The sequence below is a fragment of the Phyllobates terribilis genome, unplaced genomic scaffold (genome assembly GCF_046119375.1).
Source record: "Phyllobates terribilis strain yellow unplaced genomic scaffold, ASM4611937v1 Scaffold_3__8_contigs__length_932513732, whole genome shotgun sequence".
Classification (NCBI taxonomy): domain Eukaryota; kingdom Metazoa; phylum Chordata; class Amphibia; order Anura; family Dendrobatidae; genus Phyllobates; species Phyllobates terribilis.
In genome coordinates, this window is record NW_027362763.1 from 549,994,661 (window position 1) to 550,138,839 (window position 144,179).

The 144,179-nt window shown below is 42.6% G+C and overlaps 2 protein-coding genes across 5 annotated transcripts; one reads left to right on the top strand and one right to left on the bottom strand.

Moving 5' to 3' along the window:
- Positions 1–9,261: 9,261 nt before the first annotated feature.
- Positions 9,262–59,828, bottom strand: PEX3 (peroxisomal biogenesis factor 3). Of its 3 annotated transcripts, none has more exons than XM_073671375.1 (13): positions 59,679–59,828; positions 58,599–58,686; positions 52,022–52,153; positions 51,459–51,540; positions 50,646–50,689; positions 47,199–47,323; positions 35,613–35,679; positions 35,436–35,490; positions 32,049–32,217; positions 20,147–20,217; positions 19,384–19,506; positions 14,952–15,048; positions 9,262–11,873 (listed from the first exon to the last, which is right to left on the bottom strand). In XM_073671375.1, the coding sequence occupies exons 2-13, from the start codon at positions 58,666–58,668 to the stop codon at positions 11,790–11,792; spliced, it is 1,119 nt and encodes a 372-aa protein (XP_073527476.1). In that variant the 5' UTR covers positions 58,669–58,686; positions 59,679–59,828; the 3' UTR covers positions 9,262–11,789. The 3 variants fall into 3 exon arrangements, with proteins under 3 accessions (XP_073527476.1, XP_073527477.1, XP_073527478.1); XM_073671376.1 differs by having other exon boundaries at positions 59,617–59,747; XM_073671377.1 differs by having other exon boundaries at positions 59,590–59,709.
- Positions 59,737–87,827, top strand: ADAT2 (adenosine deaminase tRNA specific 2). Of its 2 annotated transcripts, XM_073671379.1 has the most exons (7): positions 59,737–59,816; positions 62,842–62,919; positions 64,531–64,635; positions 74,008–74,158; positions 77,396–77,502; positions 78,902–78,974; positions 87,306–87,827. In XM_073671379.1, exons 2-7 carry the CDS (start codon positions 62,860–62,862, stop codon positions 87,341–87,343), a joined length of 534 nt encoding a protein of 177 aa, XP_073527480.1. In that variant the 5' UTR covers positions 59,737–59,816; positions 62,842–62,859; the 3' UTR covers positions 87,344–87,827. The 2 variants fall into 2 exon arrangements, with proteins under 2 accessions (XP_073527480.1, XP_073527479.1); XM_073671378.1 differs by lacking the exon at positions 59,737–59,816 and having other exon boundaries at positions 79,048–87,827.
- Positions 87,828–144,179: the final 56,352 nt, after the last annotated feature.

The window sequence follows — 144,179 nt, forward strand, 5'->3', positions numbered from 1 at the left end:
CGCTGCTGTCAGAGATTGACAGCGGCATTTAACTGGTTAACAGCTGACTATTATTTCTGACTTGATTGTATTAATGGCCTAGATCAGTCCACAGGAATATTCTGACACCTTGAATTCACAATTATTCCAGTTCTTTGAAACTTCCTGAATCTCATGCTTAACAGTTTGTTATAAATGAAAAACAAACAATAAGGATCATATCTATGAAACTGAAGCATTCTCCAAAATACCTTAGGCTCACATCTTTTCAAAGGAAAAAAATATCAGGGCTTCATAGGTGGGAATCCTATTTAGTAATATTTCAGAATTAAAGCAAGGTTTTTCTATAGTTTAACAGGTGTATGTATTTAGGTGTAGCCAGAATCTGTTACTCTGATCAAATAAAAAGGATGTTAAAAAAATTGGGATTTGATTGGGATTGTATTAATGTTTCACTTGTGAAAGCTAAACTTTTTTTCTTGAAATTATATGTATTTTTTTTGTAATTCTTTAAGGTTTAAGAGGAATATATTTTAGTTATTTTGATAAATGAACAGTACTGTTGTATTTCTAATTAATTTTCTAGCTGGATATTAACCACTTCGCGCCAGAGCCTGTTTTTGCCTTCGTGACCGGGCCAATTTTTTCAATTCTGACCACTGTCACTTTATGAGGTAATTACTCTGGAACGCTTCAACGGATCCCCCTGATTCTGAGATTGTTTTTTTGTGACATATTGTACTTCATGATAGTGGTAAAATTTCTTCGATATCACTTGCGTTTATTTGTGAAAAAATCGGAAATTTGGCGAAAATTTTGCAATTTTCAAACTTTGAATTTTCATGCCCTTTAATCAGAGAGATATGTCACACAAAATAGTTAATGAATAACATTTCCCACATGTCTACTTCACATCAGCACAATTTTGGAACCAAAATTTTTTTCTGTTAGGAAGCTATAAGGGTTAAAAGTTGACCAGCGATTTCTCATTTTTACAACAAAATTTACAAAAACATTTTTTTAGGGACCACATCTTATTTGAAGTGACTTTGAGGAGCCTTTATGACAGAAAATACCCCAAAGTGATACCATTCTAAAAACTGCACCCCTCAAGGTGCTCAAAATCACATTCAAGAAGTTTATTAACCCTTCAGGTGCTTCACAGGAATTTTTGGAATGTGGAAGAAAACAATGAACATTTAACTTTTTTTCACAAAACTGCTACTTTAGCCTCAAATTTTTAATTTTCACAAGGGCAGCCAGAAAAAATGGACCCCAAAATGTGTTGTGCAATTTCTCCTGAGCACGCTGATACCCCATATGTGGTGTAAAGCCACTGTTTGGGCGCACGGCATGGCTCGGAAGGTAAGGAGCGCCATTTGACTTTTGGAATGGAAATTTGACTGGAATTGATAGCGGACGCCATGTTGCATTTGGAGAGCCCCTGAGGTGCCTAAACAGAGGAAACCCCCAACAAGTCACCCCATTTTGGAAACTAGACCCCTCAAGGAACTTATCTAGATGTGTGGTGAGCACCTTGAACCCCCAGGGGCTTCACACAATTTTATAATATTGAAGGGTGAAAATAAAAAAACACATTTTTAACACAAAACTGCTACTTTAGCCTCAAATTTTTAATTTTCACAAGGGCAGCCAGAAAAAATGGACCCCAAAATGTGTTGTGCAATTTCTCCTGAGCACGCTGATACCCCATATGTGGTGCAAAGCCACTGTTTGGGCGCACGGCATGGCTCGGAAGGTAAGGAGCGCCATTTGACTTTTGGAATGGAAATTTGACTGGAATCGATAGCGGACGCCATGTTGCATTTGGAGAGCCCCTGAGGTGCCTAAACAGAGGAAACCCCCAACAAGTCACCCCATTTTGGAAACTAGACCCCTCAAGGAACTTATCTAGATGTGTGGTGAGCACCTTGAACCCCCAGGGGCTTCACACAATTTTATAATGTTGAAGGGTGAAAATAAGAAAACACATTTTTAACACAAAACTGCTACTTTAGCCTCAAATTTTTAATTTTCACAAGGGCAGCCAGAAAAAATGGACCCCAAAATGTGTTGTGCAATTTCTCCTGAGCACGCTGATACCCCATATGTGGTGCAAAGCCACTGTTTGGGCGCACGGCATGGCTCGGAAGGTAAGGAGCGCCATTTGACTTTTGGAATGGAAATTTGACTGGAATCGATAGCGGACGCCATGTTGCATTTGGAGAGCCCCTGAGGTGCCTAAACAGAGGAAACCCCCAACAAGTCACCCCATTTTGGAAACTAGACCCCTCAAGGAACTTATCTAGATGTGTGGTGAGCACCTTGAACCCCCAGGGGCTTCACACAATTTTATAATGTTGAAGGGTGAAAATAAGAAAACACATTTTTAACACAAAACTGCTACTTTAGCCTCACATTTTTAATTTTCACAAGGGCAGCCAGAAAAAATGGACCCCAAAATGTGTTGTGCAATTTCTCCTGAGCACGCTGATACCCCATATGTGGTGCAAAGCCACTGTTTGGGCGCACGGAATGGTTCGGAAGGTAAGGAGCGCCATTTGATTTTTGGAATGGAAATTTGACTGGAATCGATAGTGGACGCCATGTTGCATTTGGAGAGCCCCTGAGGTGCCTAAACAGAGGAAACCCCCAACAAGTCACCCCATTTTGGAAACTAGACCCCTCAAGGAACTTATCTAGATGTGTGGTGAGCACCTTGAACCCCCAGGGGCTTCACACAATTTTATAATGTTGAAGGGTGAAAATAAAAAAACACATTTTTAACACAAAACTGCTACTTTAGCCTCAAATTTTTAATTTTCACAAGGGCAGCCAGAAAAAATGGACCCCAAAATGTGTTGTGCAATTTCTCCTGAGCACGCTGATACCCCATATGTGGTGCAAAGCCACTGTTTGGGCGCACGGCATGGCTCGGAAGGTAAGGAGCGCCATTTGACTTTTGGAATGGAAATTTGACTGGAATCGATAGCGGACGCCATGTTGCATTTGGAGATCCCCTGAGGTGCCTAAACAGAGGAAACCCACAACAAGTGACCGAATTTTACAATCTACTCCTCTGTATAAATTAATCTAGTGGTGGGAAAATAAGTAGGTAAATGGTCACTAAACCCATAGATGAATTCCCACAGAGGTGTCATTTCCATAATGGGGTCACTTCAGGGGGGATTATGCTGTTCTGGCACTTTTCAGAGTACCAGAGCTAAAGAATCCCCCCTGAAGTGACCCCATTTTGGAAATGACACCCCTCTGGGAATTCATCTATGGGTTTAGGACCATTTTAACTCGATGGATGATTTCCAGAAACAAGCACGCAATGGAAGGTTTAGATTCTGGAGAACCCCCCCTGGAAATTAAGTGAGCTCTACTCGAATATGTCATTCACTAAATGAACCAAATGTTTGAATGACAAATTGGGATACATTTTTACAGTTTAAAAACGTGGTTCTGTGTGGTAGATTTTAAAGCAGTCAGTGACGCATAAGGCTGGCAATGATGGGCATTGTGGGCAATAGTAGCGGGTATCACGCCTCATTCCTATCTTAGTACATACACGACATCTTTTCTGGGGGTTCCTTCTTGTTTCCGTTGCTGGAATAAGTGCAATAAAATGTCGCTCAGTGAGTCTTTTCACATCCTCAGATTCTAATGGATGAGCGGGGCTAACACTTTGAAAGACAAGATTTTCAATTACCTTTTCTTGATAATCAAGAAAAGGATCTGAATTTCCTGCTTTTTTGTACAACACAAAAGAATTGTATGTGGCCACCTGAAACAAATAGATAACCAACGTTTTATACCAGGTATAGGACTTTCTTGATACCTGGTATGGCTGTAGAACCTGGTCTGCAAGGTCCACACCCCCCATGTGTTTGTTGTAGTCAATGACTGACACAGGTTTTTGCTTCGGAGTGGTGGATCCTAGTTCTACAGTGGCCCTTGTGGCATCTGTGTGGATCGAGCTGAGGACAAAAATATCCCTCTTATCCCTATATTTCAGGGCAAGCAGCTCTCCGTTGCGTACAGCCCCTGACTGCCCCTTTTGGAACTTTTGGTTGACCAATGGTTGTGGAAACCCCTGACGGTTTTTACGGATGGTCCCACAAGCCCCGATGTTGTGTTCAACCAGACTTTTAAATAGGGGTATGCTGGTGTAATAATTGTCCACATATAGATTGTAGCCTTTTTGAAAAAATGGACTTATCAGCTCCCAAACAATTTTTGCAGATGTCCCCAGATAAGTAGGGCATCCTGGTGGGTTTAGTTGGCTATCTTTCCCCTCATATATGCGGAAAGCGGATGTGTATCCGGTTGAACTTTCGCACATTTTATAGATCTTTATTCCAAACCTTGCCCTTTTAGATGGGATAAATTGCTTGAGGTGCAGTCTTCCTTTGAATTTTACAAGGGACTCATCTATAGAAATATTTTGTGTTGGGGTGTAGAGGCTTAAGAATTTTTCTGACAAATTTTCAATGATGGGTCTAATTTTATATAACCTGTCATGTTCTGGGGCATTTCTGGGCAGGCATTGACTATTGTCGTTAAAATGCCAAAACCGCATGAGCATTTCATAACGGGTCCTAGGCAGAATGACTGAAAACATAGGGGTGGCTTGAACAGGGTGGTTGGACCAGTAGGATCGAATGCTCGGTTTTTTAACAAGCCCCATGGCAAATGTAAGTCCTACAAATTTTTTTATTTCCGGGACATTAGTTGGTGTCCATAAATTTGCCCTAGCATAGTAAGATCGGGGATTCTGGCTTATGAATTGGGATGCATATAAATTTGTTTGCACGACAATATGCTCTAGCAAGCTGTCTGTAAAAAACAAATTAAAAAAATGAATTGGTCCAAAATCTTCCACCTCCACATTTATACCAGGAGTGGCGTTGAAATCAGGGCTGAATGGAGCAGCCGAATCCGAAGCCTCCCATCTGGGAAATGCTAGATCATGTGGCAAAGCCCCTTGTACACTGGCGTGCGCCAATTCACTAGTAGCAGGGACAGCGCTTGTACTGGGCAGTGTTCCCTGATTTGGAGACTTTTCTCCAGTAGCGCTATTTGCCCCTATTGTTGTACTGGTCCTTGGGCTTGAGGATGGACCAGAATCACTGCTCATTTCTGAGCTCTCAGTGTCGCCGCTACTAAAGCCCTCAAAATCCACATCTCCATCTGAGATTGCGCTGTCATCAGTGTCAGAACACAGCAGGGCATACACCTCCTCTGCGGTATAAGTCTGACGGGCCATTTTATTTTTAGATTTTTTGACTGGACTGAACGGACCGGACTGAACTGACCTGACAGGACTGACTGACTGACCTGACAGCACTGACTGACTGACCCGACAGGACTGACCCGACAGGACTGACTGACTGACCCGACAGGACTGACTGACTGACCCGACAGGACTGACTGACTGACCCGACAGGACTGACTGACTGACCCGACAGGACTGACTGACTGACCCGACAGGACTGACTGACTGACCCGACAGGACTGACTGACTGATCTGACAGGACTGACTGACTGATCTGACAGGACTGACTGACTGATCTGACAGGACTGACTGACTGACCTGACAGGACTGACTGACTGACAGGACTGACTGACTGACTGACAGGACTGACTGACAGGACTGACTGACTGATCTGACAGGACTGACAGATCGGACTGATCTGACAGATCTGACTGACTGACAGGACTGACTGACTGACAGATCTGACAGGACTGACTGACTGACAGATCTGACAGGACTGACAGATCTGACAGATCTGACAGGACTGACTGACTGACAGATCTGACAGGACTGACTGACTGACAGATCTGACAGGACTGACTGACTGATCTGACAGGACTGACTGACAGATCTGACAGGACTGACTGACTGACAGATCTGACAGGACTGACTGACTGACAGGACTGACTGACTGACAGATCTGACAGGACTGACTGACTGACAGATCTGACAGGACTGACTGACTGACAGATCTCACAGGACTGACTGACTGACAGATCTGACAGGACTGACTGACAGATCTGACAGGACTGACTGACTGATAGATCTGACAGGACTGACTGACTGATAGATCTGACAGGACTGACTGACTGATAGATCTGACAGGACTGACTGACTGATAGATCTGACAGGACTGACTGATCTGACAGACTCACTAACCCTAACTCTTACTTTCTTTTTTATTTATTTATTTTTTTTTTACTTTCACAGTGGCAAGGCTGACACAGCTCTTGTCACACTGTTTCTCCTCTGCTCTCTCACTGAGATCGGAGGAGAAACAGTGTATTTATCAGGCAGATCGCCCGGGAAAGTTTGTTGCTAAAACAAACTTCCCTGGTGATCTCTCTGATTGGCTGGTGTGACGCTGACATCATCGAGACCTGAGCCAATCAGGTCTCAATGATGTCAGAGGTCACAGCACCGGGATCCCCGCCGCTCCTGAGGTATGTGGGGGGTCCCGATCGCCGACCACCAGCTGTTACTATCTTTTAAATGCCGCGATCGCTATGGATCGCGGCATCTAGAAGATAGGAACAGGTTAACATCATGGGGACCTGATCCATTCAGGTCCCCATGATGCCACATGTCAGAGCTATCGCTCTGAACCGGTACCGCAGTGCTAGCAGGACCCTGGGGGTCCTGAGCGCTGCGGGACCACCCACCGTTTTTAAACGTCGGCGCTGCACAGAGCCCGGGCAGCGCCGACGTTTATGTACAGTGGGCGGTCCTGAACCGGTTAAACATACTTTGTAAAAAGTCTGGTATGGTATATATTTTTTTCATCTCAAAAGCTGCGCAACTGCCAAACAAATTGAAAAACAATTACATATATATTATTTTATATTCATAAAAGGTGTTTTCTGGTGTAAAACATCTTCTTTAGCAGCAAAATTTATGTGCTAAAATTTTATGACATTCAGCATTTTCAAGCTTTGCCAAAATGACAGAATATGGGTGGAACAATGCACGGCTAAGCCTTCCTAATTCATTAAAATTGACACCACTTTGCTGCGAAAATCTATGCCGCTATTGTACTGAAGTCCCTGATTGGAGTAGATTTCTGGCGGAGGCAAACTGCACTTGCAAGATGCACTTAGGTCATTAAGTGGCATGCGCTTCATGTGCATCATACTCCAGTGTGTATTGCTGGTCTTCTTACATCAGCCCCATAATGTTTTCTGTTGTTTTTAATTTGTTGGAAAGAAGATACTTAGCCTACTAGTTGACTAAATGAGCTAGGGATATGTTGACACACTTAGTATTCATACAGATTTATCTTGAATTTGTAAAGAGAATATTTAGTCAATACTGAAATAAGGTTTGTAAAAAAGATACAAGAGGAATATCACTTGCTGTACAGAAATGAGCAAAGTTAAGCCTATTTCATTGCTACATTTTTTGGTGGAAGAAATGTTAAACATTTATTCAAAAGGTAGTGACCCTAACTACATACAGCGGGTACGGAAAGTATTCAGACCCCTTTAAATTTTTCACTCTTTGTTTCATTGCAGCTATTTAGTAAATTCTAAGAAGTTCATTTTTTTTCTCATTAAAGTACACTCTGCACCCCATCTTGACTGAAAAAACACAGAAATGTAGAAATTTTTGCAAATTTATTAAAAAAGAAAAACTGAAATATCACATGGTCATAAGTATTCAGACCCTTTGCTCAGTATTGAGTAGAAGCACCCTTTTGAGCTAGTACAGCCATGAGTCTTCTTGGGAATGAAGCAACAAGTTTTTCACACCTGGATTTGGGGATCCTCTCCAGTTCGGTCAGGTTGGATGGTGAACATTGGTGGACAGCCATTTTCAGGTCTCTCCAGAGATGCTCAGTTGGGTTTAGGTCAGGGCTCTGGCTGGGCCAGTCAATAATGGTCACAGAGTTGTTCTGAAGCCACTCCTTTGTTATTTAAGCTGTGTGCTTAGGGTCATTGTCATGTTGGAAGGTGAACCTTCAGTCAAGTCTTAGGTCCAGAGCATTCAGGAAGAGGTTTTCATCCAGGATATCTCTGTACTTGGCTGCATTCATGTTTCCTTCAATTGCAACCAGTCATCCTGTCCCTGCAGCTGAAAAACACCCCCATAGCATGATGCTGCCACCACCATGTTTCGCTGTTGGGATTGTATTGGGCAGGTGATGAGCAGTGCCTGGTTTTCTCCACACATACCACTACGAATTACCACCAAAAAGTTCTATCTTTGTCTCATCAGACCAGAGAATCTTATTTCTCATAGTCTGGGAGTCCTTCATGTGTTTTTGAGCAAACTCTATGCGGGCTTTCATATGTCTTGGACTGAGGAGAGGCTTCCGTCGGGCCACTCTGCCATAAAGGCCCGAATGGTGGAGGGCTGCAGTGATAGCTGACTTTGTGGAACTTTCTCCCATCTCCCTACTGCATCTCTGGAGCTCAGCCACAGGTATCTTGGGGTTCTTCTTTACCTCTCTCACCAAGGCACTTCTCCCACGATTGCTCAGTTTGGCTGGACGGCCAGGTCTAGGAAGACTTCTGGTGGTCCCAAACTTCTTCCATTTAAGGATTATGGAGGCCACTGTGCTCTTAGGAACCTTGAGTAATGCAGAAATTCTTTTGTAACTTTGGCCAGATCTGTGCCTTGCCACAATTCTGTCTCTGAGCTCCTTGGGCAGTTCCTTTGAGCTCATGATTCTCATTTGGTCTGACACTGGTTTGTGCCTTTCCAAATCAAGTTCTATCAGTTTAATTAAACACAGCTGGACTCCAATGAAGGATTAGAAACATCTCAAGGAGAATCACAAGGAAACGGACAGCATGTGACTTAAATATGAGTGTCTGAGCAAAGGGTCTGAATACTTATGACCATGTGATATTTCAGTTTTTCTTTTTTAATAAATTTGTAAAAATTTCTACATTTCTGTTTTCTTTCAGTCAAGATGGGGTGCAGAGTGTACTTTAATGAAAAAAAAATGAACATTTTAGAATTTACCAAATGGCTGCAAAGAAACAGAGTGAACAATTTAAAGGGGTCTGAATACTTTCCGTACCCACTGTACTGCTTGGTGGCAGAATGTTAGGTGCCTACTTCTAGATACAGTCCACTTATTAGATGAGTGGCAAAGATACATTTTTAGGACCAGTGACAAATGCACAATACCACGTTACATTTTTTTAATAGATTGTAGTATTGAGGAGTTTTACACTAAGACATGGTAATAAACCATGTACCAAAATAATTAACTATTCTTAAATAATTAGCCAAGATTAAAAAAAAAAATGCTAGTTTATTGAATTGTAGATATTTTTACTTACCATTGTCCATTAAACATATTAAGAGTCTGTGTTACAGTAGACAAAGCGCTCATAATGAACAACTTAATACAGAACATAAATTAAAATATCCATTCTAATTACTGCACTGAAATGAGCAAAATTAAACTAAAGCTTTCATGTCAATACTACACTACACCTGGTTGAATTAGTGTTGCACATCATTTACTGTATACAACATCCCCACCACAAACTTCTTAGAGTCAGATTAATAAGGCTGCATCTTTTAAAAGGACTCAGTACAGAATGACTGTTCCAACAAAGTACAGGAGCTCGGTGCTTCATGATGTGGCCAATCATTTAACTACACCTTCCCTCCTGCTGGGTTTCCATCTATCTCCACCCTTCTCTGGCTCTAGAAAGCCAGAGCTGTCAAAGAACACAGTGGTGGAGATTGAAGGAAAACTAGCAGGTGGGAAGGTGTATTTAAATGATTGGCCCTGCTGTGCAGCACCGAGCGGCGGGACTTCGCTTGAACAGTCATTCTGTGCTGACGGAGTCCCTTTAAATCGCAGCAGCCCTGTGCTGCTGCACAATCACTTAATCTCCTAGGTGAAACTGTTATTTCCCTGCAAAATTAAGTCAGGGGCTATATGGTGACTTTGCCATGACACAGGTTCTCATGGTGTTACTGCTACAATCATGATACAATACAAGTGAATGGTGTTGCATTGCACCACTGAGTGTACTATGACCGCAACAAGCCAGTTGCAATAAGTCCAACCTTGTTTAATATTTCAACTTGCTTATTGCAGTACTCTTGTATTTCCCTGCGATGTAGCAGTGGCACACTGCGAACATTGGTTCACTGCGAACATTGGTTATGTGACAGGTGTCATGGACAAAGTCACTGTGCAACTCTAGTTTAAGTGATTGTTCAGAAACACGATAAAAAGATCGCAGCAACACAGGGCTGCTGAAATTGAAAGCCACAACATGACTGCTGGACCTCAAGGATAAGCAATCATTGGGCAATATTTATCAAAACTGTAGCACAGGCAGCAACCAATCAGCTCAGTTCATTGTCTAAGTTTCTCTTCAAAATATAAGCTGCACCCTGATTGGTTGCTTTGGTCAACAAGGACAGTTTTAATATGAAGCCCAATAATTAGCCTAAAATACACTCTTAGCATGGATGTTAGCTGCCTGGCAAAGAGCACTAAATTAGTCAATGGTTTATAATATTAAAAAAATGGAAAATTGATTAGAGCTCTGATCTTCGACCTCTACTGTATGGGAACATTATACTATGAATCATACAATGAAAAAAAGCAAGTGGAGTTTTGCTTGAATAGAGAATGAATCTTATATTTTATAGTTTTTTTGGGGGGTGGGGGACAGGGAGAAGAATAAAAATGAGTGACCCAAATAGACCAGGGTTTGTCAGTGTAAACTGTGTATTCCATCGGACTGCAAGTAAACATTTTAAAAATGTACAGGTACAATGGCAAATTCAAATCTGCTACATTTGCATATTCATTGTGAATGCATTTTTTTATTATGGTAAGCTTACCAAGTTATAAGATTGATGGATTCAGATTTAAAAGGGATTGTCATTCACTTCAATAGCAGCTGCGATGCAGTACCCAAGAACAGCCACTATGCAGTGAACAAAGCGGTGGTGTTCTGACTCTTTAAACCGTTACATACTAACAGCAGCCTGCAAACAGCTGGTAGGATAGGTCATCAATATGGCAGCCCCTTTAACAATATGACCATTACCCTGTACGATTGTTGTTCTTCACATTGTACCTAAGGTTAAAGCCACTGCTATTTAAAAAATAAAAGTATTCAGCACTTTATAGGAAAAGCCTGAATTCCATTTGATGAATAAAACATGTGCAACACAAAATATTGAGAAGCGGCAATGTCAGTACAGTAATCGCCACCTAGTCAGTAGTTCTTTCTCTACCAGTAAAAGGAATATGGTCCAAAAAGCAAGTCGTCACACAAGCACATTATGCACTCTTTGCAAATACTCTGAGGGTAGCCTCAATGTATTGTCATCATTCACAAAATTGTATGTTTAATATTACTGGTTTTACCTAAAATGGAAAAATTGATTACAATTTAGGAAAATGCTGGTTTGGTCTAAGGGTTAATAAGGCCTGTTCATATTGTAAAGCACTCGGTAAGCTATTTGTGCCACATTCATTTGGATTGGATTATAAGGTTAATGCATCGTTTGTACCAAAATGAAAATTAATAAATATATCTCATATACCATTAGGTAAATTTCAATGTCTCCTATAAATTTTCTGTAAATGACATCCCGGTAAGTATAAAGCAGATGCTTAATGCTGTAGTGACTGAAACTGATTCTAGGCAGTTCTTCGTGGTACAGCATTCATACCAGACATCCATTCTTCAGGTCCATAAGGAGACACTATTCTTTAATTAAAAAGGAATGTCATATACATGCTGTAAACATCGATGTCCCACTGAGACATCGTGATGGACCGTTACTTCTCAAGTTGCTGGGGTGTGCTAAATGCTTCATACACATTGGCAGCAAAGTCCTTAACTTGTTCCATAAGTAGGAGATCCTATGGAATAAGTAAATTGGTAAGCAAATATCAGTAAAACAAACAAAAAAGACATAATAAAAGTCAAGACATTAAAAACTTATCATTACAAGTCTCCAAAGGAATCTTTATCACATCTCAACATACTTACTTTTTTTTCTTCATATAGGAACACAAACTACCATATAATTTTTTTACTATAAAATGCATCTTTTAGGAAAAAAAAAAATCTTGCAAAAAAAAAAAAAAAAAAGTGTGTATTCTATAGTTCAGAGGAGGGTTCCTATGCTGGAGAGTGCAGACACAGCATCCTTCCTGATCACAGATAGAAGTATTCAGTGGCACAATTCTTTCTCCTCCTGGCTGACAATGATCAGTCTGATCGCTGTAGGATCGGGGAGAAAGCTAACAGTACCTGTACATCACTACAGTTGCATGAATGACACATGCCTGCAAGTAACTTCAAAATGTGGCCAATCATTCTTCCACATGTCCTAAAATTATGAAGCTTCATCAGAGAAAATTACAGAAAGTATAAGGATTGGACTGCAGATAACTGGGGTAAAAGTTATTTCCTCTGATGAAGTCCCCCTTTGAACGGTTTTAGGACATCTGGATGAATGATGATCTTGTAAAAAGGTCAGCGCTACCATCCCAACAGTAAAGCATCCTGAGACAATTCACGTGTGGGGCTACTTTTCATCCATGCAGTGGGCTCACTCACAATTTTGCCTAAGAACACTTCCATGAATAAAAAATGGCATCTAAACATCTTCCAAGAGTAATTTCTCCAAACGATCCAGAAACAGTTTGTTGATGAACAATGTTTTTTTCTAGCATGATGGAGGCAATGTCACATGGCAGAAGTCATATCTAAGTGGCTAGGTGAACAAAACATTAAGGCCTGAGGAGTTTCCTGGCCATAGACCTAAAACTTCAATATATTGCTAGATCATTCATAACGCACCAAACCATTTATTGTAAGAAAAGAACCCAACCCTTTTTATTTTTAAAGAGGATCCTTTACCAGTTTTAGCATGTTAAACTGGCGACATCATGGAATAGTGGCTGCAAAGCTGCATAAATCATAAAAGCTCCATAAATCATAAAAGCTCCATAAATCAGTTTTTATTTTTCATTTCTCATCTCGGTTGCACAGATATTAGCTTGTAAAGTTTAGGTTATAATTTATGATAAGCCCAATGGGGTGTTACCAGAGATTTGTCTCCAGGGTGTGTACTTTTTCTCCTGAATGACATTGACCAGGGGACTTTGCTTTTGAGCCCTCTCCAAAGTTCCTGACAAAGCCGGCTCAACATAGGGTACATGCAGGCTATAATATGTAGCTGGTATCTGCATCTAATAGCAGCGACAGGCGTGTCTACTGATCACTGCTGTTAACCACTTAAATGCCACTGTCAATTGCTGATAGCGGTATTTAAGTTCCGCAATCTGGTCCCAACGGGAGTTCAGACAGCCATCGGCTTGTCCCTGTGACGCTGTAAACCGATTGGTTGCTATTACAGCAGGGGCTGGCCGAACACCCCCATGCCTGTCATGTGATCACATCTGTGAAGTCTAGCCTGTGGTTAGAAGACAGTAATTTTTACTATATACAGCAGTACTGCAGAATTGCTGTATACAGTATATTAGAAATGATTAGACGATCGCAGGTTCAAGTTCTTTAAGGGGACTAGCAAATAAAGCAAAAAGTAAAGAAAAGCAGTTTTTAATAATGTAAAAATAATCCCTTTTTCCCCAGTTAATAATATAAAAAAAACAAAAAAATATATTTTTTTAACGAAATTCTGATTTTTCTTTTACGGTCGTTTATATAAGTTTGGTATTAGGTATTGTTGTAAATGTACTGACCTGGACAATCATATTTACAGGTCATTTTTACTGCAGAATGAAAGCCAAAAAAAACAGAACACAATTGTGGAATTGCAATTTCACTTCACTTGGGAGTTTTTTTCCCCCTATTTTCTAGTAAATCCTATGATAAAATGGATGGTGTCATTCAAAAGTTCATCTAGTCCCAACAAAAAAACAAGCCCTCATATGGTTTGGTCAGTGGAAGAATAAAATAGTTAAGGCTCTTACAAAAAGGAGAGGAAAAAATGAAAACACAAAAACAGAAAATAGCCACATTGAGAAGGAGTTAAAGAGGTTGGCGTACAAAAACATTCACAGGATAGTTTATAAATGTATGACGCAGAGGGTCCCATGCAATGATTTTACGACGAGTTGTACTTTTGAATGACACCATTTATTTTACCACATAGTGAACTGGAAAACAGGAAAAAAATCCATGTTTGCTGAGATTGCAAATAAAATTTTTGCTTATGTTGCCATTTTCTGAGACCCGTAGCGGTTTAATTTTTTAGGATCCGGGCTTGGGTAATGGCCAAAAAATATTAATTCTGGCGTTTTGATTTTTTTCTCATTATGTCATTTACCAATCGGATTAATTGTTTTTATATTTTGATAGATCGGACAGTTCTGAAAGCAGCGATACCAAATATGTTTATTTTTTTTATTGTTTTATTTTCAATGGGGCAAAAGGGGGGGTGACTTGAACTTTTGCGTTTTTTCATATTTTTAAAAACTTTTTTTTCACATTTTTTACGGACTTCAATAGTCACCTTAGGAGACTTGAAGTTGCGATCACCCGATCACCTGTGCTACACATAGCAGTATAGCAGAAATCACAATCTTCTATGAACACCGGCTACGAGCTGGGGTTCACAGGAGATTCACAATGACAGGTAGTCTTCTGCAGACCCCCAGCTGTCATAACAACCCATCGGCGCAGTGCAATCACGTGACAAGGGCGCCGATGGGTGGGATTTGTGACACGCTTCCGGCCGGCGCGTGGTAAATTCTTCTGTCAGTGATTGACGGCGGGATTTAACGGGTTAACAGCCGCGGGCGGAGCACCAATCCATCCGTGGTTGTTAAAGGCACATGACAGCTGATTAAATCAGCAATCTAGTGAGGGGTTAAAGGATACAAAGTTGCTAATCACAATCATTAAATGGTGTTTTGCTACTAACCAAGTTGTCTTACATACTATACAATATGAAGTGTAGTACATACCTGGACAAAGTGGCTGGGCATTTCACTACATATGGAGTGGATCTGTCCATTTACTATAGGGATAATTTTGGCCAATGGTAAATTAACGCTGGAAAGGCTGTAGAAATAAAGAGATTTATTTTGAATTAAACGTTGTAATTAGAGAAATAGTAAACACACAGGGTCTGATTCATCAAAGCTTTCATGTCAGAATTTTAGCTTTGAAAAGTTACAGAATTCTCAGGCGCAACTCAGAGTTGTGCCTAAATTTTGAAACTTTTGACGTTTTCATACCAGTTTCTCCCAGCTCTGACAAAATAGGCGGATCTTGGGCAGGACAGGGTATAGCAGGGAAGAAAGCCACAGCTCCTATAATTCATGAATGGTGTGGTATTACATAATTCTGGAATCTGAGTGGAGTGGGTTTTCTGGCGTACCACTCGGAGACACACGCCACTCGTCAGGCGCTCCAAATTCATGAAGAGACATACAGCTCTTCATGAATCAGGAGCGTCTAACTCCAGCACTCCCCTAATCAAGAACATAGAGAAAAACGACGGTCTTGATGAATCGGGCCCATAGACCCCAATTTGTCAAGGCGGCCGCTTTTTATTCTGGTCTTGATGAAGCGTGCACTAGAGTAATATACGCCAAACTAATTCAAGAGGTGTGTGCATCTTAATGAATTTGGTGCATCTTTCAGCTGCTGTGCACCACAAGAAGAAATGTATGTAATTTACACTTTTTTATCTGTGGAATCAATTATGATGAATTTGCTAGGCATGCTCTTACACATCTCCTCTCGACAACGTCTACCCATCCCCACTTTTTGCGACACTGCAAGAGATTTTAACCCCTTGTTCCCAGAGCCATAACTTCTTTATTTTTCAGTCAATATGGCCATGTGAGGGCTTATTTTTTGCAGGGCGAGTTGTACTTTTGAACGACATCGCTGTACTGAAAAACGGGGAAAAAATTCCTAGTGCGGTGAAATTGCAAAAAAAGTGCAATTCCACAGGTTTGGTTTTTTCACCACGTTCACTGAATGCTAAAACTGACCTACCATTATTATTCTCCAGGCCATTATGAGTTCGTAGATACCAAACATGTATAGGTTCTTTTTTAATTAAGTGGTGAAAAAACAAAACCAAAAAAAAGCGCCATTTTCCGAGACCAGTAGCGACTCCCTTTTTCGTGATCTGGGGACGGGTCAGGGCCTATTTTTTGCGCGCCGAGCTGACGTTTTTATGGATACCATTTTGTGGTAGATCTGATGTTTTGATCGCCCGTTATTGCATTCTATTGCAATGTTGCGGCGACCAAAAAAAACGTAATTCTGGCATTTAGAATTTTCTCGTTACGCCGTTAACCAATAGGATTAATTCTTTTTCTATATTGAGAGATCGGGCGATTTTTTTTTTATTGTTTTATTTTGAATGGGGCGAAAGGGGGGCGATTTAAACTTTTATATTTTTAAAAACTTTTTTTTTTTTTTTTTTAAACTTTCTGCTTGCTTCAATAGTCTCCATGGGAGACTAGAAGCAGCAATTACCTGATCGGCTCTGCTACATACAGGTGATGAGCAGATCGCCTGTATGTAGCATATTTACTCACTTGCTATGAGCACCGACCACTGGGCGGTGCTCATAGCAATCTGGACATGACAACCACAGGGATCTGCTGTAGACCCCGGGTTATCATACCAACCCATTGGTGACCCGCGATCATGTGACGGGGTCACCGATGGGCGGGGTAAGTGATGCACTTCCGGCACTGCGCTGTTAAGAGATTGACAGTGGCATTTGACTAGTTAACAGCCGCGGGTGGATCGCGATTTCACCCGCGGCTGTTGCGGGAACGTCAGCTGTATAACTCAGCTGACATGTGCCCGGTTCAGTGCGGGTTCAGCGCCGGAGCCCGCGCTGAATGGGGGGTTACAACGTGGTGCATACCATTACGTATCACGTCGTAAAAGAGTTAAAGGGATTTTCCCACAACAAAAGTTAATTTTAATTAATAGATTTTGGAATAATAATATTTTCCACAATTGGATGTGTTTAAATATAATGTTCCTGTGCTGAGATAATCTTATAAATGTGCCCCTGCTGTGTACTGTATAACGGCTGTGTCTGATCATACAGGGACATGGTCTGATCATACCACATCTCCTGGACAGGGAAGGAAGGAAAAGACAATACAGACATTACAGCAGAGGATCACAGCTGATTCAATCTTTGAAGAAAAAGATTGTTTAAAAACAGGCAGTGAAATGCTTTACCTCACAAAAAAAAATCATCTGTGATCCCCTGCTGTAATAACCATATAACTATTTTTTGCTTATGCCCAGAGCTGTGGAGTTGGAGTTCATTTTGGTGGAGTCGGAGCCGTATAAAATGGACCGACACCAATATTTTTTCATAAGAAAAGAAAGTTATGAAATGTCCTATAAATGTCTGTCCTATTCCTGATCTAAGGGTCTAGACTTTTAGCGGAGATGAATCTGTGCTACAGTAAATTTATCACTTAAACATGAGCCATATATGAGGGAGTCGGAGTCATGGAAATTGAGGAGTCAGAGTTAGAGTCGGAGGTTTGGCTTACCGACACCACAGTCCTGCTCCCCCCCCCATACCCCGGAGCTTATATGACCAGACAATGTTCGTTTCTGGCATAAACTTGTAGATGAATCGGGGCCATAAATGAATATAAATTACACCATTACAAAAATGTACAGTTCATCTTCTCTATAAGTCTATAAACTTTATGATGCCTTAAGGGAGTTTCCTAATGCTTCTTCAGAGCACCACTTCCCAAACTTCTAGCTCCTGCTTGCCGGAGGTGGAGGATGCATTCCTAAAAATTGCCAGTTCAAACAAAAGGCATGGCCACACGACTGGTCTGAACTGTGTGCTGTCCAATGCTGCATGCAGAGGATGTTTTGCCTCTGCAACTTCGGAGTGCAAGGGAACTGAAGCTGGCAAGATCCAGTGATCCTGTCCGCTTCAGGGCGCTTGCAAGTGTGTTTTTCTTCCAGGAGACCAGGCCACCATTGATAAGACTTCAGAGGTGATCAGTAACTGGGCAATGGACAGTAAACTATAAAATTAAAATTCTCTCCGCTCTTGAGAACAGAGAGAAATAAATTGGAAAGTTGTTTGCTTTTACAAGCACCTTGCAGTAGTACCCATTCAAAAAACTGAAACAACCCCTTTACATACAGATGCATCTCACTAAATTAGAATATCATCAAAAAGTTAATTTCAGTTCTTCAATACAAAAAGTGAAACTCATATATTATATAGAGTCATTACAAACAGAGTGATCTATTTCAAGTGTTTATTTCTGTTAATGTTAATGATTATGGCTTACAGCCAATGAAAACACAAAAGTCATTAACTCAGTGAATTAGAATAATTAACAAAAAAAACTTGCAACGGCTTTCTAAGCATTTAAAAAGGTCCCTTAGTCTGTTTCAGTAGGTTGCACAATCATTGGGAAGACTGGTGACTTGTCAGATGTCCAGAAGGCAGTCATTGACACTACGTAAATGCAAAGTAAATTTTGCATTTCATTTAAAAAAATCAAGGTCCCAGAGTCTGGAGGAAGAGTGGAGAGGCCACAATCCAAGCTGCTTGAGGTCTAGTGTGAAGTTTCCACAATCAGTGATGGTTTGCGGTGTCATGTCATCTGCTGGTGTAAGTCCACTGTGTTCTGGACCAAAGTCAGCGCAGCCGCCTATCAGGAAACTTTAGAGCACTTCATGCTTCCCTCTGCCGGCAAGATTTCTGGAGATGGAAATTTCATTCTCCAGCAGGACTTGGCCCCTGTCCACACTGACAAAAGTACTAATACCTGGTTTAAAAACAACAGTATCACTGTGCTTGATTGGCCAGCAAACTCACCTGACCTTAACCCCATAGAGAATCTATTATAGAGAATCTATGGGGTATTGTCAAGAGGAAGATGAGAGACACCAGACCCAACAATGCAGACGAGCTGAAGGCTGCTATCATAACACCACGGCAGTGCCACAGGCTGATCGCCTCCATGCCACGCCGCATTGATGCAGTAATTGATGCATAAGGAGCCCCAACCAAGTATTGAGTGCATTTACTGAACATACATTTCAGTAGGCCAACATTTCGGATTTTAAAAACATTTTTCAAGCTGTTGTTAAAAAGTATTCTAATTTACTGAGATAATGACTTTTGTGTTTTCATTGGCTGTAAGCCATAATCCTCAACACTAACAGAAATAAACACTTGAAATAGATCACTCTGTTTGTAATGACTCTATATAATATGAGTTTCACTTTCTGTATTGAAGAACTGAAATAAATTAACTTTTTGATGATATTCTAATTTAGTGAGAAGCACCTGTATTTATCAATCTAACGTACCAAACTACATGTATAAGCTTTTGCAATTATTTAAGGCACAAGTGTAAGACGTACCTGCTCACTGAGCTGTTTTGATTTAATTCTTGCTCGTTTGGTCGAAAGAACTCTGCAATGCTGTCGAGTAGTCTTCCAAAACCTCGATTCAGACATGAGTTCAACACTGTGCTGAAGTCCTGACTGTAAACATAGATCATATAAAGTATGCTAAATGTCTTTCTGCAAATAAAGAAAATTTTAACTCTTACAGAAGAGACCCGGCAGTCGTTCATATCAGCTAATCTTAAAACTCCTCTAAAAAGAAGAGAGACTCATGTGTAGGCAGCATTGTTACCCCTAAGGAGTACAGAGCAGCTAATATTTGGCAATCTATTGGCAAAAAAGTTGTACAGACACAACTTTTTTGTTCGTTTTTAAAAAACAGATTTCAGCTGAATCCGCTTTAACACTGAAGTCTATGGACAACAGATCCGTTAATTAGTCATCCGTTTTTTTGTCATTTCCAAAGGATCCGTTTTTTTGCTTATGGGCTCAGTTTTAAATGGAAGATAACGGATAACTGATTAACGGATCCGTTGTCCATAGACTTGAATGCTTAAAAAATGTATCCAGCTATAATCAGTTTTTAAAAATGGACAAAAAAGTTGTGTCTGCTCAACTTTTTTGCCAACGGATTGGTGCTGGATCCAATCTAATGGATGATTACTGGACATGTGAACATTGCCTAAGAAGAAATTACTATCAGTTACAATTTCTGGAGACGTGAGCAAAAATAAATAGATGATTGTGAGTATCCTTAATGGAACAATTATTAGTTTACCTCTCCAACATGTCTCTGGTTTCATTCAGGAGACGGATGGTGGTGACGTCCTTCTCTGTTAGTCCACACGCCTAGTAAAACCAAATAGATATTTTTATCACAACTAAAAGCATTTCTCAGCAACACAAGAAGGAAATTCTGCTTAGGTCTGCAATAGCTATAGTGGTGCCGAATGGGTGTAAGAGTGCCTGAGCACCAAATGTACATGGAGGCCCCATACGCCATATAATATGGTACTTACAATTCCGCAGCTGCTATGCTATCATATTTATATGTTAACCTGTGCTCACTATTGATACCAAGCTCAGTAGCCAAAGAAATAACTGCAATATTTCAGGAGTATTTTACACTATAAATCAACAAAATGTATGGAAAAATATATAAGATAAAAAGGTAATTTTAAAACACATTTCCCTCCATTAATGTTACAAGCAATAAACTTCAATTTTAACCTCTTCTCGACAGAGAATTTCGGTTTGTGTGTTCTTCCAAGAGCCATAACTTTCTTATTTTTCTGTCCACATAATATTATGTTTATTTTTGCGGGACGAGTTGTATTTTTAAATGACACCAATCATTTTACCACATAGTGCACTGGAAAATGGGAAAAGAATTCCAAGTGTGGTGAAGTTGTAAAGAAACCTTACAATTCATACATTGTTTTTATGGCATACATTCTGTGGTTAAAATGACATGGCAATATGATTCTCCTCATCAGTATGATTATGGCGATACCAAACTTCATGGCGAAAAATCAGAAATTTGTAAAAAAAAAAAGTGGGAATGTGTCACCATTTTCCAAGACACGCAACATTTTCATTTTTCAGTCAATGGAACTGGTGGGGCTATGCACATGTCCGTTTTTTTCCTAGGGAAAGCCGATACGAGGGAAAAAAAACCCAGCATGCGTGAGTTGCACCCAATATTTGGATCACACTCGGTCATGCAAGTCACTGAGTCTGTGGAAACATTAGACTGCACTTGGATGACATCTGAGTGCAATCCAGTTTTCACAGACTGACAGAATAGAGAAGGTAGAGACTTTTCTCCATCTTTTCCTCATCCAAGAAAATCGGATGGCACCGTGATAACACTGTGATTTCCATTATCAGCCCGATTCTCTCGGATGACAGAAAATACACTGGTGTGACCCTAGCCTAACATGCCATTACCCCAGTAACTGAGGATTCTATGGTGCTTTTCTGGACAATAATTTATACTAAGCCACCCAAATGCTGGATTATTAGATTTTAAAACTATTTGCAGCCTACAGATAGGGAAAAAAAAGCAAACACATAGTATACAGTTTTCAATAAATCAATCAAACTAGACTATAACAAGCGGTTTTTCCAAATTCAACACAAAAAGCCACTTTTAATGACTTAACATGTCACTCTCCGCAAGGAGAAAAGTTACCCCTTAGATACTGGTCTGATGCCTCTCACCCTGCCAAACCATATCTCACACTTTGCACTGACGATGGGCAGTACCCCGAAACACAGTGTCTGCAAATTGAGATTCTGGTTCTGTCAAGTCATGTGACAAGGCTCATTAAAGGGTCGATATTGACTTTTAGGATTGCTGCTTCCTATAGGTGGCACTAGAGTTCTAGTTCTCTTCCTCTCTGAAGAAACAATTTACATATTTCCCAGAGGAGTATTGCGTCTTAAAAGTGTCCTCACCTTGACATGCTTAACATGTCACTCTCCACAAGGAGAAACGTTACCCCTTGGAACAACAAAAAAACAAACTTATTCCGCCATTTAAAGAGAACCTGTCACTTGATTATTGCTGCTCAAACCACATGTGGCATGAGTCAGAGCCTGGCTATGCAATAGCCCGGGCATTTCAGAAGGAAAAAAAAGCGTTTGAAGAGCCAGCAGGGAACCTTACAAATAGACATTTCTACTGCACCGTGACAAAGATATACGTTGTGGTGAGCAGGTATAGAAGCGGTGCCTGTGCTATTCGTCACAACAGATGGATTTTACATACAGCTGGCCTCCTAATGCTATGGCCATGATCAGAGCAATGCAAAGCAGAGCTGTGTGTGCGCATGTACTGAGAGTGCAGCAGTGTTGTGTTCATGTGTGTGCCAGAGAATGGTATAATGTGCGAGCTGTAAATCTACTGTATACAGTTATATGAAAAAGTTTGGGCACCCCTATTAATCTTAAGCTTAATGTTTTATAAAAATTGGTGTTTTTGCAACAGCTATTTCAGTTTGATATATGTAATAACTGTTGGACACAGTAATGTTTCTGCCTTGAAATGAGGTTTATTGTACTAACAGAAAATGTGCAATCTGCATTCAAACAAAATTTGGCAGGTGCATAAGTATGGGCACCCTTATCATTTTCTTGTTTTAAATACTCCTACCTACTTTTTACTGACGTACTAAAGCCCTTTTTTTTGTTTTGTAACCTCATTGAGCTTTGAACTTCATAGCCAGGTGTATGCAATCATGAGAAAAGCTACTTAAAGTGGCCACTTGCAAGTTGTTCTCCTGTTTGAATCTCCTCTGAAGAGTGGCATCATGGGCTCCTCAAAACAACTGTCAAGTGATCTGAAAACAAAGATTATTCAACATAGTTGTTCAGGGGAAGGATACAAAAAGCTGTCTCAGATTTAACCTGTCAGTTTCCACTGTGAGGAACATAGTAAGGAAATGGAAGAACACAGGGACAGTTCTCGTTAAGGCCAGAAGTGTCAGGCCAAGAAAAACATCAGAAAGGCAGAGAAGAAGAATGGTGAGATCAGTCAAGGACAATCCTCAGAGCACCTCCAGAGAGCTGCAGCATCAACTTGCTGCAGATGGTGTCACTGTGCAGCGGTCTACTATACAACGCACTTTGCACAAGGAGAAGCTGTATGGGAGAGTGATGCGAAAGACGCCGTTTCGGCAAGCACGCCACAAACAGAGTCGGCTGAGGTATGCAAAAGCACATTTGGACAAGCCAATTTCTTTTTGGAAGAAGGTCCTGTGGACTGATGAAACCATGATTGAGTTGTTTGGTCATACGAAAAGGCGTTATGTATGGCGGCAAAAAAACACAGCATTCCAAGAAAAACACTTGCTACCCACAGTACAATTTGGTGGAGGTTCCATCATGCTTTGGGGATGTGTGGCCAATGCCGGCACCGGGAATCTTGTTAAAGTTGAGGGACGCATGGATTCCACTCAGTATCAGCAGATTCTTGACAATAATGTTCAAGAATCAGTGATAAAGTTGAAGTTACGCAGGGGATGGATCTTTCAGCAAGACAATGATCCAAAACACCGCTCCAAATCTACTCAGGCATTCAAGCAGAGGAACAATTATAATGTTCTGGAATGGCCATCCCAGTCCCCAGACCAGAATATCATTGAACATCTGTGGGATCATTTGAAGAGGGCTGTCCATGCTCGGCGACCATCAAACTTAACTGAACTGGAATTGTTTTGTAAAGAGGAATGGTCAAAAATTCCTTCATCCAGGATCTCATTAAAAGCTACAGGAAGCGACTAGAGGCGATTATTTTTGCAAAAGGAGGATCTACTAAATATTAATGTCACTTTTCTGGTGAGGTGCCCATACTTATGCATCTGTCAAATTTTGTTTGAATGCAGATTGCACATTTTCTGTTAGCACAATAAACCTCATTTCAAGGCAGAAACATTACTGTGTCCAACAGTTATTACATATATCAAACTGAAATAGCTGTTGCAAAAACACCAATTTTTATAAAACAATAAGCTTAAGATTAATAGGGGCGCCCAAACTTTTTCATATAACTGTATCTGTATAATACATATACATGCTCTTTAATAGCGGGCACATGCGATCGCCTGGCCGCAGCAGGAGCAGCGCTGCGGCTACAACTGTGTGCCGGCTATTAAGAAGAATGAAGTCACTGCTCCCCACGCACATAGTCCCGGCGTGGGGAGCAGTGACTATTCCTGCAGCTGATCTCACCTTGTGAGGGCGCATGACAGGGACGTCATGCGCGGCTCACATGGCGATATCAGTGCTGGCAGCAGAAAAGGGACGCAGCTCTGGAGCACAGGGAAGAAAGAGGAGTAGAAGTGTTTTTAATTTTTTTTTATGTGCAGCTTGATGGGGATTAGGGGTACCATACATACCAGGATGGTGATTGCTGTGTCATGCATACCAGGATAGGGATGAGGGATTCCATGCATACCAGGATAAGGATGAGGGGTGCATGCACACCAAGATAGGGATGAGGGATGCCATGCACACCAGAATAAGAATGAGGGATGCCATGCATACCAGGATAAGGATTAGGGGTGCCATGCATACCACCAGTATGGAGATCAGGGGTGCCATGCATACCAGTATGGAGATCAGGGGTGCCATGCATACCAGTATGGAGGGGTGCCATGCATACCAGTATGGAAGGGTGCCATGCATACCAGTATGGAAGGGTGCCATGCATACCAGTATGGAAGGGTGCCATGCATACCAGTATGGAGGGGTGCCATGCATACCAGTATGGAGGGGTGCCATGCATACCAGTATGGAGGGGTGCCATGCATACCAGTATGGAGGGGTGCCATGCATACCAGTATGGAGGGGTGCCATGCATACCAGGATGGGGATCAGGGGGTGCCATGCATACCAGGATGGGGATCAGGGGGTGCCATGCATACCAGGATGGGGATCAGGGGGTGCCATGCATACCAGGATGGGGATCAGGGGGTGCCATGCATACCAGGATGGGGATCAGGGGGTGCCATGCATACCAGGATGGGGATCAGGGGGTGCCATTCATATCAGGATGGGGATCAGGGGGTGCCATGCATACCAGGATGGGGATCAGGGGGTGCCATGCATACCAGGATGGGGATCAGGGGGTGCCATGCATACCAGGTTGGGGATCAGGGGGTGCCATGCATACCAGGATGGAGGGGTGCCATGCATACCAGGATGGGGATGAGGGGTGCCATGCATACCAGGATCGGGATTGAGGTACTATGCATACCAGGATGGGGATGGGGGCCATACATAATATGAAGGGGTGGCATATATACCAGGATGGGGGATATTATCAGAATTGGGGGACATTACCACTATACCAGTGTCAGCAGCAGACCCCCTCCCCCTTAACAGTGCATCGTGACCACATCATTTTTTGCTTAAATTTTTTTTTCTAATTTTCCTCCTCTAAAGCCTAGGTGCGTCTTATACCGAAAAATACGGTAAATATTAAACATTTTTAAGATGCTTTACTATACATATTCTGCTAATTCTGATTCATGGTAAATTAATAGAACAGTCATTTTAAAAGACCAAACTAAGAAATAAATATGTATTTACCTAATATGAAGTACAATAAACGTATTGGTCTATGAAACCCTGAGAAATTGAGTAGCCGCTCCAGACAAGGTCATGCTGACTTCTGAGTGGCTATTAGCTATGTATCTCCACTATGACAAATTACTGAATGACCTTAGACGCCCCATCTGCATCTTCCAAAAAACTCGCATTGAAAATCACAACTACTGAAGAAGACATTCATGTCTAGACGAGATGTCATAAAACTCAGCAACCTGTTCAACTTTCCTCATATTTCCTTCTCTTCTTTCAACAAATATTTGGCGTGAAGACTAGATAGATGTTTTCCAATGTAATATACTAACCTGCAAATAACTAATGCAATAACACTTTAGAAAGATGACCTTTCACTGGATTTTTTAATTTAAAAAGGAGTAATTCCTTTAATTGTAGCTGTTCCAATGATTCTGGAACAGTCTTTATTTCTTTCTATGCCGCTCCTTTCTTATGCTCCCTAATAGTAAAGATGCAAATTTTGGAGCGCTGGCGCACAGGAGAAAATAAACACAGTGCATCATCATCTGTAACTCAGGTTTAATAGCAGGAAGAAACTGTGGAGTCCTCTGCATGTTCATATGAGACAAATCTCATCTCAGGAGAACACGCTGAGCCAGACTGCAGCTGTGACCTTCTCTGTGGGCGTTTGCCCACTCCACTCTATAATGCTGCCCTGTTTTGATTGACCAGGAGGAGTAACACCCCACTGAGAAGTTCTGTGGTATGCACCCAATTGGTTGAATCTACATCTTTATTTCTGGGGGCATAACTTTGGAACAAAGAAGAAAAAGAAAAAATGTTTCAGAATCAGTGAAGCAGGGACCTCAGTTTAAATTAAACAACCAAGTGAAAGGTTCCCTTTAAAAAGGGCTTTCTGGGACTATTTAATTTTTTTATTATGGGTTTGAGAACAGACAGGCAGGTAGTTGCTAACCACCTGCCTATTCTACTCGGCTCCGGCTCACAGACTGCTCCTACCGGCGATTATGCTGCTTCACATCAAGACAGCAGCTTTTTCTGTTCATGCTGACTGACAGCTAGCTTCCCACAGTTAGGCCGCGGGGAGCGGACTGTCAATCAGCCTGACATCGGCAGTCACGCTCTGTCATCAGAGCAGATTGGAAAAGAAGGAGCTGCTCCATCGACGTGACCATTCTGAGCTGGCAGAGATCAGCTATGGGCAGAACAGGCACATAGTTAGCATTACCTGCCTGTTCATTCTTAGACCCATAGCAAAAAAATAATAATATGGTCCCAGATAACCACTTTAATACTTTTAAGTGAAGATGCACTCAATCTGATGTGCTCCTTTGATCTGGTATTGCCTTCATTCTGCATGCTGCAGAGCTAGGAAGAGTGCAGGCATTCATGAGGCTGCCTACCTGCTACATTCACTCACCTGCACTACACTTTATAACCATTCATATATGAGGCTACAGCAAAGTCTAGGAAGATATAGAAAGATGGTTTCAAACTATTATTCATGTCTGTTGTCGTTGTAATAAATGTATTCACTCAAGTAGCAATTAGCCATTTGCACAATGACCGCCCAAATTAAAAGTCAGGGCCAACTAAATCAATCCATTAGGCCAGCCAGAATTGATAATACAACAGTTCCCAAACTAATGAGCAGGCATCCACAGATCTGCTACCACTAAAGAAGTTATTCAGTGGTGTAGCTATCTAAGGGGCAGAGATCATTCCAGCCCACAAGCAGTAACCACCGTTATTAACCCCTTCACGCCACGGCCATTTTCCTGCTTTCGTTTTTTGCTCCCCCTCTTCCAAGCGCCATTACTTTTTTTTATTTTTGGTCAATATGACCATGTGAAGACTTTCTTTGCGGGACGAGTTGTACTTTTGAATGACACCATTGATTTTACCATATCGTGTACTGGAAAACGGGGAAAAGATTCAAAGTGCGGTGAAATTGCAAAAAAAAGTGCAATTCCACAATTGTTTTTTGGGTTTTATTTTCTTTTTTCCATGTTCGCTAAATGCTAAAACTGACCCGAGATTATAATTCTACAGGTCGTTACGAGTTTGCAGATACCAAACATGTATATGTTCTTTTTTATTTAAGTGGTGTGAAAAAAAATCCAAAGTTTGTTTAAAAAAAAATAAATAAATAAAAATTGCGCCATTTCCTGAGACCCTTATTTTTGGGATCTGGGGCTGGGTGAGGGCTTATTTTTTGCGTACCAAGCTGATGTTTTTATTGATACCAGTTTGGGGTAGATACGATGTTTTGATCGCCTGTTATTGCATTTTATTGCAATGTTGTGGCAACCAAAAAAATGTAATTCTGGAGTTTTGATTATTTTTTCTCGTTACGCCATTTACCGATCAGATTAATTCTTTTTATGTATTGATAGATCGGGAGATTCTGAACGCGGCGATACCAAATATGTGTATTTTTGATTTTTTTAATTGTTTTCTTTTGAATGGGGAAAAACGGGGACAATTTGAACTTATATATTTTTTTACTTTTTACTGGCTTCAATAGTCTCCATGGGAGACTTGAAGCTGCGATCTTCTGACTGCTTGTGCTACACATAGCTGGGCTTCAGACCTGCTATGTGTAACAAAATTGCTCATCTGCTATGAGCGCCAACAGCTGCAGACCCCGGGTTGTTATGCCAACCAACTGACGGCCCACGATCATGTGACGGGCGCATCGATGGGCGGGTCTTATGACGCGCTTCCGATGTGGTCATGTTAAATGCTGCTGTCTGAGTTTATGTCAACAGCCGAGTGTGGATCGCGATTCCACCCGCGGCTGTTAGAGGCATATGACAGCTGATCAGATTAAAGGGGTTTTCCCACAAAGTGCATTTTAACTATTTTCTGACGTATGTGGTAATAGTACATCCTTGTGCCCTGGGCCTATTGGGCCAGGAACGTACTATTACTGCATACTGTGATCGCGCCCGCACACAAGCGGTGCGGGGCGATAGGCGCCAGGCGTCAGCTGATTGTCACAGCTGACACCCGGTGCTATGTGCAAGGAGCGGTCCGGTACATTAACCTCCGAAATGCTGCGATCGAAGTCGATCGCGCCGCTTACTTACCTCCTCTACGGCATCCTGCGATGTCTGAGCCGAGTCCCGGTGGTTGTCATGGTGACAACATCTGGGTCACCAGACAGCAAGAAGCTACTTTGAACATGCGCAGTGCGCAATCAAAGTAACTTCTCCCTGTGCAGCGCTGACAGGCTGTATAGCACAGGGATGCTGCTGATTCTCTATGCAATACAGTCGATCAGACTGCAAAAAGTATAAGTCCCATAGTGGGACAAAGTGTAAAAGTTCCAAAAGTGTTAGAAAGTGAAAAAAAAAAATTGAAAAAAATATTTAAAAAAAATAATCCAAAAAAATTTAAATATACTGTACCCATAAATAAATATTATTCCGAAAAACAAAACAAACAAAAAAACCAATAAAAGTACACATATGCGGCGTCTGGAACGACCTGACCTATAAAACTGTCCCACTACCTAACCCCTTTAGTGAACATGGTAAAAAAAAAAACGACGCAAAAAACAATACTTTATCATCATACCGCCAAACAAAAAATGCAATAAAACTCGATCAAATAGACAAATGCAAATAAAAATGGTACCACTGAAAACGTCATCTTGTCCCGCAAAAAACAAGACGCCATTCCGGTCCATCAGCCGGAAAATAAAAAAGTTATAGCTCAGAATAAAGCTATACAAAAAAATGATTTTTTCTATAAAATAGTTTTTGTGTAAAAGCGCCAAAACATAAAAAAAAAAAAAAAAATGATATAAATGTAGTACCGCTGTAAGCGTACTGACCTGAAGAATAAAGTTGCTTTATCAATTTTACCACACGCGGAACGGCATAAAAAAAAAAAAACAATTCTGGCATTGTTGGTTTTTGTTTATTCTGCCTCCCAAAAATTGGAATAGAAAGCGATCAAAAAATGTCACGTGCCTGAAAATGGTACCAATAAAAACATCAACTTATATGGAGATACAAAAACTAGTCTTTGCAAAAAAAAGCGTCTTTTAGTGTGTGACAGCTGTCAATCATAAAAAAACAATATGAATCTGGTATTGCTGTTAACGCACCGACCTGAAGAATAAAGTCTTCGAATCACTTATACTGCACGAGGAATGGCGTAAAAAATAAACTCTAGGGTTAGGGTTGGGCTAGCGTTAGGGCTGGGCTAGGGTTGTGTTGAGGTTGGGATTTTTTCAAAAGTAAAGAAAAAAAAATGACGACAATATGGCGATCATTGTTGAGCGCAAGTGCTCGCTACTTGAGTTTGCATCGGATGCTCGGGTATGCATCGAGTACCGCTAGTGCTGGAGTGACATGCTCGAGTCTCCGCCCCATATGTTTTGAAGCGGTTATACAGCCAAAAAAACATTGCGGGGATTGCCTGCCATGCACGAGTGATCCCAGCATGCTTTTTTTGGGTGTCTAATAACTGTGAAACATGTGGGGCAGGGACTCGAGTTTGCATCGGGTATTCGGGTATGCACCATGTATAGCGGGTGCTCAAGTAGCGAGAACTTGCGCGCTCAAGACTAATGACAACTTATTCAATATGATGACCTAATGTTGTCAAATTCTGTGTCGTACCTCTGGGTTCAAAATGTTCCCTAACCCCCTTGATAAAATCCTTGAGGGGTCTAGTTTCCAAAATGGGGTCACTTGTGGGGGGTTTCCACTCTTTAGGCACATCAGGGGCTCTCCAAATGCAACATGGCATCCGCTAATTATTCAAGCAAATTTTACATTCAAAAAGTCAAATGGCGCTCCTTCCATTCCGAACCCTGCCGTGCGCCCAAACAGTGGTTTTCCCCCACATATGGGGTATCAGCATGATCAGGAGGAATTGCACAACAAATTTTGGGGTCCATTTTTTCCTGCTACCCTTGCGAAAATAAAAAAATTGGGGTCTAAAGTAACAATTTTGTGAAAAAAGTTAAATGTTCATTTTTTTCTTCCACATTCCAAAAATTCCTGTGAAGCACCTGAAGGGTTAATAAACTTCTTGAATGTGGTTTTGAGCACCATGAGGGGTGCAGTTTTTAGAATGGTGTCACTTTTGGGTATTTTCTGTCAAAGGCCCCTCAAAGTCACTTCAAATGTGATGTGGTCCCTAAAACAATGGTTTTGCAAATTTTGTTGGAAAAATGAGAAATCGCTGGTCAACTTTTAACCCTTATAACTTCCTAAAAACATAAAAATTCAAAATCAGCTTTCCCCCATTAAAAATATATTTAAAAAATAGACATTTGGTGTCGCCACCTTTGTAAAAGTCCGATCTATTAAAATATAAAAATTAATCCATACTGTAAACCGTGTAAAAAGAAAAAAAATAAAAGCGCCAGAATTAAGTGTTTTTTTGTGCTCCACATGTCGCAAAAAAAATGCAGTACCAAAATTAAAGGTTCAAGTCCCGTAATTGGACTAAAAAATAAAGTCAAAAATTAAAAACAAAGCGTTTAAAACTATATTTAAAAAAAAATGGGAATTTCAAAATCAGCCACTTTTCTTTCTTTTAATATCAAAGAGATAATACAAGAAAGAAAAAAAACTGGTGTTGCCACATCCTTTTAGAAGGCTTTTCCATTGGATAAAAATAAAAAAAATGAATTAACCTGTACAGTAAACAGAAAGGTAACTCAGTGGTTGACACTAGCTTTGCCGGGCTGGGATTCCGGGTTCAAATCCCACTAATTTTTTTATGTTCTCCGAGTGTGTGCATGGGTTTCCTCCCACACAACCAGATATACGGATAGGGAATTTAGATTTTGAGCTCCAATGGGAACAGTGATGATGTCTGTAAAGAACTGTGGAATTAATGGCACTATATAAGTGAGAAAAATAAACGTCATGAAGAGGAAAACAAAAAATTTAAATGCCAGAATTTTTTGGTCACCACAGATCCCTTAAAGGAATGCAAAAAAAAGTGATCAAAACATTGTAAATACCCTACAATTGTGTCAATATAAACATTGCTATGCAACAAACCTTCATAAATTGCTAGAAAGAAAAATCTGACTTTTTTTCTACCACTTAAATAAGAAAAATAAATTACACAGGTTTGGCACTGCCGTAATCAAACGGACCTCTAGAATCATACTGCCAGCTCATTTTTATTGCACAATGAACACTAAAAACAAAACCCAGGAAACAATGGCAAATCTCATTTTCTCGCCATGTCATCATACATGATGTTTTTTACTGCTTTCCAGTACACAGCATGGTAAAATGCATGGGGTCATTGAAAACTACAGCCTGCTCTGCAAAAAACAAGCCCTCGAGAGCCTGAACGAGGCTGTCATACACTAGCTTTGAAAAGTTATCGCTGGAGCGATCCATCAGGTCACAATCTTATGGAGACAGACAGGAGCGAGCGGATAACAGCAGAAGACTGCAGAAGGTGAGAATGAGAGTAGAGGCAGGGACCTTGCATTAGTAGCACCACTCCAGCGCTGAAATAAAAACGCTGGGGTGGTGCTTTACATACCTATGCTAGGACTCTAGGAGCTTGGGGAATCCACAAATAAGAGACTATGGAGTAATTACCTGAGAAGTCAGTGGGTTCTCTTCATCTGGCATCATGAAATGGCATAACATTGACTTTTTCTGTGACTCCTCCAGATCTGAGGTCTTGTTACAATCTTCCACCAATCTACGAATTTCTTTCATATGTTCCTCCAATTCAATAAGCGAAAGAGACTGCTTTAGAGATAGACTGGTAAGAGAATACACAGCATTACAAACCTCATTCTGTTTAGGAGATGATTTCATTTCCATATTACACACACATATTTTCAGCATTAAAGGGACTTGGACAATCTCTTCTCAACCACTATGTTCTCCCGGGGCTTCACTGTCCCCGCTCCTTCAAATGTAACGGAGATCTAGACGAATTGACAGGTACGGATGCCCTTTCATGTGAGCCCCTGGAGAGCCAGTGTCCACACTGCTGGAACGGCACCTGCACCAGAGGTGAGTATTAGTATTATTATTTTATAAGAAAGGAACATAATGATTGAGAAGGGGTTGTCCGAGTAGTGGACAACCCATTTAATAACTGCCACAAATGTCCAATGTTTTCCATAGTATATTTTACAACCACTTTTGATGGTATTTGTTATTTTGGCACATTTTGTATATGCACTTTTGCTGCCATTTCTCAAGTCATATAGAGAAGCCTTTAGGAATATTTGGAAGAAAAAACACCATGCCTGGAGTTTGTCAAATTTTGAAAAGAAAAAAAAAATGAAGGATTTGCCTATTGAAATGCACTTCTCGGGGGTGCATGCTTGGACACAATTTTGAATAAAGAGTCAATTTGAGGCAGTTTGAGATGGGCACTGTGCTCATTCCAAATTTTAGCATTGTAAACTGTACATTCCTGCACATAGTAAAACAGGGATGCCATTTTTTTTTCTCCACTCAGTCATGGATATAACTGCAATTTCTGCTGCCAATTTTCTACTGAGGGTTCAATTTCTTTCAGCTCTGTGGGTGTGTATTTTCAACCGAAAATGATGCTGTACAAATCATTAAAAAGCAGCATAAAAATGTAAAAAATTTGAGTCAAAATTTGCATAGAAAAACCTTCACTTGCTTCTAATAGGCTGCCCATCCATTTCCATGGAAAAACGCGCCTACAGCGTTTTATTCTGGGTGTTTAATAACGAGTGTAAAAATAATATATATATGTTCAACATAGAAACACAAAAAATGCATGTTTTTTTAAGTGGTCTTGGCATTTCTTTGTGAACACACACTTAAAGGGGTTGTCCATTACTGGGACAACCCCTTCTCATTCCTCATGTTTGGCCTCGATAAAATAAAAACACCTATACTCACCTCCCGTGCCGCCGTTCCAGCGGTGTTGACACTTGCGTTCCCAGGGCTCTTGTGAGGTTGTTATGTCACACGAGCCCTACACCTAATCAGCGCAGGCGTCACCGTCCTCGCCTTCGGACGTATGGAATATCAACAGGATGTCAGGACTGAGGCTGCTCTCGGACTTCCTCTTGATGTTCGATTTATCTGTAGGTGGGGACAGTGACGCCGGTGCTGATTGGGCGCAGACTCACGTGACATAACCTTACGAGAGCCCCGTAAATGTGAGTGCCGACACGGGACGTGAGTGAAGGTGTTTTTATTTTAATGGGGCCAAACATGAGGAATGAGAGCCCCTTTAAAATTACCTACTGGTATACAAATTCTCTACAAAAGAACTACATACTACAAAAAGTGCACTGCACGGAGGCTGAAAATAATACTGATCCACAGTGAATTTCAGTGATCCTCAAAGACAACAGATATCATATTTTTTGTGATTACTCCTAACATCTGTGCTGTGGGCAGTATCTAAGGGGTAGTGATTTTTGCACAAAAACAACTATTCTGACAGCACAAAGCATCTAACCGCTTCTCTATGCCAAATACGAAGGCTAAAACAAAAGCTGTTCACTTAAAATGTCTCTTTTCCTACTGAAACACTGCAATTTCTCAATCAGCGATAACTAATAAATCATGGTGACTGCTGTGGTGGGGGGGGGCTGTGATGGCACTTAGTGATGGCTGTTGCTCTTATTCCTGTAAACTGCTCCACTCACATTATATAAATGTAAATTAATGATACCACCACAATGTAGTTTCTATTGAAATAACCTGCTGCTTGCATAACACAAAAATGGCAAATGGTAAACATTGAAGCTTAGATGGGAACTGTACTTTCAACAAACTTTGCATAAATCAATAGTGCAGGCCATTAAAAGCAACTTTGTAATGTATCATCAAAGAATTTGACTTCTTTCTCCAGTTATGAGATTCTACTTCTCCACCTGTCACGGGTGTGTCAGAAGTGACAGACAGTCGCCCTGCAGTTTGTTGCAGGAAATCTCTTTGTTTGGCATTACAGACACCTTCTTAGAGCTGTCTCTCTAGGACCCAGGAGCTACCTTCCTCTCGCTAATTAACACCCTGGCCTGGATGTATAAATACCTCCTCTGTGCTAGAGGGAGGTGCCGGCGATACTCACATTACCCCTTGTGAAGGCTCGGAGCAAGTGTATTACTTCTTCCTCTCTGGAGTTATGAGGACGGGTGTTCATCTCTCTGAAGTCGACTAAAAGCTAAGCTATCTTCCCTTGTTTGTTCCCCCCTTGTTGTCTTTAGTGTCAGTGGGGATCGACTAGCGCTCATCCCCCTCCCTTCCCTAGCCAGGGTCAAACGCCAGGGAAAGACAGGGCGTGAAGAACCAATATAGGGACGTTAGTGGAGGAAGGGTGATATTAGATCAGCCTAGGAGGTCTCCACTCCCCCCTTTCCCTAGAATCTGGGCTCCCTTTCTCTCTTCCCTTTGTGTTGCACGAAGTCTTTCCCACACCTTGCGTGACACCACCCTCCTGAACTTGTCATCCACAAAAAAACAAAAAACAAAACAGATCCGATGTAGTCTCAGCACAGTCAGGTTACGTAGCCTATTATAGTATATGGAAAGGGGAGATTAGGAATAAGGCATGTGGAGCAGAGTGAGTAAACAGGCAGAGGGAGATACAGAAAGATCGTGCTGAACTTTATAACAAATCTTTTGCCGCAGAGAGATGGATTTCCATGTGCACTGCTCAGTACTGCTGTATAATTTCCTCAATAATGCTGCTTGTCTTTATGTGTTAACTAAGTAATGAAGAGTAGGAATATATGTGCTGTGAAATGCAGACATCATGGTAGCTAGTCTCCACCCACCAGCTCAGACTCAATTGCAAATTAACAGATTGCAGAGAGGTAAAACTGGTGAAAACTCCGAATACAAGTCATAATGGCGGGATATAGTGTTATTACTCATGTACACACAGGACAACTTATCCTGAAAAGTCACTTGACAATAGGGTTTTAAACTAGTGTAAAAAAAATAGAGAGAGAACTCTATGAAACTTTATTATATTACCTGCCGAGCACTTTCTGGACTGCCTTTTTCACGAGTGTTATCAGCTCAGTAAGTCCTGAGGTAAAACAAATGACACATCATGTCTCCTGAACACTGCAGTCTCAGATATTTCTGACAGTGAGTAATAGGTTTAGATCAGTTAGTTGAAGTGTAGAAAATAATATAATTAAATCCTACCATCTCCGAGGAGGTGCTGAATACTTGAGAGATATTGTTGTTGTACCTCTGGGGATGCCTGCAGTGCCTGGGAAAAAAAAAAAGGAATAATTTATTAGACAAAATAAATGCTTTCAGAGGGACGATTTACGAAAAAATCTCTACTGCTGCTTATATAGTAAAACATTTTCTTAGTTGAAGTTGCTCTTTTGAGGAACAAAGGATTTGTCTTGGAACCAACAAAAATTATTAAAAGACACTTGCGACCCAAAAAGTAAAAAATCAATTCAGGACAATCCCCACCTTTACAATTAAATTGGTAGCTGCTTATGAACCCCCTAAACTGGGAGTAAGCGGTTAGGAATATTTTAAAGGTGGACCCTCTGTGATCGCTGTACAATACAAAAGACTTTTGTATCGGTTTCCTTTTGCATTACAGCAATGATAACTTGCACATGAGCATTTGTTTCATTTTGCTAGGATGTGCAGATCTGTCCAAGGCGGAGTTTAGCTGGATCTAGAGTTGATTGGGGAAACAAAAGTATTGAGAAAGCTACCACGTTACCAAAAGCAGTCCATATTGAAACAATCCCTAGAAATTGTGAGTGCCAAATCCATTGCAGACTGGCAACAATAGAGAATTGCAGAAAAATAAATCAACGGCATAACCATTAGAAATATACAAAAAAAACCTTTGCTTCTTCATTATTAGGAATCCACTAAAAGGGTATAAAAATGTAATCACCATTGGCTACATCTATCTATCTATCTATATACACACACACACACACACACACACACACACACACACACACACACATACTGTGGTTGTGGGTGATGGGGGGAGCAGCAGCAGCGGAGGAGCGGGGCACAGGAGGCAGCAGCCGCCAGCTGCAGCCTACACTGTGCCCGCTACTAAAGAAAATGAATATTCACTGCTCCCCACGCCCATTGGCGTGGGAAGCAGTGAATATTCATTTTCCTTAATAGCGCGCACACTGTACTTGCAGCGTGGCTCCTGGTATGTATGTCAAGGAAGAGGGATGAGGGGGGGCCATACATACCAGGATGGGGATGAGGGGTGCCATACATACCAGGATGGGGATGAGGGGTGCCATACATACCAGGATGGGGATGAGGGGTGCCATACATACCAGGATGGGGATGAGGGGTGCCATACATACCAGGATGGGGATGAGGGGTGCCATACATACCAGGATGGGGATGAGGGGTGCCATACATACCAGGATGGGGATGAGGGGTGCCATACATACCAGGATGGGGATGAGGGGTGCCATACATACCAGGATGGGGATGAGGGGTGCCATACATACCAGGATGGGGCTGAGGGGTGCCATACATACCAGGATGGGGATGAAGGGTGCCATACATACCAGGATGGGGATGAGGGGTGCCATACATACCAGGATGGGGATGAGGGGTGCCATACATACCAGGATGGGGATGAGGGGTGCCATGCATATCAGGATGGGGATGAGGGCCATGTATAACAGGAAGGAGGGGCCATATATACCAGGATGGGGGATATTAACAGAATTGGAGGACATTACCCCTATTAACAGTGTCAGCAGCAGACCCCCTCCTCCTTAACAGGGCATCATGACCACATTTTTTTTTTATTTTTGTTTCTATTTTCCTCCTCTAAAACCTAGGTGCGTCTTATGGTCCAGTGCGTCTTATAGTCCGAAAAATACAGTATATATACATACACACACACAAAATATAGCTGGATCTAATTTCCTTTTGTAGCCCCAGCCCAAGGAGAAGTAGGTATGTTAGTATAGGGTCACATGTAGAAAATTCACTTTGTTGCTGGCAGATGGGCTTACACAATTTGATCAAAATGTGCACTACCAAACAATTTGCCACCCGTGGTCCACGAACATCTTATTTACTTTTTTATTTTTTTAACATTCTTCGGCTCGATCTCGAGCCATGGCGAGTTGATAGAGGAAAGATCTGTAGGAAGATCGATCTTGTGCAAGCCTATATAGGTCCACCAGGGTCTTCTCCGCTGTTATCTTGATAGTATCAAGCCATCGGGTAGCTGGTCTTCCTCTTTGCCTTGTTTCCTCTAGTCTTCTGACCATGATGCCCTTCTCCATTGATAACTCTTTTCGTATGATGTGTCCAAAGTAGGCAAGTCGTATTTTGGTGATCCTTGCTTAGATTGACATGCCTGGCTTTATTTGTTCCAAAATTTATTTGTTTGTTCTTATTGCCATCTATGGTATTGACAACATTCTTCTTCAACACCATATTTCGACGCGGTCTATTTTTCTTCTGTCTTGTTTCACATCCGTATGTTACCACAGAAAAAAAAATACTATGTAGTATGAGCTGTGTCTTAGTCGCCAGTGAAATGTTCCTCGATTTGAAGACCTTGTCCAGTGACTTCATTGTTGATTTGCCCGTAGCTATTCTATTTACTTCCAGTGCCGCCACTGCATCTCGATGGATCATCAATCTGAGTAGGTTGAAGTCCTTTACAACATACAGTTCGTCACCATCCATCTAAAATGTGTCCCAGTCGTATCTGGCAATAGTCAATACATTTCTGTTGAGTAGCAATCCCATGTTCAAACTTCCCACCTTGACAATCTGTAATAAGTCCTTCATTCCGTCTACGCTTGTTGCTATCAATGTTGTATCATCTGCGTATTTAAGATTGTTGATGATTCATCCAGAAATTTTGATTCCTTCTTTTTCAGCAAGTCCAACCTTCCTGAAAATAGCCTCTGCATATAGATTGAAGAGAAATGGTGACAGAATGCAGGCTCGTCTGACGCCTCGCTCTACTTTGAACCATGCTGTGTCGCCGTGTTCCGTTTGGGCTGTTGCTTCTTGATCAATATAAAAGGTTCTTAATAAGGCTGACCAGATGGTTTGGCACACCCTTATCGTTCATGGTATTCCCAAGTTTCTGGTGATCACGACAGCTGAAGGCTTTACTGTAGTCGATGAAACAAACATAGATCTTGTTTTCTTTGGCCGTTTCCATTATCAATCACATCTTCCGCTGCCTTTTCTGAATCCTGCTTGTTCCTCTGGCAGCTCTGTGTCAAAGTAAGGCTAAACAGTCTTTCTTCATGTATGAATTGGATCTTCAGTAGTATTTTACTGGCATGAGGTATGAGCGCAATGGTCTGAGTTTCCATAGTCTGTAGCATCTGCCTTCTTCGGAATACTGATCTTGTCCAGTCCTTGGGCCATTTACCAGATGTCAAAATCTGTTGACACAAGCGTGTAAGGACATAAATTGCTGCTTCAGAAGACTTTATTAGCTCTATTTGAATATTGTCACATGCAGGCGCTTTGTTGTTTGACAGAAGCTTTATCGCAGCAACAACTTCGTCTTTAAGGATGTTCGGCTTTCTATTATTTCCAGTCTCCATTTCTTCCTGTATTACTGAATCATTCTTAGGCTATGTGCACACGATGCAGAAATGCTCCGGATTTTTTCCTAAGCGTTTCTGCATCTCCCTGGCAGAAAAAAAACGCATGCGGATTGTACATGCGGATTTTAAATGCGTTTTCCTGCCAGGGACATGCGGATGTGAAGCGTTCTTCACTTGCATTTCCGTACGCGGGTTGACAAGCGATTTTAGCATCTTTTGGAAAGTGCTTGTCAACTTGGTCACACTATATAAATTCATGCAACCAGCATGGATTTATATAGTGTGACCGAGAGAATGTCAAAAAATAAATGTATACTTACCCTCCGATGGCCCGCGCTGTCTTGCTTCACCGTCCCGGCTGCCGGCAGCGGTGGATTGAAGGACCTGCCGACGTCAGCGTCGTGTGACCTGTCACATGACTCTGACGTCAGCGCAGGTCCTTCATTCCATCGCGAAGTGCCGGGAAGCAAGGAGGAGCGCACCGCCAGAAGGTAAGTATATATCCGCACATTAGAATGCGCCAATTACGCAAGTACAGATGCAGTCTTGCGGAATTGGCGCGTTCTAATGCAAGTCAATGACGGCGAAAACGCAGCACTTCCACAAAATAATTGGTAGTGCTGCGTTTTTTTCCGCAATGATAATCAGCAGCGGAAATTTCTGCAGCATGTGCACAGCACATGCGGATTATCATTGGGGGACATGGCAGGCCTTCTACCATGCGTTTTTTAAGCGTTTCTGCAGCGTTTTTGCCGCAGCAGAAACCCTTAAACGCATCGTGGGCACACAGCCTTATAGAGGTGCTCCATGTACACTATCCATCTTCCTTGATCTGTTCTGGCACAGTTTGTTTGTTCTTGTTGGCATCTTTCGACATACCCACTGATGGTTGAAACTTTTGTTGCATCTCTTTGATCATTAGGTAAACCTTCCTGGTCTTGCCCCTCAGATGTTCGCTTTCAATATCTGTACTTATCTTTGGTTAATAAAGTTTTTTGTCTGCTCGAATGGCTCTCTTTAGTTCCACTCACTGAACCCTCAAAATAATATAACCTTCATCTCCTAATGGGAGACGGACATCTCAGGCTCCGAAGTAAAACAACTATATAAATTATCAAATGGCCTCTCAAGATGTATCAGACTTAAAATACTTCACAACTGTTTACTTCAATTGATAAGATGTGAAGATCAGATGCATGCTGCGTGAGAACCTGGAACCCACATGCATTTGTGGTGGAATTATCTGTTAAAGATAGGTTTTGGTCAGGGATACTAGATCTTTTTCACTTAATCAAAAAATCTGCTATTTATCCTCCAAATTATCCCATAAAATGACCTTACTCAACCTCAGAGAAAATGTTTTCTACTTCTCTTATCTGCAGCAAAATAATTATTCCCTTTGTACTGGAACCTCCTATAACCTCCCACAGTGTCTCAAAGGCTCCAAAAAGTCAACTACATACTGTAATTTACATTGAAGAGCTGTCAGCCTGGGAAGACAAATCCTATACTACATTTCAGTAAATTTGGCTAATTTGATTAAGATCTGTGAGACCCCAATGCAATGAAGACAAATAAACCTCTAACTCAGTTTTAACTGTTTAACTATCCTTCACATAACTATATGAAGTTTTCCAATTTCATAGTAGCCATTTGAGTATAGTGACTGCCTCCATTTTGGTTGTGCACTTCTCCTATTTGACCAAGATTGTTTTTAATTACAACATATTATAGCTGCATCCTACATGCCCTGAGATTGTTTTGCACCCAAAAGACAAGGAGAGATAACTGTGTAGAATCTGAAGTTGTCTTGTGTTTGGCAGATGGGCTCACGCAATTTGATCAAAATACGGTCTTGGTCAAGGGTCCCAAAATTACAGACTGAGACCTGCATGAGGCCCTTGAGGCTCTTTTCTGAGGCCCACTGGGCACCAAAGGACTCAAAACATCTTTGGGACAGCAAATAGCAGGCTGAAGGAGGAGCGAGCCAGCGTCCCTTAACCCCTTCACGACCTTTGACGTAATTTTATGTCATGGTCGGATAGGTGTTCACGACCCGAGACTTACGTCATGGCAATCTTGCAAGCACAGGAATAGTAATAGCCTAGACCCAGCTGTCACTGCTGGGAATGGTGCCTGCACTGCCCCAAGCCATTTACCCACCCAACAATGCTGTGATCGATATCGATCGCAACATTTAAAGGCTAGGAAAAGGAGTGGGCTCCCTCTCACTTCCAATTGTCACCTCTCTGACATCGACGCAAGTGTCGATCGTTGTCATGGCAACCAGAGGTTGTCATGACTACCTCAGAGTCTCCCAGCTACGGCAAGCCTGTTAGACCATGCTGAGAGCATGAGGCTTCTGTCAGTGCAGCACTGACAGGTATAATTCAGTGCAGTGATGGTATATTGCAATGCATTATACCAGCGATCAGAGCAATGAAAGTTAAAGTTTCATAGATGGACTAGGAAAAGAAGTAAAAAAAATAATAATAATAATAATAATAACAAAATAAAAAAATAATTATACCAATAAATACATATATTTATGTAAAAATAAACAAAAAAAGTACACATATTTGGTATTGCCAAGTCCAGAACGACCCGAACGGTCACAGTAGTTAACCCCTTCAGTGAACACTGTATAAAAAAAAAAAAAAAAAAAAAAAGGAATGGTGCTTTTTCATCATACCGTCAAACAAAAAGTAAAATAAAACGCGATTAAAAAGTCAAATGTATATAAAAATGGTATAGCTGAAAATGATATCTTGTCCCGCAAAAACCAAGCCGCCAGATAGCTCCATCAGCAGAAAAATAAAAAAGCTATAGCTCTCAGAATAGTGTGATGCAAAACATAAAAAAAAGATATAAATGTGGTATCAATGTAATTGTACTGACCTGAAAAATAAAGCTGCCTTATCAATTTTACAATAAGGTGAATGGCGTAAAAAAAAAAAAAAAACACAATTCCTGGTTTTTGTTCATTCTGCCACCAAAAAATCAGAATGGAAAGCGATCAAACAAACAAAGTTAGGTGTAAGAAAATGGTACCAATAAAAACGTCAACTCTTCCCACAAAAAACAAGTCCTCATATGACTATGTAGGCAGAAATATAGAAAAATTACATCTCAAAATATTGCAAAGCGAAAACTTTTTTTTTGCAAAAAAAAAGCATCTTCTAGCATGTGACAGCAGCCAAACATAAAAAAACTCTAAAAATCTAGTATCACTGTATTCGCACCAACCAGAAGAATAAAGTGGTCTAATCACTTATACCGCGTTAGAAACGGCGTAAAAATAAATAAAACCAATAGTTCACCTGCTGTTGATTTGTTCACTCTGTCTCCCAAAGATCGCAGTAAGGCTCGGCGCACATTTATCCTGAGCACTAAGCTGAGCGCTTACATCAGGGTTTCCATATAAATCTCTGAAATACGTGATTGAGACGGAACCCCCGGCGGAAGATTCCCTATAATGAGGCAGATGGAGAAACTGTGGACGCAGTTAGGCCTATGATCCGGAGGTGTCCGTCTTTTTAAGAGTGAATAAAAGTGCGGTCAACCACAGTTTTGTACACCTCTGAAAAGGACACCACTGAACAGAGGCCAGACAAATTCCAGAGTAACTCTGCTGCCTCATAGTGATTGGATCCCTTGGGGGTTTCATCTGAATTAATTCATTCAGAGATTTAGAAGGAAACCCTGATGTAAGTGCTTAGCCTAGCAGGGCTGTGGAGTCGGTAAGCTAAACCTCTTGACTCATCAATTTCGCTGACTCTGAAGCACTAATGTCATCTCAACTAAAAGCCTAGATCAGGGGTCCTCAAACTTTTTAAACAGGGGGCCAATTCACGGTCCCTCAGACCATTGGAGGGCCGGAATATAGTTTTTTAAAAAAACTATGAACAAATTCCTATGCACACTGCACATATCTTATTTTGAAGTAAAAAAAACAATACAGGAACAAATACAATATTTAAAATGAAGAACAAGTAAAGTTAAATCAAACGGTATTTCAATAGGTAGGTAACTGTACCCAATAGGCAGCATAGGTCCCCAATAGGCAGGTAAATGTACCCAATAGGCAGCATAGGTCCCCAATAGGCAGGTAAATGTCCCCAATAGGCATCATAGGTCCCCAATAGGCAGCATAGGTCCTCAATGGGCAGGTAAATGTTCCCAATAGGCAGGCTCTTTCCCCCTTATAATGCCCCATGCAGGCTGTTCCCCCCTTATAATGCCCCATGCTGGATGCCACCCCCCATATAATGCCCCATGCAGGATGTCCCTTTCTCACACCATATAATGCCCCATGCAAGATATCACCCCCCATATAATGCCCCATGCAGGATGTCCCTTTCTCACACCATATAATGCCCCATGCAAGATATCACTCCCCTGTCTTTATAATGCCCCATGCAGGATGTCCCTTTCCCCCCCATATAATGCCCCATGCAGGATGTCACCCCCCATATCATGCCCCATGCAGGATGTCACCCCCCATATAATGCCCCATGCAGGATGTCACCCCCCCCATATAATGCCCCATGCAGGATGTCACCCCCCCATATAATGCCCCATGCAGGATATCACTCCCCTGTCTTTATAATGCCCCATGCAGCATGTCACCCCCCCATATAATGCAGCATGTCACCCCCCCATATAATGCCCCATGCAGCATGTCACCCCCCATATAATGCCCCATGCAGGATATCACTCCCCTGTCTGTATAATGCCCCATGCAGGATATCACTCCCCTGTCTTTATAATGCCCCATGCAGCATGTCACCCCCCCCATATAATGCCCCATGCAGCATGTCACCCCCCCATATAATGCCCCATGCAGCATGTCACTCCCCCATATAATGCCACATGCAGGATGTCACTCCCCCATATAATGCCACATGCAGCATGTCACCCCCCCATATAATGCCACATGCAGGATGTCACCCCCCCATATAATGCCACATGCAGGATGTCACCCCCCCATATTATGCCCCATGCAGCATGTCACCCCCCCCATATTATGCCCCATGCACCCCCCCCATATTATGCCCCATGCAGGATGTCCCTTTCCCCCCATATCATGCCCCATGCAGGATGTCACCCCCCCCCCCATATTATACCCCATGCAGGATGTCACCACCCCATATTATACCCCTTGCAGGATGTCACCCCCCCCATATAATGACTTATGCCTCCATACATTAAATAAAAAAAATCCAATACTCACCTCACTTCTCACTTGCTGCCGCTGCTCTGGACTCCAGCGTCGCGGCGGCGTTGTCCCGCTCTGCGCTGCCTGTGACAGCACTCGGGAGGGCGCGGTGTAAAGACGTCACCGCGCCCTCTGACCTGAGACATCACAGGAAGCGCAGAGCAGGAAGACAGCGGATCTGCGGAGGCACGGGGAGAGGTAAGTATCCGCCTGCCGGGGCCCTGAGCAAGAGGGGGGGAAGGGTGGGCAATGGCACCGCTCTCCTCTCCTCCGCCCATAGCCCGGCGGGCTGGATGAAAGTCCGCGGGCAGTAGTTTGAGGATCCCTGGCCTAGATCCTTACATCAGGAACAGAACAGACATTTATAGGACATTTCAGAACTTTCCCAAATTCTTATGACAACTTTTACAGTACGTCCTGCACTGAACTACTGTACGAAATTTATTATATATTTTAGAAGTCGGAGTCAGTCCATTTTATACCAACTCTAGAAAAAATGGACACAGACTCCGACTCCACAGCCCTGCTCTAGAGCGCAGGCTAAATGTGATCCAAAATGTTATGTAAAGTGTTCCCAATAAAGCCATCAACTCAATCCACAAATCCAGTTTTGTGCACCTGTGAAAAGGACACCATTGAACAGAGGTCAGACAGAGTCCAGAGTAACTCTGCTGCCTCATTACAGTGAATGGATCCTTCAGGGATTTCATCTGAATTACATCATTTGGACATTTAAATGGAAACCCCGATATAAGTGCTCAGTGTAGAGTGCAGGACAATTCAAAAAGTTATGTAAAAGGTTCCCAATAAAAGCTTCAACTCAAACCACAAAAAGAGGCCCCACTCAGGTCCGTCATCTGTCAATGGAAATATAGGGGACTTCCACGTTACTGGTAGTACAAAGGCTTTGGAAAAGTGAAATGGCTCCTTGTCCCCCTAAAAGAAATCCAACAAATTCTGCACTTCCCAAATCCTAATGCCGCCCTCCCTACTGAGCCCCAGTGTGCCTAAAAAGCAGTTAGCATCCACGTTTGGCATTTCTATAGCGATGAGAGCCCGCCTAATTTATGGGGTTCATGTCTGCAGAAGCAAGAGCTAGGCACAATGTACGGGCACTACAATAGCAGATTCACAATTTTCACTCAGCAATATCCACTGCTATTGTTTCTGGAAAACACCCATGGAGTCAAAATCATCACTACTCCTGTACATAAATTCCCAAAGGAGTATCATTTCAAAAATGTGGTCACGTGAGGGGGGATTCTGCTCTTCCTGCACTTAGCATCTCTGTATATGGAGTCAGCATACCATTTTAGAAAAATCTGCGCTCCAGGAGGCAAATAGCGCTCCGTCCCTCCTGAGTCTTGCCTTGTGGCTAAGCAGTATTGTACAGCCACATATGGGGTATTTCCACATTCAGCAGAAATTGTGGGACACATTTTGGTGCCATTTTTACCCATTTTCCTATGTGAAAATGTAAAACCTGGGGATAAAACAAAATTTTTGCGGTAAAAATGTAATTATTTTTTCTTCACTGCCCAATGGTATAAAATTCTGTGACACCTGTGGTATCAATATGATCACTGCACCCCTAGATGAGTTCATTGAGAGGTGTAGTTTGTAAAATGTGGTCACTTCTAGGGGGGTGGGAAGGGTTCTGCTGTTCTGGCACCTCAGGGGCTCTCTCAGTGGGTCATAGCATCCTCAAACCATAACAGTAAAACCTGCACTATAATATGGCACGCCTTCCCTTTGCACTGTGCCTGAAAAGTATTTCCCTATTATATTTAGAGTATTGGAGTATTCAGGAGAAATTGCATAACAAACTTAGGTCCATAACACGTAACATAGAAAAATTAAAAACTTGGGGCTGAAACATTTTAGTGGTAAAAAACTTTTTAAAACCCTTTTGTTCTTAAAAGCCACCATATATGTATGGCATGATGATGTCAGCTGTATATCATAGCAGACAGACAATGTATAAGAATGGTCCCGGCACTCACGTGTTGAATAAACAGCATTTAATCCAGCACACACAGAGATCCAATTAGACATTTCAGCCCATCCCAGGCTTTTATCAATAATTACTGATGAAAGCCTGGGATGGGCTGAAATGTCTAATTGGATCTCTGTGTGTGCTGGATTAAATGCTGTTTATTCAACACATGAATGCCGGGACCATTCTTATATGATCAATATTCACACCAAATGTCGACGACTTACCCCTTAGATACACTGTCAGTAGTGACATAGTAGTGACAGTGGTATTTAGATGGTTATTTGAGAGAGGGAACACCATCTTTAAGCCTATCGGCACCCAGCAAATGCAGGTTACCGGTACTTGCCATAACAAACTGAGGCCAGACCTTCAGGTCAGTCAGCTATGGTGGCCTGTAAGGCCCTGCACTAAGCAGAGTTGAACAGGTGAAGTGTCAGTGTAAAACTCACAGGTCTAGTATCCTGCAATACAGAAGTATTGCAGGATATTAGATCAGCGATCATATATGAACACTGTAGAAAAAAAATACGAGAAATTTAGATTTTTATTTATAATGACCCACAAAAAAAAATTAAATAAAGAGTGATCAAATGGTATCACTGAAAACATCATCTCGTCTCGCAAAGAATACGGCCTGTCAACTTCAAATTTTTCCTATGTGCAGCCCACTTACCCAGCCAAGTTTGAGACCCCTAGTCTAGATAGTATAAATACAATTCATGTACTCAATGTTCACATAGATCTTATTGTTTCCACAGTGCTGTTTAATATTTTTGAGCTTGTTGACTAGTTGTTGGCATACAAGTCTAGTTAATTTTGTAGTATAATCTCTAATAGCTGAAAGTTTCATTTTTTTATTATTCAATTTTTTTTGCATTGTGTGTGCTAAACAAATCATAAAATAAACACAAACATCTATAAAGAAAAAAGTTATATCTAAATCAAATAAACTATATGTAGTTTTTACCTACATTGCCGTTCTTTGCCGCAGAAGAATTATCTAGGTAAATATATCCACCAATAATGTTTAGCTGAATTCTCAGGAGCACAACAAGCATACAGGCACTGTACACTGCGACAATACTTCTAGTAAAACCTGTGAATGACAGAGAAAGACCACCATGAAAACAAACATTTATATGTCTGCACTCTCATAGCACTCATAGACAACTACAGGACACATTTATTTTTGCTGGTTGACTGCCTTTCTTTCAGTACTATGTTTCTTTAGTCTAGTTAAAAAAAAATACTATTGATACTATTTCACTTTTATAAGCAATTCTTTAAGTGTATTTCCTCACTGGAGTTAACGTGGATACAAATAACACAAAGCGGCGTGCTGGAGTCGGAGGAGCCTGACTTATTAAGAAACCACAAGTCTTTAGGAATCAGGCACATCTGAACAGGAAACAGGAACACAATTCAGCAAAATCTGGTAAATTCTGCTGCAGATATTGTTGCAGGAAAGGTGTGGATTTTTCGCCCATTACACCCCATGCATTACAAATGGTGATTCAGTCATTGATATCCACAGGATAAACTGACATGCTGTGAAACAGCTCCACAGTGCATGGGTGAGAATGCTTATAATCTCACTCATCCCTGTAGTATACAGCGGGTTTTCTGCATAAAGATATGGAGCGGAAAATCCAGTCGAAACAACGTGGGGATGTGTGATAAAGGGTTGGAAAGTATAAGATATCACTTTCTTTTTTTTTTACTAGTTTTGGCCTTAAAAAACTACAGGAAACCCTATGTCATGGTCAGAATGCTTCTTCCTATGAGATTATTACTGCTTGTATCTCCTCTATGCAATTAAGGTTGCTTACCTGTATGTATGTTGCATATTTTTACGCTGCAATTCTATTTATTTATTGACTAAAATGTAGTGTGGGGTGATTAGGGGCACTAACCAAAAACCCACAATGTCTGTCCGCCATCTCATCCTTCTTCTCTGCCAGATTTCTAAAACTCAACATGGATAAAACAGAGTTCATCATCTTTCCACCCTCTCATTCACATCCCCCATATGACCTATCCATCAACGTCAATGGCTGTTCACTCTCCCCAGTTCCACAAGCTCGCTGCCTTGGGGTAACCCTGGACTCTGATCTCTCCTTCAAACCACATATTCAAGCCCTTTCCACTTCCTGCCGACTCCAACTCAAAAATATGTCCCGGATCCTTGCATTCCTCAGCAAAGACTCAGCAAAAACACTAGTGCGTGCCCTCATCATCTACCGCCTCGTCTACTGCAACCTCCTGCTCTGCGACCTCCCTTCCAACACTCTTGCGCCCCTCCAATCTATCCTAAACTCTGCTGCTCGACTAATCCACCTGTCCCCCCGCTATTCCCCGGCTTCCTCCCTCTGTCAATCCCTTCACTGACTCCCCATTGCCCAGAGACTCCAGTTCAAAACCCTAACCATGGCATACAAAGCCATCCACAACCTGTCTCCTCCATATATCTGTGACCTAGTCTCCCGGTACTTACCTGCACGCAACCTCCGATCCTCACAAGATCTCCTTCTCTACTCCCCTCTTATCTCCTCTTCCCACAATCGCATACAAGATTTCTCCGATGCATCCCCCCTACTCTGGAACTCTCTACCCCAGCATATCAGACTCTCGCCTACCGTGGAAACCTTCAAAAGAAACCTGAAGACCTACCTCTTCCGAAAAGCCTACAACCTGCAGTAACCACCGCACCACCACATTACTGCATGACCTCCTCTACCCTCACCTACTGTATCCTCACCCATCCCTTGTAGATTGTGAGCCCTCGCGGGCAGGGTCCTCGCTCCTCCTGTACCAGTCGCCGACTCGTTTTGTTAAGATTATGTAAATGTTTTTGCTATGTATATCCCTATCACATGTAAAGCGCCATGGAATAAATGGCGCTATAATAATAATAATTTTTACACAGCAAGCATGAACTCACAAGACCCACAATCCCTAGGAAAAATGGAGCAGTCACAGACTGAGTGCAGTAAGGATAGCGTATGTACCTGCCACATGCACAAAGTAGCCATAGGAATAAAAAATGATTTTTTTTTGCACAAAACTGGTCTCAAAGTGACAATGAAGCTCCCTGTTGAAGAAATCCGCCATTTTCCAAAATGCGTTGGTTGCTTGTGGTCCACAAAGGCAATCGAACTGACTAGATTGACGTCCCTCATGCTGATCGTGGAAATGGTGGAAGTGAGAGGAGACCCTACCAGCTGGAGCGCTCCATCACACTGAATGCTAGGAACTGGGCCCTGTCTTCTGTCCACATCATCAGAGAATTATTCCTTTATCTATCAAAACCAAATCTGACTGCTACGATATTTAGGTATTGTTGTCCTCTTCTTTATCATTCTTCAGTCACGTTACTTACATAGTTTTTTTCATATATGCCATTGGATTAGTGAATAATATCGTAAGGCTGCTTTTCACATATAGACATATAGATTTATTTCTGCTCACACTTATCCTCTAACTTTGAGACCAGTCTTCGGAATTGTGCAGAAAACAACATTTTTTTTTGCATTTTTTCATAGGTTTACTACTATATGATTACATTTATGATATTTTCCTAATGGCTCAGGTTACTGACACACTATCATGGAACTCTGCTTTGTTTTATGTGATGAATATTCTTCCTTACATGTGGTTTTAAATGAGTTTCAAGCAATATAGATTAATAAATCTGTTTAATATCTATATGTAAAGTCCATTCTCTATGGCAAATCTTTCAGTTTGATTACAATAAAATAAAGCTTCAACAAATGAACACAGAAAAATGCATTCATAATTCAGGCAGTATTTTATCATAAAAATGCATTAAATAAAAGTCTTTGGTCTGGATTTAGTTTTTTAGCTACACATCTGGCGTAACACACTTTAAAAAGTTTGTGCAACGCGAGGTTGCGCAGAAATTTTGCGACTTTTTCACACTAGTTTCGGGCCAGCTCTGACAAAATAGGCGGAGCTGGGGCAAGACTCACTTGTCTAATTCATGACAAGTTGAGGCGCACCTTACGCCACCAATCTTACTCCAGTTTACAACTGGAATAATATTTGGGCCAAGGTGCATGCCGCTTTTAAGAAGTGTCTGATTCATTAAGAGAAGTGCGCCGCTTAATAAATCAGGTGCCTCCAACTCAAAACACACGCTTATCAAGACTGGCAGTCTTTTGTCGTTCAATAAAATATGCAAAAAGGGGCTGAGGCCCAACCAGATACATTTTTCAATCCATTATCAACTTCTGTGCAGATATGGTGTTGTCTTGGGCTCTTGGACTTCTATAGTGGATCAAGGCAGAATCCACAACTCACATGCAGGACATCATATCTATCAGGATGCACAATTTCAAGACAAGTATGACACTATTTCTTTTGAAAAGTAAGCAAATGTAGGATGAAATCTAACTTACTAATAATCTTTAGATCTTCCCATATTTCTATCTTATTTGATGGTCTGCAGAACAAAAAATGTATATTAAGGTTATAATAAATACATGAAACATTGAAAAGGGTCACCAAAATTCCATTATATATGCACTAATATATTACTTACTCTTATGAAGTGTAATTAGTTGTTTGCCACCAACAGACACACAATCTGCGTCACATGAAAGTAACATGGACCAGGTACCCTTGATTAGGCAGAGAAAAGAAATGCTGCAAACGCTCTGCAGGGCCCTTTGTATGTGAACGTTAAAAAGACAAGTGTGTACAAGGTGATTGATTCTCCCAGCAATAAAAGGGGATTTCTTGAGCTTGCCACAAAAATCAGGGGACCCCACAGATGAGTGATGTTTCAGCCTAGCAAGGTGCTGTAACCTAGGATCATGGGTTCTTTGGCTGTTACTGCTGGGGTAACCATTCACAGAAAACATATTTTTCCTGCAGTGACACATCAATTGACATCAATTGATCTGCCGGACCTATTTCCCTTGCTAATCAGGGGTCCCTAAGCTGCCCCTAATTAGTGGCCACAGATTTCAGACCCTCACTAATCAGAATATTCAAAGAACATTCAAAGATAAGAGAACTCCTCAAAATACAAATTGCTTCAAAACACCACTACTTTATTTTATGATATAAGAAGAAATGTAACTTTCTACAGTAAGTGATCAAATAAAAGGCTTCATCAAGATCCTTAAACTTAACTTGTGCTTCAATGAGTCTTCACATGTCTACTAAAGATCTGTAAGTTTCTTATAAATTAATGCCATTAAGAATACCTGTTTTTCAGCAGACTTGTTAGGCTTTCTGAATTCAGCTGTTGCATTAAAGCCTCTCTCAGAGGCGGGAGCATTGATAATACTACAAAGAAAAAGAAAGAATAGTGATGGTTGCCAATAAGCTGACATGCAAGAGATTCAATCTGTGTTATGTAATGTTACCATACTGAGATCGGATGACACTGAATCACACAGTCATAATAATAAAGTCCTATTGGTTTTATCTCCATCTTCCTGGACAATGCAACTATGCGGAGCTTGGACCTTCTGGTTTCAGCAGCACCTCTACGACTACCCATTTGCAGATTCTTTGTATGTTTTAAGATCCTCTTTTTAGACATCCATTTCCAAAGGAAGGTAGCACCTGACACCTGTACGTATCTGTACTATGTATATTCTATGTATAACTTGTCTCTTCTCTTCTTGTAATCATATGATTATAGGGAAATATGTCACTGACACACAACATCTAACTTAAAGGTCTGATTGGCATTTCAACTTGTGGCAGTGTCCCTTTGTATTTCACCCATTTGTAAGACAAAATTCCCTAATAATTTAACAACCTGTCATGTTACATGTTCTCTGGTTGCTCTCAAAATGATACTGTCTCCGTGCTTGTGCAATATATTCAGCCGCTTCTCTTTCTTGAATTTCACGGATTTTCTTTTGAGCATATTTTCCAAAAATGTACACACCTAGAGAAAAAGTTATAGAAAAATTAAGCTATTATCAGCAGCACTGCTCGCACATGATTTGAACTTATGTGTTAAGGCCAGTTTTATGAGCACAATTTTATGCCTGTAATACAACAGTATATCACAAATCTAATGACTTCAACAAACAGTATAATAGGGAACGAGGTTTCTGTAAGTTTGGAATACTAGACCTGTGGGACTTACTACCATAACCTGGGCACAAAAATATGGAGGCAGCCATTGTACCCTAATATATGCTACGTAGAAAATTGGGAATGATGGATTTCAGACCTGTCAGCAGCCTTCTCTTCCCTCTCACCCCATTGAAATACACTGTGTGCATAATTATTAGTCAATTTGTATCTCTAATAATTAATTTTATCATTGAACAACTAAAGTGCTGTTTGTCAATCCAAAAGGTTAATAAACCTGAAGCCTGAATACTTAAGATGGTAAAGGTGAGGTTTTATCTTTCTTTAGGAGAATATCTATGTGGGCATAATTATTGGGCAACTATTAGTTTGCAGAATTATCATGCAACTAAATGAAAAGCGTAATTTTTTCCCATTTCAAATGTTTATTTTCATCTGTCAAAGTGAGAATAATAACCAAACCGCTCAAAATGTACAAAAATACATACAAAAAAGTATCAGTAACCAATATAGCCCCCTTTTTTTTTTTCAATAAAAGCCATAAGCTATCGGATCCATGCAGTCTGCCAGTTTCTTAATGAGTTGACAAACTTTTTGGGTTTTGGGCAGCACCAACCACAGCCTCCCAGACTCTGTTCAGAGAAGTGTATTGTTTTCCATCACTGTAAATTTTCCACTAAGAAGGAAGGGATACAAGTTCTCAATAGGGTTTAGGTCAGGTGAGGAAGGGGCTATGTCATTATTCTTTCATCTTTAAGACCTTTTACTGGCCAGCCAAGCAGTGGAGACTTCGATGCACGCGATACAGCATTATCCTACAGAAAAATGATGGTTTTCATGAAAGATGCAGAATTTTTCCTGTACTACTGCTTGAAAAAAGTGTCTTCTAAAAAAATTGATTCAAAATCCGAAACCTACAGCCATCTTCAACCCAAAAAAGTCTAACTAGCTCATCTTTAATAACACCAGCCTATAGCAAGTTTCTGAGCAATGCAGTGAAGTTGTAATTCTGGAATAGGACAACTCTGGAGGACATCGGCTCTTGGTTGCTTCACGTTTGATTCTTCTCAAATCTTTGGCAGTTAATGTGAGTCTTTTGCGACCCTGTTGACCATTTGCAACAAAACTTTTGATGGTTCTGTGATCTTAGCAATTTCAGGAGTGCTGCATCCCTCTGTAAGACTTCAGAGTCAGTTAAATCTCCTTTTTGCCTGAGGAAAACAAGCTGTCTAACAATTCTGGACACTTTGATAAAGGGTGTTGTACCCTTAGGCTACACTCTCCCTCATTACACAAATACACATCACCTGATCTGCTTCATTCAATAAGTATTCATGTTTATACATCTTGAAGCTGGTAAATATGCAGTAAAATGATGATATGGTCAAAATACTCACTTGCCTAATAATTCTGCACACAGTGTAGACATGAATGTTCAAGTGATCCAACCATTCATATTAATAGGGAATGTCAGGGAAAGCTGTTGTCTAAGTATAAAGTCATGTCTATGGCCAGATTAGGGCTAAGTTCCCATTTCCATTTGTAAATTACATTTGTCTGTTCTGTTTAGAGGAACAGACAAATGGAATTAATGTCCAAAGCAGATCTGTTGCACTAATGAAGAAAATGGAATCAGAGGGGCTCCATTGGTTATTATGGGGTCTGCCTTGGTTCCATTATGTGTCTGTTTCAGAATGGAAAAAAAAGCACACCATGCAGAATTATCCCTGAGCTACGATTTAGTGTTTTTTTGCTCCAGGTGATCATACAGATAGGCCTGAAAAATGCATCAGTTGCCAAAAAGTGGTGCTATAAAGGAAACCTGTCAGCAGGAATATCCATGTTAAACTAAAGCTATGGGCAGTATGGCGCCGTCAAACTGATTTAATACATACCTTTAGTGTAAAAATCGGCAGCCTGGTTTTCGTTAAATCATAATGATAAATTTTGGTTTCCTCGGTGCTTTGTGTTTTGGGGCGCGACTGTGCATGCGCAGAATGACATCTCAGCTCAATGACTAGCCGAGATCTCATTCTGCGCATGCGCCACCTCCGGCAGCATTTTCCTGAAGACCGCCGGAGATCCATCTGCGCATTCGCCGGCGCCATTTTCATGAAGATTGCACCAGCGAGAATGCCGCCGAAGGCACCAACTGGAAATTCAAATTAATGGAACAGAGGCAGCGGAGGGTCCGTGGCTGAGCCCGCTGAGCTGAAGAACCTACCCACAGTACCCCCCCCAAAAAATAAGCCATCACCCAGCCCCAGCTCCCATAAAATGGAAACACTATGGGTCTAACAATGGGAAAAATAAACTAAATGTTTCGTATCTGTGTACTCGTACTGACCTGGAGAATCATATTGCCAGGTCAGTTTTAGCATTTAGTGAACACAGTAAATAAAAAAAAAACAATTGTGGAATTGAATTGCACTTTGCTTGCAACTTCACAGCACTTGAAATTTTTTTCCTGTTTTACAGTACACTATGTGGTAAAACCAATGGTGCCATTCAAAAGTACAACTCATCCCGCAAAAAATAAGCCCTCATACGATTATATTGACGGAAATCTAAAAAAGTTATGGCTCTTGGAAGAAGGGGAGGAAAAAACTAAAACGAAAAAAAAAAAAAAAAAAAAATGACCATGGTCTGGCCTTTATATTGGTTACGCAAAATGTAGAAAGTTGCAATGAATGAATAGATTCTGTACAAAGTGGCCAAGTGATTATGAGGTCCTGGTGTTTACTCTCCTTGCTACCTTTTGCCATAATAATGGACAATGGTACTTCTTCATGGACATTTTCTCCTAGTATTACCATGTATAAAACAAACATGACCCTTTATGATACTTTCTTCCAATACTCCACTGTTATAGATCTAGACCAGGGGTCTCAAACTCGGCTGGGTATATGGGCCGCACATGGAAAAAATTTGAATTTGGGGGGCCGCATTCTTTGTTCAATGTGACATTTTTAGTGATACCATTTTTTTTGTATACACCTTTTGAACATTTTTGCCGTGTTTATTTTTTTATGGCTTGGGTCGTTATGGATGTGGCGATAATAAACGTGCACTTTTTTGTGTTTACTTTAGTTTACATATAAAACAGCATTTTTAGTGCCCAATATTTTTTCATGCTTTATTTTATTTTTTATACAATTTTATTTCCCCCAATTGGCCACATACAGTAATATTGTCTTACAATTAGCATCATATAGTAATAATGGAAAACATCTTGTAGTAATGTTCCCCATCCAAGTCCCCATCTTGTACTAATGTGCCCCATCCAGGTCCCCATCCTGTGGCTATGTGCCCCATCCAGGTCCCCATCCTGTAGCAACGTTCCCCATCCTGGCGCCCATCTTGTACTAATGTGCCTCATCCAGGTCCCCATCTTGGGGCTATGTGCCCCATCCAGGTCCCCATCCTGTGGCTATGTGCCCCATCCAGGTCCCCATCTTTTGGCTCTGTGCCCCATCCAGGTCCCCATCTTTTGGCTATGTGCCCCATCCAGGTCCCCATCTTGTGGCTATGTGCCCCATCCAGGTCCCCATCTTTTGGCTCTGTGCCCCATCCAGGTCCCCATCTTTTGGCTATGTGCCCCATCCAGGTCCCCATCTTGTGGCTATGTGCCCCATCCAGGTCCCCATCTTGTGGCTATGTGCCCCATCCAGGTCCCCATCTTGTGGCTATGTGCCCCATCCAGGTCCCCATCTTTTGGCTATGTGCCCCATCCAGGTCCCCATCTTTTGGCTATGTGCCCCATCCAGGTCCCCATCTTTTGGCTATGTGCCCCATCCAGGTCCCCATCTTTTGGCTATGTGCCCCATCCAGGTCCCCATCTTTTGGCTATGTGCCCCATCCAGGTCCCCATCTTTTGGCTATGTGCCCCATCCAGGTCCCCATCTTGTGGCTATGTGCCCCATCCAGGTCCCCTCTTGTGGCTATGTGCCCCATCCAGGTCCCCATCCTGTGGCTATGTGCCCCATCCAGGTCCCCTCTTGTGGCTATGTGCCCCATCCAGGTCCCCTCTTGTGGCTATGTGCCCCCTGTGTTGTTCTTCACACACATAAAATAGAAAAAAAAAAAAGATGATTCTCACCTGTCCTCCGTTCCCTCGGCGGCCTTCCTGCAGATGTGGCCCGCAGGCACCACAGAGTCCGACCCCTTGACGATCCTGACCTGGTCCAGGAGGAGCCGCCGACAGCAGCGCTGAATTGCCGCACAGAGACTGTTTCCCAGCACTGCATTTCCAATGTCAGCCGCCGGCCAATCAGAGGCCAGCAGCTGACATCTGCATATGGCAATGACGTCATACTCGCTGCGCCGACACGCAGATATCAGCTGCTGGCCTCTGATTGGCCGGCGGCTGACATTGGAAATGCAGTGCTGGGAAACAGTCTCTGTGTGGCAATTCAGTGCTGCTGTCGGCGGCTCCTCCTGGACCAGGTCGGGATCGTCAAGGGGTCTGTGCCTGCGGGCCGCATAAAGCAGCCTCAGGGGCCGCATGCGGCCCGCGGGCCGCGTGTTTGAGACCCCTGATCTAGACACTAATCCGGTGTCTAGGGCATATTATCGTAAAGATGCAAAGTATCATCAAATGCAAATGTAACAAATCTAAGGTAATGTGAATAACTTTGTTTTAGATCTGTAGCCCAAGCAAAAGATTAGTGTAAACCTGGCCAAGAATTAACTAGTATATGCTCATATATAAGATTTGGAATTGACTGAACTTAAAGGGAACTGGTCGTGTCCAGAGATGCTATTTACATACAGATAAATAGTTAAACTACAGATTAATACTAGTAATTTGGAAGCATGGCTACAGGGAGAAAATTTACTTCCATCTTCCCTGTAGCCCCTCACTTTCAGTTATAGGGGTATGCAGGGAGCAGTTACAGTACTAATCATTCCCCAGCACTCTGAATGACAGCCTTTTTTTGCAGAATCTATGCAGAGCAAGCTGTCAATCAAAGTGCTAGGTAGTGATTACAGTCATGCTCACTGTATAGTGAGCGGTGACTAACTGGCCAACCTGATGAAAGGAAGCAAGCGGCTGCAGGGAGGATACAAGTTTGGTTTCTCTCTGTAGACATGATTCTAGTGAAGTAGGCAGTAATGATTTTAACGCCACTTACCTAGATTAACCCCATATCTGCAACTAAATAGCGGTTCTGGACAGGACAAATTCCCTTTAAAGAGATTTGGGATAAAGGTGGTGGATATGATAAATGCTGTGTACTCAGCTACTGCTACTCACCATTTCTCTGAATATTGAGATATACTAAGATATACTAATGGTTACTGAACCAGAAGTAGTGAGTATGATGCTCTACATGGTGTGCAAATTGATAGAGCAAAACTTGTTAAATGAGGGGGTCCAATCAAAAAAGGGAATTTATTAAAAAGGTGATCCGAAATACAAATTAATTTTCACACTAAATAAATCTATTTAATTCCATAATCTAATCTATTTTCTAATACACTTTGATTAAAAAAAAAATCCCTATTTGTCCCTAAATTTTTACAACTTCCTTTTCGATGATGCTTCATTTGAGAATCCCAGTGCATGCTTGGATGCTAAACAAAATGTCATCAGGGGGAAGAGGGGTCGGTCACTGCCAGTGCCCCTATCCTCTCCTTGAAATGAAGAGTCATTAGTGACCTTGGTTTCAGGGTCTGGGCTAGTCCCTGATCTGTCACTGTACAATGTGTTCAACAACAGTGCGCTCTGTCGCTGGCTCAGATCACTAGTAACGAGCCGGCAACAAAGCACTGTCAGTGCACTTTGTTTGACAGATACAAGGCTTGCAGAGACCAGAGCCACCATGCAAGTGACATAACTTGCGGTGGTGGTGCTGGTTTCTGCAAGCTGAGTATTTGTCTTACAACATGCACTGACAGTACGCTCTGTTGCTGGCTTGTTACTACTGATTGAGCCGGCAACAAATCGCACTGTCAGTAAGATCACCAGTGACGCTTCATTTCAGGGAGGAGATAGGGTGGCCCCCGGTGACGTTTTATTTGAGTATCTCAGGATGCACTAGGATTTTTAAATGAAGCGTCATCAAAAAGGAAGTTATAAAAAAAAAACAGTTATGTAGTGGTGTAGTTAGGGAAGAATATGGAATGTTTAATTAAAATATATTAGAAAATAGATTAGATTATGGCATTAAATAGATAGGCATTTAGGAAGAAAAGTAATTTGTATGTCAGACCACCCCTTTAACACTTGAGGAATTCAGCTAGGACTGAGGAAGACGCTAACTGAGCAGTTTTCATCTAAAGAAAATTACCTCCAGCGAATGCACCAAAAATGATGAATTTTCTTTTATGACGCTTTAAGAAATTCCAAACAGAAAGCATGGCTAAGGTAAGGCAGACCTGTAATGTAACAAAAAAGAACATCTAAAAACAGAATTACTAGGCTGCACTAAGGCAATATACTGTGGTAAAGCTATGAATATAACATTAGAAATACTAATGTCAAACAGTGGAAAAGTGACTTAATGGTGATACTAGATTTGTCTTCCTACTGGTGTACTGTGTACTAGAAGACACAAGATAAGAATTCTAGAAAATTGGGCAACACAAAACCAGAGTACACCGCTAGCCCAGTGTCTTCTAGTACAAGACGTGTACTATGCACATTTGCCTCTTATGGGCCCCAATAATGGTAATTTCCCTGATAGTTCAGGCAGTGCTGGTTTTCATCCTCCAGTCTCAAGTTGGACCCAAATAAAGACCAAAGTAACGTCGTATTTACCTTCAGTACGCCAACTGTTATAATACTACAACCCCCAACATTATCAGACAGCCCATGCTCTTCATGGAATGCTGTGAGTTGTAGTGCCATAAGCTGCCGATCCCTGGTCTAGAACAGGCCTACAGGGCACACTAGATTATAGTTACAGAACAGATGGGTGAGGGGGATCTAGATCACTGATCTACAGAAACCGCTATGTGCCAGAAGGCATCATGATGGGGTGATGTAAGGTATGCAGGACAGCAAAGTGCTGGGGCCTGAACTTAACCACTAGAGGCATGTTTTGGGCAGGTGGGCTTATTAAATAAAGGCATTTATGAATTTGTAATAGAATGTTCTGGAAACCATACAGCCATAGGTGACATACATCACCACCAACCTCCCTGTCCGCTGATAATTACTAAACAATTCTATAAAGCCATAAGGAGCACAACCCCCATACAACGTGACAGAAGCAGGTGCAGAGGCCACCACATGAATACTACGCCGCAGCAATGGAGGCGGGGGTCCCTAGTACAGACATGCCAGGTGTCACCCAGGGGCCTTACAGCCACCAGCTCCAATATCAGTGCACCAGGATATGTGCTCCGTCATCTATACGAGTCCATACTCAGCTATCAGCCGGCGCGTTCCGCCTCCCCGGGACAGAAACAAGGGAGCACAGCGCATCCGACAAGCAGTTCCTCCAGCTACAAGGAGCGCGCTTCCTGGTTCCGGGGTAACACGTGACCGGCGTGTATCCGTGTAGGTGAGTGGCAGATGATGTGGGGCTATTGCAGGGGTGTAGTGAACGTGCCCAGTTGGCTGAACCTACAATGTACGGGCTCCTCCAGTGCACAGTGTGCCCACCACGTCCTAATCCGGGACAGACACGGTGTACAGCATAGTGACATAGGCTCTGCCTGCACCTGTGATCAATGTCTTTGGCCATGTTCGCACATTCAGTATTTGGTCAGTATTTTACCTCAGTATTTGTAAGCCAAAACCAGCAGTGGGTGATAAATGCAGAAGTGGTGACGTGTTTCTATTATACTTTTCCTCTGACTGTTCCCTCCTGATTTTGACTTACAAATACGGAGGTAAAATACTGACCAAATGCTCAACGTGTGAACGTTGTCTTTATTATTATTAAATATTTATATAGCGCCATTAGGTTCCATGGCGCTTTACAAGTGTAGGGGCAGACAGGGACACGAACATGAAACATCGAACGAGGCGCACTGGTACAGTAGGGCAGGGGATCCTGTCCACGAGGGCTCACAGTCTATAGGGGGTGGGTGGGGAGACAGGAGGAAGGGGAGAGGAGATGGTGTAGTGGATGGGTCTCAGTGTGGGCTGTAGGCCTGAAGGAAGAGGTGGGATCTTTAGGTTTTTCTTGAAGGTTCCCAGGTTAGGGGAGTGTCGGATGTGATGGGGGAGAGAGTTCCAGAGTATGGCGGATGCACTAGAGAAGTCTTGTAGGCGGTTGTGGGAGGAGGATATGAGAGGGGAGAAGAGGAGAAGTTCTTGAGAGGAGCGAAGATCGCGCGGGGGGACATGTCTGGAAACCAGGTCGGAGATGTAGGGAGGGGACAGGTTATGTATGGCCTTGTATGTTAGGGTTTTGAACCATGATCGCAGGGCAATGGGGAGCCAGTGAAGGGGGAGGCGGGGGTGAAACGGGGAGATAGGTGGATGAGTCCGGCAGCGGAATTGAGGATGGTGCGAGGGAGGAAGCGGGGAGGCCAGTGAGCAGGGGGTTGCAGTAGTCGAGACGGGAGATGATGAGGGCGTTGTTTATCAGACAGTAATGGACTTGTTCGTTGTGCACTTGAACCAAATTAGAAAAAATGGCGACCAATAGAAGTATACCATATTAGATGCGGAACAGTGATTTCTCCTACACGCGCCTATCCACATTCCTGTCCTGTATCCACGGCTGTGCCTGATCCGGCTTTGCATGAAAAAAAGAAAGCTTCTAGCAACAAGTTAGTGAAAAGCAGATGGCATTGACGTCTTTTTTTGTGCACACAGAGATTTTTGAGGAGTCTTCTATCTGAATCGCTGAAAAAAAAAATGCTTCTAAGGCTCCTGCCTTTTATTTCTGTTGTAAAACTACTTTGCCGTCTATACGTTCAGTCTTTTGAGCGTTTTTCTTCCATTTCAGGCTTTGAAAACACCCGGTGGGAAAATAGAAAATGCATGTGACTTCTATGAATCTGCACCCAATGGGAAACGCTCCAAAGAAGCACTGTCCAATCAAAGGGCTGCAAAAAATGCTTCTGGAAAAACTTCCAAATAACTCTTGAAAAACTCCTTTAGGAAACTAAAAAATTCCACAAATGAGTATTTCATGAAGCATTTTTCACTATAAAACTAGTTTTTGAAAACCTAAAAGAAACTCAATGTAAACTTACCGTAAGGCTATGTTCACACTAGGCGTTTTTTTCAGCTTTTTTTCTTTCTGCAGCAAAACTTGATCTCTTCCCAGGAGGCTTGTTAAGGATTTTGCTTGGTTTTCTTGCTGTGTTTTTTGTTCATTTTTTATTTTTATGCATGTACGTAAAGTTCAGTGAAAGAATTATTTTTATTTTTTTTTTTATTTTTTTTTAATTTCATCAGGGTTTGGCACAAAAAACGCTGAAAAAACTGACACCTGCGTTTTTTGTTGCGTTTTTTCACCACCATTACTTCCAATTGGTGAAAAACACTGAAAAACTCTGAACAAACACTGAAAGAAGTGACATGTTCTATTCTGCAAAAAAAAATGCAAAGCGCAAAATACTGATCAAATAAAAACCAAGCTGTGTACATGAGATTTCTGGAATCTCATAGACTTTGCTGGTAATGTAAAACGCTGCTGAAAATTTTGTGTTTTTTTTATGCAATGTGTGAACATAGCCTAAGGGTCTGATTCACACCTAGCAGCGTTGCTGCATTTCTTCCATGTGGAAATAAATGCAGCAGTTTACAGAAGCAGGAAAATTATTATCGTGCTATTTATTCCATGGCACTTTATATGTGAAAAAGGGTATACATAATAATAGACGTACAATCATCATGAACAATACAAGTCACAGACTGGTATAGGAGGAGAGAGGACCCTTCCCACAAGGGCTCACAGTGCGATTTCTGAAATACCCACTCAATTGAATGCATAAAAAAATAATGCTGGTAATGTATGCTGTAAAGTAGCACTGTGTGAACATACCCTAAAAGGCTGTTCATAAAAAAGACTGACCTGAGAAAACACCAATAGTATATACTGGGACAGGTTTACTAAAGCTGTGTAACGTTTTGACAGTAGAGTCTAAAAATGTGTGGATCACGCTGTCTGGTAAGTTCAACTTTAGACCGTCTAGGCTAATTTTCCATAATATGTTAGCTTACTATGGTCCAGAAAGCTTCACCAAATTGTGATGCAATTTTGTCTCTTTGTCTCACATACCTGATTTAGGCCACGTCATTCTCTTTGCCCACTGTGATAGGACACATCCTTTATTAATCTGCATCAGATGCCCCTGAGGAACTATCCACAATGCAAAGGGTGAATTCTGCACACCACTCCTTGGTTCACCTAGATTGGCACATCTTTCCTTATTTGTGTATAGGGAAAGTCCCTCAGTGAAGGTGACGTTGGTAGGAACCTTCCCAGATGACTCTTCTCTTCGTTCCCGGCTCCTCTAAAATTCTGCCGCATTTCAGTAAACCATAGATGCCTGCAATAAGGGAGCATATCTCTGTTCCATGTTGCTCATGGTTTCTTTAGACATAATATCATTTTCTTCTTTTAGTGCATATTAAATGAAAGAATGAATACCGCAGAGATGACTGACGAGATGAAGACATGGATGGACCAAGCCTTTCATATGGTATGGAGTGAGAAGGGCATCCTTATTAAGGGCTCACATTTGCGTGGAAATAATCAGTCACATTCTCATCCAGGAGAGTGGGATGATTTTTTCTTGCTTGTCCTCCTTGTGCTGTCCATATACCATCCATCTTTTACAGGACAATGTACAGTTTCCTATGTTAATGTATCCGTAAAATTGGATGTCACTCTGATGGTCCATATGCCATGCGTTTTTTTTTTTGTTTTGTTTTTCTCCCCCCTCCCTCACACACATCTAATTTCAGAGTGAAATTGCAGCATGTTGCAATTTTTTTTTCCTCAGTCTGATTCCAGCTGAGGAAAAACTCGCAGATCAGCACTGCTTCATTTTTTAAAATCACATTGCACTCGGGAGGAGGAGCGAGGCCTCAAATGAATCCTCACATGTGTTAAGTTATTGGTATCCCCTTGAGGAAGATCCCAGTTTGGCTTACTGTTTTCAACATGTTTTTTTTTAGAGGCTACCCATCGCTAGCTGGCAGTACCTGGACCCTGCACCGTCTTATTGAGGCTCACCTAGATCATCATTTTATGTTGCGCTATGATCAGTGTTCCTGGAGTGCACTGATGCTGGGTGTTTGCCGCCATTATGGCTGTAAAAAAACTGAGAACAGTTAATTTTCAGTCTAGATGCTGTTGTCCGATGCTTAATAGAGATCACTGATTTTGTCTCTTGTTAATGATTTCCTTTTTTGTCTTTAAGTATTCATACCCAATGAAGTTTTTCACGTTACACCCACAAACTTAAATGTGTTTCTTTTGAATTTTATGTGATATACCAACACTAAATAACAAGTATTTGTGAAGTGTAAAGGAAATGATACATGGTTTTCTAAATATTTTAAAAATCAAAATCTGAATATTGTGACGTACATTTGTGTCCTGTGGACAGATTCTCCCACCTGAGCTGTGGATCTCTGCAGCTCCTCCAGAGTGACCATGGGCCTCTAAGCTGCTTCTCTAATTAGTGCTCTCCTTGATTGAGATGTCAGTTTAGGTGGACAGCCATGTCTTGGTAGGTTTGCAGTTGGTCCATACTCCTTCCATTTTTGGATAATGCAGTGCTCCATGAGATGTTTAGAGCTTGGGCTATTTTTTTTTTATATAACCTAACCCTGCTTTACTGTTCTCCACATCTTTATGTCTGGTGTGTCCCTTGGTTTTCATGATGCTGGTTGATCCCTATTAATCTCAAACAAACCTCTGAGGCCTTCACAGAACAGCTGTAGTTATACTGAAAATAAATTACATACCGGTGGACTCAATTTAATAATTATGTGACTTCTAGAAGCAATTGATCACTCAGAATTTTATTTGGGGGCATCAGAGTACAGGGAGCTGAATACAAACGCATATCACAATTTTCAGATTTTTATTTTTACATTATTAGAAGAACATGTATCATTTCTTTTACACTTCGCAAATACTTGCTTTGTGTTGGTATATCACACAAATATATTTTATTAAGATTTTAAGTTTGTGTGTAATGTGAAAAAATGTGAAAAGGTTCACGGGGTATGAATACTTTTTCAAGCTATTGTATTTTAGTTGCACACAATTTATTAATGGATGATTTTTCATCTATGCACAGGCTCAAGATGCCTTGGATAATGGTGAAGTCCCTGTTGGATGTCTCATGATCCATGACAATCAGATTGTGGGGCAAGGAAGAAATGAAGTTAACGAAACAAAAAACGTATGTTTAGACACTATCACAAAATTTACATCAATCAATTTATACATTAATAATACACTAGTTGAAAACTACTGATAATGTTCCCTATATTAACAAGAGGACTATACAATTATGAGAATGGAGCAACATTCATCAAGAGTTATTTCAACTTAGCTCCCTACATGCTACAGGGTGCATACTAAAATCTCAGATTCACTCTGAACTGCAAATGAAACTGTGTAAAAGGAGACTAGGAATGAGTCAGTGCATAGAAAGCTCACTCATCTGCCGAGCACCAGGAGCATAATCGCTCTTTATTTCTCCAGCACTAAAGCTAATGCTGTTTAGTCTACAATGGATATTGTCTACACTATGAACACCAATCATACAGTACATTGTGGATTCCTGAAGTCAGAGTAGATCTAAGGAGAAGAGTTTTTATCTGCTGGAAAGGGGTTAAAGGTAATTTGTCACTAGGTTGTAGTACTACCACATCTGAGAGCTGCATGATGTTGTGGCAGAGACCCTGATTCCACTGATGTGTCACTTACTGGGTTGCTTGCTGCATTTTTTTATAAAATCACTGTTTTTATCTGGTGCAGATCTACCAGTTCTCTGAAGGCTGAGCTCTGTATAACTCCACCCACACCACTGATTGGCAGCTTTCTGTGTATGCTGCATAGACCAAAAGCTTTCAATCAGTGGTGGGAATAGGGTTATACAGAGCTGATGGATATGGAGGACTACCTGGCAGCAGGATTACTAGTCCTGTAGTCAGGGGCGGGCTGGGCTTGGGGCCAGAGGGGCAAGTCAGGGGCTGGCTGGGCTTGGGGCCAGAGGGGCAAGTGCCCACCCCGCAGCAGCAGTTGCGTGCTGCCCGGCCGCCTGCTGCCTAGAAGACAGCTAATGGCACTGTACTTTAACCGTGTACAAGTGCCAGCCTGGCCATCCCTGTATTGTAGAGACGCCCACACTGTACACTGCTTCCTCGTGGGAGACTGGAGATGCGCTTGAGAGAAGAGGTCTGCACAGGCCCGAGGCTGGAGGTCAGGGACAGGGCCGGAGGCTGGAGGTCAGGGACAGGGCCGGATCCTGCATCTTGTGTCAGTGGAGGCTCTGAAGCACAGTGTGATGATTTATTGCACCAGTTTGAACTTTCATGTAGCTCAGGTCGCACTGTCAGTGGGAGTCATCAGCTCCAGCGTCACCCGATCTGCAAGAAAGTTCAAACTGCAGCAATAACTCACAATGAACCTCAGACACCAGTATACAGGGTAATCCAGCATTGACTGATCCTGAGATCCTGAGCCTGGTTCATCATATACAGTTATATGAAAAAGTTTGGGCACCCCTATTAATCTTAAGCTTAATGTTTTTTAAAAATTGGTGTTTTTGCAACAGCTATTTCAGTTTGATATATGCAATAACTGTTGGACACAGTAATGTTTCTGCCTTGAAATGAGGTTTATTGTACTAACAGAAAATGTGCAATCTGCATTCAAACAAAATTTGACAGGTGCATAAGTATGGGCACCCTTATCATTTTCTTGTTTTAAATACTTCTACCTACTTTTTACTGACGTACTAAAGCACTTTTTTTGGTTTTGTAACCTCATTGAGCTTTGAACTTCATAGCCAGGTGTATGCAATCATGAGAAAAGCTACTTAAAGGGGACACTTGCAAGTTGTTCTCCTGTTTGAATCTCCTCTGAAGAGTGGCATCATGGGCTCCTCAAAACAACTGTCAAATGATCTGAAAACAAAGATTATTCAACATAGTTGTTCAGGGGAAGGATACAAAAAGCTGTCTCAGAGATTTAACCTGTCAGTTTCCACTGTGAGGAACATAGTAAGGAAATGGAAGAACACAGGGACAGTTCTTGTTAATGCCAGATGTGGCAGGCCAAGAAAAACATCAGAAAGGCAGAGAAGAAGAATGGTGAGATCAGTCAAGGACAATCCTCAGACCACCTCCAGAGAGCTGCAGCATCAACTTGCTGCAGATGGTGTCACTGTGCATCGGTCAACTATACAACGCACTTTGCACAAGGAGAAGCTGTATGGGAGAATGATGTGAAAGAAGCCGTTTCTGCAAGCACGCCACAAACAGAGTCGGCTGAGGTATGCAAAAGCACATTTGGAGAAGCCAATTTCTTTTTGGAAGAAGGTCCTGTGGACTGATGAAACCAAGATTGAGTTGTTTGGTCATACAAAAAGGCGTTATGCATGGCGGCAAAAAACACAGCATTCCAAGAAAATCACTTGCTACCCACAGTAAAATTTGGTGGAGGTTCCATCATGCTTTGGGGCTGTGTGGCCAATGCCGGCACCAGGAATCTTGTTAAAGTTGAGGGATGCATGGATTCCACTCAGTATCAGCAGATTCTTGACAATAATGTTCAAGAATCAGTGATAAAGTTGAAGTTACGCAGGGGATGGATCTTTCAGCAAGACAATGATCCAAAACACCGCTCCAAATCTACTCAGGCATTCATGCAGAGGAACAATTACAATGTTCTGGAATGGCCATCCCAGTCCCCAGACCTGAATATCATTGAACATCTGTGGGATCATTTGAAGAGGGCTGTCCATGCTCGGCGACCATCAAACTTAACTGAACTGGAATTGTTTTGTAAAGAGGAATGGTCAAAAATACCTTCATCCAGGATCCAGGAACTCAGTAAAAGCTACAGGAAGCGACTAGAGGCTGTTATTTTTGCAAAAGGAGGATCTACTAAATATTAATGTCACTTTTCTGGTGAGGTGCCCATACTTATGCACCTGTCAAATTTTGTTTGAATGCAGATTGCACATTTTCTGTTAGTACAATAAACCTCATTTCAAGGCAGAAACATTACTGTGTCCAACAGTTATTACATATATCAAACTGAAATAGCTGTTGCAAAAACACCAATTTTTATAAAACATTAAGCTTAAGATTAATAGGGGTGCCCAAACTTTTTCATATAACTGTATAATGCCATACATTATAATGTGTCAGGTCCAGGTGTGATCGGTCCAGTGCATATAACACTGTAGGCATGTACGCACAGTATAGTACTCAGTACACAGATACTCAGATTAATATATGACTGGTATGTAATATACTGTGTTGCAGACATCAGACAGCATCTCATTTCTGTAGTCACAATATATCATACAGAAGACTTGGGCAAAGTGCAGCCAAAGGGCTGAAAACCATGGCTCACAGGTTGCACCATGCCCTTCCAGGCCTGCATCCCACGACCTGCGTCCAGATGCCACTTCATTGCGTCTGCTGTGCAGAGACTCAGTGCACTGGATACCGGAGTAGAGTACTGGAAGAACGGGTATGGGAGCGAGGTGAATGTTTTTATTTTTATTTTTTTATATGTGTATAGGATGTGTACTATGCTCTGCCCTCGGCAGGGCAGAGAGAAGCGCGCCTGCAAAAGAGCACGATGGAGTACACTGTGTGGATGATGTCGGACGTGTCATCCACACGAAGCAGAGCTCCTACATGCCCTTTAATATTATATGATATTATTTTATTTTAATATTAATTGTAATTAATATGTTAATAATATTGATCAGAATTAATTTCTGCTTGTTGGTTTGGCCTCCAAGACAATCATAGTCTGTCATGTGGCCCCTCGGGGAAAAATTTTCGCCCATACTGTGTGCACAGACATCAGATGTTATATACAGGATAATACGTGACTGGTGTAATATCTGATGTTTGTACTCATAGTATATCACATACCAGTCACATATTATCCTGTATACTTTATGTACAATATACAACAGTCACATATTATTCAGTGCGTACCATCTGATGTCTGTAGTCACAGTATATCATATACCAGTCATGTATTCTCCTGTATACTGGATGCAATATACTATGTGCACAGACATCTGATGTTATATACAGGATAAAATGCGAATGGGATAATAGGACGTCTGTACTCATAGTATAATATATAACAGTCATATATTATCCAGTACATACCATCTGATGTCTGTAGTCATAGTACAGTGTATCATATACCAGTCACATTTGCTCCTGTATACTGGATGTAAAATATTATGTGCACAGTCATCTGATGTTATGTATCAGAGACATATCATCTGTATATCATTCACCAGTCACATTATCCTGTATCCATATTTCTAAATGTAACCAGATCTAAAACAAAGAAAGGATATACCTGTATGTCAATTATATTCTGCTTTAAAGAATCCTCCCATTAACTCTTTTCCCCTAATTCTGTGTAGATGTTAGAGTAGTGTCAGTGTGTTAATATACTCAACTGTATCCAGCGCCGCTCTACTTCTCCTCTGAGTGACGTCATTGGTCTTCAGACTACTTATCACTATATGCTTTGTTACCTGGATCCTCATTTTGAGCCTTGTTCTCACACTCCATAGACTTGTAAAAGCCACTTCAGGGTCACATAGGACACAGCATGACCTGGAGAATAGCCATCAGGTGACTTAGAAAAGGAGTAGCACTGGATACTGGAGAAGACTGCGATCGGTGAATATACGTATTAACACACTGACGTTACAGTAAACTAACATTTACACAGGTGTAGAGAGAAAAAAAGTTAACGGCGACTTCTTTAGGTGGACTGTTTTGTCTTTTTTACAATGAAGGCGAGTATATATGAATCTGTTCTATAAGGGTAACATGCAGTTTCCAAGCCCCACACTTTTTTTTTTCCCAACACTGTTTTCTGAGCTCTAGACAAATTTCTGCAGTCACTCTGATGGTACATTATCACAATTCAGTAAAGTGCTGTGCACTCACTGTCACGAATCCTCTGTATTGCCAGCGTAGTGATCGCAAATATAAGTTTGCATAGTTATGGTCACATGCCGACTAGAGTCTCAGACACTTCTCTGAGTAGCTCACTGAAAGAAGTGAATGAGAATCTAGTCTGAATTTGGCCACAACTATCCCATCATTACTCCTGCTTTATCTTTTTAAAGCCTTGTAACCTGTGCTCCCTTTATGAATCAGCCAGAGGTAAACACAATAAGGATGGGCCGCTGATAATGGGCCACTGCTGTGTGCTTGCCCCCCAGGCCAACATTTGGCAGCTAGCCCCTGCCTGTATTGATAATCTCCTGCTGATAAAACAGTGATTTTATCACAAGTACAGCAAGCGGCACATAGCTGGAATCAGGGTCTTTATCTCTACATTATGATGCTCTAAGATTAGGTGGCAAAAAAATGGTGACAGATTTCCTTTAACCTTTCACCTTTAGACTTTATAATTCAGAATGTTAAAATAACCAGTCTTGAGGGATTAACCACAGATAACCTTTCCTTAATCTGACACACTGAGTTTAGTTTGCTCTACCACTTTGCCTTATATATTGAGATGAAATCCATATGACTCAGAAATGTAATTGGTGACGTTGCAGTCTATTTGGGTTGGTTAGTGTCACCAGCGAATCTTAGGAAACTTATCTGTTCTGGATTCAAGAGAATTTCATGCTGCACAATAAAACTCAAAGGCCTTGGCACAAGCTAAACTGGGGTGCGGAATCTAAAAGATTCATTGGTCTTCACCCTTATCTTCTGCAAATAAGGTTGAACTAAACTGCAAGAAATTCCTGAAATCGCAGAAAAGTCTCTCTTTTGCATCTGTGAAACAGTAGCATAATCAGGTGAACATTGCAGTCAGCAGGAAATCACCACCAGTTATAAAGGATATAGCAGGAGCCTAGTCAGTTGTGCAAAAAGTTGTATGATGATTGCCAGGCGAGGAGGGCTTTAGGCAGAAGTGGCCCGATTCATCAAGACCAGCGTTGTTCACATTGGTCTTGATGAGGGGGCGTGATGGAGGCAAACGTTCATGATTCATGAAGAGGCGCATGCTGGTCGAGTGGCATGCGCCTCCATGTGCTATGCCAGAAATCTTACTCAAGTCAGGAACTGGAGTGAGATTTCTGGCATAGGGAATGCCACAGCTCAACATAAATTAGACGAGCTGTTGCGTCCCCAGCCCGCACCACACCCACAGCTCAGCCCATTTTGGCAGAGCCGGAAGAAACTGGTATGAATCCGCCAAAAGCCACAAAATTTAGGTGCAACTCGAAGTTGTGCCTAAAATTTTGTAACTTATCAAAGTTTTTACAACAGAATTCTGCCAAGAAGGATTTGATGAGTCAGGTCTAATGTGTTTATTTGGTGAAAAATGACTGAGGCATGTGATGGAGTCTGGTGTTTTGGTTTGACCATTTCAAGGCTGTCCCCAAACAATTTAGTGGAGTGAGAGTTTTACTTCTTGCAACAAACACACAAAATTAAAGTGCACAATTTAATATATCTAAATAGTGCAAAATTGTACACAACCACAAGGCAGAAATCCTTTTGTGAAAAGTCACAATAAAAATAGTTACACCACTCAAAACATAATGTGATGCACATTTAGTATCCACTCCCAATCAGAGCCAGGTGTTCTTATATTATAGTCTGTACTCGTAATATAGATTTCTCCATTTAATCCACCATGGGTCGGTGTTAACTCCTCCACAGCATACAGAGAAATAATCCTCCAGTGCTTCTTCTACAGGACAAACAGATGTCCAACCATAGAGTAAAACCGGATTGATTTATTAGGTCCTTTGTATTTACTTACTGTGACAAAGTCACTGGCAAAGTATTGGATGTGAGATATGTATCTCTGAGGTTATTAGCTTCAGTGATACGAACCTGGTGAAAAAAAAGTGCTGAGAGGGGTTAATCGGCCATGTCAAGGGCTGTTTTTTTTTTTTTTTTTTTTTTGAGAACAGCTGAAGAGTGGATGGGAGGCTGTTCACCATTTCTCCACCCTAGAGTGGGATTTAGAAGGTAAATAGTCAGCCTTCTGGATCATTCAGTCTTGGGTGTTACTGAGCATGAGCGCTCCTGAGCTGTGTTTGAGGATAAGGAAAGTTGAACCTTTTTTATGTTTGTTTCATGAGCGGGCGGATACCCGCAGCAACATGGACTGTGCCATTTTGTTTTTGTTTTATTTTCCCGTTAGGCCAGGAAGGCTGTGTTTATGTTGCTAACCCTGCCCTGATTTATGCTGTACCTCAATAAACCAGTGGAAAATTTTAAGAGACATCGTTCCTGTGTCTACCTCTATGAGCAGCCAAGTGAGACAATCTATCACATAGATAAAACATTGCTCTTAAGGTTAAAATTCCATAAAACAACATGCCTCACATATCTTGCCTTATTTTGCCTCATCCAGGGTTTCGCCCTTCCTGTCCTGGACAAAGCCAGAGGGGCAAAACCCTGGGATGGGCACAATATATGAGGTGTGCTGTTTTATGGACTTTTTCAAATCTCAAAGCGCTGTTTTACTTATCTATGTGAGTAAAATATTTTGGCTCTAATAAATCACTCCTTACTGTTTTACACTATGGTTGGATGTCCTTGAAGAAATAGCGCTGGTGGATTACTCCCCTAGATGTTGTGTATTGTGAAGGAGCTGATGCCTATCTATGGTGGTTTACATGGAGACAGTCTGCCCAGGGGTCTCATAAGATAGATTATCAGAACACGTGGCTCTGCGCGTGAGTGAATACTGAATCAGTATTACCTTGTTTTGAGAGGTCCAACATTATATTTATTGTGAGTTTTATTTCTTAGTTATTACTAGTTCTCACTACTGGTGTAACGTTTTGGGTGTAGCTTAATGCATGTAAAAATTATTCGAGAGGAAAGGTGAAATTTTGTTTGAAGATCAGTAAACTAAATACAGTCTTATACATGAATGTGCGCAGTTTATTGCCCCCTATTTCCATAGTAGGATTTTGTATGATGGGTCCCAATGTTAAAAGTCAGAGTTTTGTAGAAGTTGGTAATGCGTAGAGCACAAACTGATTTTCTGATATAGACTGCAAGATCACATTAGTGAAGTTTATCATATTATGCTTCACTGATTTCTGAAATTAGAGGTTTTCCAGATCAACTTTTATGTCCCCCCACATGCCTGTATACCTCTAACACCACAAATACAGATGATACTCATCCTTTCTGGGTTCAGCGCTGGCTCTCTGTGCCTTGGTATTTAACTAGCTGTGATGGTGAATCATGACTATAATGTACATCAATGTGGCAGCCAATCATTGAGCTCAGCAGCTAATACTGTCTACCTTAGCTGACCTCAGTGATTGGCTGCAGCAGTGATGTGCATTATAGTCATGATTCACCATCACAGCTAGTTAAATACCACGCTGTGCGGTGCCATTTGCTACCCTAGGTATGTCTTCTTTCATGATATGACATGATGTGATTTTGTTTAAATCCCTATACATTGTAGTTCCTTGTCCCACCTGGGACTGTTAGTTCCATGTATATGTGCTTGGAGATTTGGTGCTGCACACACTTGATAATATACACACACTTTTGACGTAAATAACTTTATTATACGTGTGTGTTATCGCTACTATCTCCTTGCCCATTCACACTGGTCTGGATTTTCCTACTTACTTATAGTCATTACCTTTTTCCCTCGTGGAATCTTATAGTGTGGAACAGTGTTCTTTGTACACACCTTTCGGCATAAATTATTACATACATTTCATATATTTATCGGATTTTAATTAAATTATTTGATATGTTTTACATGTTAAAATGGAGTATTGAGAATGCATTTTTTATTTAATTGTGTACTGCGCACGTATTTTTCTTGTATAATGTACCATTTCTTCTGATTAAAGGTATTTTACTTTATTCTCAAAACCTGTCCAATTGTTCTTTAATTCATCTAAGGACCGCATGTTCGGTTGTTCTCTTTTTGTTCACATATATTTTCACCGAATGGTCTGCCATTCTATGGTCCTTCTGCTGACTTCCCTCGTTTGGATTTCATGCTGGAGAACTTACCTCAATACACACTTGTGTTTTTTTTCCAGTGGTTTTTTCCTCTAAAATCCTACTATGGAAATAGGGGGCAATAAACTGCACACATTCATGTTCGTAACATCACCACCACAGCCGATTAAATAAAAACTGGAGCAGCATTTGAGAGACATTGCTGGACTCGAGGAGGGTGAGTAATCTGTGTTTTTCATATTACAGGTGGAGAGGACATAAAAGTTAATAGCGGAAAATCCTCTTAAAGGGATCTATAGAGTATTCAAACTTTTGCACTGCTTGCATATAACTGACAATCTGATAGAAAACGCAAAGCAAAGATTTATTTATATCCATAAAGGTTTAAGTTGAATTTTGTGTAGGATTTCTTGTTACATTCTGCAAATCAGTGGTGATCCAATATTATCTTACATGAATGAATGATAGAACATCATTTAGATTGGATTCCCCCCTGAAAGATTAGGTTTTCCTTGTAATATTTGAGCATAACACAGCCAACCAAAAAATATTTAATTCATATCATCTTCCTACAGGCTACACGTCATGCCGAAATGGTGGCGATTGATCAGGTATTAGCCTGGTGTAAGAAGAATGGAAAGAACTCTGTCGAAGTTTTTGAAAACACCATCTTGTATGTAACGGTGGAGCCGTGCATCATGTGTGCTGGTGCTCTACGTCTACTCAGTATCCTTTCTATGTTAGAGTATTAACTGAAACGTCAGTTTTATATACAGTTGTGCTCAAAAATTTACATACCCCGGCAGAATTTTTCCTTTCTTGGCCTTGTTTCAGAGAATATGAATAATAACAAAAAACTTTTTCTCCACTCATGGTTATTGGTTGGGTGAAGCCATTTATTGTCAAACTACTGTGTTTTCTCTTTTTAAATCTTAATGACAACCAAAAACATCCAAATGACCCTGATCAAAAGTTGTGTGTAGATCTAAATGTGGGGAACAGAGCGCACAATAGGGTGATACCCTATGGAGGGAGATTAACCTGATGGAGTTGTGACAGGCACAACTCCTATGAAGGTATGAAGAAAAACCGCTGCTGCTGCCCCTTGGCTGGAAGATAAATCCTCCAGGAGATATTGGATCCAGTTGGATAAACACATAAGTGGGCTGCACTGCTGAAGTGAATCAATTCTTCAGAGATGATGATGATGAAAAGGCTTTTTATTAACAACGCGTTTCAACGCCATACCGGCATCTTTTTCAAGTAAAAAAAAAAAGAAAGACGCTGGTACGGCGTTGAAACGCGTTGTTAATAAAAAGCCTTTTCATCATCATCATCTCTGAAGAATTGATTCCCTGATCAAAAGTTCACATACCCCAGTTCTTAATACCGTGTATTGCCCCTTCTCATGATGCAGCACACACACTTTAAAGATGGAGGCAACACAGGTGCAAAATACTGATGAAACAACCACTCCCAACCTACCAATTCATGGAGGGGGTGATTGCTGAGTATTAAAATTGCACATAAATAAGGCTTCTATAGGGTGCTGGTCACACACAGTTAATGCACAGTGTTAGACCACTATGCACAGTGTCTGGCTTAGTGATAGTGGCCTATTGGTAGCACCCATACTATTAGAGTAGCCGAACTGCCCAGCATTATATAAGTACATTCTACCAGGACAGACAGCCTAGTTTACAAAGCCAACATAGATACACTAAAATTAAACACACAGCCACAGAGAGAGATATTAAAATCCCCCTCAAAAATTAAAGAATTAACACAGCAAAAAATTGGGGGTAAAGGGGGGGGGGGTTAACTACTTTTGTTGGCTTTGCATTAAATTTTAGTTTAGTTTAGTGGGAGTTTGCCAAAATATCGTCCAATACTGCATATATATAATATATATTTTTTGCATATTATATTTTTATTCTTTTATTCAAGGTGCAGCCATGCCCATAAATGTTGGGCTTGTAAGCTAGAGTGTGTATCCTGGTATACCTAAATACTATGGGCATCAATATTAGGCTGGAAGCCAGACGCTGTGCACTACCTGTGTGTGACCAGTGCCCCATACCAGCTTTATTTGGGTGCAATTTTAATACTAAGCAATCTCCCCATCCTTGAACTGGTAGGTTGTGAGTGGTTGTCTCATCAGTATTTTGCACCTGTGTTTCCGCCATCTTTATTATATGGGTTTGCTGCATCCTGATCATGCATTAGGTTCTGTGACCTGGGCAGGTAAATCCTGTTGCCCTTTTTGCTGTGTTAGTTCTTGAATTGTGACATTGCACATTCTTGATTCAGCAGTGTGCAGTCACTTAGAGTAACTGCAGACTTCTTCTGAGATGAACAACCCAAGATTTATCATTTCTATTGATTTGGAAGTCCTTTTCTGTCTCTACTATTTGGAAAGCAGATAGCTGTTACCCAACAGGTGACAAATCCATATTTGTGGAGATGTAAATGCATTGTAATACATGCCACCAGCATTTTAGCCTAATGCCTGACACACAACTGCCACTCCTTTTCACTAGATCTTTCCCTAATCGACTTTGTTTGAAATGTCATTTAGAGAGATCTGCAGATCATATTTCATCTTCATTCTTGAGACTTCACACTAACTTACTGCCCTTTGTATTGACATATAGGTATTCCCAGAAACATTTGTTAACCTTTAAACTAATTGCTAACTTGTATTCATTGAAATCTAACTAGGGAATCTTTCACAATGGTGATCATAAAGCAGTTTTTTATCTTTTCTTTAAAGAGGTTGTCCTAACTGTTTGATAAGTGTCTGATCAGTGAGGGACGACCCACTGGAACCCTACAGATGACTGGAACTGCGATCCCAAGTTCCTGGGAAACTCCTAGTTCTATTAGGTTATATTAAAATGCAGCAGATTTGTTGCAGATATTTCCACTTCCAATATTCTGTTTTGTACATCCTAACGAGTTGTTTATTAAGCATGTGCATGCCATATACAGGCCACAGGCACATAAATTCCTGCAACATTTGCTTTGTGTGAATATACCCATACTATTATCAACCCCTTCTGGCAAAAGGACGTTGTGTTAATGTTTTGTAAAGGGTTACTCAGGTGTGGAGAGGGCTCAGTAGCTTAACTCCCTCCACATACTGCAAATATTGGTTATATTATATAGCTGGCAACTGTCTCTAACAGTCGCAGCTGGCGCCGAATTCTGGCTGTAGCTGTTAACCATGTAAATGCTGCTGTCAATCCCTAAAAATGGAACGCGCACTGGCTCTCATCCCCCTGCGATGGGATTGTAGGGGACCAATGAGTTACTAAGACAGCCGTGGATCTGCTGAAACCCCCTGTTGCTGTCGTCTCTGTCCTCCTGTGAAGCCCAGCCTGTGGACCGAGATTTTCACTATATCCAGCAATAACATGGTATTGCAGTATATAGCACCAGCGGGCATTTGATCGCTTATACATGTCCCCTAAGGAGCCTAAAAAAAATAAAGAATATTTTTAAGTATATTAAAAATATATTAAACATCAAATTGCCTTTCTTTTGCCCCCGTTAAAAATAAATAAACATTATTTGGTATTGTGATGTTCGTTAAAAGCACTAAGAATTTGCTGACCCCTAACGGGTTAAGATTCATACTTGAGACAGACGAACCATTTTCTGCTATGCACTATTCTAGTTAAGTAAAATGCATTAAATGTAATGTGTAGTGCAAATATATCACATTAGTATTCCATGTAACAGTCATCATACCATCATTAAGTGTTATTCGCATCATCTTTAGGCAGTGTCACCACATTTAGTGCCATGCACATATGAGGTTTTCGAGCAGGTGGAGTGTTTTCATTAATAGTTCCATAAAATTCCATCGGAACATTCACTGAAGAGTTATCCTCCTTGTAGCTTTTCATGGCTTAAATGTTGCCTAAAATGTACTCAAATGTTTCCTGAACAGCGACTCAGGGATTCCTTTAGTGGTGTATGGTTGCCGAAATGAACGGTTTGGTGGATGTGGATCAGTTCTGAATGTTGCGGGAAATGGTATACCCAACACAGGAGCTACATTCACGGTATGTAAAACCATTTCTGTACCGTTATCAAATGTAGGCTTGGTGCCTTTCACAGGTCAGGACCTGGAGTCCTGAAACGTCAATAAAAAAAATATTCAGATTTTGGTATAATTTGCCATTAAAATGAGACAAATGCAATTGAATGCATTTTAAGGTCACAGACACAAGAGAACCCTCTACAGAATAGTGGACATGTACATAGTGGTATGTGGTCCTCCTTGTTAGGCTATGTGCCCACGTTGCGGAAATGAAGCAGAAAATTTCTGCTTCATTTCCGCATGTCCTTTCCCGGAAAAACGTATGCAGAATTTCGCAAGCATTTATCGCGCGTTTTTCGCGCGTTTTCACATGCGGAATTGCCTTGCGTTTTTTATTACATTGAAAAGGCAATTCCGCATGCAGAAACGCAAAATTAATTGACATGCTGCGGATTTTTGTGTGCATCAAAAACGCTGCGGAAAAATCCACAGCATGGGCATAGAACTTGCGGATTCTCATTGGGGACCATGGGGTGCGGATTACCAAGCGTTTTACAAGCGTTTCCGCTGCGGAAAATCTGCATCAAATACGCTTGTAAAACGCTATGTGGGCACATACCCTTAAGCTCCTAGGAGGTGCAAGTGGTTTGAGACCCACTGTGCCACAAACCGGACTTACCTTGGAGGGCCGTAACTAAGCAGCTACCTTGGTGGAGCCTCTTGTGGTGAGGTCAGGCTTGTGCAGCAGGTACCTGCCAAATGCCACTTCAGGGCGTGTCCAGCAGTAGCAGCTGACCCCAAGGATCAACCACGATAATTCAGGGCAGGACAGCCACTTGGGACAAGTTCAGACTAGACAGCCACTTGGGACTGGGACGGACTATATAGACAGGACGACCACTGGGACAGGGTTCAGACACACTGGTCTCGGGATAGCTGACAGGTATCGCTGATGCGGCCACGGGGTACAGGTACCGCAGACGCGGTTTCGGGATTCAGGACAGGGTTCAAACTCCCTTGTCTCGGGATAGCTGACAGGTATCGCCGATGCGGCCACGGGGTACAATTTGCAAAGGTGTTCTAGAACTAAATTTTATATCAAACGAAAAATCTTCTACACATCAAATTCCTCGTGATTAGTGACACAATAGGTAGAGTCGACATTAAATGCATGATGGTTTATAGTACAACCAATGCCCATGCCTTGGTCGGTGGTACATTTAGCATCCTGCTCCTTACATCTACAGAGGCCTAACCACTAGTAAATGTTAGAAATGATTCAGCATGTACTTCGGTGAGGGTGAAATACTTAAGATATTTGTACTAAAATAAACAGGAGAGTGCAATTAATGTAGAACAGGACTACAGATTTCTGACCTTAGTTTTCTACCATACTGTGACTGCACACATTGTTCTTACAGTGTTTACCAGGATACAGAGCTGAGAAAGCCGTGGAGATGTTGAAGACATTTTACAAAAAAGAAAACCCTAATGGTTGGTTTGTCTCTACGTACTTACACATTTTAAGAAAGGTGGTTAAAAAATAATCTTATTTTTTTTCTTATAGCGCCAAAATCAAAAGTCCGAAGAAAGGAATAAACTATTTCTCTACTTTTGGTTGGCATCATGAAGGTTTTGAGTACTATCTTTGTCCAATCAAGTAATAAATAGAGGCGTAAAACTCCATGAAGGATTCTTCTTCACATTCAATAATACTCACCTGTCAAATCTCATGCTACCGCTACTTTGGCTCCCCACTGTATTTACTAGGCTCCAGAGATATCTCCTAAACACCCCATGTGACCACTGCAACCAGTCACTGGCTGTAATGGGATATGTCAACACCACTAAGATCACTGCATCCATGTGGCAGTAGTCCAAGCTTATGTCAAAGGAAGGGAACCAGAAAATGTTGGCACAGGAGAAACGCCATGAATTTCAGACAGGTTCTTTTTTGTTCAGTTTGTTTTTTTATGAAACCACCCTAAATGTTTTTTTTTACAGTGCTTTACAATTGTAATTGGTAGGAAAGCTATTACTGAAAGACAGGACAATGATTTCAAGTGTCTCTTATTTGCGTGCTTCCAAATACTCATGAATTCTTTGCAAACCAAGACTTTCAACACCAATAAAAATTTGCCCAGAAGAGGTCACCACTGTCACATATATTCCTAGTGTATGTTACATAATAATATAATCTAGGTCTTTGCACTTACCAAGGGAAATAAATATATTTTTGTTTATGAATATTTTAAAACTGGTGCACTTCATCTTAGTTTCATTGAAAAAAGTGGGAAAATAAATGACTTGTTTAACAAAGCAAACTAAACAATGTTGGATATAATTGGGTATATTTTAGACTGTTGTAATATGTCCATAAAGTTCATTCTATTGAAGCAACATTTGGATAGTCTGGTTCTACTGTATCAAGCTCTGACACTGTGAGTGCAGCACTGGTCTTGTCCAATGTCTTTACGTAGGAACAGAGTTGAGTTTAGGATGTGCTTTCTGTAAAAAAGCCAGCGCTGTTAATCAAGATTAGGGGCCATTCTACCGAGCCACTGGCCATGCTAGGGGTGCACCGGCAACCTCATTGGCATGTGGCTTAAAAGTGTGTGTGTGTGAGATATTTTTGTATATATATCTAGATCTGTATTAATTTTATAGGGGGCTATGTCCCCTTTGTAAATGTTTGAGTAGCTGTTTTGCATTTTGGCGGTGATGGACTCCCTTTAAATAAAGATCTAGGCAGTGAACTTGGGGTCTGATTCATGAAGACTAGTGTTTTGTATGCCAGTCTCGATGATCTGTGCCCTGGCCAGAAATGTTACTTGTGGCATGACTGAAGTACATTTCTGGTGTAACTTATACCACTTTAGCTAAGCAAATTACTATGTATTAGTCAGGTGGAGTTAGTTATGTCCTGTGCCACACTAAATATACCTAGTTTTCTAAAAGTTAGCGGAGCTGGCCGGGAGTGGGGTAAAAATGGCAAAATGCACATCAGTTTTGGGCAACTTTGTGTTTCAGGCTGTTTTGTTGACAGAATTCTGGTGAGAAAATCTTGATGAATGGGGCTCTTAATTTCTGTCCTTAATTTCTGTCCTATGTTAGGAAAAGCCTGGATACAAAAAAAATTGTTCAGTTCACTGTATCTTCAGACTGTTACACAATACATCTGACACTGTTAAGCCTTGTTCAGAACACGTTTAGAGAACATTTTTTGCTGCTTACTTTGGGAAAAAAAACCATACCAATACATTTGAAAAAGTTTTAAATTGTTTTCAGGAAGATCTGGAAAGGTAGCATGCGCAGCTCCATTGCCATAATTAATTTTATCTGTGCAAGTGAATGGATTAGTTCAGATGAATGTTTCAGATGAATGTTTCTACATGAGAACCAGTGGTCCGCATATAAAAATAAAAATTGGGGGATAAGATAGTTGCTAACCAGCTGCCTGTTCTATCCGGCGCTAGCTCTGAGCGGTCACAGATTGCTCCTGCCGGCGATTCAACTGTTCCACTTAAACAGAGCAGCTCTTCCTCTTCCGGGCTGCTCTGTCGACGGGGTGTAACTGCCAACATCATGCTGAATGATGACTTTTAATCATTAGTCACAGCCCGTCAACAGAGCAGATTGGAAGAAAAACTGCTGCTTTGTCAATGTGACGTCAGTGGAAGACGCAGGGTCAGCCTGTGACCACTCTGTGCTGGGCAGAACAGGCAGGTAATTAGCAACTATCTGCCTGTTGTTAGGTTCATAGTAAAAAAATTAATCTAGCCCTGGATAACCACTTTAAACTCAATGCATAGGTAAAAAAAAAGAGTGGATGCCATATGGGCAACATAAGGATAGCATCCAAATGACAATACTGATTAAAAAATATCCATTTTTTTTTCTGAATCAGAAATAGACGATTTTACATATGATCGCCTGAACCCAGCCTAAAGCTGTGATTTTTTTTTTTTTCTGGGACGTGGAGCTTAGTCACTTGATATCGGGTTTCATTCCTTATATCCTGGATCTACCAGTGTTTAGAAATGTTTCAGTGATCTGCTAATGACACATTGAGACAGCTATGTCCATTTTTTGCAAAATAAAAAAAACAGATGGCTTCCATATGCCATCCAATTTTAATACAACTTCATCTTTGGATGTTCGCTTATGATCCTGCAAAAACATAATGAACAAATAGGATAGGTCATCAATATCTGATTGGTGGTGGTGCAACACCTAGCAAGCACCCTTGCCAATCAGCTGTGCCAGGTGGCAGTCAGATGTGCCAAGTTGTGGAGCTGCAATGCTCCCTTAACTGCATAGTGACCGTGGCCAGGTACTTCACCACCTGCCTGGTATTGATTCGAATAGGGGCTGGATGGCTAATAATAGACCATCAATCTAAAAGTTTTGGACAACCACTTTAAATAAACAGATGTATGAATAGTTGTATTGAATTGTATAGGTTTGTATGTGGACAGCATAAAGACGAGAAATACTATCTTTTGAATATTCCCTAACTTGTCTAAAGGTAAACACCTCTAATGAAAACTTATGTGCCCAATTCATTACGGTGTTTACGCCAGAATTCTGGCATAGAACTCCTTAGTAAGTCGCAATATTTTTGCACAAATTGAAACTTTTGGAGTTTACACGCCAATTTGGCCAGCTACCCCAACATGGACAGGGCCACTCCTCTGTCATGTCCATGAAACGGTATGCCACTTTAGTATCATAGCTTATTCAAGAAATTTTCACCAGTATCTGACTAGAGTACATTTCTGCCAGAGGTGCCTTTTAGTGAATTAGGCACATCGTACTCCAGTGAGCAGCTTCATAAAGACTGGCGTGCACAACACCAATGAATCAGGCTCTTTCAGTTTTTTTTGGTCCAACATTTTGTGCTGATTTGATATTTTTCTTATATCTATATAGCAGTCAGCACTCTATTTATCTGGTATACAGCAAGAAAGGGGTCTTTTTCTCTTCCATTGAGAGCTCCTTTGACTGCTTGTTGTGGGTTCATATCAACAGCCTCCAAATGAAAATGACACACCTGGAATCAGCTCCAGACCTTTCTACCTGCTTAATTGTTGATGGATTAACAAGGCCCATGCGGCCCATTAAAGAGCTTTTGAGATAATAGTCCAATTACTTTTGGTCCCTTTAAAAAGAAGCAGCTACATATTAAAGAGCTGTAAGGCCACGTGCACACATTGAGTATTTGGTGATTTTTTTTACCTCCAGTATTTGTAAGCCAAAACCAGGAGTGGGTGTTTCTATTATACTTTTCCTCTGTTCCACTCCTGGTCTTGGCTTACAAATACTGAGGTAAAAAAAAATCAACAAATACTCACTCAACCTGTGCACGTGACCTACTTCCTAAGCCCTTGCTCCAATTAGAATGTGAATACCCTCAAATTAAAGCTGAGAATCAGCATGTTAAGCCCATATTGATTATATAACTGAATCTTGAATATATCTTGGTAAACAGCTAAAATGCCAAAATTTGTGTCCCTGTCCTAATATTTGTGGACCTAACTGTAGATAACAGATGTATGAAGTTTTTACAAAATAAATAATAATTTGGTTTATATCACCCACAACATTTTTTTTTAATCATCGATGGAGTTCTATGAATGCTTGTTCTCTATTGATGCATGCAGTTTGCGCTCATTTATTTTTTAAATTTTTTTTGGGGGGGAGGGTAATTGCTTTAAATCACTCATAGAATTTAAATTTGCAATACAATTATTCTTTATTCTCCTATTATCAATAGCGTGGGTGACTAGAGGGTAAAGGTGCTGCAAATGGAGCTAGCTTTCAACATGGCAGTTACATGCAAATGTTAGCTGTAGAAGTAACAGTAGAGCCAGCACTTGTACATACATCACGTTACAAAGAGGTTGAAAGAAAACAAAAATTCACCAAAAATCAAATATATTTGTTATCTCCACCTTTCTTTTAACTAATTTTATCTAATCAAGATCATTTCTTTATATAATCCTAAATTTATGTACAGTATCCCAGATCAGCCATGTTCTCCCACCAACTTCTTACTGGCCGGTGTTTTAAGACAACTGGCCGCATGCAGAGCCTTCTCCAAAAACTAAGCCCTGACCTCTTGACTAAACTTCAACGAAAATAGTAGAAATTGGATGGTACCCATGTTCTACTCAGTAAATGTATTAGACTTTGTTTCAGGAACACACAGAAATTGTATGCGATAGTGGCTACCCGCTGTTTAGTATTATAATTTCTAGGTTTAGTGTTCCGTTAAGGCAGGGAAGTAAAACTCAAACACACAGAGGGCCAAAATTAAAAACTTGGACAAAGTCGCGGGCCAACCTGTATACAGAATAATGGGCCCCACAAAGTCCTCCATATAGAATAATGGGCCCCACAAAGTCCTCCATGCAGAATATTGGCCCCATATCATGGTTGTGTTTCTGGTGTCGTGGGCCAGATTTGCCCACGGGCCAGAGTTGCCCACGGGCCAGAGTTTGACACGTGTGCGTTAAAGATTGAGTCAGGTTCCAGTACTTCTTTGTAAGATTGGAACATTTTGCTTGTTGCTTTGAGATTTGTTAGTTATACTGTACAGCTCAGTTTAGTTATTGATCCAAACATGCATTATATGATGTGTAAGTGGTCCCTTAATTTATGTATATTAATATATACCTTAATGAGTAACTCAACTTTATGCCCAATATATTTAGCAGGCACTTTAATTGCCTTCAGATTAATGGTGATCTGGGTCCTAAGACCCCCAACAATTGTGCAGTAGAAGTGGCAGCTCAGCAGACAGGCGCTTAATTGCCTAAGCTTTCTATTGAATCCGTACCCCACTCTGTGTGCAATCTCAGTCAATAGCTGTGTTTGTCTGCTGAAGTGCCCACCTCTCGGGGAGTCTATTGAGTGGTCAGTGGGTATCATAAGGCCAGGCAATTCAAGTTCCTGCTAAATATGAAAAATCAGGCTGAACGTTTAGTAACTCTTTAAGACAACACTTGTACATCTCAAGGTAATCCCCAAGTCAATCGGACTTCAGGGATATCTGTCCGGTTAGGGAACATGAGCAATTCTGAATCAAATGCACTGGAGAGGTAGCAAGAAGACAACCCTCAGACAGGGAACGGTTTACAGGTGGTAGCCACAGGCATTTACTCTTGTCTTATCCTTTCTGACTGATTCTTTCTAGTTTTACACCTTGCTACAGTCCTTGTCACTACTGGTAGCACAAGGCAGTACTTGCAGCCCATTGTACAGGTAATCCAGTTTCTCCAGCAAGGCACATTTGACAGGCTGTTCCCAGCACAGTCTTGAAAACTTAAAGCAGATTGTTAGAACCCTCCTGTTAGTTTTTTCTATTTTGTGGTCACGTGACCTGCTGCCTATTTATTCCAGCTCCGCCCTCCTGGCTTTGCTGGACCTCAGTGTTACTTTGACTCTTAATCTAGCCAGGTGCTTTGTACCTATCTCTATAGTTTGCTTGGTCCTTGGACCTCTTAGTACTTTTTGTCTGTTTTGTCTTTTTGCTCCGCTACAACTTCTGCTAGGAGGTGTCCAATTTTGTCCCAGTCCTTAGTACTATTAGGGACCCCTCCCTTATATCTATAGGTCTGCGTTCAGACTAGCTGAGGACGAAGGCGGGTCTGTTCACAAGGAACAGGTTGCCCACTGCATCGTAGGGAATCAGCTTGGTCCTATTGTAGGGACAGTTTTCCTTTCTTTCCTTAGTTCTTGTAGCAGATCATAACACAGATACCAGAACATGGGTCATTGCATATGGAAATCCCAACAGGAACATAGAAGGGTATCAATCCAGCAGCTGGCCTGGTAACTGATCCTTTGTGCTGGAGCTCTACAAAATGACTTTTAGGAGGCAACTGGTGTGCATGCGTATGTTTAAATAGTCAGAAACAGACTCCAAGTGGGTGCCATGAAGGCCTGAAGTCCTATTGTGGAACCTGTGCTCACAGCCCAGCATCATGCAGTTTGATTGGTTTTTAACAGAGAACATCAGAATGGTCAGTTACACTACTTGCACACTATTTTCTTCACATATGAGAGCAGGGTCACATTAAGCACATGTGAAAGACTGATATCAAGGTGGACACTATATTGCCTACAACATCCAGCATGGCAAGTTTGGCGGTGGATCAATTACTGTCTGGGAATGCATGACCTTAGAGGATCTCACAAACCTTTATGTAATATTCACCAATAGGGCTTCTTTACACAACTGCATTTTCAGTCCGAGAGCTGCCCGTAATAAAAATGGACAGCACTTGGGGCCAATGTTATTCAATGAGGCAGTGCAGATGAGCAGTCTTTAATTTTGTTTTTCACTGACAGAATCTGCATGTTAAAATAATTGCAGTATGCACTAGTTTTTTCTGTAGATTGGATGAGACTCCCCCATTCAATTCTATTTGTGTGTATAAAAAAAATAAAAATCAGATGCCACATGGAGACACAGTATAGCATCCGATTTTTAAGGATACATTGCAATTCTGTAACATAGGAAACTGTAAATGGTCCTGTAAATGATTAATAGCTGCTGCTGTAAAAAACTGATTCTATTCGGATTGAGAAAAAAAAGTTTTAAATTTTTTTATTTATACACTTGTGTGAACATACCCTTACACTGACTGATAAAATCCTGAGAGCCATTGACAGATTCGGCCTCATGAGAGTTTGTAGACAGTTCCTGGATGACAGAGGCATTGATGCCATTTACTGGCCCTTGTTTCCACAGAGCTGAATTAAATTGAGAACCACTGACACGTTATGCATCAGTGCATCCGACATTGTCAAGTAGGTAGGACACAGATTGTACGCTGATGGTCTTATGCAGGTCTTGGAGGAGATCCTTCAAGACGCCATTCCACTTTTTCATCAAGAGTTTGCCACTGTCGGTAGAGATGAGTGGATTGATTCATAGGACTCTTTTCCAGCGTAAATGTCAGTGGTACCTGGCTGATAGATGGCCCACAAACCTCTTACCTTTTGCCATACCCAGGGCACATTTGATTTATCAGGGCTAGCACAACATCATCTGTGCCGCGTGACGTGTAGATGATGTTATGCCAGTCCTGGCTAATCAAAATATGCGCCAGGGATACCGTAAAAAAATAAATTTACGGCCCTCTTGTTTAGTCAACATGTTCAGATGGAAAATATCTGTGAATTTAAAGGGGTTATATGGGACTTTTTTTTTTCCCTATAGGACTAAGAACTAAAACACAGGTAGTTGATAACTACATGCCTGTTCTGCCCTGCGACAAACTCTTCTGAAAGCATTCACAGACCGCTCCTGCTGGTGATTCTCCTGTTTCCTGTGACGTCATGTCAACTGGGTTGCTCCTTTTCTTTGCTCTGCTTTGTTGACCGGACATGACTGTCGACGTCGTGCTGATTAACGGCCAGTTCCCCGCTGCCTAACTGCATAAATACCATGACTTTGGCTGCCTGAGCAGTTACAGATCGTCGCAAGGCAGAACCGGCAGGTAGTTAGCAACTAGTCAAAAAAAGTCTCTTATAACCTGTTTAATTTAAATTCACATGTATTGGTTCTGTCTGTCTGAAAGTTTTCAGCTTGAAGTTTTCATTCATCAAGATCTGCTGTGTGATTTAAGTGCTCCTTTAATTTTTCGAGCAGACATATAATACATGCACACAAATGTAACTGTATAATCGTTTCTTGAAATATTATAAATGTTATATACGATTAGTAAATTTGTAAATGTTTACTATATTTAAAAAAAAATGGTATTAATGTACAGGATACATTATTGCTCATGTGCTTGCATGTCCTTGTCACAGCATCCCTCACCCTGAAGGAGTATCACAGAGGGCTATGATTGTGGATGATGCCTGTGAGTGACATTCTGCAAAGAGGAGTTTGAGCAGAGATGCAGTTTGACACCTTTTCCGGCAGATAACAGGGGTTCCTGTCACTTCTAAGTCATCTGCTAGCAGACTGGAGAAACAAAGCTGCAGAAGGATTTATGACTGACCTGCAGAGCATCCTCACCACAATGCCCAGACACATAGGGAGGGCATATGTGCAAAAGATAAATAAATCTTGCCCTTCTGTATAGAGTCCATTAAAATAATAAATCCTAATGAAAAATATTATGACCGTCTCTCTGCCGCTAGATGCAAATTGTTCCATTTAAATGAACCATTATTGTATTATGCTTAGAAAATATCAAATGACTGGTAAACATGTGCACTGGAAAATGTTCTAGAATCTTAAAAAAATTCCAAAAATTGTAAAGAGTATATGATTGCATTTGTCTTTTCTGTGACCCATATTAAAATTAAAAACATACGATACTTTCATCTCTTGGTTCATCTTTAAGGCCTTACCCACACAATGCATATTTGCTAGATTTATTATATTCCATATTTCTGTGCAAAAGCTTAACTTCTGACTTAAAAAAGCATCATGGAGAAATCTATATTGAACTATAATTGACTAATATGCAAATATATGACAAGTCTCCTTTTCAGGATTTTTTCTTTACTGTTTAATAGTGATAAGCGAGCAATAAAATGCTCGGGTGCTCGTTGCTTGGGCTGAGCAAATCGTAATTCTCGGGTGCTCGACCCGCGCAACGAGCCCAATGTAAGTCTGTGAAGGACTCGAGCATTTTTCCGGGAGACCTGCGCTCGGCGGCCGGGTAGGCGGAAGATGAGAGCGAGGGAACCGAACTCCGCACTGAAGCAAGGTATATACATCTATGCCAATCTATTAGATAGACATAGATGTATATACCTGGGTTCAGTACAGCGATCGCTGGGTTCTGGTGTTTCCTGCGCTGACATCTACGTGACAGCGCAGGCAACACAGGCTCTGATCAGCAGTAACAGCGTTACCGTGGTCAGAGTGCTGTGGGATCATGCTAACAGATGTCAGCGTGATCCCACAGCTTTGACAGTGACCCGCGGTAAAAAGCTTACCGCGGGTCATAGGCGCCGGCTGATGGGACTACTACCACCATCAGCCTGCTGTCATAGAAAATAGCGAGCACAGGCACAGCAGTAGTGCCGTAAGTGAGGTCACACGAGTTCATGATGAACTCATCTAACCTCACTCCCCGCAGCTCAGCCTGTACATTGTGACTGGAGCGATCGTGCTCCTGTCAGTGTATCGCGGCTGCAGAATAGAGCGGTCACATTTTCTGATGTGGCCTTTCTATTCATGAGATCATCGTGAGACACTCGCTATATGGACTACAGCGGACAAGTGAGGATTATGGTGGTTTATTTTATCTTTATTACAGGTGACAATGGCTTCGGGGATTAAGTGTAAGGTGGGTATATGGTGTTTTTTTGCAGGGGACGAGGGCATCGGGGCAAAGTGTAGGTGAATGTAATGTGGTTTTGTTTTGAATATTTTTTTATTAATTTAAACATTTTCTTTTATTTTTTTCTTTCAGCACAGGCGCTGCTGACAAGAGACTATTGCTCCCATCCAGCGGCGCCTGTGCTCGCTATTTTCTATGAGAGCAAGCACCGGCTGTTGGTGGTAGTACTCCCATCAGCCGGCGCCTATGACCCGCGGTAAGCTTTTTACCGCGGGTCACTGTCACAGCTGTGGGATCACACTGACATCTGCTGCAACCAATCAGAGCCTGTGTTTCCTGCGCTATCACGCAGATGACAGCACAGGAAACACCTGAACCCAGAGATCACCGCACTGAACCCAGGTATAAATCTATGTCTAACTAATAAATAGGCATAGATGTATATACCTGGCTTCAGTGCGGCGCTCGGCTCAGATGATTCAGAAATTGAATCAAATGAGCTTATTACAGGGACCCAAGCACTACGCAATACTCCCCACTGCTCGATCAAGCACCCCAATGCTCAGGCGAGTACCGAGCAGTGCCGAGCATGCTCGCCCATCACTACTGTTTAGGAGGGTGTGGTGTAGTGTGCTGATTCCATAATAAGGTATATGTGGCATGTAAAAGTTTGGGTAACCCTCGTCAAAATTTCTGTTATTGTGAACAGTTAAGCAAGTTGAAGATAAAATGACCTCTAAAAGGCCTAAAGTTAATCCCTTTATGTCGCATGCCGTAATAGTATGACACACGTCATATCCCCGTTTGGTACGTGCTCCGGCGCTGAGCCTACACCTTTGCGGGCACATGTCAGCTGATCTATACAGCTGACATGTGACCGCAACATCCGCGGGTGGAATCACGATTCACCCGTGGTTGTTAACTAGTTAAATGCCGCTGTCTATCTCTGCCGCTGTCTATCTCATTGGCTCCACCCATTGGTGACCCCGTCACATGATCGCAGGTCGCCAATGGGTTGTCATGACAACCCGGGGTCTGCAGGACACCCCTGAGCTTTTCATTGCCAGATTGCTATGAGCGCCGCCCAGCACTCAGCGCTCATAGCAAGTGAGCATTTCTGCTACACACAGCCAGTCTGATCATCGCCTGTGTGTAGCAGAGGGGATCAGATAACTGCAGCTTCTAGTCTCCTATGGAGACTATTGAAGCATGCAAAAAAGTGTAAAAAAAAAAAGTTTTTAAAAATCAAAAAAAAAATATATAAACGTTTAAATCGCCCCCCTTTCGCCCCATTCAAAATAAAACAATAAAAAAATCACATATATTTAGTATTGCCGCTTTCAGAATCGCCCAATATATCAATATAAAAAAAGAATTAATCTGATCGGTAAATGGTGTAACGAGAAAAAAATTATAAACACCAGAATTACATTTTTTTTGGTCGCCGCAACATTGCAATAAAATGAAATGACGGCCGATCAAAACATCGGATCTACCCCAAAATGGCATCAATAAAAACGTCAGCTCGGCACGCAAAGAATAAGCCCTCACCCGGCCCCAGATTCCAAAACATGGAGATGCTACGGCTCTCGGAAAATGGCGCCATTTTTTTTATTTTTTAGCAAACTTTGGATTTTTTTTTCACCACTTAAATTAAAAAGAACCTATACATGTTTGGTATCTATGAACGTGTAATGACCTGGAGAATAATAAAGGCAGGTCAATTTTAGCATTCAGTGAACATCGTAAAAAAAAAAAAAAAAAAATCAACTGTGGAATTGCACTTTTTTTTTGCAATTTCACCGCACTTGGAATTGTTTTCCCGTTTTCCAGTACAAGATATGGTAAAACCAGTGATGTTGTTCAAAAGTACAACGTGTCTCGCAAAAAATAAGCCCTCACACGGCCATATTGACTAAAAAATAAAAAAGTTATGACTCTGGGAAGAAGAGAAGCAAAAAACGAAAACGGAAAAATGGTCCGGTCATTAGCGGGTTAAAGATGACACAGTTACTTTGTATTTTAGGCAAAAAGAAATATATATATTTTCATCTTTTACATTTTAAAAGTTACAAAAAGGAAAATGGGCCAATGCAAAAGTTTGGGCACTCTTGGAGATTTGTGTGCTCAGAGATAACTTTGACCGAGGTTTCAGACCTTAATTAGCCTGTTAGGGTTATGGCTTGTTCACTATCATTGTTAGGAAAGGCCAGATGATGCAAATTTCCCAACTTTATAAAAAAAACAGCCTCTCCCTACCTTGTGCCAAAAAACAGCAGCCATGGGTTCTTCTAAGCAGCTGCCAAGCACTCTGAAAATGAAAATGGTGAAGAACCACAAAGCTGGAGAAGGATATAAGAAGATAGCAAATGTTTTCAAGTTGCCCTTTCATCAGTTCAAAATGTAATTAATAAATGGCAGTTAACAGGAACAGTGGAGGTCAAGATGAAGTCTGGAAGACCAAGCAAAATTTCAGTGAAAGCTGCTTGTAGGATTGCTAGAGAGTCAAATCAGAACCCCCGCTTTACTGCAAAAGACCTTCAGAAAGACTTAGCAGACTCTGGAGTTGTGGTACATTGTTCTACTATTCAGAGACACCTGCACAAATGCGGCCTTCATGGAAGAGTCATCAGAAGAAAACCTCTCCTGAGTCCTCACCATAAAATTCAGCCTCAGAAGTATGCAAAAGAACATCTAAACAAGCCTGATGCATTTTGGTAACAAGTCCTGTGGACTGATGAGGTTGAAATGGAGCTTTTTGGCCACAATGATCAAAGGTATGTGTGGAGAAAAAAGGGCACAGAATTTCAGCAAAAGATCATCTCGCCAACCATTAAGCATGGTGGTGGATCAATCATGCTTTGGGGTTGTGTTGCAACCAATAGCATGGGGAACATTTCACAGGAAAAGTGAAGAATGGATTCAATGAAATTTCCACAAATTCTTGATACAAACAAAACACCATCTGTAAAAAAGCTGAAGTTGAAAAGAGTATGTCTTCTACAAATCGATAATGATCCTAAACACGTCAAAATCGACAATAGACTACCTCAAAAGGCGCAGGCTGAAGGTTTTGCAATGGCCCTCGCAGTCCCCTGATCTGAACAGCATTGAAAATCTGTGACTAGACCTCAAAATAGCAGTGCATTCAAGATGACCCAGGGATCTCACAGAACTGGAAGAATTTTACAAGGAAGAATGAATAAAAATTCCGCAAGCAAGAATTTAAAGACTCTTGGGTGGCTACAAAAATTTACAAGCTGTAATACTTTCAAAAGGGGGTGCTAGTAGCTACTAACCATGCAGGGTGCCCAAACTTTTGCATCCGCCCATTTTCCCTTTTGTAATTTTTAAAATGCAAAAGATGAAAAAAAATATATATTTTTTTGCCTAAAATGTAAAGGAAATGTGTCATCTTTAACTTTAGGCCTTTTAAAGATCATTTCATCTTCAACTTGCTTAACTGTTCACAATATCAGTAATTTTGACCAGGGGTGCCCAAACTTTTACATGCCACTGTAAGGTGTGTGTATGTACAGTATATGTGTGTGTGTGATATATATAACTAGCTATTGAACCCGTTCTACGTCCTGGTGGCGAGCATTTTTATTGGTATATGGTCTCCCATCCTGTTATGTGCTGCCCCCATCCTGCGCCCCCATCCTGTTATGTGCTGCCCCTATCCTGCGCCCCCATCCTGTTATGTGCGCCTCCATCCTGCTCCCCCATCCTGTTATGTGCTGCCCCCATCAGGCGTCCCCATCCTGTTATGTGCTGCCCCCATCCTGCGCCCCATCCTGTTATGTGCGGCCCCATCCTATTATGTGCTGCCCCAATCCTGCGCCCCCATCCTGTTATGTCCTGCCCCCATCCTGTTATGTGCTGCCCCCATCCTGTTATGTGCTCCCCATCTTCTTTTGTGCTGCCCCCATCCTCTTTTGTGCAGCCCCAATCCTCTTTTGTGCAGCCCCCATCCTGCGCCCCATCTTCTTTTGTGCAACCCCCATCCTGCACCCCCATCCTATTTTGTTCTATCCCCCTCCTGCTCCCCCATCCTGGTATTTTCTCCCCCATCATCATCCATGCTCCCCTATCCTGGTATTTGGCCCCCATCCCGGTCCCCCATCCTGGTATTTGTGCTCCCCATCCTGGTTCCCCATCCTCGTAATTGTGCCCCCATCCTGGTACCTGGGCTGCCCTCATCCTGTTTTGTGCTGCCCCCATCCTGCGCCCCCAACCTGTTTTATGCTGCCCCATCCTGTTTTATGCTGCCCCCATCCTTCGCCCCATCCTGTTCCCCCATCCTGGTCCACCATCCTGTTTTGTGCAGCTCCCATCTTGCGCCCCCATCCTGTTATGTGCTCCCCATCTTCTTTTGTGCTGCCCCCATCCTCTTTTGTGCAGCCCCCATCCTGCGCCCCATCTTCTTTTGTGCAACCCCCATCCTGCACCCCCATCCTATTTTGTTCTATCCCCCTCCTGCTCCCCCATCCTGGTATTTTCTCCCCCATCATCATCCATGCTCCCCTATCCTGGTATTTGTGCCCCCATCCCGGTCCCCCATCCTGGTATTTGTGCTCCCCATCCTGGTTCCCCATCCTCGTAATTGTGCCCCCATCCTGGTACCTGGGCTGCCCTCATCCTGTTTTGTGCTGCCCCCATCCTGCGCCCCCAACCTGTTTTATGCTGCCCCATCCTGTTTTATGCTGCCCCCATCCTTCGCCCCATCCTGGTCCACCATCCTGTTTTGTGCAGCTCCCATCTTGTGCCCCCATCCTGTTATGTGATGCCCCCATCCTGCACCCCCATCCTGTTATGTGCTGCCCCCATCTGCGCCCCCATCCTGTTATGTGCTGCCCCCATCCTGTGCCCCCATCCTGTTATGTGCTCCCCATCCTCTTTTGTGCTGCCCCCATCCTTTTTTGTGCAGCCCCAGTCCTCTTTTATGCTACCCCCATCCAGCACCCCATTCTTTTTTGTGCAGCCCCCATTCTGCGCGCCATCCTGTTTTGTGGTGCTCTCATCCTGCGCTCCCATCCTGTTTTGTGCTATCCCCATCCTGCTCCCCCATCCTGGTATTTGAGCCCCCATCATGGTCCATGCTCCCTATCCTGGTATTTGGTCCCCCATCCTGCTATTTGTGCCCCCCATCCTGGTCCCCCATCCTCGTAATTGTGCCCCCATCCTGATATTTGTGCTGCCTCCATCATGTTTTATGCTGTCCACATCCTGCGCCCCATCCTGTTCCCCCATCCTATTTTGCGCAGCCCCTATCTTGCGCCCCCATCCTGGTATTTGTGCTCCCCCATCCTGGTATTTGTGCTCCCGCATCGCGCTTGCGCAGTCTATAGAGGCTTCGGACAGAAGGACACATCTACAGTTATATTACAGATAATATATTTTTTTTACAATGGTAGTCAGACATATAGGTAAACTGTAACATACATCACAGCCTTGTATAGGAGGTATAGGTTGGGCAATTGTATTGTCATATACCTCCAATAGGAGGAAAAAACAATCTGTAAGAGCTGAAAGTATAATTTACTGTGTACTGTTTCCTTTTACAGCAAAATCTACATTAAAATTTAATACATTTAATAATTTTGTATCTTATAAGCAACATTCTCATTTTTTGTTTGACAAAGCGAAATAAAATATGGTCTCTAGTCACAGACTTTGAGTTTGATGTGAGTATTAGTTTGCAGAATAAACAGAAAAATCAAATAAATTGATGTTAATCTTTCTAATTACTATGCAGAAAAGGCAGAATTCCAATTCAATGAAAAAAGAGTGATTTATTCTCCAATGTTTTTTATATTTAGCTATTTATCAATCTTTTGTCAGGTTGTCTCTCTGTTCTATCCACCGTAAACATTTATTTTCTGCATATGAAATGACTGCTAGTGTCTTTTCTGCTTCACCCCACTGATGTGGCATTTGTGAATAATGGGCAAGAAACCGTGGCGTACCGCCAATGGCTGCAGACCACGCCACTGCTATGGGGCCCGTGACCGTGGGGGGTCCGTGAGCAGAGGAGCCCCAAGCAGCGGGGGGACCCAAGCAGCGGGGGGACGAGTTGTATAGGTGAGTATTGGTGGATAGTGGTGGGGGGAGGGAGGTTGCGGCGGAGCGGAGCACATTACGTGTGCCCGCTGCTAAAGGGACATGAATATTGCCTCTTCTCTACTCCCATGGGCGTGGAGAAGAGGGAATATTCATTCTCTTTAGTAGTGGGCACGGAGGAGCGCTGAGTCACAGCTCCTGCTGACAGTGCCAGCTACTAAAGAGAATGCATATTCACGCTTCTCCACGCCCATAGTCCTGGCGTGGAGAGGAGTGAATATGCCGGTAGCAGCAGCTCACCTCGGGATCTGAGAATGCGCGTTGCTCAGATGCCGACATGAGCTGCAGCAGACAGGACGCAGCGCTGGAGGAGAGGTGAGGAAGGAAGGTGAGTATTAGTGTTTATTTTTTTGTGTGTGCAGTGATTGGGGGATGAGGGGGCCATATATACCAGGATTGGGGGTTTGGGGGGCCACACATACCAAGATTGGGGGATTGAGGGGACCACATATACCAGGATTGGGGGATTGAGGAGGCCACGCATACCAGGATTGGGGGGATTGAGGAGGCCACGGATACCAGGATTGGGGGATTGAGGAAGCCACACATACCAGGATTGGGGGATTGAGGAGGCCACACATACCAGGATTGGGGGATTGAGGAGGCCACACATACCAGGATTGGGGGATGAGGGGTGCCATACGTACCAGGATTGGGAAATTTACTATTAGCTGCTGCATTTCCCACCCTAGACTTACACTCGAATCCATACGTTTTTCCATTTTTTTTGTAGGAAAATTAGGGGCCTCGGCTTATACTCGGGTCGGCTTATTTAAAATATACGGTATTTTAAAAATCAGTGAGTACGTGGTGCCCATAATACTGCAGGACTGTGGGGTGCATTATACTATATGGGGGCTGCATTTTACCCTATGGGGTGTGTAATATACTGTATGGAGGACTGTGGGGAGTGAATTATATTCTATGGAGGACCATGGGAAGTTCATTATACTATATGGAGGATTATGGGGGGCACATTATACTACAGTTATATGAAAAACTTTGGGCACCCCTATTAATCTTAAGCTTAATGTTTTATAAAAATTGGTGTTTTTGCAACAGCTATTTCAGTTTGATATATGTAATAACTGTTGGACACAGTAATGTTTCTGCCTTGAAATGAGGTTTATTGTACTAACAGAAAATGTGCAATCTGCATTCAAACAAAATTTGACAGGTGCATAAGTATGGGCACCCTTATCATTTTCTTGTTTTAAATACTCCTACCTACTTTTTACTGACGTACTAAAGCACTTTTTTTTGGTTTTGTAACCTCATTGAGCTTTGAACTTCATAGCCAGATGTATGCTATCATGAGAAAAGCTACTTAAAGTGGCCACTTGCAAGTTGTTCTCCTGTTTGAATCTCCTCTGAAGAGTGGCATCATGGGCTCCTCCAAACAACTGTCAAATGATCTGAAAACAAAGATTATTCAACATAGTTGTTCAGGGGAAGGATACAAAAAGCTGTCTCAGATATTTAACCTGTCAGTTTCCACTGTGAGGAACATGGTAAGGAAATGGAAGAACACAGGGACAGTTCTTGTTAAGGCCAGAAGTGACAGGCCAAGAAAAACATCAGAAAGGCAGAGAAGAAGAATGGTGAGATCAGTCAAGGACAATCCTCAGACCACCTCCAGAGAGCTGCAGCATCAACTTGCTGCAGATGGTGTCACTGTGCAACGGTCAACTATACAACGCACTTTGCACAAGGAGAAGCTGTATGGGAGAGTGATGCAAAAGAAGCCGTTTCTGCAAGCATGCCACAAACAGAGTCGGCTGAGGTATGCAAAAGCAAATTTGGAGAAGCCAATTTCTTTTTGGAAGAAGGTCCTGTGGACTGATGAAACCAAGATTGAGTTGTTTGGTCATACAAAAAGGCGTTATGCATGGCGGCAAAAAAAACACAGCATTCCAAGAAAAACACTTGCTACCCACAGTAAAATTTGGTGGAGGTTCCATCATGCTTTGGGGCTGTGTGGCCAATGCCGGCACCGGGAATCTTGTTAAAGTTGAGGGACGCATGGATTCCACTCAGTATCAGCAGATTCTTGACAATAATGTTCAAGAATCAGTGATAAAGTTGAAGTTACGCAGGGGATGGATCTTTCAGCAAGACAATGATCCAAAACACCGCTCCAAATCTACTCAGGCATTCATGCAGAGGAACAATTACAATGTTCTGGAATGGCCATTCCAGTCCCCAGACCTGAATATCATTGAACATCTGTGGGATCATTTGAAGAGGGCTGTCAATGCTCGGCGACCATCAAACTTAACTGAACTGGAATTGTTTTGTAAAGGGGAATGGTCAAAAATACCTTCATCCAGGATCCAGGAACTCATTAAAAGCTACAGGAAGCGACTAGAGGCTGTTATTTTTGCAAAAGGAGGATCTACTAAATATTAATGTCACTTTTCTGGTGAGGTGCCCATACTTATGCACCTGTCAAATTTTGTTTGAATGCAGATTGCACATTTTCTGTTAGTACAATAAACCTCATTTCAAGGCAGAAACATTACTGTGTCCAACAGTTATTACATATATCAAACTGAAATAGCTGTTGCAAAAACACCAATTTTTATAAAACATTAAGCTTAAGATTAATAGGGGTGCCCAAACTTTTTCATATAACTGTATATGGAGGATTATGGGGGCGCATTATACTATATGGAGGATTATCAGTGGCGTATTATACTATATGGAAGGCTATGTGGGGCCATTATAATATTTTGAGGGCTATGTGGGGGGGCCATTATACTGTTTGGAGGGCTAGTGCTGGCCATTATACTGTATGTAAGCCCATTATAGTGTATGGAGGGCTCTGTGGGGGTCACAGTTGGGGGATCATACTGTGTTGGTGTCACCATACTTTGCCTTGGGAGTTGAAGTGGGGTACTGTAGGGTCATTATACTGTGCATGTGGAGGCTAATGTGGAGGAATGCACCATGGGGGTATCATACTGTGTTTGGGGGGCACTTTTGTTGGCATCATACTTTATGGGGAAATGAAAGAGGGATCTAGGACTTTAGCAGGAGGAAAAAAACTATGTAAAGGCTGGAAAGTTGTGAGATCTGCTCTTCTGTGACACAGACAAATATTTATTTTATTTATTTATTTGGGGAGGAGGCCCAATTAGAGCTTCTGCTATGGGGCCCCATGATTTCTATGTATGCCCCTGGCAAGAAATAATGTCAAGTCAACTCAACGCTCACAACAAGGTGCAATTTTACCCCTTAGACCCCTGTCGGAGGCCTCTTAACCAGTTCCCTGATTTGCACTGATGAGGGGCAAACATCTCACATGTATGCAAAAGGTGTTTCTCATTTGACTTTTCCTCCTGTTATGTGTCCAGGACCTCTAAAGGGTATTTATTTTCAGGATTGCTACCCCAATAGGTAGCACTACAGTTCCTGTCCTTTTCCTCTCTGGAGAGCATAATTGCATATTTAAATTCCCTGGGGAGCATTGCATGGCTTGTAAGTCTCCCTTCGCCAACTTGGCACTCTTTACAAGGAAGAACTTTAACTATATAATGGTGACAATGTTTTACAACCCCAGCAACACCCCTAGAAGCACGAGAACTTAGAGCTGCAGCTTTCTGAACATTGCCTTCGAAATTTACTGAATGTGACACAAGTTTGCATTTGGTGATCTACTTTTAATTTTGCAAATGGCCATATTTTGCTTAAAACTGGCCTTGATGGTACAGATATTACATTGGCATTCAGGAACTTTCAAGGTAAACTGCTGATAATGCCAAAATTATTAAGATCACTGTCAGAAGTCAGATGTTATATAATAAATTAGAAATACCAAAGTTATTAATCATTTGAAACTATGGTCAGGAAAAAAACCTTCGGCACAGAAATTGAGCAAAAAGATTCAAATGAGGTAAGTGTTCATACTTATTTATTCATGAAGTTCAAACCAACATATGACAGACAGATAAGTATCCGACGTTTTGGCTTTTAGGCCTTTATTAAAATTATCTGCATAAAAGATCAACAGGAAAAAATATATAAAAAAAGAAAAATTACATCAACATAAGAAATCCATAATATCTGGAATAAGTAGAACCGCATCACATCATAATAATGCAAATGAAATAGAAGAGTGTCCATGACTCATGTGACACTCCTGAGGCATGAGGAGATCTTATTCACAAAGGTGAGTTGGAAAATGCCGACTATTAGCAAAGGGGGAATAAAGGAGGTGCGCACAGGGCCGGCGTCAGCACCCGGGCAAGTGCCGGGCCCTGAGCTGGCAGGGGGGCCCACTGGCGGTCGCGTACCCCGCTGGACTATGGGCGGAGGAGAGCGGTGTCAGCGCCCGCCCTTCTTCCCCGCTTGCTCAGGGCCCCGGCAGCCGGATACTTACCTCTCCCCGTGCCTCCGCAGATCCGCTGTCTTCCTGCTCTGCGCTCACTGTGATGTCTCAGGTCAGAGGGCGCCGTGATGGCTTTCCCCCGCACGCTCCCCTGAGCTGTCACAGGGAGCGCAGAGCAGGAAGACGCCGGCAACGCTGGAGTCCGGACCCGAGCAGCGGGCAGCAGGTGAGGAGGAGGGAGGTGAGTATTTGATTTTTTTTTTTTTTTTTAATGTATGGAGCCGGGCATGGGGCATAATATGGGGGTGTGACATCCTGCATGGGGCATAATATGAGGGGGTGACATCCTGCATGGGGCATTATAAAGAGAGGGGGGGTGACATCCTGCATGGGGCATTATAAAGAGAGGGGGGTGACATCCTGCATGGGGCATTATAAAGATAGGGAGAGTGACATCCTGCATGGGGCATTATAGAGAGAGGGGGTGACTTCCTGCATGGGGCATTATAGAGAGAGGAGGTGACAGCATGCATGGGGCCTTATAATGAGGGGGGGTACAGCATGCATGGGGCCTTATAAAGAGAGGTGGGTGTGACATCCTGCATGGGGCATTATAAAGAGAGGGGGGGTGACATCCTGCATGGGGCATTATAGAGAGAGGGGGTGACATCCTGCATGGGGCATTATAAAGAGAGGGGGTGACATCCTGCATGGGGCATTATAAAGAGAGGGGGGGTGACATCCTGCATGGGGCATTATAGAGAGAGGGGGTGACATCCTGCATGAGGCCTTATAAAGAGGGGGGGTACATCCTGCATGGGGCATTATAAATAGAGGGGGTGACATCCTGCATGGGGCATTATAAAGAGAGGGGGTGACATCCTGCATGGGGCATTATAAAGAGAGGGGGGGTGACATCCTGCATGGGGCATTATAGAGAGAGGGGGTGAGGGGGGGTGACATCCTGCATGGGGCATTATAGAGAGAGGGAGTGACATCCTGCATGAGGCCTTATAAAGAGGGGGGGTACATCCTGCATGGGGCATTATAAATAGAGGGGGTGACATCCTGCATGGGGCATTATAAAGAGGGGGGTGACATCCTGCATGGGACATTATAAAGAGAGGGGGGTGACATCCTGCATGGGGCATTATAAAGAGGGGGGGTGACATCCTGCATGGGACATTATAAAGAGGGGGGTGACATCCTGCATGGGGCATTATAAAGAGAGGGGGTGACATCCTACATGGGGCATTATAAAGAGAGGGGGTGACATCCTGCATGAGGCATTATAAAGAGAGGGGGTGACATCCTGCTTGGGGCATTATAAAGAGGGGGGGTGACATCCTGCATGGGACCTTATAAAGAGGGGGGGTACATCCTGCATGGGGCATTATAAAGAGGAGGGGTGACAGCCTGCATGGGGCATTATAAAGGGGGGAACAGCCTGCATAGGGCATTATAAGGGGGGGGACAGCCTGCATAGTGCATTATGTGGGGGGTAACAGCCTGCATGGAGCATTATAAGGGGGAAGCAGCCCGCATGGGGCATTATGGGGGGGGGTAACAGCCTGCATGCAGCATTATATGGGGGGCAGTATCCTGTATGGAGCGTTATAAGGGGACCAGTATCCTGTATGGAGCATTATATGGGGGCCAGTATTCCGTATGGAGCCTTATATGGGGGCCAGTATTCCGTATGGAGCCTTATATGGAGGCCAGTATTCCATATGGGGCCTTATATGGGGGCCAGTATTCCATATGGAGTCTTATATGGGGGCCAGTATTTCGTATGGGGCCTTATATGGGGCCAGTATTCCGTATGGGGCCTTATATGGGGGCCAGTATTCCGTATGGAGCCTTATATGGAGGCCAGTATTCCGTATGGAGCCTTATATTGGGGCCAAGTATTCCGTATGGGGCCTTATATGGGGGCCAGTATTCCGTATGGAGCCTTATATGGGGGCCAGTATTCCGTATGGGGCCTTATATGGGGGCCAGTATTCCGTATGGAGCCTTATATGGGGGCCAAGTATTCCGTATGGGGCCTTATATGGGGGCCAGTATTCCGTATGGAGCCTTATATGGGGGCCAGTATTCCGTATGGAACCTTATATGGGGGCCAGTATTGTGTATGGAGCTTTATATAGGGGCCAGTATTCCGAATGGAGCCTTATATGGGGGCCAGTATTCCGTATGGGGCCTTATATGGGGGCCAGTATTCCGTATGGGGCCTTATATGGGGGCCAGTATTCTGTGTGGAGCGATTCGCCGGTTTCCGAGCTATGGTGGAATTTACAATAGATATCGCTCATGTAATGTAAGAAGTGAAATCTTTGCATTGTACTATATATATTATATATATATTTCTCCGCTGTATCTGTGTATTATGAATCGTGGTATGTATTAAAGGGGCCCACTGAGACTCTTTCGCCTGGGGCCCAGAAAAACCTGGAGCCGGCCCTGGGTGCGCATGTCACAGGAAAGAGAAACTGCTTAGAACTGAAGAGCGCTTACATATGGACAAGCTTAAGGTCCTCTTATGGTGAAGAGAATATAATCATATCAAGGCACTAGCTGTTAAAGGTTATTAAATATAGGAAAATAAATATTTTTAAACATTGGGGAAAATAGGGATAAAAAAAATAATAAAGTTGGGAAGGGGAGAAACAAAAGGAAAGGAAAAGAAAATAGGAAGATGAAAAAAGGGACTGGAAACACAAACAGAAGGAAACCCAGTCTCGGGTAGGTACCTTTCTCAAGTATATCTACACTGGCATCTGGAAAAAATAAGAATATTCAAGTTACACTGCTCCAAATTACATGATTAATGGTAAACATCTCATATTCCCTGCTTAGTTCCCGTGGTTCTAGCGTTTGCAAGGTGTAGATCCAAAATGCCTCTCTCTCCTTCAGTTTTTTTATTCTTTTACCTCTTCGTCTGGCTAACGGTATATTTTCCAGTACTTGGAATCTCAGTTGAGATATATTGTGGCCTGCTGCAATAAAGTGTGCAGGAATGGGTAGCATCAATTTCTTACATCTTATAGTTGATTTGTGTTGTGATATGCGGTCTCGCTTATGCTGTTTAGTCTACCTAACATATCCGAGTTCACATGGGCACTTAATGAGGTATATAACAAAGGAAGAATTGCAAGTGTAGAAACCACGGATTTGAAAACTCTTCCCTGATCTTGGGTGAGTAAATGTTTCTCCTTTCATAACATTGGATCACTGAAGGCAGTGAAGACATGGGAATGTTCCTCTTTTTTGAGTTGATAGTGTACTCTGTACTAATTTAGTTTTGTTAGATTCAGTGTCTGCTCGAACTAAATGATTCCGAAGAGTTGAACTTTTTTTTTATTGCAAATCAAGGGCTTGGAAGTAAATTCTGGAATTGTGGCGCCCTGCTACGCACTGGTGCCACAGAACCCAGAAGGGTGCATGGATGGACTTCTCCACAAGAGGCCCTCACACATTCACACACCTCCACCCTACCACCTCAGACCAGTCGAGGGAGCCCTGATAGGGATATATAAAGGGAGGGTGGAGGCAGGCAGCTCAGTTAGAGTTCAGTCAGTGTTCAGAGATAGAGAGGAACACAGCTCAGAGTTGAGCAGGGAGCGTGCTGACGCTCGGAGAGCAGTGAAGAGGCAGCGAGCTGGCTGCAGTGCTTAGGCGAGCCAAGGCCTACAGCGCGTGTGAAGACCTAGTGAGGGCCTTGAGTAGGCGGAATGCAGAGAGGAGAAGGAAGACGTAGTGAGGGGGCAGAGGAGCATACCAGGCTCACCCCGATATATATACCGGGTACGCGCCTACAGGGACCCTTTATACCCAGTAGGAACCACCGGAACCCCAGGAGGACTACAGGTCCCAGGTTCACCAAACGCTGATTACAGTACCAGGGCCAGGAGTCACGGAGGTCCCAGCGTCCAGGGAGAGTGATCTCCAAAGAGAAGGCCCTACCACCAGGTCAGCAGGTGCAAAGAGAGACAGTAGCCAAGCTAGACCTAGCTGCAGGCAGGTCAGAAGCTTAGAGAATAAAGTAACGGATCAGGAGGCCCTATACCCGCTCACTGGGGAGAGTCCAAAAAGGCGCCCTTCACCTGGAGTACCCTGGACCATGCCTGCAGCATCACCAGTAAAGGTATTGAAGCTTACCCCCGTGTGAGTGTCTGTCTTTCCCCCGGGGCCATCCTGCAGTCTCTCCCCTACACCACCATCCATTAAACACCCCAAGCTGCCTTGGAGCTAGCTCTACCTGTGGAGAGCCACACCATCTCTGCTGCCGTAACACCAGCTCCAGAGGACTGCCCTGCAGCGGCGGCACCCCTTAGCCTCATTCCACAGGTGGCGTCACGAACTGTCCAAATCCCCCATATCTATCCCCCTTTTACTGACCGCCCTGGGTCACGGACCGGGCCAGCCACCGTGATATCCCCCAGCAACCAGAGGCCTGGCTGCCGAGTACCCCACGGCCCTGGGGGCGCGTCAGAATCATGACCTATATTTTTTAATAAATGACCTCATGATATTACTAAAAGGGTGAGAAGTATTGACAAAAGTCATTCTCCGAGGATTGTTGGGAGGACGTAGTGAATCATCTTGTTTTATTCTTAAGTGACTCCAAGGAATATCCTCTTGCAATAAATTTGGTACCCATTTCTTCCAATCTAGTATTATGGACTAGGCTGTTGGAAACTATCTGATTAATCTGGCAAAATTGGGATTTAGGTAGTGCGTTCTTAATATGTCGTGGGTGACAGCTTGATAAATGTAATATGCTATCTTTATCCGAAGGTTTTACATAAAAATCTGCATCGAGGTTACCATCTTCTTTAAAAGTGAACTGTGTGTCCAGAAAATGCGTAATTTGGTTATGGTATTCAATGGAAAAAGTAAGTTTAGGTATGTGTGCATTATGGCATTGAAAAAATTGTAATAAAGTGTCTGTGCTCCCACCCCATATCATAAAAATATCATCGTTATACCTCTTCCATATCAATGCATTTGTTTGAAATAAAGGGTCCGGGTACACCTACTGTTCTTCAAATTGTGCCATAAATATGTTGGCATATGGTGGTGCCGTGTTGGACCCCATAGCTGTCCCTGTTCTTTGTAGGAATACCTGGTCCTCAAATAGAAAGTAGTTTTTGTAGAGAATAAGTGGAAGTATATCTCGACAGAAGTCTCTCTGTGAAGAAGAAAAAGTTGTAATTCTGTCCAGTAAAGTATCTATTGCCTTTATACCAGCCCTATGATCTATGCTGGTGTATAGATTATTTACATCCATTGTTACCAGGAGACAATGAGATGGAATAGAACCCAATGCTTGTATACTGGAGAGAAAGTGCGAGTTATCCTTAAGAAAGGACAGTATATTAAAAAGTAATGGAGTTATGATTTTTTTCCAGGACAATTGCCAAGGGAGAGAAGATAGAATTAGTGGAGGCAACGATAGGTCGACCTGGTGGGTGTGTCAAATTTTAACTTATCTTCGGTAATGTGTAAAAAAACTGAATGGTAGGATGATGGTGAGAAATTCCTTCAACTTATCAACTACACTCTTTTTGTTATAGGACTCTACTATTGTGCTTATCTCTTGTGGGATCTGTAGGGTGAGATCTCTAGGAATGGGTGTATGTGGAAGCATTGTTCAATTGTGAACGTATTTCGGTCACATAATATGATCTATCGATCACTACGTTCGCGCCCCCTCCCTTGTCCGCCGGTTTTATAATACTTGATTTATTTTTCTTAAGATCTTGGATTGCTTTCTGTTCTGCCTTGCTACAATTATGTTGTATTTGGAATTGACCTCTATCAATCTGACCCAATCTTGCTTCAATGTGTTCAATGTTTCCACTAGGTGATAATTTTTTGGAGGATTAAAATTACTCTGTATTCGTAAATCTAGTTCTTTCAATTTAAATGATTCATATACATTAATAAATACACTGATACATTGATAAATCAACCGTATTCGATACATTAGGAATTTGATCAGAACTTTTTTCATAAAAATGCTTTTAAGTCTCAATTTTCTGTAGAAACTATGAAGTTCTTGATCCAACGCAAATTTGTCAAATTGAGGTGTAGGACAAAATGAAAGTCCTTTTCGTAAGAGAGTCAATTCCATGGGTAAAAGATAATATGAGGAAATGTTATATACTATTAAGTTTTTCTCACCTGTAAGCGAGTGCTTATCCTTGATTTTTCTATTCCTGGGTATTCTGTTGCCCCTCCTCGTCTGCCTTTTGGAGCTCATCCTTGTCCTGTTTCCGAAAAAGGAGTTTGCTGCCTGAACCTTTGTTCACTGTCAGAACTGGCTGACGAGGAAAAGTTTCCCCTACGTAAGGGTCTCCTTTCTCTTTGAAAGTTTGAATCTCGCCACCTGTATACTTGATTTTGTGATTAATTCTGTATATCCCGGAAAAACTCCCATCTTTTTTTATCCTGTAGCTAGTATCAGAAGTCTTTAATAGTCTTGTCCGTCTTGGTTTTAATGTTGTTAAAATTTTCAGGAGTGAGGGTCCATATGCTTGTCCATATGTAAGCGCTCTTTAGTAATAAGCAGTTTCTCTTTCCCGTGACATGCACATCTCCTTTATTCCTCCTTCGTTAATGGTCGGCATTTTCCGACTCACCTTCGTGCACGACGCATGCGCACTTGCACAGGGGATTCTCCCCTGGCACGCACAACCGGAAGTTACATCGCGCAGGTCCTTTTCCACACTATTAAAAACCAGGTAACATTGCCGACCATAGCACAGCCTCTCGCAAGAACCAGATCACACCTGGACAGGTATGTTTCTAGGTTCTAACACTGTTACAGCAAAACATGTTTCATCCACTGTAGAGTATGTTGTCTCTATACTTTATTGCTCACGTCCTGATGCACCTTCCAGGCCTTTTTTGTATTATCACACAACACCATAATCAGGCACTCACCAACAGACACTGCACAGGTATTGTATAGTGAACACCTATTATTCCAATCATGCTGTTTCTTTGATTTATCCTATGTTCAATTATCTTTATCCCTCTCCTTATTTAATCTTCCCCTTCTTGTCTTTCATAGTCTTCCTTACTCGTTTCTCCTATTTTTGTCCCAACAATAAGATTTGAAATAACCCTGAGAAACCTAAGACTATAGGAATATTGTGATACTCTTTATGAAAACTATATAGGTGAATGGACCAAGGGATCCCCATAATCTATGATGAATAAGATGCATTTACCTAATTTTTGTTTTATAGATTTCCATAAGATTATATAGATTGAACCATCTCCGTGAATAAGATCTCCTCATGCCTCAGGAGTGTCACATGAGAAATGGACACTCTTCTATTTCATTTGCATTATTATGATGTGATGTGGTTCTACTTATTCCAGATATTATGGATTTCTTATGTTGATGTATTTTTTCTATACTTTTTCTGTTTATCTTTATATACAGATAATCTTGTTAAAGGCTTAAGAGCCGAAACATCGGATACTTGTCTGTGTGTCATATGTTGGTTTGAACTCCATGAATCCATGAATAAATAAGTGTGTTTGAATACTTGCTTCATTTGAATCTTTTTGCTCCATTTCTGTGCCCAAGGGTTTTTTATCTTGACTATATTTACATTTTCTTTCAGCGCACGAAACCCACTCCCTTCTTTGCCTTGTGTGCAGGCCTTTACTACTTAATCATTTTATACCACATACATAAAGGTAGATTTGCTAACTTTTTTAATCTATGAGAGCTTCACTCTCTGTTCATGTTCTACCTACTGCAACCATCGCCTTAAAGTGTAACCATCATTTTTCCCAGTAAATCAATAGTACATGTGAAAATATAACCCTTTATATTATATATTAGAGACTGATCATTTATTCTCAAAATTCCCAATTCACGAGTAAAATTTGTCTTCAGTGGCTACAAATTTTCCCATTACTGAGCTAGGAAATGAAAGTCGGGTGTTCATAAAGTTCTATGGAGAACTGTAACTGGCATTTCATGAGAACTTACAGTAGAATGTCGGTGTCAGCCTCTAGCTCCCCACCTCCATAGAATTTTAAAAGTACCAACTGTCATCTATGTAAATTTGATTATGACGTACCACTGATTACAGGTCAGAGAAAAATCAGTCGAGGAGGACAAAGAAGCAGATTTCTCTGATAAGATATATTACAACGTTGCTTATATTCATGTGTACTATTGATTCATGAAAAACTAAAACAAAGGTTACTCCTGAAGATAAAAGATGCCTTCAAATCAATGTGCTCCCTTTAATAGGCTATAGTTCCACACTATCTTAAGTTTAGAAATGACACTGTTGTTTGTGCAGGATTTACTTAGATGGAACTGTCCAAAATATGAACTTTAGCAGTTACCACTGATAGTACCTTATTGCTTTAAGGTGTAATAAAAGTGCGATGTGTTGTTTCTATATCAGTATTATGTGAAAGAACAGGGTAAAGTTTATGCTCGCCGATAATTGTGTTATAGTCTCTGTAGGCATCTTAGGCACATAGAATAACGTCCATGCGCTCCCAGCCTCTCCCTCTTCGCGCACATATAAAGCATTCATGGGCACTTTATTTTAATGACTGCCATTAACCTGCAGGGTCATTGAGATTCCTGAGACGCTTTAGCGTGGTTTCAGAGACAGCTAGTGCAACTATTATGAGGCATTTGGGAAAGAAGTTTTCGAATGAGCACAGCTAATAGGAAAAGTGGAGTTAATGAGTGCATGGCGGCTGTCAGATCGGGGTGACACTGCTGGGACATGAGTTAATACACAGACACATTTCATTATTTTCCAAAATGGAGCCACTAATGCAGGAGACCAAGGGGAAACTATTTTCTTTGTCCATAAAAGAAATAATTTATCAATAATATTCTTCCAATAATGCTGCTGGGTAGAAAATAATATTTATCAGAAATATATTTATGGCAGGATAATGCATTGGTAATTATTACAAGTGAATCTTACAATATGTAAATATGCATAGACACATTGTATCCTCACGTATGTTACATTTTCTAAATCGTTATCTTAATTCTGTGCATTATATATTTATGTGTAGAGCACTAATCAGACTCAAATGTCACACAATTAAAGGCTGCCCTACGAAGTGAAGCATGTCAATATTATTTTTTCTAAATATATATTATATATGTGTTTATGTAGTAAAATCTGATTTTAAGATGGAATAATTTAGACATTAACCCCTCCACCCCCAGCTTGTTTTCACTTTCCTGATCAGGCCAAATTTTACAATTCTGACCACTGTCACTTTATGAGGTAATAACTCTGGAACACTTCAATGGATCCCAGTAATTCTGAGATTGTTTTTTCGTGCCACATTATACTATGTTATTTGTAAATTGAGGTCTATATTTTTTGCGTTTATTTGTGAAAATATCGGAATTTTGTCGAAAATGTTTAAAAATTTTTATGCCCTTAAACCAGATAGTCATATCACAAAAATAGCTAATACATAATATTTCCTACATGTCTACTTTACATTAGCACAATTTTGTAGTTAGGAAGTTAGAAGGGTTAAAAGTTTTTCAGTAATTTTAAATTTTTCCAACAAAATGTACAAAACCAATCTCAATTGAAGTGACTTTGATGGGCCTATTAGACAGAAACTACCTAAAGTGATACCATTTTAAAAAACTGCACCCCTCAAAGTTCTCAAAACCACATTGAAGAAGTTTATTAATGCTTTAGGTGCTTCACAAAAATAAAAAATAAATTAAAATTTTACTTTTTCCAAAAAAATCTAGCTTTAGCCCCTAAGTTCTCATTTTCAACAGGAGAAAATGGTCCATACAATTTGTTGTGCAATTTATCCTGAGTACGCAGATATCCTATATGTGGAGGAAAACTACTGTTTGGGCACACGGCAGGGCTCGGTAAGGAAGGAGCACCATTTCAACTTTGGAGTGCAAATTTAACTAGATAGCGGAAGCAATGTCGCATTTGCAGAGCCCCTGATGTGCATAAACAGTGGAAACCCCCCCACAAGTGACCCCATTTTAAAAACCACCCCTCAAAAAACTTATGTAGCAGTGTGGTGAGCACATTGAACTCACAGGTGCTTCATAAAATTTTATAATGCTGAGCCATGAAAATGAAAAAAATACATTTTTTCCCACAAAAATGTTGCTTCAGTCCCAAATTTTTCATGTTCACAAGGAATAACAGAAGAAGATGGACCGTAGAATTTGTTGTGCAAGTTCTCTTGAGTACATGGATACCACATATGTGGTGGAATACTACTGTTTGGGCACACAGCAGGGTTTGGAAGGGAAGGAGCACCAATTGAATTCTGGAGCGCAAGTTTGGTTGGAATAGATTGCGGATGTCATGTCACATTTGAATAGCCCCTGACATGCCAAAACAGCAGAAACCACCACAAATGGCCCATTTTGGAAACGACACCTCTTGAGGAATTCATCTAGCGGTATAGTGAGCATTTTTAACCCTTAGCTAATTCACAGAATTGTATAACATTGGACTGCGTAAATAGCCTGAGGGGTCTCTATATCTTAGGTGCCAGTAGGTATATTCAATCCTTTGCATAGTCCTTCCTATGCTCTACACCCCATTGTGGGATTGACTCTTTCACTACAGCTACTGATCTCATCATCTACTCGCATTTCTGACACATAGATACTAAGAGATCTCCTCTCTCTTTTTATATATAGCTTTAGGCACATATGTGTTCATGTGATATCCTGTGAGCAGTGGCAATTCTGCGATCAACTGTCTGGTATCTTACATGCCTTTTAGGGTGTACTTCTTTTAATATTCCTGTTACCTTATTGTGTTTTGCACTCCTTTATGAGATGTGTTATATATGTTTTGTTGCATCTTTAAAATTTCTGACATATTAACTGTATATATTTGTACATGTATATTTTCTACACCATCTCTTTGATTATTTATTATACACCCTGACCTTGACTGTTTTTCTATATCGCAAATTTGTGATGCCGGGACTGTGCTGTGAAATTGTGGGACCTCTCTGAAGTTTATTGTTGTGACCATTGGGGTTTGTTATTTGGTTCATTGGAACTGGATGAGCATTGGTTTTTGGCATGTCATATACTTTTAAATGTTTGTCTATTTTCCCAATAAAGATTGAATACATTTTTTATGGTCTCTCAGGGGTGCTTATCGTTATGTAGTTCTTTCTTTTCTTTGCATATTGTATTGCTAGCTATGTACTTGATGTAGCACCCGTACTAGAATACAACATATATTACATATACAGTACTTGTAGTGCACTCTGATTACATTTATATTCAGTCCTTGGAACCACTGCTCAAAGTTGGTTCTGAGCCCATCAACCACATCACTATAGCTGTCACGTGGTTCACGCTGGAGGGCCCGAAACTTTTTGCGGTACACCTCTGGGGTCAGCTGGTACTTTTTTATCAGAGCCTGCTTAATGGCCTCATAGTCTCCATCTTGGACGAAAGGGAGAGAAGCAAACTCCTCCAGAGCTTTTCCTCACAGCCCTGGGGTTAAGTATCAGGCCCACTGGTCCTCATGCAGCTGGTACTGCCTGCAGGCTTTTTCAAATATGTCCAAGTCCCCATCCTTGTCCATGACAGGAAAATGCTTGGGACGGGGTTTAAAGCGGTTGGCATTGTTGGACTCACTCCTTGATGGGGAAGATCCTTGATGGGGAAGATCTCTTCATCTGGATTAGGGCTAACTCCAGCTGGTACTGTCACTCCTCCAACTTGGCCTGGGCCTGTCGCTCGGCTTGACACTCAGCTCTCTCAGCCTCAGCCTGTCGCTCTGCATTCTTGTAGCACCAGCTCTAGGCGTGTTTGAGTGTCATAGTCTCCCATTTCGTGCAGAAGGAGTGGCAAAAAGCGTTCATTCTACCCTGGGAGCTGTGGTGGCTGCGAGCCCCCTCTGAGTCCACCAGCTCTGGAGCTCGAGCCATAGCTAGGTCTCCTGGTGCTGCACTGGTCCCCAGCTTTGTGGTCACATGGTGTTGGTCTCTGGCACCATCCTCCACCAAGGCACAGATTAACATCTCCTTGGTCTTGGGAGACCCATCGAGACCTCGCTCTTAACACAGCCTGATCAGCATAGCTTTCTCGTGCTTTTTATAAGCAGCTGCAATCTTAGCAGTTAGCTGCCAAATAAAAGATAGAATAAAAAAACAAGAGAAGGGGAGGGGTGTAACTGCTACACTTACAGTATTGTCCCAGTTAAAAAATAATAACAGTGAGTCTGATTCCTCAAAACTTTGCAAGAACCATGCAAGTTTTCAGTTACAGAAATGATTTCTCAAACCAGATCACTGCTGTTCTGTAAGATCCCACCACTTGCCACCAATTTCTCAAGAATATCGCAGTCCGGGAAGGTCACACAGAACCACTCGCTGTGATCTTTGTGTTGAACAGCTCTCTGCTGTCCCCTGTCGTCCGGACAATTGCACGATTGGCCGGCGATCAATGGAGGAGTCTGCCGGCTGTCTCCACTAATATGCCGGTTATCGGGAAACTAACAGTGAGCATATGGTATATACACCTCTGGATTCCAATGCATGTAATATATGTGTATACTCCCGTACGGTCATTGCCAGCTCCACAATAACCCAGAAAGATTATTAGCTGCCACCACCAGTTGTTTTTTATACACAGACTGACGAGGCCTAGTAGGTAGCGTATGGCTTTGAGGCGCGGTTTACAAAACAAAAGGAACAGAACTATTAAATTTTATATTTAATTCAAAATGAGGCAGTGTTTATGAAAAACATACAAACGATTTTACAAAGGTGACAAAACAATAGAGCATATACAATTACAGAAAATAAAAGGGATTATGAAGAGAAGAGAACTTACTACACTGATCACAGAGACGATTCAGTTTTGGTGAAGGAGATTGCTTCGCTTGTGGCCATTCAGTGAACTAGAGTCATACATACAGCAACGTTTGTATCTCTCTACAGGAACAAAGATCATAATTCGGCTTGATCTTTTATCAGCCCCTGAGTTCAACTCACACACCGCCCCCTCATGATGACCTCACGTGGGCCAGGTTGTGGGCTGCCCTCAGCCCTTCATGATTTTATGAAATATCCAACTTAGGCGATAACTTCACTCCTGATGGTTACAAAAGTTCGAGATCGCCGACATATTTTTTATCAGGAGTTTATCGTTACATAGAGACCAAACATGACATGGCTGTTGTCCGTTATCTTGTTACTATTGATTTGTGTCTTATAGGCAGGGGTTACAGTTAAGAAAAATGAAATTATTAGTCTTCTTCCCTGATTCACCCTGACACTGAAAATGAATGTCACATCACTATCTTCACTATCGGATTTATACAAACTTCAATATTCTATATTTTCTTTCAGAGATATATGTCTGCTAAAGATGCAATATTTCTCTTACAGGGACAAAAAGCATCTAGTGTAAATGTAGAACATTTCCTTTGAAGGGACAATATATTTCTTGGGGACAAAAGGGTTCTTCCACTTCTGTGTCTATACATAAACACATGTCCCTATTGTTGCCCAACCATTTGAAAATACTTCTCAATTGTCTGTCTATTCTATAGCTCTTTGTCTATGCACAATATACATCCTCATTAGTATTGCTGAGGTCCTTTGGCCCCATAAGGAGCTTTTTATGTTAACTAAGATGGTTTACATCCAATTTCCTACTTGTATTAGTCTACTGTACAATCCTATATCTAAGAGTGTCAGCTCATATTGCAAATGAGAGAGAGGAGGAGGGAGGGGGAGAGGGACCGTGGCTGCAGATATTTTCATATTCTCTATGACACATATTTACTATGACACACAAAATAAAAGCACGATGGAGAGCTAAATTTAAAATTGGACAGATACAACTGCTCCCATTTGGCCCAGTTGACTTACAAGGGTGTCAATTAGGCGCTGTAGTTTCTGTTGTTTTTATGGGAAGAATAGCATAGCATACTGCATTTTTTTTCCTGACAAATATGCAAGGACTTACAATGTAGGCTCAGTGTAAAATAGCACAAATAAAACTAAATACAAGAATATGATCTTTATTGGAGAAAGTATGTGCATCTTTAATAAGAAAATAGACCACAACATTAGTAATAAGTCCTGATTAATACGCAGATTAGCCTTGAAGTTATTTCTGCTAATTTATCCTGATTAATTCATAAATGTTGATTACTTTGAATAAACTGTTTACGTCAGGTCTTGAGATAACTTGTCATATATCAAGGATATGTTATGAATGTAGAAGTGGTGGGAGTCTGGCGCCAAGGATGAATGTTCATTGTAACTGAAGGTGGATTTATTAACACTAGAGGCTATGATTGGAATACAGTTGATAAGTCATTTGTACATGCCTATAAAGAAAATAAAAACAGTTACCTCAACCATTCTTGTCCTTGGGTTGTACTTGGTACTGTAGCTCAGCACTATTAAACTTAAAGCAACTTAAAGAACCACTCTAGTGTTTTTTTTTTTTTCCAGCGCTGGAGTGGTGCTTCTAATCTAAGGTCCCCCTGCCTGTAGTCTTACACTTACCTGCCGCTGTCTTCACCTTCTATCGGCGCCGCTCCGGTCCCGCAGCACCATCTTGTGACCGCAACGTCTGACTGGCCGGGAGTAAAAGTAACAGTCACAAACTCAATGCAAGTCTATGAGAGCCAGAACAAGCTTCTCATAGACCTGCATTGAAAAGTGACATCTGGCTCGCTCCAAGAAACACTGGAGCAATCTGGCAGGTCACAAACTGCTGGAGACCTTCAGAAGCGGCGGAGATAGAAGGTGAAGATGACGGCTGGTAAGTACCATATTTTTCGGACTATAAGACATTACGGACCATAAGACGCACCTAGGTTTTAGAGGAGGAAAATAAAAAAAAAATGTAAGCAAAAAATGTGGTCATGATGCACTTTTAAGGGGGAGGGGGTCTTCTGCTGACACTGGTATAGGGGTAATGTCCCCCAATTCTGACAATATCCCCCATCCTGGTATATATGCCCCCCTTCCTTTTATACGTGGTCCCCATCCCCATCCTGGTATGCCTGGCATCCCTCCATTCTGGTATGCATGGAACCCCTCCATCCTGGTATGCATGGCACCCCTCATCCCTATCCTGGTATGCATGGCATCCCTCATCCCTATCCTGGTATGCATAGCACCCCTCATCCCTATCCTGGTATGCATAGCACCCCTCATCCCTGTCCTGGTATGCATGGCACCCCTCATCCCTGTCCTGGTATTCATGGCACCTCTCATCCCTGTCCTGGTATGCATGGCACCCCTAATCCCTATCCTGGTATGCATGGCACCCCTAATCCCTATCCTGGTATGCATGGCACCCCTAATCCCTATCCTAGTATGCATGGTATCCCTAATCCCTATCCTGGTATGCATGGCACCCCTCATCCCTATCCTGGTATGTATGGTCCCCCTAATCCCTATCCTAGTATGCATGGTCCCCCTAATCCCCATCATGCTGCACATAAAAAAATAAATAAACACTCCTACTCACCTTTCTTCTCTCCTCCAGCGCTGCGTCCTGTCTGCCCGCACTGATCTCTCCATGTGAGCCGTGCATGACGTCACTGCCATGCGCGGCTCACAAGGAGAGATCAGCTGCCGGAAGTCACTGCTCCCTACGCCGGGACTGTGTGCAAGGGGACCAGTGACTTCACTCTCCTTCACAGCCGGCACACAGCGGAGCCGCGCTGCGGCTCCTGCTGCTGCCGGCTATCTCGTGTGCCCGCTCATTAAAGGGCATGAATATTCACCCCCTCCCCATGCCCATGGGCGTGGAGAGAGGTTGAATATTCATACCCTTTAACAGCGGGCACAGGCGATTCCAGCAGCAGCAAGAGCCGCAGCGCGGCTACACTGTGTGCTGCTATTAAGGAGCATGAATATTCAGTGCTCCCCACGCCCCATGGGCGTGGGGAGCAGTGAATATTCATTTTCTTCAGCAGCGGGGACAGTGCTGCCTCCTGTGCCCCGCTCCTCCACCGCTACCGCTCCCCCACACCCTATATATATATATATATATTCGGACTATGAGACGCACCCCCATTTTCCTCCAAAATTTTGGAGGAAAAAAGTGCGTCTTATAGTCAGAAAAATACGGTATAAGGCTAGGTGTAGGGACCTTAGATTAGAAGCTTTAACCCTTTTCAAATTTCCATTTTTGCGTTTTTGTTCTTTTGCTCCCTTTCATCCCAGAGCCATAACTTTTTTTATTTTTCTGTCCACGTAGATATAAGTCTTGTTTTTTGAATGACACCATTCATTTTACCACATAGTGTACTAGAAAATGGTAAAAAACTCCAAGTGGGAAGAAATTGTCAAGAAAACACAATTCTGACTTTATTTTTGGGGAATTGTTTTTATGGTGTACATTGTATGGTATAAATTACCCAGCAATATCATTCTCCTCATCAATGCTATTATGGCGATACCAAACATGTCCAGTTTATGTATTGTTTTAGTGGTGAAAAAAAAATCAGAAGTTTGAAAAAAAAAATGTTTGGGGTTGTGTCACCATTTTCATTTTTCGGTCAATAGAGCTATGTGATTGCTTTTTTTCTGTGGGACGAGAGAACCTTTTTATTGTTGCCCCCTTGAGATAGATATGACATTTTCACCTATGCTGTTCATTGCCTAGGCCACCAATGTGGTCTTGAAACAGTGGCTGAATATTAGCAATGCTAAGGCTATGAGCCCACGATGCAGAAATGCTGCATATTTTTTACGCTTCTCCCTGGCAGGAAAAACGCATACGGATTTTACATGCGTTTTTCCTGCCAGGTAGAAGCGTTTGTCAAGCGTCTTTGCATGCATTTCTGCATGCAGGTTATCAAGCGCTTTCCAAGCGATGTTAGCATCACTTGGAAAAGTGCTTGACAACTTGTTCACACTACACTGTGTTCCAAATTATTATGCAAATAATATTTTCTCAGATTTTTCCAAATTACCTATATGAATTGCAGTCATTCTAATTTTCCAGTCAAATAACTATTATAGTACAATTGAAAGGTTTTTGTACAAACTGCCTATGATAACAGTATATTTTTTAAAAAATAAAAAACTCAAACTGCACTCAAAATGCATGTTCCAAATTAGAGACGGGGCATTATCATGCATGAAAATGATCTTGCTGCGGAATGCACGGTTCTTCTTCTTGAACCATGGCAGGAAGTGCTGTTTGAGAAACTCAACATACATTATGGAGTTCATCTTTACCCCTTCAGGGATCCTAAAAGGGCCGACAATCTCTCTCCCCATTATTCCAGCCCAAAACATTACTCCACCTCCTCCTTGTTAGCGCCGTGGCCGTGTTTGCATGGGGTGTCCATCAACCAGCCATCCTCCACTCCATCCATCTGGACCATCGAGATCATTTCATGCATGATAATGCCCCGTCTCATGCTGCACATAACACATCTGCATCTCTGGCTGCTATGGGCATAAAAGGGGACAAACTTATGGTGTGGCCCCCATGCTCCCCTGACCTCAACCCCATTGAGAACCTCTGGAGCATCATCAAAAGGAGTGTCTATGATGGCGGGAGGCAGTTCACATCTAAGCAACAACTCTGGGAGGGTATTCTGTCCTCATGCAAAACAATTAAAGCAGAAACCATCCAAAACCTGACAAATTCAATGGACAAGAGAGTTCAGAAGCTCCTTTCGAACAAGGGGTCCTATGTGCAAATGTAACATCACCTAGAATAAAGTTTTGAGTTGAAAACTGTTTGATTTCAGTTTGTAATAACCTGCTAATGCTTATAATTTCAAAAATGACCATTTTTTTGTTCTTTATTAAAATGAAAAGGTTGAAAACTCTGCTGTGCATAATAATTTGGAACATGCATTTTGAGTGCATCATAGGCAGTTTGTACAAAAACCTTTCAATTGTACTCTAATAGTTATTTGAGTGGAAAATTACAATGACTGCAATTCATATAGGTAATTTGGGAAAATCTGAGAAAATATTATTTCATAATAATTTGGAACACAGTGTATATAAATCCATGCAAACGGCATGGATTTATAGTAGTGTGACCAAGCTAGTTAAAAAAAAAGAATAAGAATGGTAAAAAATAAAAAAATAAAATTTATACTTACCTTCCGATGTCCTCCCGATGTTATCTCTGCCGCGTCTGGTCTCTTGCAATGCTCGCGCTGTTGTGAAGGAACTGCGGTGACGTCATTGAGTCATGTGATGGGTCACATGACTCAATGGCGTCATGGAAGGTTCTTCACAACAGCGCGAGCATTGCAAGAGACCGGACGCGGCAGAGATAACACCGGGAGGACATCGGAAGGTAAATATAAACTTTATTTTTTATTTTAAATTATTTTTTACAGTTTCTATGGTACCCGAGTCTGGAGGACAGTCTTCTCTCCTCCAGACTTGGGTACCTTTCCCACATTGAAACGCATATAATCCGTGTGTACAAATTTACTGACACGGATTATATGCGTCTCAATGCAAGGCAATGGCGGTGATTACGCTGCGTGTCCACAAAATTAATGGACATGCTGCGGATTTTTGAGCGCAGCATAAACACTGTGGAAAAATCAGCAGCATGGGCATTGAAATTGCGGATTCTCATTGGGGACCATGGGGGACGGATTACCAAGCGTTTCACAAGTGTTTACGCTGCGGAAATTCCGCAGCATATACGCTTGTAAAATGCTACGTGGGCACATACCCTTATAAGCGCTTTCTACGAGAGCTTGTACATGTTGTACTAATGTTGGCTGGGATCTCCAGAGATCTGCTTGGAGATGGTCTTATAACCTTTACCTTTAACATGCTTGTCTATAATTTTCTTTCTAATCTCCTGAGACAACTCTTTCCTTTGCTTCCTCTGGTCCATGTTGAGTGTGGTACACACCATGTCACCAAACAGCACAGTGAGTATCTGTAGCCCTATATACAGGCCCACTGACTGATTACAAGATTGTAGACACCTGTGATGCTAATTAGTGGACACAACTTGATTTAACATGTCCCTTTTGTCACATTATTTTCAGGGGCACCATCATTTCTGTCCAGGCCTATTTCATGAGTTTAATTTTTTAAAAACTTCTGTGGAAGCAGAAAAGCAACGTCTGACTTTCATTTGTTCATTTTCATAGATTTTTAATTTATTATTACTTTTGTGAGATTCAAGTTATTTTTGTGACCATTGTGGGTTTTTCTTTCATTAAATGAGGGGCACCAACAATTTTGATCATGTGTGTAGCTCCTAATCCCAATCAGATGTGTTGCTACTGCGGTCCTCCAATGCTGCAGAGTTAAAGCTGTCTTGTATAACAGCATCGGGGGTGCACAGTTTGGGCCAGTGGCATAACAATGCTGCTCGTCGTACTCAGTGTTGGCCTGGGGTGCCAAGGGCCTGCTAGTAACCAACTCCAGGGCCCCCCTTTCCAGGTAAATGCAAATGTGACATCATCCTCAATCACAAATTTATATAACAATGAACTGGGTAAATTGTTAAATGAATTATTGTGCCAAGTACTGCTCACAGTGGTGTCCCATTCTTGCACAGGGGCCCACCGGAAGATTCTCCTGTTGTCCTGTGGGCAAGTCCAAGCCTACGTACCAAAAGAAAAAGGGAAGTAATTACAACCACTAAAATAAAATTACTTGAAATTTTATTAAGTCAATTTAAAACAGTAGATAAAATATAGCAAAGGGGAACTTTAGACAAAATAAAGCCTGAGTACACCTACTCACAATAGATGCAAAATTACAGGCCACAAAGGAAATCACATGTACAATACAGAGAAAAAGTACAACAAAATAAATCAAATTTGAAATTTGGATTGGAATGACACAAATAGATGCAATAATGTAGCTACATTTCTAAATGCACATAAAGAGTTAATGGAGCAAAAAAAGTACCAGAGAGCAAACTTCGTTAATAAATATTATCTAGTGATCATGTAGGACAAAATGTGCTAACTATGTGCGAAAGGTATGCATGTGCAAAGCAGGGGCATATGAGGTAGATAAGAGAAATATGTATATTGCACCTTAAATAAAGTGCATTGAGTAACGCAGGGTATATCCATTTTATTATAGATTAATTATGTGCAAGCAAAATGCAAGTGCAAAGCAAGGGCATAAAAGATGAAATGAATGGAGGAATGTATAGATATGCCGTGAGTAAAGTGCCTATGCAGTGGTAATTGCAAAAGAATAAATAGAGTAGAAATATATGACAACAATAGTGTCAAAAGCTCTATAGACAAAATGCACCTGAAGGAAGGAATGAGTCAGTCTAAGATATAGATATTCACACAATGGTAATTAGTCCTGAAGCTGTTCCAAACAATTAAGAGTAAAGACATGTAGATAGGATTTCTATCATTTTTTTCCGATTCATTTCCTGCTGCTTGTCCTTATGCACATGCACTTTTAAAACTCATGGTGTTTTTATAATGATATTTGGTCACATACTTACTTGTCCACTAGATGACTTTACTATTTCAGAGTGATTTCAAATTTGAATTATTTTGTTGTACTTTTTCTCTCTATTGTATATGTGATTTCCTTTGTGGCCAGTAATTTTGCATCTATTGTGAGTGGGTGTACTCAGGCTCTATTCTGCCTAAAATTCCTCTATTTTTATCTACTATTTTAAATTTACTTAATAAAATTTAATGTAATTTTATTTTAGTGGTTGTAATTACTTCCCTTTTTCTTTTGGTACTGTATATTGTTAGGCTGTGTGCCCACGATGCGTTTTTTAAGCGTTTCCGCAGCGGCAAAAACACTGCAGAAACGCTTAAAAAACGCATGGTAGAAGGCCTGCCATGTCCCCCAATGATAATCTGCATGTGCTGTGCACATGCTGCGGAAATTTCCGCTGCGGATTATCATTGCGGAAAAATCCTCAGCAATACCAATTATTTTGCGGAAGTGCTGCGTTTTCGCCGCCATTGACTAGCATTGAAACGCATGGGTTACCCATCACTGCATATGTAGATGCACATTCCACGCGTTTCAATGTACGGATGGTACCCGGGTGTGGAGGACAGGAGACTCTCCTCCGGACCCAGGTACCATAGAAACTGTGAAAAAAAGAATAAAATAAAAAAGAAATGTTATATTTACCTTCTGATGGCCCCCACTGCGCTCGTCCTCCCATGCCAGCAGATCGCGGTGGACTGAAGGATCTGCGCTGATGTCATAGTCATGTGACGGCAGGTCCTTCAGTGTAGTGTACCGCGATCTGCCGGCAAGGGAGAACGGAGCGAAGCAAGACTGGGGGGGCCATCAGAAGGTAAGTATAGATTTATTTTTTATTTTTAACCATTCTTTAAGGTCACAGTATATAAATCCATGCCGTTTGCATGGATTTATATAGTGTGACCAAGTTGACAAGCACTTTCTAAGTGATGCTAAAATTGCTTGGAAAGCGCTTGACAACCCGCATGCGGAAATGCATGTCCAGAACGCTTCACTTCCGCATGTCCCTGGCAGGAAAAACACATGTAAAATCCGCATGCGTTTTTTTCTGCCAGGGAGATGCAGAAACGCTCAGGAAAAATCCAAGCATTTCTGCATCGTGGGCATATAGCCTTAGAAGTATCCCAAGTTATTGATTGGTCTCATACAGGTATCATCAGGATTTCTGGAGGCTAGGGATTGGTGCACTCGTGAATGGACTGGATGGGAATAAGGGAGCAGACAGATGGCTGTATAACTCGTGTGAGGATCGCATTGCAATCCTCGGACTGACCATCTGCTCTCCTGACCTGAGCTTGATAGCTACATAGAAATACATCACGCTGTCAAGCTCAGGTCAGGAGAGGTGCCAGCCAGTCCATGCAGTGCGATGTGATCCTCGCACGAGTTATACGGCCGTCTGTCTGCGCCCTAACCCTTTAAATCATGTTCCTCTTGACTTTTCTTCTAGAGTACTGTAAACGTGTTCTGCTAAGTAATAAATCACATTCTAATATCTAGCAGTTTGATGGACACATATTAGTTTTATAGATGCCTGGAATGTATAATGGCTACTGTAAATATGGTGGGGATGGATACAATTATAGGCAGTTTTATATGCTTAAGGCTAGATGAAAGGTAATGTTATGGCTACAGAATATGAACACATTTTAAACAACTGTATGCTTTCAACTTAGTTGAATAGTTTGATGTAGACACTTTCCTATGTCATTATGACTATTTATTATTATTATTATTTATTATTATAGCGCCATTAATTCCATGGCGCTTTACATGTGATAGGGATATACATAACAAAGGCATTTACATAATCTTAACAAAACGAGTCAGCGACTGGTACAGGAGGAGCGAGGACCCTGCCCGCGAGGGCTCACATTCTAGAAGGGATGGGTAAGGATACATTAGGTGAGGGTAGAGCTGGTCATGCAGCGGTGGTTACTGCAGGTTGTAGGCTTGTCGGAAGAGGTGGGTCTTCAGGTTTCTTTTGAAGGTTTCCACGGTCGGCGAGAGTCTGATGTGTTGGGGTAGAGAGTTCCAGAGTAGGGGGGATGCACAGGGGAAATCTTGTATACGATTGTGGGAAGAGGAGATAAGAGGGGAGTAGAGGAGGAGATCTTGTGAGGATCGGAGGTTGCGTGCAGGTAAGTATCGGGAGACTAGGTCACAGATGTATGGGGGAGACAGGTTGTGGATGGCTTTGTATGCCATGGTTAGAGTTTTGAACTGAATTCTCTGGGCAATGGGGAGCCAGTGAAGAGATTGACAGAGAGGAGAGGCCGGGGAATAGCGGGGGGACAGGTGGATTAGTCGAGCAGCAGAGTTTAGGATAGATTGGAGAGGGTCAAGAGTGTTGGAAGGGAGGCCACGGAGCAGGAGGTTGCAGTAGTCGAGGCGGGATATGATGAGGGCATGCACTAGTGTTTTTGCAGAGTCTTTGCTGAGGAATGCACGGATCCGGGAGATGTTTTTGAGTTGGAGTCGGCAGGAAGTGGAAAGGGCTTGGATATGTGGCTTGAAGGAGAGATCAGAGTCCAGGGTTACTCCAAGGCAGCGAGCTTGCGGGACTGGGGAGAGTGAACAGCCATTGACGTTGATGGCTAGGTCAGATGGGGGATGTGAATGAGAGGGTGGAAAGATGATGAACTCTGTTTTATCCATGTTGAGTTTTAGAAATCTGTCAGAGAAGGAGGATGAGATGGCGGTCAGACATTGTGGGATTTTGGTTAGTAGGGGGGAGATATCGGGTCCAGAGAGTTAGATCTGTGTGTCGTCGGCATAGAGGTGATACTGAAAACCGTGAGACTCTATGAGCTGTCCCAGGCCAAATGTGTAGATGGAGAAGAGCAGAGGTCCTAGAACTGAACCTTGGGGGACACCGACAGATAGGGGGCGAGATGAGGAGGTGTTGCGTGAGTGGGAGACGCTGAATGTCCTGTCTGTTAAGTATGAGGAGATCCAAGATAGAGCCAAGTCCGTGATGCCAAGAGATGAGAGAATCTGTAGTAAGAGGGAATGGTCGACTGTGTCGAAGGCAGATGACAGGTCCAGAAGGAGGAGGATGGAGTAGTGTCGCTTGGATTTGGCATTTAGTAGGTCGTTGGTGACTTTGGTCAGGGCAGTTTCAGTCGAGTGATGCGGTCTGAAGCCAGATTGCAGGCGGTCGAAGAGGGAGCAGGAGGAGAGGTGGGAGGACAGTTCAAGGTGGACATGTTGTTCTAGGAGTTTTGAGGCAAAGGGGAGGAGTGATATGGGGCAGTAGCTAGTCAGAGAGGAAGGGTCAAGGGAGGGCTTTTTGAGGATGGGTGTGATTGCGGCATGTTTGAAACATGAGGGGAAGACACCGGTTGTTAGTGACAGATTGAAGAGGTGGGTTAGGGTTGGGATGAAGACTGTAGTAAGGTTAGTGATGAGGTGGGATGGGATTGGGTCAAGGTTGCAGGTGGTGAGGTGTGATTTGGAGAGTAAAGAGGAGACTTGACCTTCTGTAATGGTGGAAAAGTGGGGTTTGGAGGAGGAGGGTTGAGTAGATATGAGGAGGGGTTGTGTGGACTTTAGGCAAAAGTTTTGTCTGATGGTGTCAATCTTCTGTTTGTAGAATGAGGCAAAGTCGTCGGCTGAGATGACAGAAGAGGGAGGAGGTGCTGGGGGACGAAGGAGAGAGTTGAAAGTGTTAAATAGCTGTTTAGGGTTGTGAGATAGGGAGGATATGAGAGATGAGAAGTAGGTTTGTTTTGCTGTAGTGAGTGCGGCCTTGAAATTAGTGAGGGATTGCTTGAATGCGATGAAGTGCTTGATGGAGTAAGACCTTTTCCATCTCCGCTCCGCAACCCTAGAAGCCCGGCGCAGTTCTTTAGTAAGTTTAGTGTGCCAGGGTTGCCTGTTGAATGTGCGAGATGTGGTGTGTGTGAGAGGGGCGATCGAGTCGAGAGCTGCAGCTATTGTGGTGTTATATGAAGCAGCAGCAACGTCTGCATCGTGTAAGGAATTTATGTCTGTAAGAGGGAGGAGGGATTCAGAGAGTGAGTGTAGGTCAAGGTGTTTGAGATTTCTGCGAGGGTGTGTAAGTTTGTGGAGTGGGGATTGTTCACCTGGAGAGGAGAGGGTAGAGAATGTGAGGAGGTTATGGTCAGAGAGAGGGAGTGGTGAGTTAGAGAGGTTAGATAGGGAACAGAGGCGGGTGAAGATGAGGTCCAGTGTGTGGCCATCTTTGTGGGTGGGTGTGGAAGACCATTGAGTGAGTCCGAAGGAGGAAGTGAGAGATAGGAACTTAGAGACAGACGAGTGGGAAGTGTTAATGGGGATGTTGAAGTCACCCATTATGATAGTGGGGATGTCAGTGGAGAGGAAGTGAAGCAGCCAGGTGGTGAAGTGGTCTAAGAAGGTGGTGGCTTGCCCTGGGGGTCGGTAAACGACGGCCAGTTGGAGGTTGGAGGGAGAATAGATGCGCACACAGTGCACCTCAAAAGAGGGGAGTGTAACGGAGGGTGGCAGTGGGATTTGGGTGAAAGCACAGTGTTCTGATATGAGAAAACCTACGCCTCCGCCATGTTTGCCGTTGGGGCGGGGGGTGTGGGAAAGGTGGAATCCGCCATATGAAAGTGCAGCTGGGGAGGCTGTGTCAGAGGGGGTGAGCCAGGTTTCAGTGATGGCGAGGAAGGAAAGCTTGTTTGTAATGAAAAGATCGTGGATGAAGGAAAGTTTGTTGCAGACAGAGCGAGCGTTCCATAGAGCTCCTGTTAGAGCAACTAAGGGAGTGGGGATTAGTTGGATGGGTATGAGGTTAGAAGGGTTGCGACAGTTTGTGGAAGGTCGTGGATAGTAGGAAGAAGTAACTGTGGGGATATGGCGAGGAGGACCAGGATTTGGAGAGATATCTCCAGCAGTGAGTAGGAGCAGAGAAAGTGTTAGCAGGTGGGAGCAAGAGAGAGCATGGGGTGGCTGTCTGTGTTTGGGGTTCCAGGATTGAATGTTGGGGATTAATTTGGAGGATGAGGTAAGGTGAATGGGGAGGATGGAGGGAGAAATGAAGAGTTCATTACTAGGTGTAGGGATTTGGGGGGTTAATAGAAAGTGGAGGACTATAGAGGGAAAAGTGAGAGCTAACAGAAACATAGTTATAAGAGAGTAAGTGGTTAAAGTGATGGTTACCTGACTACTGCCCTGACTAACTGCCTCTGAAATAACTGCCACTTCTCTCCGAAGCCACTTTGCACAAGAAGACGCGTGCACCCCTTACAGAGCTTCTAAATATACAGGGCACATTAAACTATCAGGTGAAGGGCATTGTGGGAGCTGCTTATGGCTAAATTAGCAGCTGATCGTCCCACCAGGAGATGGCTGGGTGATCAAAGACAGAGCTAGGACTCTAGTCTCTGCAGTTTAGCACCTCTAAAAGTCAGATAAGATCTATAGTGGGGAAGGGGCAGACATATGTGGGTATTGAATGGAGAGGGACAGATCAGGCAGAGACATTATGCAGAGCATGTACCAGTGAGGTGTATCAGCAGAGCATTAGATTACAGCAGACACAGCAGGCAGAGAAATTATGCAGAGCATGACTATTTCATTGTGTACAAAGCACAGTCCGTAAATAAATGGTATAGGTTTTGTGTTGACGCGCCCCCAGGGCAATGGGGTACTCGGCAGCCGGGCCTATGGATGCTGGGGGGGTATGTCACAGTAGCTGGCCCTGTCCGTGGCCCAGGGCGGTCAACCAAAAAGGGGATTGTAACTTGGATAGAAAATAAAAATAAAGTAAATAGTTTGTGACGCCACCTGTGGTACCTGGTAACGTTTACCAGCGCTGCTGAAGACCTCCGGGGGGTGATGGGATGGCAGCTGAGGTGTTTCTGCTCCCCACAGGTGGAGCAGGCCCCCGGGGCAGTGTGGAGTTTGGTGCGTGGTGATGCTGGGACTTGTAGTGCAGGCAGGATGGCGCAGCAGGAGTAATTGACAGAGACAGGGAATTCGCTTCAATACCTTTACTGGTGCGGATGTCAGGTAGGGTCCAGGGTACTCAGTAGGATGGGTGCACTTCAGGACTTCTCCCCAGTGAGCGGGTATAAGGCCTCCTGGTCCGTGTTTCCCTCTCTCTAAGCTCCTGGCCAGCCTGCAACTGGGCCTAGCTTTTGTGTCGTGCTGTTCCTTCGCCTGTCGCTCGGTAGTAGGACCTTATGCTGGCAACCACTCTCCCTGGGCGCCGGGGCCTTCGTGGTTCCTGGTCCTGTGTGGGTCTAGCTTCAGGTTGTCCAGGGACTTGTAGTCCTCCTGGAATGCCGGTGATCCCTACTGGGTATAAAGGGACCCTGTAGGCGCGTACCCGGTGTCCGGTTTGTATATCAGGGTGAGCTTATGATGCTCCTCTGCCCCCTCAATTCCTCTCTCCTTTCTCCTCTTGCCTTCGGCCACACTCGGGGCCCTCAGAACTCAGCAGCAGACGCGCTGCATCTTCACTGCTCTCAGCGTCAGCACGCTCTCAGACTCTCTCTCAGTCTGACTGATCTGCTCTGCCTGGCTCCACCCTCCATATATATCCCTAACTGGCTCCCTCTGGTGGTGTGAGGTGGAAGGGTGGAGGTGTTTGTAATGAGGGCCTCTTGTGGAGAAGTCTGTCCATGCACCCTGGGTCTTGTGGTACCTGTGCACAGCAAGGTGCCTCATTCTGAAGAAAATGTAACAAGAGTAACATGAGGGACCCGCCTGAAAACCCTCAACGAAGGCCCTGGGCGTGGCTACAGGGCATAAGTGATCCAGGTGCTGGACCACGTTTTCGGCCACGCCAAACGGGTTTTTGTTCTGTGGTCATTTATAGGGCACTTTGATAAGTGCAAACTATATACAGTTTTTGGCTGCTCACAGTCCTCAGCCTACAAGTCTTTGTACCTTGACGGGTAACTAAATGCACACATATTATTGACAGTTTATACAATAAATAATAGGCAATACCCAACTGGGTAACTATTTACAATTTAGGCACTTCATGCTTATTCCCTAAACCGGCCAGGGATTTGTCCTTGTGTGCTGCGTGTGGACCTTCGTAGCACTGGGGTGTCACTAGTGTCTGTGCGTACCCTTTCTGTTAAACTAGAAGGTGTACGTGCTGGTAGATTATAGAACTGCCTTAATCTCTCTATGGGACTGGCAAGTACACTGTCCACTGGGCCTTCAGGCTCTGTTTCAACAGGTGATCCTCCTCTTACTGGGGACTCTTCCTGTTCCTGAGCAGGTTCTTCTAGGGTGCTCACAGGTTCTTCTTGTAGCTGATAGAAGTGTATTAAGGGTATAATCATTGCTCCATCAAGCTGAGGCCAGTCCGCAGGGAAATCTCCTAGAACTGTGTGAAGCACGTCGTCCTTGGGTTCTTCTGGTGCTATAGGAGGCACTTCTTCTTCCGTTGTCTTCAGTAGACTTGGGCACACTTTCAGATGGTCTCTTGATACTGTTGCAGTTGTTTTACCTCCATCTTTGCTAATCAGGCAGGTTTTACTGTTGTCAAATTTGGAGTTCAGCACTGTGTAGGGCTCTCTTTCCCACTGGTCATCGAGCTTGTGACTTCTTAACTTCCACTTTAGCACTATCTCTCCAGGTGCCAAGGGTTCTGCTGGTGCATGTTTATTGTACTGTTCTTCCTGCCTCTCCCTTACTCTGTACACACTGTCTTCGACACAGGCCTGTACTCTCCTGTACTGCTCTTGCCGATTTGTATCCCAGTCTTCAGTGGACATATCTGCTTCCGGTTCTACCACTCCGAGTTCCAGCTCCATGGGCAATTTTCCGAGTCTTGCTCTCGTGAGGTACGCTGGGGTACAATTTGTAGAACTCACAGGTATGTGATTTTACAGATCTACCAGGTCAGGTAGTTTGTCTGGCCACTGGTTCCTTTCTTCCAAGGGTAAGGTTTTCAGCAGGTATATGACGATGTTGTATATTTTCTCACACAAACCATTGGTCTGAGGGTGGTACGTCATAGTCTGGATCTTTTTGCACCCGTACAGGTGGCAGAATTCTTTAAACAGCTCGGTTTCAAAGGCAGGGCCTTGATCCGTCAGCACTTTGTCCGGGTATCCATGGGGCCTGCAGAAGTATGCTTGGAATGTTATTGCTGCAGTTTCTGCTGTCAGGTCCTTGACAGGGGCTACCACCAGGAACCGGGAATAGTGATCCACCATGGTCAGGGCATAGGAGTAGCCTGACCTGCTGGGTGCCAGCTTGACGTGATCCAGAGCGACGATCTCCAGGGCCTGGGTTGTTTTGATGGACTGCAAGGGTGCTTTCTGGCTGCCGTAGTCTTTTCTTCTGAGGCTACAGAGCCCACAATTCCGGCACCACCTCTCTATGGAGCTTCGTATTCCAACCCAATAGAATCGGTCCTTCAACAAGGTTTCCAGCTTCTTCCAGCCAAAGTGACCTGCTTGATCGGGGTAGGCCTCCAACACCATCTGGATATCCGTCCTGGGTACAACAATCTGCCACACCATTTCTTGGGTCTTGGGGTTGACATATCTTCTGCACAGCTTCTCTCTGTAGATGAACAGCCGGCTTCTTTCATTCCACAGTTGCTTGGCTTGTGGAGGAGCATCGTTCTCCAGGTGAGAACCTTCCTGGGTGATCAGTCTTTTGATAAGGCTGACAACCGGGTCACTGTCCTGGGTCTCCTTCCAAATGTGGTGGGGTAGAGGATTCAGCGTCCTTCCCTGACGTCTTCTGGTGACGTGTTGCTCATGGACCACTCCGCTTCGGTGGAAAGCAGGTAATTCAACTTCCTCTAAATCATCCACTTCATCCTCGGTGTCTGACTGGTGAGGCATCCTTGACAGGGCATCAGCATTGGTGTTCTTTTGACCTGCCCGGTACTTGATGGTGAACTGATAATTCGACAGTCTGTGGCCACCCAATCTGTTCCATGGCTCCCAACCTGGCTGTCTCCAGGTGTGTCAAGGGATTGTTGTCAGTAAAAGCTGTAAACTTAGTTGAGGCTAGGTAATGCTTGAACCTTTCAGTGATAGCCCAGACCAAGGCCAGGAACTCCAGCTTGAAGGAACTGTAGATCTCCGGGTTCCTATCGGTAGGGCGTAGCTTCCTGCTGGCATACGCAATTACCTTCTCTCTTCCATTTTGCTTCTGGGACAACACAGCCTCCAGTCCCTCGTTGCTGGCGTCGGTGTACAGCAGTAAAGGCAGGCTGTAGTCAGGGTAAGCCAGGATTTCTTCACCAGTCAGGATTTCCTTCATTACTGCAAAGGATTCAGCCTGTTCTTTGCCCCACTGGAATGGGGGACTCTTTCCTCTTTTGGACTGTCCGACCAGGAGGACTTGTACAGGTGCTACCTTTTTGGTATAGTCCTTTATGAACCTCCTGTAGTACCCGACCAGTCCCAGGAATTGCCGTACTTCTTTGATGCTTCTCGGTTCAGGCCACTTCTGGATGGCAGTGACCTTCTCCGTGTCTGGTGCTACTCCCTCCGAGCTGACTACGTGCCCCAGGTACTGAACCTTCTGCTTGAGCAAGTGGCATTTAGAAGGCTTTAGTTTCATCTCATACTGGGACAATGCTTCAAATACCTCCGCCAGGTGCTTCAGATGGTTCTCATACATCCACAAGTACACGATAACGTCATCCAGGTACATCAGCTCTGTCTCGAAGTTTCGATGTCCCAAGCAACACTCCATCAGCCTCTGGAACGTTCCGGGTGCATTGCAGAGTCCAAACGGCATAATGTTGAACTCGCACAGTCCCATCGGGATGGTGAAGGCCGTCTTCTCCCGGTCTTCCTCAGCAACAGAGACTTGCCAGTACCCGCTAGTGAGATCCAGTGTAGAGAAGTAATTGGCAGATTTTAGTGCAGCCAGGGATTCCTCTATACAGGGCAAAGGGTATGCATCTTTATGTGTTATGCGATTAATCTGTCTATAATCTACACACATCCTCATGCTACCGTCCTTTTTCCTGACCAGGACCAGAGGAGCTGCCCAAGGGCTACAACTATCCCTTACTACCCCTGCCATTTTCATGTCATGCAACATTTCCTTGGCTTTCTGATAATGTGCTGGTGGTATGGGTCGGTAACGCTCCTTAATGGGTGGATGGTTACCGTTGGGTATGTGGTGTTGTACCCCTTTAACCCTTCCAAAATCAAGTGGGTGTTTGCTAAACACTTGTTCATATTCCTGAACCACTCTGTAAACACCGTGTTTCTGATGGACAGGAGTGGCGTCAGTCCCAACATGGAGCTGTTGACACCAATCCTCCAGCTGAGCTTCGGAGTCATTGTCCTCCACTGCATCTGGTGGGGTCAAGGATTCCACTGTGTGTATGGCATCATCATTCACAGTGTACAATCTAGCAACAGTGGCATACCTTGGCAATTTGACTTCCTCCTCCCCACAATTTAGGAGTCGTACGGGCACCCTCCCATTGCGTACGTCAACTACCCCTCTAGCAGTTAAGAGTGTAGGTCTGTGCTCTGAGCTAATGGGCTCCACTACCGCCTGGTAGTTCTGTCCCTTGAGACCTATTGCTGCCCTACACCAAATCAGCATCTCACTCACTGGGGAAATCACAATGGGTATCGGGTCTGTCACCCGTACATTACCAATCTCACCACCTGTTAGCTTTACCTGTTGCTGGTACAGGAGGGCTCGAATCTCTCTCTGGAGCACCTTCCTCTGCCCTGGTTTGGCAGTGTCAGCAATCTGTTGGAGTAAAAACAACACTTCTCCCAAACAGTTACCAACAATAGTTATACCAAGTATCATATACGGATTGGTATCACCAGGCTTAGATTCTATAACAATTAGTCCTTGGTCCTTTAGTTCCACTCTCCCCACCTTCACTGTCACGTCCTTAACCCCTACTAGGTTAAGAGGAAGGCCGTTAGAGGCATACACAGAGAGGTTCGGGGCTGGCGGGTGGAGTTCATCTATGGACCAGTACCTTTTGTAGAGGACATCAGGTATGATGGTTACCTGTGAGCCAGTGTTCAGTAACGCAGGTGTTGCTATGCCGTCCAGCACGATGGACAGGAAAGGCCTTCCTCCTACGAACCGGTCGTACCAGCTTGATGGGCCTGGTTGAGTTACTCCTGGGTGTCGGCCCTCGGCCCCAGGGTTTGCCCGTTTAAAAGACAGTTCCGCGCTGTGTGGCCTGCCTTGTGGCAACGGTAGCAGATGAAGTCTCCTGGAGGGCGACGTTGGTCGTTGGTCCTCCCACGGGGTGGAGTTGTCCTCCTACGGGGTGGTGTCGTCCTCCTACGGGTTGGCGTTGTCCTCCTTCTTCTCCTCATCCAGGGGACATACTCAGGACTGTCGGCGAGTAGGATCCTTCCTTCCGGCTCGGGCTCCGCCTGTAGCTGCAGGGTGCTCAGGACAGTGGCCAGGGCTTTACTCAGCTGACGCACTTCAGAGCGCAGGTTGTACAGCTCGCTAGGGGGCACTGTTTGCATCTTTGTTTCAGCCGTCAATGAAGGAGCAGTGGGTGCTGCGGCCACTGGGGTGGCCCCACCCTTGTAACGCTGGATAGCAGTCCCTGATGTTTCCAGGGGCTGTAGACCCTTAATATCCATGTCCTTCAGGGTGTCAAAGGTGGCATCTGGATGATCTAAGGCTCACCACCGTACGGTTCTGCTCTCCTCCTGGTACCTCAACCCCCGGATGAATTGTTCTGTCAGCATTTTATTCTCATCTTGTATGCTGGCTGGACTAACCTGTTTCAGGGCCCGCAAGTCTTCCTGTAAGCGCCAGGCATAGTTCCGGATACTGTCCTCAGGTTTCTGGGTACAGTGGTAGAACCTCATCCGGAGATCTGTCTCAGTGCGGTTTTCGAATACAGTTTGCAGTCTCTTAAATATAAGGGATACTGATTCCTGGTCTGCGTCTGGCCAGGTTTCAACTTCTCGCTCTGCGGCACCAGTCAATTGTCCCAGCACAACAGCGACTCTCTGTTTACCAGTCATTGAGTACATATCCAGTACACTGCATATCTTTCTCTTGAACCCAGACAGGGTGTCTAGCTTGCCATCATACTGGGGAAGCCATTTTTCTCCAGGGATAAACGGCAGGGCCATGGGTATTAACGGAGTCATGACCCCTGCTGGTGGGGCGGCCGCCGTTAACCGGTGCTCCGGCGTCTTGCTGGTCATCGGCCATGGTTGCGCCCCCCTAGTAAACCGTAGCCTACCTCCTGTTTCTTTAATCGGGTAGGCCGCAGCTCCGCAGACGACGGTCTCCTTCCAGGACCTGACGCTTTCTGGTGCTGCGTCAGAGCGCGAGGCGGGGCTGGAGCTTCGCGCGCTTCCAGCAGTCATGCCTCTCTGATTCCCGCGGTTACGCCCCTCTTCTTCCCGCCGGCGACTCGAAAATGGCGGACAATGGCGGGAAACAGCGGCAATTGGCAGGAAAACTTCACCACGGTATGCGACACAGTCTTTTAAGGCGCACAGTACCTGGTGGCAATGGGCACGCAATCCTGTTCGTGACGCCAGAAGTTGACGCGCCCCCTGGGCAATGGGGTACTCGGCAGCAGGGCCTATGGATGCGGGGGGGGTATGTCACAGTGGCTGGCCCGGTCCGTGGCCCAGGGCGGTCAACCTAAAAGGGGATTGTAACTTGGATAGAAAATAAAAATAAAGTAAATAGTTTGTGACGCCACCTGTGGTACCTGGTAAAGTTTACCAGCTCTGCTGCAGACCTCCGGGGGGTGATGGGATGGCAGCTGAGGTGTTTCTGCTCCCCACAGGTGGAGCGGGCCCCCGGGCAGTGTGGAGTTTGGTGGGTGGTGATGCTGGGACTTGTAGTGCAGGCGGGATGGCGCAGCAGGAGTAATTGACAGAGACAGGGAATTCGCTTCAATACCTTTACTGGTGCGGATGTCAGGTAGGGTCCAGGGTACTCAGTAGGATGGGTGCACTTCAAGACTTCTCCCCAGTGAGCGGATATAAGGCCTCCTGGTCCGTCTCTGCCTCTCTGTATGCTCCTGGCCAGCCTGCAACTGGGCCTAGCTTTTGTGTCGTGCTGTTCCTTCACCTGTCGCTCGGTAGTAGGACCTTCTGCTGCCAACCACTCTCCCTGGACGCCGGGGCCTTCGTGGTTCCTGGTCCTGTGTGGGTCTAGCTTCAGGTCGTCCAGGGACTTGTAGTCCTCCTGGAATGCCGGTGATCCCTACTGGGTATAAAGGGACCCTGTAGGCGCGTACCCGGTGTCCGGTTTGTATATCGGGGTGAGCTTATGATGCTCCTCTGCCCCCTCAATTCCTCTCTCCTTTCTCCTCTTGCCTTCGGCCACACTCGGGGCCCTCAGAACTCAGCAGCAGACGCGCTGCATCTTCACTACTCTCAGCGTCAGCACGCTCTCAGTCTCTCTCTCAGTCTGACTGATCTGCTCTGCCTGGCTCCACCCTCCATATATATATCCCTAACGGGCTCCCTCTGGTGGTGTGAGGTGGAAGGGTGGAGGTGTTTGTATGTAATGAGGGCCTCTTGTGGAGAAGTCCGTCCATGCACCCTGGGTCCTGTGGTATCTGTGCACAGCAGGGTGCCACATTGTGTGAACTAGAGTGGACTGCACATGGCCTCTAGTTCCTGCACAATTTAGTGTAAATTCAATCTGAAACCTTCCAATCATTACTGGGGTGAATAAGAACACTGATGGCAGGCCAGACCTTATCTTTAACAAGTACCTGTCCTCAAAATGCTCTTTTGGCTAAATGGGCACAACTCCCCACAGAAGCATTCCAAAATCTTGTAGAAAGCCTGAAAAATTTAGTCTGTTTTAGGCACAAATTAGGTTCAACTCCATATTTTTCTCATGTAATAGGATACCAAACAAAATTATATAGGTGTCCAGATATAACCCAAATTCTGTGTTCACAGACAATGATTTCTGGAACTGTTTCTGAGCCCATGCAGCGATTTGCACGACTGAATATTGCTTGTTTTTAACAAGGGCCCAATCATAGTCATGCTCATCCAATATTGACCACCTATTGTCCCTTGTGCACTTGGATTTCTTTAGAATCTCTGAATTTTTTGATGGTATTATGTACCATCACCAATGATGGGATATTGAAAGTATTTGCAATTTTACATCGACGAACATTTTTCTGAAATTGTTCCACAATTTTTAGACGCAGTTGTTCAGAGATTGAAGGACTTCTGACCATCTTTGCTTCTGATACACCCTGTCTCTCTAACATGCTCTTTTTATACAAAATCATGTAACTGTTCGAAAAATTACTTTCCAGCTTTTTTCATTTAGTCCCAACTTTTTTTGAGATTTGCTACTACCATTAATTTCTAAATGACTTAATTTTTTTGTTAAATTATATGGATAATAGGTCTATCTTTCAAGTTCTGATATGTAATATTCTATGAACTGTTGTGAATAAAATCTGGCTATAAGAGATATTTACAATCATCGCGTTCTTGTTTTCTTCACATTTTACACAGCATCCCAATCTTTTGGAAATTGAGGTTGTATGTTTGGCCAAATAGTGCATATAGTTTTATATACAGTGAAGAAGAGCAGGACAAACACTTACGATTATAAAGAAACTAGTTAACACTAGTATTTGTATTCAATAAGTCAGTTCAGTTACTAAATGCATAAATGCATCAAATACAAATCATGAACATTCAGAATGCTGCATGAATCAGTCACTTTCTATTCAGGCATACTGCTTTGAACAGGAAATGATTAAATGGAGTTACATATCCACAGAAGGTTACTCAGCAGTTAGAGCCATATCAATTGGTCCACCATCAGGAGTCACCATCTGTAAATTTCTCTGCTGGCAACAGTTTAATTTGCGATTTGGATTATAGGTGTGCTAGAGATATATTTATAACAGTTATTCTTTTATTGCATTTATTTTATTTCACCAGCTTCTTGCTTGGATTCCCAATTTTATAGGACCTATACATATTCTTCCTCCCTTAAAAAATAAAAACACACACAAACACATATAAGACAGCTATAAGATGACTGAATAATACCATTATGCTGTTACTAAATAAAACTGAGTATAGTATAGGACAATATTAGCAATAATACTGCTATATACAGCACAATTAATAATGGCCACATGTTACGATCATATTGATAATCAATAGTGATGAGCGAGTGTGCTCCTTTAACCCTTTCACCGGGCACGCTCGGGTGCTTTCCGAGTATCTTCTGCATGCTCGTATATTATGTTCGAGTCCCTGCGTTTGCATGATTTGTGGCTGTTAGACAGCTTCAACACATGCAGGGATTGCCTGCTTGTTAGGGAATCCTCACATGTGCTGAGGCTGGCTTACAGCTGTAAATCATGCAGATGCAGTGACTCGAACATAATATACGAGCATGCAGAAGATACTCGGAAAGCACTCGAGCGTGCTAGGTGAAAGTGTTAAAGGAGCACACTCGCTCATCACTAATAATCAACAAAAAACACTCAATTAAGTTCAATATTCTACACATACAATCACCATGTAGCGTTAGATACCAGCTGTGCAGATGGTATAAATAAATTCTTCCACTGACTAACATTACATTTCCTTTGGTTGTAGTCAGTCATTTTCTCTTCTACAACCTGACTCAGACTGCCATGAAGACTTCTATGCCTCGTCTCTGCCAAATGTAATACACACACATCTTTAATTGCTTTTTCGACACTCTATATCTCTCCACCACTTATACTGTTAGTGATCGAGCTTTCACGGTAATGGAGCCCGCTTGTGCCTCTATATAGTTATAGTGTTTTAGTGGGGAGAGTGAGAAGGAGTGTGTGAGAAGACAGTATGGGGAGGGGGGAAATGTGTGATATATAGTATACATAGGGGAGAGTGTGAGGAGGGGGCACAGTAAAGAGATTGGGTGGACACAGTGTCATTTGACAGTGTCTAAAGGGGCCCAGTATGGAAAAGAAAGGACAGTGTGAGAGTCATATTTTGTGCAGGGAGTACAGTGAGGGGCAATTATTCAGAGGTACAGTATAGGTCAAATATTTTTATTCAGGAGCACAATGTTGGGATGTGCAGCAGAAGACCGAAGAAGATGGAAGGCTGCAGAGACCAGCTGCTGTGGATTTGAAAAGTCATCATGATGTCTTGAAAGATGGAAAAGAAAGAGTACAACTCCTAAAGCAGCCTGTTGCTTGCTAGAATAATTGTAAAAGTAAGTGTTGGAGAAGGGAGCCAATCGCTCTCTGCTCAGCCACAGATTTCAATTGTATCTGCATCTTAATGGTAGAAATAGTTGAAAGCATGTCTGTACTGTGATCCAAGTGAGACCTCTTCTTTGATTGTTACACCACTGGGCTTACAAGAAGAATCAAGAGATATAAATATGATATGATTGCCTTCTTTGTTCTCCATTTGTCTGGTACTTAGACACGTCTCCAAGATTTCTCCTGTGCTTCCCCCATACTCTAGATTTTGCTACCCCGAGTAATCAGATTCTCTTCCCCCTTTGAAATATTCAAACAGAACCTGAAGACCCACTTCTTCATGAACACCTACAACTTGAAATAGCCCTGCTACCACTGTACTACCATGTAAGTAGCATTTACCCTCACTTGCTGTTCTCCTTCCTCCTTCTCTATAGATTGTAAGCCTTCAAAGGCAGGGTCCCCACTTGCAATGTGGGTCAATTACTTAGCCATGATTAGTTATAGTTTTTGTTCCTTGCTGTAAAGCGGCAACTGCTTGTTATTAATGAACAATACATATTATTATTATTATTTATTATTATTATAGCACCATTAATTCCATGGCGCTTTACATGTGATAGGGATATACATAACAAAAGCATTTACATAATCTTAACAAAACGAGTCAGCGATTGGTACAGGAGGAGCGAGGACCCTGCCCGCGAGGGCTCACATTCTACATATGTGCACAGACTTTAAATTAAGGTTACTATAAAATAAATACATAATAATATCATTGATGCAAAATAAATACTGCGCAGTAGAAACATACATTCCCATACAGAAATGGAACCCTAAATTTACTAAGATTGGGGCTAATACTTTTTTATCCTTCTCTTTACTAAATAAGCATCTGAGAATGCTTTTGGGCTATGTTCATAAAGCATATGCATCACTATTTTTAATAACAAATTGAACAAAATTGCTACGTTTCCAGTGCAACAAAACCTTACAATAATGTATTCAATTAACCAGTTAAAGAAGCACTCATCCCATCAAAATTTTTATCCTCTTAATATATTGCAATCATCATATTATATAGCACTGTGTACTTACAATTGCTTATTTTGCCTTTCCACTGAGTTAAATATTTTTATCTTCTCTATGTAGAAACAGGAAGTCTCTTTTCCCTTCAGAAATCATTCTTCTTTTCAACTGGTGATCCAGCTTCTCCTCCTCCCCCCTGCCAGGGACTTTTGCAGTGACTCATGAGTCATGCAGGGAAAATCGACTCCCAATTCCTACATAGAGCTTAGAAGGATTCAGCTAGACTGTTTTTAATCATGTGATGTAATAGACCTAATGGAAAAAATAAGAATTTACTGGGTAGAAGGACAAAATGAGCAATTGTAAGTACACAGTGATATACAATATGATGATTGCAATATATTAAGAGGATAAAAACTTTGATGGGAGGAGTGCTTCTTTAAAATGAACAAATAGGAGAGACAACATAAAAGGAGCACTGGTGTGTTTTGTGGACTGGAACTCCAGCAACAGGTAGAATGAAGAGGCCCATGGTACCCATATAGAGGCCCTTCAGCCTTCAACTACGGAATCTCTAGGCTGTGTTGAAGGGTCTTCCATCGAAATCAATAGGAATGCAATGGACATAAACATAGCATAAGTTACACATGAATAAAAATAAAATCAAGTGGCTAAGCAAGTAAGCACATCACGCAGTGTAACTTCATCACAGAGATCTGTAACACCTAGTTGAATTGTTTGAGAAGCACACAATACTACATCTAATCTCACTCTCTTCTTCTTGCGATCCTGTATAATTATCACTTGTGCGAAGTGTGATTTGTATTTTTAGCGCGTTTGTACTGCATTTTTATCAACTGCAATGGTTTCTGCATGAGATTTACTTTAATATCTGAGCTTTTGATGTTTGCTCGAAAGCATAAGAAAATACTTTCAATGTCAACATTTTATACCAGAATTATCTTCTATAGATCCATATGGAAACTAAAGTACATACAGTCATAACCTAAAGTGTTGACACCCTTGAATTTTTTTCAGAAAATGAAGCATTTCTCCCAGAAAATTATTGCAATTGCATGTGTTTTGTTATACACATGTTTATTTCTGTTGTGTATTGGAACAACACAAAAAAACAGAGAAAAAAAGGCAAATTGGACATAATTTCACACAAAACCCCCAAAATGGGCAGGACAAAATTGTTGACACCTTTCCAAAATTGTAGGTAAACAATAGTGATGAGCGAGCACTAAAATGCTCGGGTACTCGTTGCTCGGGTCGAGCAAATTGGAATACTCAGGTGCTCGACCCGAGCAACGAGCCCAATGTAAGTCTATGGGAAACTCGAGCATTTTTCAGGCGGCTCCCCCAGGCGGTCTGCAGAGGGCCTAAAAATTGCCCAAATCGATGGGAACAGTGCTCAAATGACATGGGAACAGCATGGGGAAGACCCCTTGAAGCATCTCTGACTCCCAGATCACTGCTGTCAACAACGTTGTCAGAGTATTACGCCACTTTTACAGACTCACAAAAACATACAAAAACTAAACCAAAATGGATTTTCCTGGGAAATATGTTAAGGAACATCCTTTCCAGTGTAATGACTTGTATATAAGGCAAAATAAATAACCAAAAACAAAAATACTCCTCCACACCTAGGGCTATGTTCACACGTAGCATTTTTGATGCGTTTTTGCACTTTTTCATTGCTTTCAACTAAGACAAATGCATTCACTGGGAAATGTCATTTTAACATTTTACAACTTTATCTGGCCATGTGGTGTGTGACACATCATCAGACACATGCATACAGTGCTGAAAAGACATGGGAACAGCATGGGGAAGACCTCTGGAAGCATTTCTGACTCCAAGGTCACTGCCTAAAAGTGTGCCCATCATAAGTCATCCTTGGCGAAGATGCCTTCCGCCATGCACCTGTCGTTGCAGACTTGCAACAATCACCGTCCACGTCCTTTTCCCAGTGCAGCGTTCAGTTGTCCCTACCCCATTCCTTGGAATGCAAACGCAAGTATGCAGCCAGCCACCCTCCCGCCCACTCACAGGCCGCAATACTAAACTGCCAGATTTCTGGGCAGCTGCTTGCATTCGAAATGTGGCCTTTTAGGCTTGTGGAGGCGGAAGCTGTCCACAATCTTATGGTGGCGGCGACCGGGTATCCATACCCGGTCCCCAGTCGCCACTATTTTTCCTGGTATTGTCTCCACCTTCCACAAGCACGGGTCCCACAACATTACCCGTGCCCTCCCCAGTGCACTTACTGGGAAGGACCGCCTACCCACAAACACGTGGACAAGTGAATTTGGCCAGGGACGGTACGGAGCCAGTCCACAGCTTTTTTTGCTGAGAGTTGTAAAGGACTGGCATAGAGGGAAACCGTATCTACTCTGGGTGTCATTTCTCCCAGGAAGTCCTCTAATGCAGCTTGTCGCAGAAGCAATGGCAGCCCATCCAACATCAACTCGCACTTGTCGGTGGTGCTTTGACACACAAACATCTTTCTTTGCGCATTTAATTTCATGAATACAGAGTTGGACAATGGCCTGATCTGCAATGCGGTTTGAGAAATAACATGCATAAGCACGTCCGATCCACATTAAAAAAAGCAGCCATAGCGTCCAGGAACCTTCCCCCACATTTTTCTTAGCCAGGGCTGCTTCTCGGCAGGGATGGACAGACCCACCAGAAAACTGGAGACTCCTCCCGTGGGCCCTGGCTTCTCCTTCAGGAGAGTTCATAGTGCCGAGGTGAGGCCATGATGGTGATAGAGACCACCATCTGCTTAGTTTTCTGTTACTTGGAATGCAAGCGCAAGTATGCAGCCAGCCACCCACCCTCCCACAGGCAGCAATACTCTACTGCCAAATTTTTGACAGCTGCTTGCACTTGAAATGTGGCCTTTTAGGCTCGTGGAGATGGGAGCTGTCCACAATCTTATGGCGGCGGCGACCGGGTATCCATACTCGGTCCCCAGCCCCCACTATTTTTCCCGGTATCGTCTCCACCTTCCACAAGCACGGGTTCCACAATATTTCCCGTGCCCTCCCCAGTGCACTTACTGGGAACGACCACCTAACCACAAACACGTGGACAGATGAATGTGGCCAGGGACGGTACGGAGCCAGTCCACAGCTTTTTTAGCTGAGTTGTATTTAGCTCGGTGAAAGGAGTGGCATAGAGGGAAACCGTATCTACTCTGGGTGTCATTTCTCCCAGGAAGTCCTCTAATGCAGCTTGTTGCAGAAGCAATGGCAGCCCATCCAACATCAACTCGCACTTGTCGGTGGTGCTTTGACACACAAACATCTTTCTTTGCGCATTTCATTTCATGACTACAGAGTTGGGCAATGGCCTGACCTGCAATGCAGTTTGAGAAATAATATGCATAAGCACGTGCGATCCACATTAAAAAAGCAGCCATAGAGGGTCCGGGAACCTTCTCCCACACTTTTCTTAGCCAGGACTGCTTCTCGGCAGGGTTGGACGGTCCCACCAGAGAATCTTCTGGTGTGCCTTAGCTTCTACCTCAGGAGAGTTCATGATAGCATTAACTTTGCTGTTGCTATGGGGCTCTTGAGCGGGGGAGAAAGGTGAGCCCTCAGAATCAAATCCTCTGGTGGGCACAATGTTTTTCACAGCTTCTCAGTGAAAGTTGTATTTCACCACAGCTATATTCTTTAGCTCAGTGAAAGGACTCGCATAGAAGGAAACCCTATCTACTCCGGCTGTCATTTCTCCGTCACCAGGTTCCGCCCATTGTCACACACGACCATGCCTGGCTGTATGTTCAGCGTTGAGAGCCACAGATCAGGCTGCTGTGTTACAGCTTTCAACAACTTTGTAGCGCTGGGCGGTATGTCACCTAAGCATTAAGCATGTTTTCTTCAGCACAGTCTGTTGCCGCTTGACCAAGGCAGTGCTGCAGTGCTGTCAGCTTGTGACTGATGTGGTCATTTCGGAGATGGAGGAGGAGGTGCAGGAGCTGAACATTGTCATTACATTGAGGTTAAATTGGTGACACTGTTTTTTATACTAAACAAAGATTCTATTATTTTGGGTTTTTTTATGTTATTTTTTAAGACAAATGCATTCACCGGGAAATGTCATTTTAACATTTTACAACTTTATCTGGCAATGTGGTGTGTGACACATCATCAGACATATCCTGTTTTATTTATGATGGAGGGATTCTGAAAGTCATAAAGCCTATTTTTATAGGGCCATCAGATGGCCCTTACTATTGTTAAAAGGCCAGCAGTCGGCCCTAGCTATTGTTAGAGAGCCATAAGCCGGCTATGCTTTGTTGTTCCCATTATTAACAAGTGGGTCTCCTATACTGTTATTGTGTATGCAGTGACTACAAGGGCTGCCAAAAATTTGGACGCAACCCAATACCCCTTTGAAGAGACATAGAGGAGGGTCTCAGTAAAAAATGTTCCCATTATAAAGGAGCGGGTTCCCTATAGTGGTAATGCCCATGCTGTGACTGCAAGGGCTGCCAAAATTTGGGGAAAACCCCAATAAGAATTTAAAGACACATAGAGCAGGGCCACAGTAACGACAAATTCCCATTAGAAAGGAGAGAGTCTGCTATACACTTATAGGATATGCAGTGAGTCCAACGGCTGACCAATTTTAGGAAAAACCCCACTAAGAATTTAAAGACACATAGATCAGGGCCACAGTAACGACAAATTCCCATTAGAAAGGAGAGGGTCTGCTATACAGTTATAGGGTATGCAGTGAGTCCAATGGCTGACCAATTTTAGGAAAAACCCAACTAAGTATTTAAGGACACATAGAGCAGGACCACAGTGATAACAAATTTCCATTAGAAAGGAGAGAGTCTGCTATACAGTTATAGGGTATGCAGTGAGTCCAACGGCTGACCAATTTTAGGAAAAACCCCACTAAGAATTTAAAGATACATAGAGCACGGCCACAGTAACGACAAATTCCCATTAGAAAGGAGAGGGTCTCCCATAGTGTTGGCCTTTGCAGTGAATGTAAGGGCTGCCAAAATTTGGGGGGCACTCCAATGCCCCTTGGAAGAGACTTAGAGGGCCTCATAAAAAATGTTCCCATTAGAAAGGAGCGGGTCTCCTTTACTTGGAATGCCCATGCACTAAGTGTATGGGCTGACAAACATTTACCCCTGGGGGGTATACATGAACATACTGTATAATTTTTTCTTTTTTTACGGGCATCATAAACACCCTTTAAAAAAATTATGTGGTTGTTGCATCACGGACCACGGTTACCCTGGTGATATGGTGGTGGAGGATGAGGATGAGGAGAAGGAGGAGGACAAGAGCAAATAGCCAAAATCAGGAAGCGTATACCCATGTGTGGGTGTGAAGAGGTGCATGGGAATACACCTCCCAAAAAAAGACACTGGATTTGAGTTTATGTTACGCTGCTATCATTCGGTGGTGTTGAGAAGTCTGGCCCAATCCAGTCCTTGTTCATATTTATAAGAGTCAGCCTGTCAGCATTTTCAGTTGACAGGCGGATACGCTTATCAGTTATAATTCCACCAGCGGCACTAAAAACCCGCTCTGATAAAACGCTAGCGGCAGGGCAGCCCAGGACTTCAAAGGCGTAGAGAGCCAGTTCATTCCACGTATCCAGCTTGGATACCCAATAATTAAAAGGCACAGAGGAATCACGGAGGACATTGGTACGGTCGGCAAGGTACTCTCTCAGCATCTTCCCAAACTTTGAACTCCTTGTGAGAGTACCCCGCACCTCAGGGCCTGTGCGATGGGAGTGTCTGAGAAAACTGTCCCAGAACTTTGACAGTGTTCCCCTGACTCTGCTGGATTGCATTTGTGTCTCTCTTGCCTGTACTCCTTGGTTGTCCAACGAACTGTGACCTCTGCCGCCAGTGTTTTCAGATGGGAATTTTTTTAATAGTTCCGCAACAAGGGCCCTCTGGTACTGCCCCATTTCTGTACACCTGTCCGCCTCAGGAATAAGAGATATAAAGTTCTCCTTGTAGCGTGGGTCTAGAAGTGTCACCAACCAGTAATGACTGTCACCCAAAATTTTGAGAACGCGAGAGTCATGGGAAAGGCAGCGTAACATAAACTCAGCCATGCGTGGCAGACTGCTAACAGGCAAGACTTCCGTGTCCTCACCAAGAGGATGACTGACCATGCTCTCCTCCTCCTCCTCTCTGTCCTCTGACCATCCACGCTGAACAGACGGTATGACACTTGTGCAGCTAGTACCGTCTATAGTGCAAGAAACTAGCTCCTGTTCTTCCTCCTCCTTCTCTTTCTCATTGTCACCCAATCCACGTTGGGATGAGATGAGGCTTGGCTGTGTGTAATCACCCTGTATGGTTCCTTGCTCCATCTCATCGTGCTCCGCCTGCAATGCATCCTCTTTGCTTGTGAACAGAGAGTGTTTCAGAAGACAGAGAAGCGGGATGGAGACGCTAATTATGGTGTCATCGCCTCTCACCATCTTGGTGGAGTCCTCAAAGTTTTGGAGGATGGTACATATGTCTGACATCCATGTCCACTCCTGAGGTCTTATGTGTGGAGTCTGAACTGAATACCAACGGCCTTGTTGAAGCTGGTACTCAACAACTGCCCTCTTCTGCTCACAAATCCTTCCCAACATCTGCAGTGTAGAGTTCCAACACGTGGGGACTAGTGTTGAGCCACCCCCGTAGTGTTCGAGTTCGGTTCGGTTCGTCGAACACCCGTGTGTTCGCCGAACTGTTCGTCGAACTGTTCGTCGAACACCTTCGAACACCGTTAAAATAAATGGCAGGCAAACAAAAACACATAGAAACACATAGAAAACACCTTCAAAGGTGTCCAAAAGCTGACAAACTGCTCAGAAGACACAACTAACACATGGAAAAGTGACAAGTACATATAGTCATGCGAAAAGAAAAGAGGTGGAGGAGTAAAAGGAGGGGGAGACACAGATATAGGCATGTCATGCCCTTCTAAAATCCAAAAAGTGAGAAGCCGAGATGGCCAGTCCGCTCCTGCCCGTGCCACCTCCGTGTCGCCGGGTTTGTGCCAGAGCCGCGGTGAACCCTGACGGCCAGCCCCCCTCTCCCAATACTGGTGCCTGTCCGCTGGTGGGTCGAGAGAGCCCCCCTGTGGTGGAGGCAGCTCTAAGCTTTTTAATTTAAATTGTCCCTCTAATTTGAATGAATACACTTTAAATCCATTTACAAGGATCTATTGGAGGGCAAGTCTCATGCCAGCAGCCGCGTAATTCCAGCT

What these genes read in the sequence shown, in the direction of transcription:
- PEX3 (XM_073671375.1), bottom strand. Translation starts at nt 58,668, where the DNA reads ATGCTTTCTGTTTGGAATTTCTTAAAGCGTCATAAAAGAAAATTCATC. An exon ending in ACAAGTCTGCTGAAAAACAG is followed by an intron (nt 50,690 to 51,458) that starts GTATTCTTAATG and finishes TTTGTTCTGCAG; the next exon opens with ACCATCAAATAAGATAGAAA. An exon ending in AGAACCCACTGACTTCTCAG is followed by an intron (nt 20,218 to 32,048) that starts GTAATTACTCCA and finishes TGGTTTTACTAG; the next exon opens with GCGTGTGGACTAACAGAGAA.
- ADAT2 (XM_073671379.1), top strand. Translation starts at nt 62,860, where the DNA reads ATGAATACCGCAGAGATGACTGACGAGATGAAGACATGGATGGACCAA. An exon ending in ACACAGGAGCTACATTCACG is followed by an intron (nt 77,503 to 78,901) that starts GTATGTAAAACC and finishes TTGTTCTTACAG; the next exon opens with TGTTTACCAGGATACAGAGC. An exon ending in CAAAAAAGAAAACCCTAATG is followed by an intron (nt 78,975 to 87,305) that starts GTTGGTTTGTCT and finishes TCCTTGTCACAG; the next exon opens with CATCCCTCACCCTGAAGGAG.